The sequence below is a fragment of the Saccostrea echinata genome, unplaced genomic scaffold (genome assembly GCF_033153115.1).
Source record: "Saccostrea echinata isolate AGI-Se365-2 ecotype Australia unplaced genomic scaffold, CSIRO_AGI_Sech_v1 ptg000051l, whole genome shotgun sequence".
Taxonomy (NCBI): domain Eukaryota; kingdom Metazoa; phylum Mollusca; class Bivalvia; order Ostreida; family Ostreidae; genus Saccostrea; species Saccostrea echinata.
In genome coordinates, this window is record NW_026889800.1 from 6,782,370 (window position 1) to 6,926,548 (window position 144,179).

Here is a 144,179-nt window from a genome sequence, read left to right on the forward strand (position 1 = left end):
GCTCTACATAACTATGTACTAAGTTAGTTTATCTAATACCCAGGAGCAGAGAAGAAGATTTTCAAAGAAATAATGCACTTTCACTATATGATCTATATAGCCCCACCCTAGCACCAGAACCCCTGACCCTGGGGCCATGAATTTCACAATTTTGGTAGAGGGCTCAATGCTTATAACAATCATGCCAGCAGTTTGGCTGCTTGATGTCCAGGAATAAAGAAGAAGATTTTTAAAGATTGCATTAATTTTGGTGGTTTTAGCCCCACCCCTCAGGCCCCAAGGGGGCAAGGACCATGAAATTCACAATTTTTGTCCCCCTTCACCCATAGATGCTATATGCCAAAATTGGTTGAAATTAGTTGAGCGGTTTCAGAGAAGAAGCTGAAAATGTTTAAATGTTAACGCACGACGCACGTCGCACGACGGACGACGCACGACGACGGACAAAAACGGATAGCAATAGGTCACCTGAGTGACTCAGGTGACCTAAAAATATTATTAATATGATTTTTAAACCTAATTTTACATTTATATATTTTAATTCTCCAGACAACATGCAATATTTACACATCTATTTTCATTATTTTTTTTAATTATTTTTAAAATCTATTAATACATTATATATATTTATTATCCAGGTACATGTAGCATGTTACATGTATAGTTACATATTTATTTTCTTTATATTTTTAAAATCCATTAATATATAAATATACATTGCGTAAATTTATCAGACAATAAGTACTTTAATTCATAATAGAAAAAAAAGAAGATAATAATGGTTATAACAATTGTTTATAAAAAAAAAAAAAAAAAGAATAAAAAAAAAAAAACTAGTCTTCGATAAATTTTATCATCTCAAGATACAGTATAAGAAAACATGTACGTGCTTTGATTTAATTATTTTTATTTATTATTTCAGTTTACATGCACGTTTTAATTTATCCAGATCAACATCGAAATTATCGATCTTCATAATTGATCATGAAAAAAATTAATTATACATTGTGCAGTATAAATGTGCATTATGTCAATACGTAAATGGAGAAAAAAATCTCATTTTTTTAATGACTATGATAGTTTTTTAATTAATCTCTTACCAAAATTTAATAAATAGCTTGATTTAAATACATGCATACAGGGAAAGATTATTTTGTCAATTTTGATTATCCTACATGTAGACCTTACATTGTATGTTTTGAATTTTTTGTAACTACTTGCAAGTCAGTCCAAAAAAAAAAAAAAAATAAATGCTTATCACTTTCTTTCGCGTCGATATATATAATTATACAGGTTTACACGTTCACGAATCTCTTACATGTACTACATTTAATTTTCGAAATACTTCATATGGATATAAAAAAAATACTAGACGGGTACGTTTTGTACTTGTGCATGAAAAGCACACGTAATTCCAACATTAGTAAATTGAACTTGCAAAGATACCTTAATACGAAAACGTACATATATTTTTCCATTACATAGGTACCTGTATTTGAACTTTGTAATTGTCATGATTATTTAATTTTAACACTTTAATAATTATAGTTTCAAAGTGAAGCCAAGGTCATCGCGTGTCGGTAATCATCCACCTGTTTCGAAGATATTGTGGGTGCTAAGAGCAATTGCGGTGTTTTTTTTTAATTGACACTTGTTAGCTGGATGTATACTGTCTCCATGGTCACGGTATACCTGAGTATATACTCCCCCTACATTCGATGCCCCTTAAGTTACATGTACCTCGTCTGGGCACGTTATCAATGAGAAATTCAATTATTAAGGTCTTCCGACTTCAGCGGAAGACCTTACTGTTATTCTTAGGTTTCTTTTCCACTATTTTTATTATTGTTTTTTTTTCCTACCGATTTTGTACACGCGAGTTCTCGGAAACGGCTCGCCCGATTTTCATGAAACTTTGAGGTCTGATAGAGAAATAAAAAATCTAGATATATATTTTTTATTTTGATGACGTCACTTCCGGTCCGGAGATTTTCGAGATTTGGTGATTTTCGAGGGTTAGTTTGTCCGGGCATTTTCAAGAAAAACACTTAACACAGGAACGTGAGATTTTCAGTGATGATAGAGCAACATATATAGATTTGTACTTGGATGTTCATTTTTACCCAAAATACCAAACATCAACGTCCGCTACAGCCCAAATTTTTATCTTTTTTTCCTACTTGTTAACTTTGATGCCTCATATCTTGCTTATTTCTCAACGGATTTTGATCAAAATTTCAGAGTTTATAGACGTTACATAACTCTATCAGAATATTATAACATTTTTCCAAAATCCACTTCCGCTTTCGAGTTAATTACCTTTAAGTGAAAATTTAGGGTCTTTAATTTCCAGACAAATATTCCGAGACTACAAAAGTTGGAACATAAATACTACTGAATATAAGAAACAGAAGCAATGAAGTTGTGAACATTGGTTTTTGTTTTTTGATTTCTGCGTTCAAACTGCCGCTAGATAGGGGTCAAAAATTAGGACGCATGAAAGAGCAAAAAATGACACATGTTTTCCTTTGTATCTTTTAAATAAGAAATATTTTATTAAGACATGTAGAATAAAAGTTGTGTACAATTTAATTATCTTTTATTTTACACCACTTAAAAGGAGCTGGCCCCTTAAATTAGGGCTCTAAGGCCCTTGAAAGTTTTTGCTTTATAACTCAAAAACGAGAAAATATTTCGATATTGCTGTCGATAAAAAGTTGTTCCTTTATACCTTCTTTATCTCATGAAAATATTATTTTGTTCGAGTCTTGTATATGGTAGGGGAAAAAAGCTAGACCCGTAAACATGGACCGCTTTCATTTGGCTTGTGAAGAAGAACTCTTTATGCGTATAACTGAAATAAACTTGCCATAAATAATACATCTTTCAACGCTGTATCTTAATTTTTTTTTTAATTAGGTTTTGAACGTGCTCTTTGGTTCCTATTCAGATTATTCGGTGACAACTTTCTCTTTTTATTGTGTTTTAAAATAAAGAACCTTCCAAGAGAGAAAGAGAGAGGAACTGTACAAGAAAGAACAAGTATCTTTTCTTTGTTTAAATCTGAAAGCAAACAATGTAAACGCGAAAAAACTTCTAATAGTCAAATAATTCACAATCATTAACTGCGTGATTCTTACATTCACCTGAACCCCAGATTCTATTCTGTTTACCGTTATGTAACCCATCCCTCGATCACGCGCGGCCGAGAAGATCTAAAGCGATCCACCGCGTGTGAACCATTGACCTACAGTCGTAAACAAAATAAAAATCGGCGTATTAAGTCTATTTTGTAAACACGACAATTAATGGACAATATACACTTATTTCATGACTACGAGGGGAACAGTCAAACTGTTGTCCCGAGGTAATGGGGAAGACCTGGGAAACTGTTGCCCGAGGCTGAAGGCCGAGGGCAACAGTTTCCCAGGTCTTCCCCATTATCGAGGGACAACAGTTTGACTGTTTCCCGAGTTGTCATGAAATAAGTGTTTTATTACCTAACCTACTATATGATTTCTTAAAGTAATGATATCGACATAATAATCAATGGCTTTTAAAATACATTGACAAAAGTTTGTATTATTTTTCAAAACCAAACTAAACAAGATGAATAGTAATCAAATATTCACACCGATTGGTGTAAAATCAGAAAAATTAATGGGTGTGATATTATCATGCACTAATAAATTGAAAAAAAAATGTAGTAAACAACATAATGATGTCTTAAAGATTTGAATATTGCACGTTTATGGCAAAGATCTATACTGAATGAAAGGGGCCTACATTTTTCCCAAACTACCCTCAGAAAAGGTGTTCATGGCCTCTTCTTTGAAATGATATTAAATTGAATATATATTTAAATTGGTATCAGGTTTACTTTTCAGATGATAATTTCGAATTAAATAAAAATGCTTCAATTTATATATAATTCAATATTATAGCTGTAAAGTACGGGAAATTAACTATGACGTCATAATGGAACAGTTCAGCCATGCAACAGTTCATTCTGTGACCGGGTAAACAGTTTTGACTGTTTCATGATTTGCAAAAACATTAAAAAGAATCAGGAAACAGTTCAAAATGCCTAATTACAATTTATATAGTAGGTTAGGTAATAATTATTAATATTGAATATTTGAGATTATGTTGGTTTATCTTTGTTTTAAATTTGATCATGATACCTGTAGCCTTAATCCAAATCGTCTAGCCAGGTTTTGTGTTTGTTTTCAATTACGCAACCATTAACCATTCCTTCAATCGCTTGTGGTCAAAGCAGTCCATCGTGTGCATGTAAACCAGTGCACAGTGATCAAACATTGTTGTTCTAAATCTAATTTACAAACACAACGACTTATAGGTACAAAACGCTAAGCATTTAATCAGTCTTAAATTTTAAATGTTTGTTGTCTCCATATTTCAATTGTTTTAACGTTTCCAACAATTTATTTCCCAGCCGTGTGTAATTTTACTTTTAATTTGGTGATTCATTGCGTATGGACTAGCGATCTGCGGTTACTTTAATTTAACCATTAAACGCACAAGCTTTGCGCTTTCTCTACGTTTTGAAACAGTAAATTAATCCATTTCAACACTAGTATTTCCAGTCATATTTTTTTCATCACAGGTTTTTATCATGATTATACCAACTTACGAATCATAAGGGTGACCAGTCTTACTTCAAAAATGATTCGTTATTTTATTGAAAAGTAAACAAGGAAATGGATTAAACATTGTCTTTTGATAGGTAACTCCGTCACGTGGCCAAGGTCTGCACTTCATAAGCGACTTCTGTGTTGCACTATGCCTATTTATATTACAGGGTTGATAGTAAAGTTTTAATAAAATACCTCAGGATTTTAAAGCAATGAATTTTGTTTTTATAATTAATTCAAAACCCGTAAATGATATTTTTTTTAAGTATAGTATGCTAACATCATAATTTTGTTGTGGGATTAAATATCGGTAGCGGGTTATACATGTGGATAACAATAAACCTATATCGTACGTTCAGAACTGTAAATTTCAGAATGCATATAACATTTTTTTTTAAATATCAATTGGAACGGAAAAGGTACACACTGGGAAAATTTTAGAATCACTTGAATATCTAACTGCAGAACTGTACATGTAGCTTTCCGAGAAAAAAAAAAAAACAACAATTTATTGACGGACCGGCGTCTCTGGTCATCCATCCCATTTTTTTTTTCAGACCAGTGAACTTCAGTGCAGCTACTGAATATCACAAATTTATCATTCTTAATTAATACACTTTGACAACTTTATTAAAATCATAATCGGCAGCCTTTGTATCATAAACTATTAAACTATTTGTATCGTTTACCGTATAAAATTGAGTATTTTCTTTCAAATAATTGACTTGTAACTTACGTACATTACTTTTCTGGGTTAGTTTTAAAAAATACGATCCAGAGAGAGAGAGAGGGAGAGAGAGATTTGCTCATGTACATATATACCAGGTAATTCCTGTATCAAATATTGTTCAATTTTCTTAATTTTATTTACAATATCAATCAGAATCTCTCTATTCTGTAAATCTATTTGTTGATTATTTTCAACTTCAATCACAATATGTAGTACTAAAATGAAGTCCATGCACGGGTGCTTTTGTACACCTGGAAATATTTTTTTATTTTATTCTTCTTCCATGCTTTCCTCCTTCACGGAAAAAAGATTAATTAATAAATTAACCGAACGAGGTTGAAAAAATGTCAGACTATTTTTTTTCTCAAATTAACTGGATTGAATATACTTTTTTCATTTCACTGTACACGTGTCCTGAATAAAACTGCGTGGTTTGGGTTTGTCAAAGTGTTTCTAGACCAAGATAAGTCAGTCGCAACTTCTCGGGCCTTTCCAACTAACGGAAAAAAACTTCGAATGTATTACGTAGACCCCCCCCCCCCCCCTTTCCCAAACTTTGAAATAAATGACCATTGAGTTTAACTTTATTGAATGTAAAGATATTACCTAAAATATACTAATTAGCTAGAAGGGACTTTCAACTCCGTCTATCCTTTATAAATAGGAAGTGACTCCATCTTGTATAAAATTTCAACATCTGGTAATGTTAAAACATTCGGAGTTGTTTTTCCGACCTCTGACGGAAACCCCGAGATGATGCGATTGCGGAATCAGGATTTTTAAACATCATTGGCCAGTTTCGCTTATTTTGCACTCCGGGGTTTTTGAAAAAAATGTGTTGATCGACATCCGAATAAAATGGTAATTAAATAGAGTGTCAAATATATCATGAGCGAAAATTTGTGTTATAAAAAGTGGTTCTTACAAATAGATCTATACATGTATATAACCCTAAATAGCTAAAAATTTATTTGTTTTGTCTATAACAGATGTTAATTTAGTTCTTAGCTGACATTAGCTTACGTGTATAAATAAATATAAAAGCCATGTAATTGTAACCAAATGTTCCGAAGCAATCATTAATATTTATAGGACTGATAGTTGATTAAATTTCCTCTCATCAGTATACATGTACGTATCCAGCCCCCCCCCCCCCCCCCCAGGAATAGATAAAATGCTTCCCTTCAGAGGAAAAGTTTTCAGTTTTTTTTTTTTTTGGGGGGGGGGGGCGTCAAAACGTCGATCGAAAAAAAAATATTGAATATATAAAAATAATTTCAATTTTTAATCAGTACCCCATCTCCTATGCCAAAGGTTAAGCAAGATTTTCTGCTCATAATTTGTTTGTTCTCCGACTATGATGTTGGCTTTCTCGGTGTAAGCATAATCGACGTTGTGGCTGTAAAACTGGTACTTGTAATTTTTTTCTCATTCTTATCTTTTCAAGAATGACTGGGTCAATACCAACCAAACGTTGTTGATCAAATGAATGACCACATTCTCTTCCAACATAAGATAATTAAGAAATACAAGTAGTAAAAATTGGAAAGGGTCTTTTAAAAAAAATTATTCTCTAGAAACCTGTGGGCCGGAATGAGAAAACATACTTATAATATCTCCCTGAAATAGTCAATTTTTTTTTTTCAAATCAGAATGGGTGTTCAAAATTTAACATAGGAATTTATATCCCCCGCAAACGAAGTGTCCGGGATGGGGGGAGGGGGGATTAGGAATCATATTGTCCGTCTGTCTATCCGTTTGTCTAGGTGCCCTGTCCCTCCAAGTTTGCCCAGGCTATGACTTTTTGGATTAACTGGAAGCTCATACTTGGTACAAAGATTGCCAGTGATCCTAGGGTGTGTCGTGGTTTTGATCCAAGGTCATTCCGGCAAATTCAAAGTCACGGAGAAAGAATAAATGTTTTGTCCGAGCCATTTATTTGTAATTGAGAATCACTGGAAGCTCATTCTTGATACAGAGATTGCTTGTGACAAAAAGGTTTGCCTCGACTTTGACAAGGAAAATTGTATGATTACGATCTAGGCTGTATAATTTTTTAAGTTCGTACTTGGTACAAAGATTGCTTATGGTCCGCTGGCTTTAGATGACTTCAAATAAGGTTATTTCAGCAAATTCAGGGTCACTGGCAGAAAAAGTTGTAAAATGCCTGTCTGGGGTATGAATTTCTAAGGGGGAATCATTAGAACCTCTTTCTTAAAACAGAGGTTGTTTGAGATTGATTGTTTGTATTGACACCGATCCAAGGTTATTCCGTCAAGTTCAAAGATACTGACAGAAAAAAATTAATTTCTATTTCATGCTATGATTTAGTAATAGAAAATCACTGGAAGCTCTTACTTGAAACAGAGATTGCTTATGAACGGATGCTGTGTCATGACCTTGATCAAAGGTCTTTCTGGCAAGTTCAAGGTCACTTGCAGAGAAATAAAAAAAACATGTCCAGGCATAATTTTATTATTGTTTTTTTCCTACCGATTTTGTGCACGCGAGTTCTCGGAAACGGGTTGTTTGATTTCCAGGAAACTTTCAGGTCTGGTAGAAAATAAAAAAATCTTGATATAGATGTTTTTATTTTCATGACGTCACTTCCGGTCCGGAGATTTCTGCGATTAAGTGATTTTTAGAGAGTCACTTTGTCCGCTCTAAAAAAGCACTTAAAATAGGAACTTGAAATTTTCAGCAATGATAGAGCAATGTTCATAAATATGTAATAGGTAGTTCAATTTTTCCAGAAGTACCGCACTTTGACGCTCGGTATGCTCCAAAAATATTCTTAGCGAGAATATTAAAATTTTTAGCATGTTTTCAAGAATATCTCTTTACTTGTAAATATATTGTTAAAACATATAGAACAAAAGTTGTGCAGAATGGCAAGCTCTTTCATTTGACATCAACAATTAGGGGCTGACCCCTAAAATAGGGGATCTACAGGGGCTGAAAGTGTTTTCTCAAAATCTCAAAAACTATTGAGAATTTGTGATACATTAAAGAAGCAAATTTGTTCAAAATGACAAGTAGAAGTGAATAAGATTGCCGAAAGTCGTCAAATGATGTCACTTCCGGCCAAAACGGAAGTAGTCAGAAAATGCATATTTTTACCGTTTCGACATGTTATTGGTTAATTTATGTAACCAAAAGCGTCCAACTAAATTTATCTTCCCTCAACATCACTTCCGGTCAAACCGGAAGTAGCCAGAAATAGCTTATTTTGCAGGTTTTGATACAAAATTGTAATTTTAAAGTCTCTGGAGATGTCGAAACTCATTCCTTTCTCTTGTTGACGTCACTTCCGGTCAAAACAGGACGGAAGACCTACCCGTTGCTTTGCAACGAGCTTTGCTCTAGTTATTATTCTTTTTTTTTCTTTTTTTTCTTTTGATTTTTGAATTTGGAAACGTCATAGTTCTTTGGTACGTTGCATGAAGAGTACATGTTCATGTAATTTGCTGTCACCTGAATGCTGAAAATCAGTAAAATAGCTTTACGAGAGAGAGAGAGAGAGAGAGAGAGAGAGAGAACACTGTATATTATTTGAAATTAAAATCGCTACAACCGGCCCATAGAAAACAATTCGAGTACGGAGGGGGGGGGGGGGGGCTCATCGAAATAAAACAATAAAAAAAAAACAAATATCGGGCGTTATTATCTTAATTTCATCTACTTGATCATGCGAGTTTAGAGTTATTGAATTCTTGTTTTGTTTGTTTTCTATCTTGTTTTTATTTATTTTTAAACATATAGAATTTTGTTTGTTAACATGCCGCTCCAGTATGTACATGTATGTAGTGGGGCGGGGTGGGGTGGGGTGGATCATGAACCAGTAAGGAACACAAACTATTCAAATGATCATTTACATGTATTTGAAAACAATTAAAAAAAATTATATTCTTATCAGTGGTCCAGTTATTAGTTTTTGTTTGTTTGTTTTGGTTTTTTGATTGTTGTTGTTGTTGTTTTTTTTAATGAGTCTTCCGTTAAACTCGCCTTATAAAACAATGACTTATAGCATGGAAGTAAATTATAAATGATCTGTAAATAGAAAATCAAGTTACACTGTATGAGAATTTTTAGTGATTATCACGACCTAAATATACATGTAATGGACGACAACCTAGCTTAAATATAATTGCTAAATATGAAAACTTACGTATACAGTATGTCTCAGCTATTTCATATATAAGATCATAATTCGGTTGTTTGTCTTTCAAACATTTAAATTACGATTTAGCAATTGCAATTACAATTGAATAATGTAAACAAATGAATTTGAAAGTTATTTTTAAATTAAGATACTCTTATCAATTTCACTCCATACGATACATCGAAAGTAAATTTAACATCTTTTCTTCTTTTTCTTTCGAGATATACTTAGCTTGTAAGTTAAAAAAAAATAAAAGCGATAATTCTACGTCGAATGTACGGTGAAATTCTTGAAAATTTATTAACGTTCTCCATATTGTCACTTACATGTACATGTTTCGATCACCATAAAAACAGTAATGATCGATTTCACTTCTGTATTTGGAATATACAAGGGGCGGGGCTTACTGGCGGCAAGATTAAAGCGGGGTCCGCTTCACGCATGAGTGCGTAAAGCGAACCCGGAAAGCGAACGCCGGGTTCGCTCTAGCGGACCCAGAGCTGACCCCGAGCGAACGCAGAGCGAACCCGAAGCGCACCCAGAGCTGTCCCAAATTTTCTGACAGCGGACCCGCAGCGGACCCCGAGCGTACCCGGGGTGCGCTTTGGGTTCGCTCTGGTGTTAGGTTGTGTCCGGCCGGTACTGTACGTCGCGAAACTCGCTATTATTTCTCGCACGCGAAGTTGGTTTACAGTAATTGGTAGTATTCTCTCAACTGCAAAGTGTAGCAATTACGTTATCTTATCACGTAGGTTGTCTTACATGTTTATTCCTTAAAGATATACCATTTAGTGTGGACAGTCCAAAGTGCTTTGGGGTCATCTTCATTTCTGAAGGTCTAAGAAGAAGAGATAATACCGACATTGAGTGGTCTATATCTTTCAATGAGCAATTAACATCTTTCGCAATATACAGTTAGAACAATAAAAAAAAAATTATCAGTGTCATGTCAACAAACGTACGATGCATGTACTTTGATATAAATTTATTGTCATATTTTTCTTATCTTTAAATAATATGCTTATTTATATACTTTAATTATGCAAGATTGTAATCTTTACCTATATATCTTCATGTTTTTAGTTTTTTAACACACTTTTGATTTGTTTTGTTTTAATTATTATAATGACTAAAATATCTTTAAATAATGTCATTTAACATTAAGAAAAGCCTAGCAAAGTGATCTAATTTTAGGGTGTTCTTAGTAATACCAAACTGTTTTAACTATCTGGAGTTAGAAAACTGCAATAATTTCAACTTTATATGATTTAATATAACTAATATTGTCACATGTATAGTTCTCTGTACAGTGGTTATTGGTTGCCTGATATCAGTTTTGATGTCATATTGATTTTTGCATGAAGGTTAAGTCTAGTGGATTTATACACGAGTATAAAACATTGTAAAACATGTGTTAGCAATATGTTAGTCTTGTGTTCAATTAAGAAATAAACAACGATAAAAAGTTCTCTGGGAAATGAACTTGGTTGGTCACGTGATCAAATCCTGTGAAGCCAGAAGATTTGATCACGTACCAACCAAGTTCATTTCCCAGTGAACTTTTTAACATTGTTGTTTATTACTTTTATTTACATTTGAGACGAATATCCTGAATAGAACTGTATATATTACACGAACGGCCCGCCGTACTGCTATGTTGTGACACGCAATGACCTAGAGGCTGTTTGGTCTTGAGAGTTCGCCTCGCTCCAACATTTGAATATTTACATTGATGTTCAGCATTCCAGTTCAGGAAATATCCGTTCATAATGAAAAACAATGATCGCTACTGGGAATAATCTTACTATTATTGTATGAGTTCTTTTTATATGAAGTCAAAAGCGGTGCTATCGTCTTCAGTTTACACACCTTCAAAGGAATTTCGGGTTAAAAAGGTAAGCGTGATTTTAGGCTAATTAGAAACATTCTTCACACCGAAAAAAGATCTAATAATCATTTGTTGAACGAAAAAAAATATATATGTTTCAATAATTTTATCTTTTTTCATCGCTTTAACAGCTTCGAAATTCCGAAACCACTGTCACCGTGACAGAAATATGTAGACAAGATAACGTCTCGCTGTGTGATTCGGTCACGCCATGACCTCCTAACCCCCTAATAAGTTCATACAGAATTAAACATATTTTCTCTTTTCATATGACGTATTTTCTCTCCGAGTTATTTCCCTTGGCCGCCATTTTGGTGGTCAACCTGCTAATTTTTCCTCTTTGTCTTACCAAATCTAAGAGGGTGTAGCAGAAATATTTGGGGGAAAATCTTTATAGAATAAAAATTATGAAATAAAGGAGGCTTTAAAAATGTATATTTTTTCAGAAAAACAATGCTCCTTACCCCACAATGGCCAGTATAAAAAGTTAAAGTTGATTGAATAATGAAGGAATATGAGCATGTTGACCTCCAATATGGCGGCCAACGGGAAATAACTCTTGCTAATTTGGGCCTACTGAAAACTATCTATAGGTTCATCTAAGAAAAATATTTGCAAATGTAAATAAAAGAATCTCACGATGGTTTGTCATTAATTTACATTTAATTTACATCATTTTTAGAAACTTTAAAAATTGGTACAAACAATATTATTTAATTTCTAACAGTTTAAATAATGGATAGATAATAAAAGATAAAAATTATGGATATCAGACAACCATTATTTGAAAGAAATAATTTAGAGAAAATACACGGATGTAGAAAGATAAGCGAGACTCTTTTTTTTTTAATACAGTAAATGCATCTGAGTGATTAATTGTAAGAAATATGACATTTTTTAAAGAATTGTTTTCCCTTCTTTAAAAGTAACTACTAAGTAACTATTCTACCAATATGCATATCTAATTTTTTTTTTTTTTAAATAATGCCCAAATGACTGCATCTCACCTCCATTCTCAATGAACGTGTAGTTTAGGACAGCGCCGCGAGAATTCCATCGGCATTGAAAGCAATTTGTTTACTTGCCTAGATAGCCAAGCGGTCTAGCACGCTGTTTCTGTACTGCTAAGAGACGGATGCTGTAGGTCGAGAGTTCAACCCCGGGTTGGGGCAGAAGTGGGTATCCTTATAAAAGCGATTTTCATTGTGCTTTCTATATTACTATTCCTTCACTTAGGGCAGTTATATTAGTTAAGAAGTCGTTGTAAAATGGATATATATATATATATATATATATATATATATATATATATATATATATATATATATAGATATATATATATAAAATTTACTTAAACATATATTTTTAAGCTAGCGGAGTGTTTGTACGTTGGGGGAGAAAGGATTGTCCTTCAGATAATGAGACAGAACTTGTCTATTCGGGTACGTAAAAGATCAGTACAATTTTATTTTATTTAATATTTAAGAAATGTAGTATCATTTTCAATTTTTTAGATGTAAATACGGGTTGGTCATGTTATCGAATCCCAGATTTGATCACCTGCCAACCCGTATTTACATTACATGCCAACCCGTATTTACATTCCGATAAAAGTTTGAAAATGATAGTCTTATTACTTATATTTAATTTGAGACTGATTTACAACGTATACTTTGTACTAGAGTTTAAAATCCATAAAATGATTTAAATTTTTCAAATCTTGGCGATATAAATTGAATGTGTTGAACTCGTATACCACTTACATGTATGACGTCACTGTAAAATTACCTCAATAGTTTATAAATGAACAATGAATTTAAGGACACATGACCAACCTGTTTTTACATAGAATCTAATATGCCTTGCTTCGATAGTACTAAAAAAGAGAAAACACTTGAAAATGTATAGATCATATAATAAATTTAACAGTAGCCCTGAGAGTGTATTAGTGCATTTATGTTTTGGAACTGTTAAATATTTTAATCCTGAACGTTTATTCTTTCTTTATCATTGTACTAAATAATTCATGTTAGTGTATATACACTGTTCAGGATTTGGTGGTGGCTCTTGGCCTGATCATAGTGGTGCTGCAGCTGAGTTTGTGTGTTTACCACCTGATCCTAATCTGACCACAAAATTCACCTCCTCTAAAGCATTCATGTATGGAGCAGAATACGACGTCCCTGGTTTTGGCCATCATAATGGGGATGACCTCCCTTGTGTGGTTTGTAGAAGGACGACACAATCCAGCGTGTTGATGATTCCAGGAAAGAACAACTGTTACTCAGGATGGACAGAGCAATATCATGGATACCTCGCAGCGGGACTTTTCAATTCTCCAGCTGCTACGCAATACATCTGTCTAGACGAACACCCTGATGTTCTTACTGCAGGAGAACGGAATGACAATGGAAAATGGTTCTACCCTGTCAAAGCGGTGTGTGGAGCACTGGCATGTCCCCCATACCACAACAATATGTACCTAACATGTGTTGTGTGCACAAAATAAACACATGCAGCAGAACATGCATCTGTAAATTTTATTTTTAATGAAATACTTGTAAAATCTTGAAATTTGTCGCTTTTCTGATTACAATTTCCTTTTCAAACATCGCATGAACTAAGAATAACAGACGTTAGAAAGCAAAATTTATGTCAAGGACAAATAATAAATACTAGCAAAGTCATCTTTGAAATGGACAGATTTATTTCGAAGACATGTGTATCATAAGACGTAGAAATTTTGAACAACAAAGTTAATAAACTTTCCATTTTTAATCATAGTTGTTTGTCAAGAGAAATGATACAGATTTACCTTATTCAATTGCAAAATAAAAAAAAACTCACAGTAAACTAAACCATTTTTAAAATACAGAATATATATTATATCAAATAAAAAACTACATGTATCATGTTCAGATAAAAAAAAAACTAGTGGATGTAATCAGAATGTATTGTGATATTGTATGAAAAGGGCTATTCGACCTTGACGACCCTCTACATCTCATAAATTCACAGCTGAACAATTTCATGAGGTCCAGAGTGTTCATAATTCAAATTAATGTGTAAAAGGTGAAGATTACGAACAATCGTGTAAAGAATATAAGTTGTGAACAGAGCAAAAAACACTGAACCATGAAAACACTAGAGGTGGGATCAAGTGCTTAAAAGAAGTAAGCATTCATTGTCGACCGGTCACTGTGGCCGTTAGCAATACGTATTGATGAGGAAGAGGGAGCGATCCATGGCAAAATTTTGAATAAAAACCATTTCCTAACTATTGATATGGAACATTTCAGACCCAGCGATAGGTTGTATTAGTATTGTTAACAAATTACATGCATTTGTTGGTACTTTGCCTCGATCTAAAACTTTACTCAGAGTTTAGGCTAAGCACTACATAAACACCATATGCAGGTGGATTTTGATATAAGGGAAGTTGTCTATAAAAAACATTTGCTGATGTCATCCCGTTTGTCAAATGGTATAGCAGTTGCTTTATCAGGAAAACATCCACACATGAAACAGATGTGGCAGATTTGGTGGTATTTTTTATTTCCAATTAATTGGGAAGTATCGAGTCGACTTATGAATGAGGGCCAGTGTAAATTGATAAAATTCCTTTCCTTTAACTAAATGTTGAGCTGGAAGTTAAAGCAAGAGTTTTTTCTTCTCATACAGAAGTTTTTTAATAAATTCTGCTTTCATATTAGTGTATATACAATCGACATCAAATAGATTGTTGGAAGAACTGAACAGTTTTGCACTGAAATCCAAGCATACAACTGCAGCATATTATTGTTGGCACGATTGAGAACCTTTCTGATAGTTTAATCTCATATTTTACTCTAGAAATCCCAAGCTCAAACATTTTGGCGTTATATAGTACTCAAAAAAGAATCACTATTCGATAATTTTGTAAACGAATTGCAACTTACTGAATTATCGATATTATTGCGCTGCCCTAGTGAACAGGGCATAAAACATGGCCCCCGGAAATTCAAGAGGTCGGATCAGTCTCTAGGAGGAGTAAGCATCCGCGGTCACACCCGCCATGAGCCCTATGTAATGATCATGTAGACAAAATACCAGTGTTACTTTGTCAAATAAAATATGGAGATAACGAGCAGTACTGAAGCACAAAGTCCATTTAAACAATATATCGGGAGCAGAGCACTCACGGACCTCCAAAACAGCAAATGTTGGATCAGGTGCTATGGTGGAGTGTGTATCCCCTGCGGACAGCACAGGACGAAAGACCATCTTTAAGCAATCGCTTAATGGTGGCTTAATGGTAGCTTAATGGTGGCTTATAGAAGTTAATTCCTTTAAGCCACCATTAAGCTGCAGCTTCTAGGTGCTTAATGTCCAAACTTCAATAAGCTACCATTAAGCCACCTTTAAGCTGCAGCTTAATGGTGACTTAATGTCCAAACTTAATTAAACCACCTTAACGCATCCAGTATCAAGTCTTTAAACTAACTTGTTAAGTTTGAAGTTGTTTCAGTATCATTTCCGCAAATACTTATTCAATTCATAATTTTTTTCTCGCTATTTCTAACATCTTTGTCAATGCGGTTAAACTCGGGAACTGAGAACAGCTTCATCAGATGCCTTAAAATTTTCGCTCCCTAAAATCAGTTTGTTCGAATACTTGTTTTAAAATTATTTTTATCCATAAATAAAAAATATATATTAATTTTTATAAAAAAAATCACATATTTTTCTTTTGTGTTTGGAGAGCCACGTTCCACTGCCGAATTCATAGGAAATGTAATTAGAGTCATTTTCTTCTGGAATATCTCTGTCTCTTAATTTTTCTTTGGGTAGAGAAAAGTTTAAGATATAAAAAAAAATATAGGTATAGATTATATTGCCAATCTTTGAATTAATTCATGAATAATTTGAATTAATTCGTGGTTAAGTGCCATTATTTTTCCCTTTCTTTTAAAATACTGCAGAAGAATTTATTTAAAATAATGCAGAAGTAAGAATTTATTTAAAATAATGCAGAAGTAAGAATTTATTTAAAATAATGCAGAAGTAAGAATTGATCAAAATATAGTCGGTCTTCACTGATTGTTATTTCAAAATCAATTTTCAGAAGAACAGCCGATCAGATTAAACAGGGTATCCGACCAGATTTATACACATTGAGAAGCGGGGTAAAATAATCAGTGTACAGTATATCGACTAGTTAGACAATAGACCTTAATTAGGGGTCCCCACCAGTCCCCGGTCAATTAACAGGAAACTATACACGGGAACGTACAGTGATAGATTTTGATGATCTATTTTTTACAAAACTTAAAATTTACGCAAGCATATAACAAATTAGAAATTATGATTGTACACAAAAAGACAATTATTTTGATACCCATAATGATATAAAAAGAATTAAAACTGAAGATATGTAACAAAAATATTTTATAACTTAATTGTTACGCAAAGATTGTCAAAAATCGTAAATATCCGCAGCATATTAAAAGAACTATAATCTGGTTTTTTTTTTTCCCCAATCGTTCTCTTTCGATGATATATTCCTTTTTAATAACAAAATTTTGTTATATCTGTGGAATTTCAATCTTTTCATGCTTATAAATCGGCGAATAACAGAACGAGGAATTCAGTTACTTAAAATCAAAAAGTTGTTTCACACCATCACACCGAAATCCGGTCCAAGGTTAAGAAATATTAACGTAATATAAAACTTTATCAAAATTTCTTTTTTAAAATATATACATATATATAAATATAATTATTCGTATTATTGATTAATAAATATAAACATCAGAAAAAAAATACATGTACATTCCAAACAAGTTTTGTTAAAAATAAAGGTTTTATATTTCACTTCAATTTCAACAGCTTCGATAGCTCAGTAATTAAAGCGTTCGCCCTCCAATCTAAAGGTCGTACGATCGAATCCTGTTGGGAGTGCTTCTTTTTTTCATTTATTTTTTTTTTTAATTTTCTTTCTTTTACATTATTTTCGCTGAATTAACAAATGTATAAACTCGACATTTATAATTTTTGTGAAGAAATCATTATAAAAATAATATTTAACCCGTAAAAGCAGTTTTATCAACTGCGTAATGGTGACTTAATGGTGGCTTAAAGGTGGTTTAATGGTAGCTTAATGGAGTTTGGACATTAAGCACCTATAAGTCTGGCTTAATGGTGGCTTAATGGTGACTTAATGATTGTCTAGAAGCTACCATTAAGCACCTATAAGCCACCATTAAGCCACCATTAAGCTACCTTTAAGCATCCATTAAGGGCTTTGAGATGGCTTAATGGTTACTTAATGGTGGTGTATTTATTACTTAAATGTAGCTTAAAGGTGCTTAATGGTGACTTAAAGACAACCATTAAACCATCATTAAGGACCTATAAGCCACCATTAAGCCAAACTTAAAGGAAGTGTTTCATCTTGTGCAGGTCACACCCGCTGTGTGCTCCTTGTCATGGTCGGGAAAAAGGATAAATTCGTAGACAATTCAGTATGTAAATAATGGCCTAACAATTAGGATTTAAAACGTCAGTCAGTATTTGACTTAATAATAGATTGAATTTGCTGACAATGTCATTGTATCGACCAAAAACCTGCGAAGTGATGACTTCAAGCGAGGCTATTGATATCCTTGTTTCATGAACTTGTTTATCATTAGCTTGCCTCCTTCCAGATATTGTTCATACGTAGATCATGCTCTCGCGTATAGAATGAACTGGGAAACAAAAATCCCATATGCAGGTGATAAGGGTATATTGCTACATAAGTTAGGGAAGTTGACGATTAAAAAATTGCAGTCGTCACGTTTATCATAAAGCTTTGCTGTAATGTTACATGTACCATTAAAGTCTTCTTGTAAATGTAGTAAGATATTCAATATGCAACAGATGTGTCAGACACAGCAAACTAAGTGTTTTATTCTTTTCATGAAGAATGTTTTGAATAAATTCTGTTCCATATGAATACAAAAAGGTCTCGTTAATATAAGGGGGCGCAATGGGTACTCGTGGGAATTCTAACAGAATTCCATCAGATTGATGGAAGACCTCATCTCCAAAAACTTCATAGATATTGTTAATCAGAAACTCAAGCATCTTTTATCTATCAACTTCAGAGTACTTGTGTGTACAATCAGAATTTTTAACAAAATAATTTTGCAAATGACCTATGACAAGGTATGTATATTTATGAGTTCCATTTTTATTGAAAAAAAACAGCTGTTTATGATGTTTTGACTTAAATTTTTCGTGGGGAATGGTTGTATAAAGTAAGTATTTAGTATTTAAAATAACTAGTAATTTAAAGGGGGACTAACGATGGTATGGAAAACGTCAGCCAAAATATGACCCAGTAAGTGTAGATTTGCAAACAAAGTCATTATAAAGGCCAAAGAATTTACGAAATTCTGATTTTAAAAAAGGTTGTTGAAATCTCTGTAACACAATTTTTCTATCAGTAGCTTGTCCCGAAAATAAGCCGTAGTCGTCATTGCAATTCCATGTACAGTCAAACCGTATTATCTCGAACTCAAATGGACCAAGTAAAATTTTTGAGATATCCGAGGGTTCGAGATATCGAGGGTAATATAATTAAGAAATCTGTGCAATCTGTTGCTAGGACTTCTAAATCACTTCGACATAGGATATCTCCTTTATTCTGAGTAATTTATAAAACTTTTATAAAACACGTAGCGACTAATTGTTATTCATTTAAGAAAGTGAGATATCTAGCAACTAATGGCTACCTTAGTCGCAGTAATCTTACATGTAATACAGAGTTCTGAACATGTATTTAGAATTTGATTCTTTTTTACATGCATGATTTGACTGATTTTTTAAATGGCCGTAAATGTTATATTTTTTTTGCCTGGATACTTTAATTAAAATTAATTGTCCATGATCCTTTAACTCCCCCCCCCCCCCCCGATTATGCTAAGCAAGCACGATTTCAAAGAAGCTACATTTTTTTTTATATGGCATATATCAGAACGTGCATTATCTTTTAAGTTTTTCATAATGTTCATCGTATGACATAAGAGATCTAGATTTTAATGATTTCAACCTTAGCATTCTATGAGACCACTTACTATGTTACGTATAATACTTCATAATTGTCAATTCTCTCTTTTCACATTTATTTTAGAATGCTTTCTACTTCAGTAAGAAAACAAAGAGATTATCAACTAACATTACTACAGCCAAACTTTATTATCTTGAACTCGATGGGACCAAGGAAAAAAAACTTCGAGTTATCCGAGGATACGAGATATCGAGGGTAAATTACCTAAAGAAAAAGCGGTTGGGACTCCCAGATCACTTCGACATATCCATATGCATGGTATTAGAGATATCAGTGTTTGAGATATCGAAGTTGAACTGTATATGATTTATTGGCAATAATTAAATGGACCACTGAGTGTATCGTACAAACACATGTGTAATATATTTGAACATTTTAAGTAATCACATGGTTTATAGTTTTATACAAAAATTATCTGATACTTTAATTAAGTTCGTTCCACATCGTACCAGAAGGTGGAGTTTAGGAATATTGTAATATTGTATGATTCTCGCTTTGGATGAGAGAGAACCCAGGTTCAAATTCTGCATGGTCAATCCAGCATTTTTTTTAAATGTTTTTTTTTTTCGATTCATTAGATAGTGATAATATTCAACATATGAAATGAAGAAGTTATGACGTCTGGCGTGTACAAACCTTCCCATAAAATCATTATTAGAGTGTGATAAATATTTTATATAAAAAGAATCTTATGTTCACATTTTAAAGAATAAGCAATCAAATCTATATATACATATTTGCATTTTTTTTTTATTGTCTTCAGTATATACATTTAATAACTCTGCAAATACAGGGGGTCCGAATCAACCCATACCCCCCACCCCCCACCCCACCCCCACCCCCAGATTTGCACATGCTCTTCTTTTTTTCTTAAGCGAGGGAAACACATTCTCTGAATTAGCTTGTTCATATTTAAATGAAAATACAATTTGTATATATTTACATATGATTTTGAAATTTACCTCACTAGTGTATTAAATAATGTAGATATCGAGGCCATTTATCTCGGGAAAGTTTTAGCGTAATGTTTAAAAGTAAATTAAAGCGTCAGAATATTTACAAAATTTAACTATAGTAAACTACTAGTAATTAACTGTGGTTAACTATTGTGTATAGATTTGCTAGTGTAAACATCTCAACAGAACAGAAAATGTATACATTTTTTTAACTTTTAAGTAATTAATATCCTGTCGCCATGTAAAAATACACCCAAATTTTTATTTCTGGCGAATGTTTTCATACTGCTGGCCTAATATTCGTACCATAGACCTGAACGCAGTTTTTTTTTTATCAATCCCAATAAGATACAAAGTCGCACATAGCAAGAACTTTAGTCACGAATTCACAATATTTTCTTATCTATCATAAGTTCTTATTTAATTTTGACATGTTTGACAGATTTTGAGTTTGTCAAACTGAAAACAATGGGAGTGCTTTACTTTTCGATCATCTTTATACAAGTTCTAATTGGACATGCTGAGAAGAGAATTTTGCTGAATGATCCAGACGTGATCTTGTCTCAAATCCATGACCTGGAGAGAAAGTATCAGGACGTATTATCGAAATACTCTGATTTATCTGCAAAGTATTCTGACATATCGTCGAAATATTCAGATCTTGAAACTAAAACAGCTGATCTAGCAACAAAATACGATGCCGTACCTTTGAAACCTTCCGGTATTTATTTTTCTGAAACTTTTACTAAAGATTGTTGACTCATATTAAAAGACAGAAATCATTCTATAAAAAGTATTTCATTGGAAACATGAAAGTCCTTCCAAAAGGGATGAAAAGGTCAGTACAAGCAAAGGTATGATCATTTGATGCATATTGACGATTTGCAGTCATGATGTTTGGGATGGATTAACTCACTTTTAGATTGCAGACGACAAATAATGACGTAGTCAGTGTAAACAGGAAGCAGTCATCATTCTAAAAATACTCGAAGCGTAGCATCAAATCGTGTCTACATCAGCTATAACTAAAGCGACCATTTGCATTCATATATAACGTAACGTAAACCGTTCCAATACCTTTGTCCACAGTCTGTAGATGCAAAAAAGGAAAAGGCAAAGGATTCTCAACCTAGCAATGGAATACTGCAGGCTCCCATAGAGCTTTTCAAACCATCTTCATATGTTTTCAGCTTTTTTTTTTCTTTTGCTAGATGGCAAGTTCAGCAAGAAAACTCTTATGCAGGTATATTTCCTTCATTCGACTTCTTAACGAACTGAATGAGTGTATGCTGTATAAATTCTCATTCGAAAATTTTCACTCACACAGAGACGTCAGTAGAAACCCTACCAAAAGGCTACCGTAACATGGTAAATACCGAGTAACGAATCGAAATGTTATCAATCTCATATATTCAGCAGAGAATACGAATCGTGAACAGGGCAAAAACACGGACCTCTGGAAACACCAGAGGTGGAATCATGTATTCCTAGAAAGAGTACACATCCCCTGTTGACCGGTCACACCCGTTGTGAGCCCTTTGATCTGCACATGGAATTTGTCATACATGTACTCTTATCAGTCCCTTGCTTGGTGTCCATGTATTCTGTTCAGCTGGTAAGTGATGAGTATAGTCTTGTGGATGTACATCTTGACATCTTGATAAATTGGCTGGTGCTGTATTCTCCCTATTGTAGCATTGCAGAAAAAACGCATGCATTTCAAGACATATTTGTATTTTGTCACACTTCTTTGTTATATATTCCTTTCTTTTCTGATATGTCCCTGGCCTATTGAAAACAACAGGGGTAATTCTGGCCATACTACATTAATTGCCTCTTTCTTTTATAGTATTCATGTTCAGCAAGTAAATGATGACGATCGTCATGTAGACTTGTGCAGATCAAGGGTCATATCCTATCAAGGAATTGACGCTCTGAGCATTATCAAAACATCCTATGTTGTTATTCGAGTTGTGAAAGGGCACAATATGTAGTTGAACAAGGTTGGAACATTACTGCTATTTTTTTTAACTTTTTGATTTGTTGAGTATATTTGATAGGCTCAGTCAAGACTGCAAATTGCAATCATCTACAAATAGGTTCTTTTCTTTAGGGCAATCAAGTCCCATGCTCCCATAAGCCCTCCTCCCAGAATACGTTAAATGCTTTCATCAAGTTTACAAGGAAAATTCAGAGGTTCTTTTTGTGCAAACCTCATTTCTCATGAAGCTGTAGATTGCCGAGATCATGTTGACTATACCCCCAATTGCTTCTGAAACTCTACATGTTGGTATAGACCACATCAACAACCAAGAATTGGATATTGTGTTATTATGCTATGTGTCATATGGGCCAGGATATTCCTCGCAACACTCAAGAGTGCAATACGTCTCGGTTGTCGGATGATTCTCTGTCCAATTTAATTATATTCACATGTATCTGATTTTGGTCTCTGTGAAGGCTTGCAATTTTATAAGTTTCACCACCTATCAAATAATTTGCAAAGGGTCTAAGGATTTTTATAGACTACTAGTATGCAGTTCTTTTTGAAATCATATTTTGAAAAGGACATCTTAAAGATCAAATAAAGATTTGGTGTGGCATTTTCCGTAGACAGCTAAGATGTAGTGGAAACCTGTCAACAATATATCAATCCTACTATTACATTTCAAGATTAAGCAACAAAGGATAATTAAATTTAACCCAAATAAATAAATTGAAAAGGTCAGATGTTGAAAATGGAATTTGAAAACGATTAGAACATTGAAAAGTTGTTCGTAATTTCGTTACTTTCTTCAATGATTTTGTTCACTATCCCATTCTATATTCCGCATAATATGGTGTATACTTGTATATTACAGCCAGTGGAGTATTTGTACGTGGGGGCGAAAAGAATGTCCGTCTGACAACAACACAGAACTTGTTTACACATTTAAAGAAGAAACATTATGGTTGATTGAATGATTAAATGTATCTTCTTTTAGCTTTGATTCGAGAATTTTACACTCATATACAGTAAATATGGAGATAACGATCAGTATTCAAGCTCATTGGGATATATCACGAAATTAGTTTATTATACTTTTTTGTACAATACGGGTTAGTGTAGATATATTATTTTCTTATTGAAGCTCGTCTGCCATCTACCTGTCTATAGTCGGCTATTTTCTACTTCTCTTAAATTTTAATCAAATCTAGTACAAACATCATCATGCAAAAGAGAATATTTTTGAGTGTTGCATTCAATCTTGTAGAAAATTAAATAAAAAAAATAAGAAAGTTCATTTTAAACTCTCGAGAATTCTCATATGAAGCTTCTTAACTATAATTCGCTAGGCAATTTGAGGTAAAAGCTGCGGGTTTTTCGGATGAGACCTTAAAACCAAAGGCCCCGGGTCTTGACAGACATTATTTTGATAAAGATCCCTCACTGCTCAATGGTCCGGAGTGCAGAGTAAAGGTCTAAATTTGAAGCACTTCGCCGATATATGGTGATGTCTCTTTATGAGTGAAAAAATCTCGAACAGACGTAAAACAACATACAATCGATCTACTCAAAAGCTGAATGGCTATAATTAGTCACATTAATTTTTTACAATTCCCTGGTGTTGATCTTTTTTTTTTTATTCATTTCTTGGTCCGTCTATTGTAAGAGGCCTCAGGGTTCAAAGTTTCACAAACAATATATACATTTGTAAAGAACAACAAGACTACAATTTAATGTTCGACTTTAGACCTCGATATTTTCATTAATATTGCTGAAATCATGAAATTTGATATGGCTACTTCATGGAGATTCATTTACCTACATAATTATTTTTAGAAAGTTTGGTGTAGTGTTTTGACCTTTTGTAGGATTCGGTGGAGAATCTTGGCATGATCATACTGGTGCTGCAGCCGAGTTTGTTTGTTTACCACCCGATCCTAACCTGACCACCAATTTCACCTCCTCCTATGCTTTTATGTATGCGCAGAATACGATTCGACTGACTTTGGCCTGCATGATGGAGATGATTTGCCTTGTGTGGTTTGCAGAAGGAAAACACAATCCAGCGTGTTGATGATTCCGGGAAGGAACAGCTGCTACTCAGGATGGACTGAGCAATATCATGGATACTTGGCAGCAGGATACTATGCAAGTAAAGCAGCCTCACAGTATATTTGTCTGGATGAACATCCCGAAGCTCTTAGAGCAGGAGAACGGAACGACAATGGAAAATTTGTCCATTCTGTCAAAGCTGTGTGTGGCGCACTGGCATGTCCCCCATACCACAACAATATGTATCTAACATGTGTTGTGTGTACCAAATAAAAACAGGTCAATGACGTCTTTAACTTTCATCCAATGTAATATAAAATAAAATTATGACATATTTCTTATTATTTCTTTGTAGTACAGCATGCACTGTTAATATCAGAATAAAAGCAAAATATTACATTAAATATCGAAGACAGAAATAAATATTTTTTTCAAAATTTAATTTTTGAAATAAACTATTTATTTGGTAGCGTACTAGTATACGTTTAATAGTACAAGACTTCAAAACTCTAAACAATAATAGCTGTTTCAAGCAAACATCTTGTGTCAGCAAATATAAAAGGTTAGATAAAATCCCAGCTCAGAATACTAGTGATTGATAAAGTATGGAATCCGGAAAGGTTCATGTCGTTAACTTTGAGTCGATAGAGCGATGACGCGATAATGCGATGACGATGGAGCGATGACGATGAAGAGATGGTGCGATGACAATGATGCGATGGCACGATGAAGCGATGATACGATGGTGCGATGACGATGGCGTGATGGTACGTGACGATGGCGTGATGTTTAATATCGCTCCATCGTGCTATCGCACTACCGTCATCGCATTGTCGCGCCATCGCATCATCGTCATAGCAATATCGCACCATCGCTTCATCGTCATTGCGTCATCGCTTCATCGTCATCGCGCCATTACATTATCACGCAATCGACCCTTTCGTGGGTGCTAGATGGTGCGAAAGAGAACAAAGTTGCCCTTTCCAGATTCCATAATAAAGAGCCTTTTTACATATTTTCTATGAAATAATACAAGACCGGTGCAATTGACCCGGAAAAACAATATATCTACTGAAAAAGCCATCATTTCTACAACAATAAAGGTATTAAGGAGCATTCTATTGAATAAATTTATCAAAAATTCAATAATTTACTAGATACGGCAACATCATAAAAATTGAAGGTATGATGTCAGTTCTGTTTGTACGATGGTCTCGTTAAATCTGTCTCCGATGTTCTGACACGCGATGCAGCAAGGGGGAGGGGGTGGTGTTAACGTTTTATCCGACGTCAATTCGAACGTCGTTGTGCGGCTTTCAAATTCCAACAAATTAAAGGTTACATCTCGTACCGACCGTCGATACTAGGGTTAGTCCTTGCACATCACTCGACTGATTAAGGTTATTATTTGCACACTGGGTTTGTTTCCCACCCAATCGGAAAGAGATTAAGGTTGGTTGTTGCACATATTGAAATGATTAGGGTTAGTCTCTCACCTTCCTGAGAGATAATGTCGCCCGCGTGGCGCAGTGGTTGGAGCGTCTGCTCTAGAGTCGCGAAGTAAGGAGTTTATCCTTACGTCGCGGGTTCGAATCCCACTGTAGGACGTGGGGACCGGTCCTTCGGATGAGACCGTATAAACCGAGGTTCCGTGTCGCAGTAGGTGCTGGCACGAAAAAGATCCCTCACTGATCAATGGCCGTAAGTGCCGAGTATAGGACAAAATTTGCAGCTCTCCACCGGCAAGTGGTGGCGTCTCCATATGAGGAAAAATTCTCGAGAGGGACGTTAAACAACAAACAATCAATCAATCAATCCTCAGAGATAAGGGTTTGTATTTGTACAATATAAGGGCATTAGTATGGACCTTCGGATTTCCAAATGGCGTAAAACAACATCGGGCTTTGGCGACTGCACGTGAACTATCGGAATTTGGCTTGTCGAACTATCGCGTGGTCTGGTTCTGACCATGGGACGTTGTCGTAACCATCGGGCTTTGGAATCCTATTGAACTTTGAAGTGCTATATATATATATATACGTTACAGTAAATATGTGAAATCAGGAATTTCATGTATTTCCTAAACCATTCAGTAAATACATGTATTCACTAGCTGTTTTAGGAAATAAACGTATTCATTGAATAGAGTAGGAAATGCCTGTATACATGTACCCATACGAAAAAATACTGCAATGTATTAGAATTCAATCTGAGTATTCAGTTGACGTTCGTTGACGATCAGTTGACCGTCAATTGACCATAAGCTGAATTTTTGGTATGCAAATGAGGGAGAGTTCAACTCATTTGCATATAGTTGACCACAGTTGAATGCTCATATATATTCTTTGCAGTTGACCATAAGTTGAATACTCATGGACTCTATTTTCTTTGGAGTTGACCATTAGTTGAATACTCCTCTGTATTCTTTGCAGTTGACCATTAGTTGAATACTCCTCTATTTTCTTTGGAGTTGACCATTAGTTGAACACTCCTCTATTTTCTTTGCAGCTGACCACTGTTGAACACTCCCCAATTTTCTTCGCAGTTGACCACTGTTGAATACTCCATTAGACAGTGCATGTTGCATTTTTTAAAAATGGAGGGAGTTTTGAAAACCTGAGGCAAGCAGTATATACACGTGTGCTTGGAAAAGCTGCCATGTCTCTGAGTAGGAAAAGTCAAAATGATGGGACTACTAAAATGATATAACGTCTGTATACATGTATGTTTATAAATGCATAAAAATAAAATGAGCTGGCACACTCTCTCAAGTTGTTATGCCTCCTTTATTTTCTGTGCAGAAAAGATAGATTTAATCTAAAGCAATGGCATATATTTACCAACCACACAACAAGAAACACAACAAAACACTTTATGCAAGACAAGCTATCGGAATTCTTTTAATATTTTAACAAGTACACAATAGTAGGGACCTATACTGGGTACAGTATTATGTCTTTCGAATATCATGTAGAAAATATATGAAGAAAGAAATATCTTTAAATTTTATACCTTCATGGATTCCACAAGCTGAATCATTTATGAAAACACTTGTTTCAATTCAAAACTCTCCACTTTCTAACAAAACACACACTGACACGCGCAACTTGATTCAAATCTAGGTTGTTGTAATAATTAATGGAATTGCAAACCCAATCTTTAATAATGTCATTTCAAACCCAACATAAATAGAGTCAGCCAGATTTTTCTAACAGTGAGTGGTCAACTATAGTTAACTCTGCAAGATCTCACAAAGTCGGAGTGTTCAACAATGGTCAACTCTTTTCTAGCATGAAATTTTCAAAGTATTAGCATTCAACAAATGGTCAACTCGGTGAAAAGCGGTCAATTGACGGTGAATTGACGGTCAACTGACCATTTTATGCAAACCAGTTGACAGCTTTTCAGAAGAGCATTCAACTCCTAGTGGTCAATTGTTTTCGAGCATTCGGTTGACGACTAGTTGACGGTCAACTAAACATTTTCGTATGGGTATACTGAAAATTTTAGCCAAATGTACACGTTTTACTGAACTAAGCAGGGTGACTATACATGTGATTTAAATTATTCAATAAGTGTACAAATACTATTATGGATGGTTTTTAAAACAGCACTTTCTAAGCTTTTTTTTCCTACAAAACTGACATTTGTCATGGATTAATTTCTGATTCTGGATTATGGGCAAGACTCAGTGCACTGTCTTTCTAAAATTCCGTTTAAATAGGAATCATTTCAACTAAGGTTTCAACATTGACAAGATGTGTTTGTGAAACACTGATGCCCCCGTATGGCAACTCATAACAAAGGTTAAACTTTCTCAAATGCAAATCAAATATGTTGGTACCAAAAGTAAGGTCTTGTCTGGAGGAATATACCTGTGAAATATGAAAACCCTAGCAGCAACCATTGAATAGATATGGAAAAGGTTAGAGTTTTTCAAAAGTAAGTCAAATATCAAGGTCAAGTTCAAATGGTCAAAATTAATGGTGCACAAGGAAAGGCCTTCTCACAAGAAATACACATGTGAAATATGAAAGCCCTAGCACCAACCGTTCAAAAGTTATGGTCAAGGTTAAAATCCTTCAAAAGTAGGTCAAATTCCAAGGTCAAAGGGTCAAAGTTGGTATCCAAAGGATGGTCTTGTCACAAGGATACATATGTGAAGTATGAAAGCCCTTGCACGAATTATTCATAAGCAATGGCCAAGTTTAAAGTTTTTCAGAAGTAGGTCAAACTCCAAGGTCAAAGGGTCAAAGTTGTTGGTATCCAAAGTAAGGTCTTGTCACAAGGATTACACAAGTGAAGTAGCTCTAGCACTAACCGTTCACAAGTAATGGCCAAGTTAAAAGTTTTTCAAAAGTAGGTCAAACTCCAAGATCAAGGTCAACGGGTCAAAGTTGTTGGTATCCAAAGAAAGGTCTTGCTACAAGGTATACACATGTGAAGTTTGAAAGCCCTAGCACCAACTATTCAAAAGTCATGGACAAGGTTAAAGTCTGAAAAAATTTAGCAAAAGTGGGTCAAACTCCAAAGTCAAGGTCAAAAGGTCAAATTTTATGGTACCCAAAGAGAGGTCTTGTAACAAGGAATGCACACGTGAAATACGAAAGCCATAGCTTCAATCAATCAAAAGTTATGGGCAAGGTTAAAGTTTTTGTGGACAAACAGACAGACAGACAGATAGACAGACAGACATACGGACGGACAGGGCAAAAACTATATGCCCCCGAATCTTCGATTACGGGGGCATAAAAAACTAACATTACCCTCATTACAATACACTCGAACTCATTTACATTGAACTCTCTTTATTTGAAAAACCGGTTAGTTTGAAATGAATTTGGTTTCCGCTAAAAAAAACTGGTACAATATATATTTTATAACATTTTTTAGCATTTTCCAAGAGACAATATAAGAATTGCTCTATTTGCAAATAAGATGCTTCAGAGTTTTAAATTTGCTATTAATAAATGCATTTCATAATATAATTAATAAATGCAGTAGCATAGTATGAGTATCTTATAAAACATGTTAAGAAAAGTTAGTAAGCAATTTTGTTTTTGTTTTTTTCTTTTAATATAAATAAATAAAATTATAAAAAGAACTTAGCATTTATATGATGACCATTTCACACAGTTAAAGCGCGTTGTGGTATAGACAAATGATTCCAGAAAAAAAAAACACCATATAAGTATGTATTTTATTTTAATTTTGTGCCATTTTAAGTTATTATTTTAAAACTTTTATTGCTGATTTTATAGGTAGGTTTAAAAATATTCAAAAATAATGTATTTTATTTTTAAAAATAAATTTTAAAAAGATAAAAATGTTTTTCCGACTTCTCTTGAATTAGCAAATAAAACATTTTTTTTTTCTCTGAAAAAAATTAAAATAAAAAAATCATATTAAATAATTCAGAACTAATATCAATCGTTCAAAGCTTAAACCATATTTTAAATGGGATGTCTTGAACATTAATTAAATTAAAAAATGGTGTAGAATTCCGTCTTAATATTTCTTTTTGCAGTCAATGTTTGACAGAAATATCATTTTGATACCAAGTAAGAAGCTTCTCGGTAAAATGCCTCTTCTTATCATCAATCATTTTAAATGGAAAGTGAATCAATTAAAGACTTTTGTATGTTTTTGTATATTGTTTAACGCCCCTCTCGAGAATTTTTCACTCATATGGAGACTATTGTATGTAAAACAAGATAAATTGGTAAGGTATTTTGTATTTAAACATATTATTTTTTGAAACATAATCAATAGGATTGGACACAAGTTTTACCAACTTAGAATTGTCCTCTCCAACACAAACAAAATGACATATACATATACACGTGATGTACAACCAACAAATGTACAATACAAAAAAAAGTGCAGGGAAATAAGAAAAGAGTGGGGGGGGGGGTGCAAAGAAAGAAAGGAAAGGGGTTGTAATAGATACAGAATGGTTACGCTGGGTATTCATAAAAATCTTTTCGATTTTTTAATATATTTGTGTACGGCTTTAACTATGTTCATATTATTTTGTTGTCCCAAGTTTGAGTCCCCAAATAGAATTATGTCAAGGTCTATTGTTCCTTTGTTATTTCTTATAGTGTGAAATAATTCTAATCTTATTTCAGCATAATTCTTACAATACAAAAAAAAAGTGTTCAGTGTTTTCATTGGTATATCCACAAGAACAATGAGTGTTATCTGAAAGCCTGACTTTGAACAGGTCTGACTTAAGGAGACTCACATTGTGTCTCATTCTAGTTAAAATTGAGTTTATTTTCTTTTCACCAAAAGAAAAATATTTTGGAGGAGATTCACATTTAAGAAGTCTTTTTTTGAAAGCATTTACAGTTTCAAGGTTTCTGATTTCAGAGGGCAAGGCGTTCCATAATGATATTGTAGATGGAAAGAAGGAATTTTTTAATAAGTTCGTTCTACATTTGGGTATAACAATATTATTACAATTTCGTAAATCATACTGGGTTATTTCTGAGACTTCAGGAGGTAAGAGATTCGATAAAATAGTCTGGCGCGAGACCATGTTTTATTTTAAACATTAAACGTAACTTTCTCTTTTCTCGTCTATAAGCAAGTGTTTCCCATCCTGTTTCATAATATAAAGAGTTACGGGGGGAGTAAATAGGAAGTCCATTTACAATACGTGCAGCTTCTAATTGAAGTTTCTCTAGCCTCTCACAGTCAGCTGCAGAAATATTATCCCATACTTCTGATGCATATTCAAATAAGGGCCTAATAAATGTAGTATACATCTTTGTTAAGAAATCACGATTTAAAGATAATTTCAATTTTCTAAGAACTGCAATTTCTTTTGAAGCCTTTTTAATAATATTATCAATGTGGTTTGTCCATTTCCCAGAATTCGAAAACGTAAGTCCAAGATGACAGTGAGTAGAAGATGGAATGATTTCTTGACTGTTAAACTTAAAGCTTAGTTTGGATACTTCATCTTCACTACTGCCAAATATTAATATTTTGTTTTTTTCAGAATTAAATTTTACAAGCCAGTTTTTTGACCATTGGTTAATTTTTTCTAGATCAAGGTTAGTAAGTTTTTCTAAGTCCTTCAAGTTTTTAGATGTGTTTGACACAGATGTGTCATCTGCAAATAGTCTAGAGAGACCTGAAAGTCCACATGGTAGGTCATTTATATATACTAAAAAATGTAAAGGCCCAATTGGTAAGGTGAACATTAAATTTACTGCATTTGTTCATATTTTATGATTCATACTTAAAATTATCTCACCAAAAACATAGTCAGTAAATATGTGTAAAAAGTATTAAAAAATTCAGTAAATATATGGATTTCCTAACTGGAACAGTAAATACACTTATTTCCTAAGCAGAATAGGAATTCCATGTATTTCCTAAAATTTATGAAATACATGAAATTCCTGGTTACACATATTTACTGTAACATAATATATTCCGGAAAAAAATTCTATCAGAAAAAAAATTAAGTATACTGAAACGCAAAAGAAACGCAACAAGCAGTAATCTACAAATATTTGAATTCTTTATCTAATGATTTTCAAAAATTAATATAGTAAGGTAAAACTCGATTTAAAAACATCAGAGATTTGATAAAAATGTTTAAGAAACGATTATCTTTTAACTTGAGAAAGTAACACATGACGGTTAAAACACTCCCGGCCCGGCCATTCAATTACAGCGTGCAAGACTGCCATGCATGTGCAACAGTTGTAGCTTGATTTCTACGATGCAGTAGGTTATCAATCTCGAGATCTGAGCAAAAGAAAAATTCTTTGCAATTTTTAAATGTCCGTTTTTCAGATGATAAGGTCAAATTTTCTCTAGCCTAGCGCAGTGTAGTAACCCTTGGACTTCCGGTCAAAGGACTTCATTCATGCTAATGATACGTAAGTGCCTCTTGAGGCGTGATGTATTGCATATTTGCATCTGCAACTCTCCATCACTTTTATTTTGAGATTTTCCAGCTAGAGCAATGGAAATGCGTACTTAAGTCATTTTCAGGGAGCCTTGGCATCGCTTACGGAAAAGATAGGAGAATTAATATATTTATTTTTCGGAATATTTCTGCATTACTTATGATGAACAGATACAAACCCTTAAAACCCCATATTATTGCCAAATGTTTTGTTAAACATGCAATTTTTGATTTCTGTTAAGCGGACTCAAACTTAACTTCCGGTAATGGTATGAAAATCATTCAACCGTTAAATTACTGATATTTACAAAGTTGAAGATCGATGTCCTTAATTTTTTAATACATATTATATCCTATATAATATAGTATTTTCCCCTAAAATAGGATGTTGCATTTCTTTTGCGTTTCAGTATATATATCACATAAAATACAAAGGATGAAGTATGATCTGATTTTCATAAAACTGTCTAAAATGTTCCAGTAGGGATTTACCGGTATCACACACCAGCTTTTTAAAGGGTGTTGCTAAAACGCGGAACGTAAAACGGAACGGAAAGCGGAACGGAAAACGGAAAATTTGATGTCAAGTTTTTCAATTCAGACATAGGAAGCAATATTCTTTATCTAATACATGTAGTTCATATCTAATTAAAAGTTACCGTAACAATGTGATTTATTTATGATTTTTTTCCCTCAGAACATGTAGCATATACATGCAATTGTCAATAAAATACACACTAATTAGACTGTGACTCACATCCCAATTATCTATCAGAATGTCTCACTTTTGCGCGGATCTGGGGGAGGGGGGGTTCGGATCCCCCTCCCCTGGATTTTGCAGAGTTATAAAATGTATAAACCAAACCGATTAAAAGTGACCATGTAACCCCCCCCCCCCCCTAGAAAACGCCACCCCCCTCGAAAACGCGGATCTGGGTCTGAAAAGTCATAGGTATGAAGCTTTAGAAGTCAACGACTAACCCCCATCCCACCCCACGAAATAGTTTTTTCGCGTTTGGGAAAGGAGTTTACGTTTTTTTTACTTTTTTTTTTGGCCTGTCAAGAAATTTCTATTTTTATATTTGACTGAGGTGGAACCCCCCCCCCCCCCCGGAAAAAAATTCCTGCATCCGCGCCTGCTTATCACTCATCCAGATCTGGGTTGTAAAAAATGGCTTATTCGTCAAAGACAAAATTATCATTATTGATTATGAAAGACAAAGTATAAATGTACATGGATATACATTTGTGTTAGAGACAACGATCACTGGCATTAAGAAAACAATTAAAAGAAAAAAATTATTACAACTACAGGAGTGTTGATGCAATCCACAGGGACCTGAAACGGAGATTTAAGAAAGATAGCATATATGTATATGGCGAAATTGTACAAAACAGCTTAAACTGATTGCACGGAATAACGTCAAGATGAAATTGATGGGGAAATTACATATATTCGCAAAAAATATAGAGTTGTTATTTATATTTAAGTATTGGGGGGTGAGGGGTGGGGTATACGGAGATGTACGTTATCCACACTTAAGGTGCATGGGTACATATGCATTGAAAATTATGGAATTTTTTCGCTCATATGGCTCATAAGGATATCGAATACCTGCCGTTCATATTAATCAGAGCGATCTTCAATAAATTTCCCCAACTCATCCATATTTTACCACAACATGCTACATGTATACATGTATATGTACAACATTAGATATTTTCTGTTCCGTTTTCCGTACCCTGTGGTTTGTCTATGTTCAGACATCTTCATGAATAAGAGAATGAACATGACTAAATCAGTTCGTATTTTAATAACTAAGGATTAAATATGAAATTTTTTTATGATGTATACTGTTTCTAGTATGATTTTTATATCTTAAGTGATTTAACCTTGAATCATATTTTCCGTTTTCCGTTCCTTTCCGCTTTCCGTTCCGCGGTTTAGCAACACCCCTTTTTAAATGCATGTAAATGATGAGCATAGAAATGTATAAGCAGTCACAGTACATTGTAACAACTACTATAATTCCTAAAACAGTCTGTCACTTTGCTTGATCGAGCGTGCTAAACTTTCATTACGTTGATCACCGTACTACTAATCGATTGACTGTTTGAATTCAATGAATAGAATATTACTTTGCATATGAAACGGAGAACCAATCAATACCACTAACAGCAATGACCAATGGAATTGAATGTCTTTTAATGGTAATTATGTATAGTGAACAACAACACGGGGCCATGCATTCAAAGCCTTCCGAATACGTTTTCATATATTAAGGACCCTCTATAATTCTTTATTTAAATCAAATATCCGAATTCATACAGTAGTGCTAGAGTTTCTTGAACGAGAGAGGGGGAACATCATCTACAGTCATGTATAAAATAATAGAGTTTTAGCTTTCACTTGCATAATGCATCTATATACTAGTGGGAAGTGTTGCTTAACTAGTTTTCATGCATTCAACGTGTTCGATGCGATTGATCAATACTCTTGGTGGAATTTAGGGGTTCTGTGTTTTATATGCAAAGTAGTATGCAATTTTGATATCAGGCAGCCAATCAAAAAGTAATATGGTAATCAATGTGTGAAAGCTAAGCATGCTTATCAAGCGACACGTTTTTATTGGAACGATAGTAGATATCATTGAGATGATGACCATCTCAAGGAGCCTCACATTTAGCAAAGGATATTAAAATGAATGGGGACTTGTAAAGGACTGTATTTGGAGTTTGACCTTGAACTTTGACTTACATTTTACCAAGGGTACTCTTTGGGTAAGGATGAACAAGATAGGACTAAAGGGGGAGAAAATATGATTATGTATAGATCTGTTTTGACAACCTTTGACCTAGAAACTTGTTCAAGGCCACTGTTAACCCTAAACCTAGAGCATTCTATGGCTAAAGTAGGAGCAAAAAGGGGCCAAAAGGAGAGAGAATGCGGACAAGGATTTAAAACTGTTTTGATTACCTTGACCTTTGATCCAGATAAGTAGTTCGAGATCACTGCATATCTTCTACCAATAAGAAATCTGTGCTTGAGGTATGAACCATACTGTGTCATTGTGAGAGAAAATATGCTCTAGACAAGGATTTACAATCTAAAATATCATTTGTCCTCAATCTCCTATGCAGAAATGTGGCTCAAGGTCACTGCACATTATAACCTACAAGCTCTTGGTAAGGTAAGAGCCAGACTGGACCAAGGAGAGAGAAAATATTCTCTTCGGAAAGAGTTTAACAGAGATCTGCCGTGACCTTGACCTTTGGTCTAGAAAATTTGTTCAAGATCACTGCACACAATTACCATTGAGACGTTTGAGCAAATTTGGACCAAGGGAAAAAAATATGCTCCTGAAAAGTATTTTACACAAAATTATTTTTGACCTTGATCTTTAATCTAGAAAATTGATTCAAGGTCATCGCACATCCTCTACCCAATGGCTATCTGTGGGGGAAACATCAGCAAGATCGGGCTGAAGGGAGAGAATTGCTTAACCGTTCTTTAGACAAGGGGTATCAAACGGACGGATGGACATGAAGACATCACTAAAGGACACTCGCAGAGAGAGGCGCTATATTTATAAGTATTGAAAGAGGGTGTTGCAGTTCTTTTGTTATTTTCCCTAAAGCTGTAGCAGTTTAAAAGAAAAATTTTAATTAACAGAAAACGGTCTTAATTTTTTTTTCAGATACAACAGTATATACAGCACAATGTAGAACAATATTTGCAAAATGCATATCGACTACCAATTTACCATTAAAAGAAGTGTAAATTTGTTACATAGCAAAATAAGTCAAGTTTTCTGTTTTTCAAAGAGGGAATCCCCATTGTTCTGAAAAAACTGCCTCCTTGAAACAGAATGAATTTGATATACCCATAAAGAGACAGGAATTTTCTTCAAAACTGCCATTTCCGATTTTTTTTCAAAGAGGCATATTTTTTGAAAATCACAAAAATCGAAGAAAAATTATTATCCGCCCGAAATGAAAAGTGTGTACATAAAATAGCGCACTATACATCAGTGTTGGAGCTGGTCTTGTGGTAAAGTGTGTTCAATCTGTGCGAAGATTCTTTTTTACCTGAGAATGGGTTCGAATCCTGGAATGGCTGGTATACACAATTTTTCTTATACACTATAATGGAAGTACAATGTAACAACTCTCTTGAGAGAGAAAGAGAGAGGGAGAGAATGTCAGAAAGTTGATGGGTAATATTTTAAATAAATGCAGAATTAAAATGTTTTCTTTGATATTGTGTCTAAAACTAATAAGACATACATTTAATGTTATTATTTAGTGGCAATGTCTTAAAAAATAAAGTACTATCATTTAAAATAATTTAATTTATTCATATTCATTTCGTTTCATTATTGTTCTGTTAATTAGTGGCTCAGATTTGACTTGAAACAACTAAATTGAAATGACTCAATGGAATTTCTTGGATATTGCATCAATAGCGTAATTATTGGACACAATTTGTATATGTGGTGAAGGAGAAACTTCAAGAGTACTGTGCAACAATATATTCGAGAAGTGGTGTAAATCAGATGTGGATACTTAAAAATTCCAAGGAACTTTTGGAAAATTTGAAATCACAAGATTTTAGCAAAATCAACAGCTTAAAAACTTACGACTTTTCAACTTTATACACAACCATTCCCCACGATAAATTAAAGTCCAGGCTTTTTGATATCATTGACAGCTGCTTTTTCAATAAAAATGGAACTCGTAAATATACTTACCTTGTCATTGGTCATTTACAAAATTATTTTGTTAAAAAACATTCTGATTGTACACACAAGTACTCTGAAGTTGACATTAAAAAGATGCTTGAGTTTCTGATTGACAATATCTATGTGGTTTTTGGAGACCAGGTCTTCCAACAATCTATTGGAATTTCTATGGGTACCAATTGCGCCGCGTTATTAGCAGACCTTTTTTTGTATTCATATGAAGCAGAATTTGTCCAAAATATTGTACGTGAAAAGAAGAAAACATTTTGCTGTGGCGTTCAACTCGACATTTAGATATATCGACGACGTATTGTCAATTAACAATGGCTATTTTCATTCTTATGTCAATACGATATATCCTGGTGAACATGAGATTAAAGATACCACAGAGTCTGACACATCTGTTTCATATTTGGATATTTTACTTGAAAAAGACGTTAATGGTAATCTAACAACCAAGCTTTATGATAAACGTGATGACTTTAACTTTTCAATCGTCAACTTCCCTTACTTATGCAGCAATATACCTTCATCACCTGCATACGGGGTATATATCTCTCAGTTGATTCGATACGCAAGAGCATGCTCTACGTATGTACAATTTCTAAAACGAGGTAAATTATTGACAAATAAGTTGATGAAACAAGAATATCAGCTGTCTCGTTTAAAGTCATCATTTCGTAAGTTCTATGGTCGATACAATGACCTTGTCAGTAAATACAGTTTATCATTGAGTCAAATGCTGACTGACTTTTTTCATACTAATTGTTAGGCCATTATTTACACACTGAATTGTCAGCGGATTTTTTCCGTTATTTCCCGATCATGACAAGGAGCACACGGCGGGTGTGACCGGTCGGCAGAGGATGCTCACTCCTCCATGGCACCTGATCCCACCTCTGATGTTTGGAGGTCCGTGTTTGCTCTGCTCCTATTTTGTATTGTATAATGGACTTTTGAGCTTGAATACTGTTCGTTATCTCCATATATTTCATATATTGAAAAATATTAACGCACGCTTTTTACAGTACATCTTTCAAAATGATGTGCGAGTCTATTTAGGAAAAACTATGCATGATATTAATATAAAATGTGAAATGTATCGTTATTACAAGTAATAGCTTTTCAAAAAGCTTGCCTGACTAATCAATCAATATCTATGGAACGTGTATGCAGGAGAGGTGCTAAACGTTTCCGTTATCAAGGAGCGACATAGTTGCGATACTTCATACAAGATGTACAGTTGACTTTCTCAAATTTCATAACCAAATACTACAGATTAACAAATATCTAAGACATGCCACTATTTGGTCATTTATTAGTTAGCCCACGGGCTGACTAGTTACGTTGGGATGAAACTGCAAGTGCGTTAGCGTAGATTATAATCAAAGGCGGATCCATCACAGGCGCGCCGGGCGTGCCCCCCCCCACCCCCCCCCCCCCCGTTTGAATTTTTTGTATGTAGAACTTATATGTTCATTATCCTAAAATCAAGGAAAAAACACCTCTTATTTGTAAGAATTCGTCAGCTTCCGGGGGCTTCGCCCCCGAACCCCCATCAGAGCTTTGCTCTGGACCCTCTGGGGTTTCAATACAGCCCCTAGACCCCCTGCCTTCTACTGGGCCCTCTCGTTATGAAATTCCTGGATCCGCCACTGATAATTCTGGGAAAATAGATGATTCGTTTTAAAGAAATTCATATTACATGTACTCTCTTACTTGAGGGAGCACTTCTTCATGGTCAGTGATAGATTGATGAGACGGCCTCTATTTATAGACTGGTCTGTATTCCGTCGTTCTCGACGACGAAGTAAATTATGAACAGTTTTAACTGGGAAAGTTGTCTTGAAGTGTTTGAGACAAAAATGCTTCAATGCTACTCTAGAAATCAAAGTAAATAACCTGTACACTTTATAGCTAGCGCAAAACAAGATACTAATACCCCCCCCCCCCCGGACAAAACTCACGCGATGATGGTCTTACCATATACAAACAAGTATTATAAATGAGCTTAAAATACATCTTTATATACAGTTTTGAAATTGTTAATTTTTTCTTTTCAATCGATTTCAGGACCTTTCTCATAATTAAAATAACGTGCTTTTTTATGAAATGAAAACCAGTACAGATCATGATGTTTTCTTCATTTTGCCGATTCTTTACTTACGGGAGTGAAGCCCATTCCTCTACGGGTACTGACCTAGACTCTTGTCACTGTATTAAAAGGAAACCCTTGTTCATAACAAAGCATGAAATAATATGCTACTTGCTGACTTTCTAAGCTTTTTTAAAAAACCTTACCTTGTAACGAACATTATCAATAAATGTAATGTTGAAAGAAAGGCTAGGTGGAAAAAAGAAGGGATGTCCCATTTACTGGGTGGAGGGAGTTTGTTATGATTAGACTAGTCCACTTAAGGAATAAATAGTAAGAATAATCAGCAAATCCATTGCTTTAGTGTTGCCTGTCCATATACAATGTGTTCTCTTAAAAAATGAGATAAAATATACTGTGAATAAAAATCTGGAGCTTAAGAATCATGTTAAAAGTATAAACTTTATTTATTTCCATAGAAGTTATCACACCCATTCTATAGAACAACCCAAGAAAAAGGCGCGAAGATAATTTACATGTGACACTTGGCGCGAAATGATTGTGTCACCCCTTTCGTAGAAGGCAAATGGACTGATCCAGTAGTTTAGAAACGCAGAAAAAATGTTACACGGACATGTTCGTACAAAGAATCGCAAAGAATAAATATGTGCATGCAAAAAAATTGAAGGAATTAAACACATCATTATTTTGCATCAGTTATATGATTCTTTCTTCTGCAAACTGTATTTGTTTAAATGCAGGTAACAAATTCCGATGTAAATCAGCTTGCAGAAAATCTAGTTCATTAAGAATGATCGCTTAGTTTCGGATCCCTGAAATATTAATCCTTATACTGCCTGACGCACGTGGCGTCAGGCAATAAGCTGGACATACCCGCTGTATAAATAAAGCCATCTACGTAGCATTATCTATATTTAGAGATAACTCTTCATGCGTCGTGGGTATTTAAATGACCTTCTCGATAAAGGGAATAATCACGAGTTTCTGCAACACCCTCTTTGTATAAAGCTGAAAGCCAGGTCAAGTAATACCGAAGAGATAGAAAACTTCACAGTTGTATGTGTTCTACTACTCCAGATAATAATTCTTCATGAAGCAACATGCTTTGAATTGAAATAGGAATTCAGGGAAGAAACGTTAATGTTCAATTTGTCCTTCAACCCTTCATCCAAAAATCGTAGAAAACAAACCACACTGCCACAAGACAACGCAAGAACCCAGACATAATGATATTGACATCCACAGAAAGAGAACAGAACGTGAATGGAATGCTTTGGTCGAGTGTTTTCCAAATCTGTCGCCCATTCGACACGCCTGAGAAGAAATTCAACATGATAAGTCTTCGTAACCGATGAAATGGAAAGACAACAAACAGTAATCGAAGTCAAAAACCGATACATTACAAATAAAAGGAACAGACCAAACTTGGACAATTATAAGCACAAGACGTGAAATCAAGTGCCATCTCTGACGTTTTGTGAGTTCATTGGTTTAAAATCCTACCGTTTGTATAAATCTGCTTTTCACACCCTCCGTTTTATTTTGTTACTTTAAAACTAACGGTAAATGTTATATTAAGAAAAAGACCAAATTTTATTGAATAAAGTACAAATTTGTACTGCTTTAATAAAAATATGAAAACATGCATTTATGTGCATCGATTTTACAGTAGATATTCTTATTGTTTAGACATGTTTAGCAATGAATATGCACATTTTTACTATTAAAACAGTCGCCCGCGTGGCGCAGTGGTTAGAGCTTCTGCTCTAGATTCGCGGAGTAAGGAGTTGATCCTTACGTCGCGCGGGTTCGAATCCCACTGTGGGACGTGGAGACAGGTCCTTCGGATGAGACCGTATAAACCGAGGTCCCGTGTCGCAGTAGGTGTTGGCATCTAAAAGATCCCTCATTGCTCAATGGCCCTAAGTGCCGAGTATAGGTAAAAAAAAAACTCTCCACCAGCAAGTGGTGGCGTCTCCATATGAGTGCAAAATTCTCGAGAGGGACGTTAAACAGCAAACAAACAAACTATTAAAACAATTACCACAACAAACTCTATTTACATCTTGATAAATATATTATTTTCACCATTTGTGGATTTATCAAACATTATTTTCTTGTCCGTTAAAATATTTTTTTTAAATCTAATTTTTAAAATTTCGGATCGAAATTTGTCTTTTGCCGTTGTTGTCGTTGGCGTTGTCATAAACTTTTCACATTTTCGTCTTCTTTTCAAGAACAACTGGACCAATTTCAACCAAACTTGCCACAAAGTATCCTTGGGTAAAGGGGATTCAAGTTTGTTCAAATGAACGGCCACGCCTTCCTCCAAGAGGAGTAATCACGGATAGTGAAAAAAATGGCATCATTTAAAAATCTACAAATCTTCTTAAGAACAGCAGTTACTGTGCTTGGAAATATGAAACTTATGTGTGAGGTAGTGAAGATTCAAAATCTGTTCAAATCATGACCCCTTGGGTTAGGGTAGGGCCACAATGGGTGATCAAAGGTTCACACAGGAATACATCAGATAAATCTTTAAAAATCTTCTTCTCAAGAACAGCAAAGCCATGGTTTGTCATATTTATATGGAAGGATTCACAGATGGTGTAGATTCAAGTTTGTTCAAATCATGACCAACGGGGTTAGAGTGGGGCCATAATGGGAGATCGAAGTTTTACATTGGAATACATACGTACCGATATACATACGATGATTAGTCATATTTATACGCAAGCATCTTCGGGTAGCGAAGATTTATGTCTGTTCAAAGCATGACCCCGGCCCTGGGGGTAGGGTGGGACCACAATGAGCGATCAAAGTTTTACATACAGTAGGAATACATAGGAAAAAATCTTCTCAACAACAGCAAAGCCATGATTATTCATATTTAAATGGGAGCATCCTCAAGTAGTGTAGAATAATATCCTGAATTGATATTGTTTTGGAAGTTTTACTTAGATCTGCTGCCTCAAGAACAAGAATCTTCAGATCTGCTTGTTCTGCTCTAAGTGGGAATAAATATTATTATGAATATTTCAAGTTTGTTCAAATCATGGGGCCACAAAGGGGGGGGGGTACATAGGAACATATAGGAAAAATCTAGAACCACTTTTATATTTAAACTTTTCAAGACTGAACTGATTTCTGCTTTTTTCCTTGCCAAGTGCTCAGATAATAAGATATAGAATCTACCTACATTTGTACATAAGATTTCCGTCATCAGCCATGCAAATACATCTTTTGTGTTCCCTGTTTCTCAAAATATTCCATCATATACTGATTATGACCTGTTTTTACCACAGGCACTTGGGGTATGGACCCCCCCCCCTTTCCATTTTTTTCTTTTTAAATCGGAGGTAGAGTCACCTTTTTCCTATTTTTGTATTCTATAATATGCACTGCATGTTATCAATAATGTAACTCTTTTGCCTCTATAAGCTGTTTTTAAATATATCGTTTTCGACTGATACATCTATGTATCAGTCGAAAACGATATATTTAAAAACAGCTTATAGACACAGGCACTTGGGGTATGGACCCCCCCCCTTTCCATTTTTTTTTTCTTTTTAAATCTAGGGTCGGGTAACCTTTTTCCTATTTTTGTATTCTAATATGCACTGTATGTTATCAATAATCTAACTCTTTTGTCTCTATAAGCTGTTTTTAAATATATCGTTTTCGACTGATACATAAAAAAGAGAGGCACTTGGGGTATGGACCCCCCCCCCCTTTCCATTTTTTTTTTCTTTTTAAATCTAGGGTCGGGTAACCTTTTTCCTATTTTTGTATTCTAATATGCACTGTATGTTATCAATAATCTAACTCTTTTGTCTCTATAAGCTGTTTTTAAATATACCGTTTTCGACTGATACATATGGACCCCCCCCCCCTCTTTCCATTTTTTTTCTTTTTAAATCTAGGGTCGGGTAACCTTTTTCCTATTTTTTATTCTAATATGCACTGTATGTTATCAATAATCTAACTCTTTTGTCTCTATAAGCTGTTTTTAAATATATCGTTTTCGACTGATACATAAAAAGAGAGAAGGCTTGCAACTCTTTTCTCATCGTCTGCCTAACCTCGCTTAAACTTCGCCTGATTATTTATCGAAAGCATAAGAAAACATGGAATTTGCATACATCAATAAATTCGTTATACATTCTTCTTCCTTTTCATATTTCCATTTAATTTTTATGTGCCCCCGATTTGTAAATATTTCGATTAAATCACCCGCATCTAGGGTAAATTTTGTTGATGTGCACCAGCTGGGACGGAAGTGCAATAACGGTAACTCTAACTTTATAAATGTTCTGCATTTTAAAAAAAATTCCAAGCTTTACAATAACAATATTGTGAAATTTGGTTGTCTAGGTCGTCTGTTAAAAGTTTATCTTCATCCATTAGAATTTGCTAGTTACAGTTATCTTGTTATCACAGAACTTTCCGTTACATGTTATATGAAGAGAAAATTCGGGATTAATTCCTCCTCGCATTTAATGTTCCGAATGACATTACACGTAATGATGATACCCGAAAATACCGGACACTTCCGTCCCAGCTGGTGCACATCAACAAAATTTACCCTAGATGCGGGTGATTTAATCGAAATATTTACAAATCGGGGGCACATAAAAATTAAATGGAAATATGAAAAGGAAGAAGAATGTATAACGAATTTATTGATGTATGCAAATTCCATGTTTTCTTATGCTTTCGATAAATAATCAGGCGAAGTTTAAGCGAGGTGAGGCAGACGATGAGAAAAGAGTTGCAAGCCTTCTCTCTTTTTATGTATCAGTCGAAAACGATATATTTAAAAACAGCTTATAGAGACAAAAGAGTTAGATTATTGATAACATACAGTGCATATTAGAATACAAAAATAGGAAAAAGGTGACTCGACCCCAGATTTAAAAAGAAAAAAAAATGGAAGGGGGGGGGGGGGTCCATACCCCAAGTGCCTGTGGTTTTTACATAATAATACCGCCCTTGTATTCACCGAGTATGATCTTGCTGTACTGACAGATCGTGTATGACGTCACCGACGATTTGGAGACGCAGTTTAGGGAAACAGAGGAGTGGATCAATCTTTTTCATAATTTGTTAATGTTTAGAAGAATGTTAAACTTTTCATTTATTTTTAATATTAGATAGTAATTAAAGAAAAAAAATTGTCAAAAAACTGATGCTTTACACGTTATGCACTTATATAAACGGAGACTATGACGTAGTTAAACACAGTCATGTGACCATGTGTCCTTCATCCACTTAAGAATATTAGATTTCATATGACATGTGAGCTTATTACTATTAGTGGCGAATTGACAGACCTTAAGTTAGGGACACCTGTCCTCGCTGCCTCTCCTCCCCGTGGCTAAGCCTGCGCCTTAGTATATTTATGAGAAGATAATCGCTATAAGAGCTGATAACATTTTACATTTAGTGAGTCAACACGTATAGTAAAGGTATAACTTAATCAGTAGGTCTGTTAAGTATACCTGTGTACCCACGTCTTCGTATTCATTAAGGGGATGAAGGACACATGGTCACATGACTGTGTTTAACTACGTCATAGGCTTATTTAGCTTACGTGTGACGTCATAGATGTTTTTCCCGTACTCCAGAAATGTAAACATGACACGTTTTTTGTTCTCCTTAAGTCCTTTTTAACGATGCCCTGTGCAATATTGAGGTCAGCTTCACCATTCGAAATTTTTACAGTTAATCAATAATTAGAAGGACTTGCATTTCAACGTAAATTTAAAAATATTGAATGATAGATTTTTTTGTAAATTGCGTTTTTTGTTGTTTAAGTTGTCTTAAAAGGTTCGTAATTTTCCCTATCCAGATGCAGTGTGATAGAAGAAACTTGCTTTTTTCGAATTTTAAACCCTATTCATACTCTAAAATATTTTAAAAGATACATGTTCACTTACATATTTTTTATATATGCTTTAAAAATCCAATTATGGACAGAGTAATGAGCCCGGCAACATGGAGAATTAAAACTCCACTTAGATACTGTAGGGCATAGTATTTGTCAATCAATATCTCTAAAATAAGTTAAGAAACCTATTGATATAACTGATTTACGATATGTGGGACATACTTAATTAGAAATATACAAAATAAAAAAAAAATGAATGACAAGTATTTTTTCAGCTAAAGGTCCTTCTTCCCCTTAAATGGAGAGGGGGGGGGGGAGAGAAAGATTGGTTCTTAATAAGAAAATCTGAGAAAATGAAGGTGCAAATGTATTACTATTTTTATGTTCTCGTAGGACGAATCGTACATGATTAAGACAAAAATATTTTTAACTTTTAATCAGTAACAATCTAAGAATGATTTTAATTTTACATTTTGTAATTTCCAGCACTTGTTTAGCATGTTTAGAGATAATGCATGAATTAGGATGTATAGTAATCATCATTTTGATAATGCAAAAAGCGTCAAAGCAAGGATAGGGAAAAACAATTATACCAAAGCTGTGAGTTCAATGAGAAAATCCTAATTTAGATAGCTTCATGTTCAAGCCTTAGGATAGACAAAAGATTAAGTCTCTGCAATTGAAAAAGATGGGAAACAAACCAACTTGTTTTTCGGTTGTCGAAATTAGACCTGTTTTCGGCATGATTAGGGGATTGTCAATGAAGGGGAATCTATAAGCTGAGGGTTGATTAGGAGAAGTTGGGGATACATGGCGGTTCTTAAGATCACTCAGGATTCAATTAGCACTAGATTCTTGTTTATTTTTTCCTCGACAACATGTTAAGGGGGAGAAATCAATGATATCGTCTCTTCAATACACTTCAGAATCAAACTAATACCAGTCCCTGACTAATTACAAAAACAGCAACATCTCCTTAGATTGGTTCTGAAACAAAGACTGTTATTCCCGAACACAAAACCTAAAGTTTTGATATTGTCTTACTTTAAAAAATCTGGAACATAATCTAGTTTGCAATTGGTGTTGAATTCGGTTTACTTACCCAATTGTTTTCATTTTTTTTCTGGTCTCTTTTTTTTTTTGGGGGGGGGGGGGTGTTTCTTCAAATTTTGAGACTCGGCACACAAAATATTGTTGAATCGGGAACACTACGGTACATTATTTACTTCAATACACACCATAATCGGCTCCAAAAAATATTGTAAGTCAGGAGACACTTAGCATACTAAGTATTGTAAGTCAGGAGCCACTCAGATCACTTAATATTGTAAGTCAGGAGAAACTCAGTACATTAGATATTGTAAGTCAGGAGACACTCAGCACACTAAATACTGTAAGTCAAGAGAAACTCGGCACATTAAATATTGTAAGTCAGGAGACACTCAGCATACTAAATATTGTAAGTCAAGAGAAACTCAGGACATCAGATATTGTAAGTCAGGACACACTCAGCACACTAAATACTACAAGTCAAGAGAAACTCGGCACATTAATAGCGATTCTCTGTAACCACTTAAACTTCTTTGCCACGCATGGTCACCGATTTTGATGAAACTTTGCCCATTATTACAACTTGACACCAGAAACATATATCAAATAAAATTTCGTTGCTATGTGTCTTGGTTGCCATGGTAACAACCAGAAAAGTTGAAAAAATTGAGATTTTCAGCTACTTTAAATCTTTATTAAGCCTTAATAAAGACTAAGAAAAACAAACACACTATTCTCCCAAAAACATGACACCTTGTTGCCACTTATGCTAGATAAAGAAACTATTTAGAATTTATCTCTAAGTAAGTGGTAACCATGAGTACATTTGGAATACATTTTAGATGCTGAAAAATGCTGAAAAGCGCTCAATTTTCACAAATGATAGATGTTACATGATCAAACTCAATCAAAAACCTAAGAAAAGCAATGAAAAATATTTACCTTATGTAATTAGGTATTGCCAGTATTATTCTAAAAATAACTTTCATGGTTGCCATGGTAACACAGTGTCACCATGCAAAATCTGTTGCTATGATTGGATTAATGCTACTATCTTGAGGAAAAACAATAAAATTCATGACTGGCACATATACATCCTTAAGACCTTGCAACACCGACAACATAAGAAAAATTGAGATTAATTGTTACTTTGCAGTGTAACCATGGAAACAAAGTACTAGTTGTTTAAAGTGATATTTTTTTGCTGCCTTAGGAATTTACTAACCTTTTAATCAAGAAACATATTATTTGAATCACCTTGAATAGTACTTATCTCATAGAACTAAAGTTGAATATCATATATTGATAAAGGTTGTTGAAAAATACAATGCTGTTGCTATGGTTACCAAGAAGAGAAAATGTTCGATTATGTTAATTTTATGTCAATATTAGACCCTATGTGCCAGCTTTTTGCATCCAGTTAGAGATTGGGTGGTAGTCAAAATTGAAAGTCAGGTTAGTTGTTCACATATATCAATCATAAAAGTTTTGGGAATCTACATACAAGGGCACGTATCCAAGGAAACAGAGTATTTTTCAGATTTTTATGCATGTTTTTTCGCCTTATTTCCATAGCAACAGACTATTTAAAGAACTGAAATTGAATTTTTTGAAATGTGAAAATTAGGGTCACACCTAGGCCTTTAAAAATTGATCATCAGTTATATAGAAATATGCTTTTTAAAAAGATAGGATAAGATTAAAACACTAAGAGAGTAAATTTAAAATCCCTTCATGGTATTAAAACCATGACAACCATTGCCAACCTATAAGAAATATCATATTCTGTCCTTGGTATATGTTACAAGGATCTCTTGTCTATTATTTGCTTGCATTTCAACCTATAATTGTTTTTATTCTTAAGTGTATGACTTTATAAAATTAAATGAACAAAATTATTACTTTTGAATACTTTGTTTCCATAGTAATGTATGTTATAGTTGATTTACCAAACATGTTTATCATGCATTTAAGACATCAGACCTTCAACTTTCAGAAACAGTCATTGCCACTTGTTTGCTTTGCTGCAAACGTTAACTGTGGGACTCTGAACATGTTGAAAAATGCCATTTTTCAAACTTTACGACATGTTGCTATGGTAACCATGACACGTAGCAACCAGTTTTTGCCTGATTTGAATTTACGGTATCAAAGACTTTTATCATAGAGAGTTTGGAGAAATTCTGAGACTATGCGTGCCACAGCTCCTATATAAAAGTTCAAGTCATTACAGAGAATGGCTCTTAAATATTGTAAGTCAGGAGACACTCAGCATACTAAATATTGTAAGTCAGGAAACACTCAGCATAGTCTAAATATTGTACATGTAAGTCAGGAGACACTCACACTAAATATTGTAAGTCTGGAGAACCACAGCACACAGTGTGAGTGTCTCCTGACTAACAAATAAGTTGATAATCCAAGGATATCACCAGTCTCATTTAACGTCAACATTTGGCAAATTCTTTGGTAAACACAATGACCTTGTTAGCAAAATTAATCCAATCTATCTTTAAGTCAAATGTTGACAGATGCTTTTCATATAAGTTGTTAGGCCATTATTTTCACACTTCTGATTTTTCTCTTTGATCGATCATGTAAAGGAGCATACTGCGAATGTGGCCGGTCGACAGGGAGTGTTTACACCTCCATGGCACCTGATCCCACCTCCTATGTTTTAGAGGTCCATGTTTGCTCTGCTCCCATTTAACTTTTGAGCTTGATGACCGTTCATTATCTTCATATTCATATTTCACCTATTGTGTTTTCAGCACACAATAAAAATCGCACAATAGATACGTCACAGTGGCTTTTGGTTAAAACTGTTATCTTAATATTTCTTTATCCGTTTCATATTTGAGTATTTTACTGACTGTAGACACTTATGGCCAACTGACATCTAAACTATATGACAAACAAGAGGACTTCCGAATTTTTTTACCCATCGCCAATTAACTCTTGGATGCATTTATGAAGTAATGTTTCACTCTCGCCTGCTTGTGGTGTTTAAGTCTCCTGACTTATTTGGTACGCTAGAGCATGCTATGCGTACGATCATCTTTTAAACAGAGACAGGATACTGACAAATAAAATGATGTTACAGTGCTTTAAACAATCTCAATCAAAGTCAGCATTTCGAAAATTCTCATTATGATGACCTTGTTAGCAAATACGTTTATTTTTCCATACTTTTTTTCTACATTGTAAGGTTATACATTTTGTAATTTTTGAATCTTAATGACAAATTTACAAAAATCCATGAAGGTCACAACTTTTATAAATAAGGAATATAATACAATAGTATGGTGCCCTTGAAGCCCAGAAAAAAATGTATAATTGCTCTGACGAATTTGATACGTGAGCGAAAAAATGAGGTAATAGTTTGACAAGTTTGTTCTTCGTTCGGACAAACAAAATATTTGAATGAGTTGACAAATAAATTCTTCCTTCGAACAAATTAAATACACTTAAAAGAGAAAGTATATTAAATTTATTTTAATCAGATTTGTTCGGAACTGGACATTTGCTTGTACAACCTTTGCAAATCATATATTTGTAGGAACAGATTTGATGTTTCTTCTTTATTCAAGATTTATCATTCCTTTGATAAAGGGGAGCATTCAAAATATCAAAGATGATACATGCATAAAGCACATGGATTAATTTGCACTTTGGGGACGAGATATGGATATCTGCATGATTATTTTTTATCGACTCCATTCCTTTGTGGTTTCTAGGGTTTCATGGTTTCATGGAAGTTTTACTAGCAGTTTTTGTTAAAATTGTTTGCATTTCAAGTTTTTTTTCCCGTATACATTTACAACGGATAGTTAACTAACCCTTGTTTATTCGATTTTAATGAAAATGTACCAAAATTTTCTAAAACATCACACAAATTTTCTTTTTAGATTGTAAGATACTTTTGCTAGATGTCCGAAAATTACATTTATGTACACTGTTAAAATCATGGACTTGAAAATACATGCACTTAAACGCAACTTGATTAACCAGTAGATTAGACACTAAAACAACAATCTCACTTTCTCCTTTGAATATATGTGAATTTAAAAAAAAAAAATCTTCAAAAAATAAACATTTGTCAATTCAAGATGGAAGCATTTCCACATAGCGTAGATTGAAGTTGATTAATGTTGTCAATTTATCATATAAGACAGATGATTATTTTCGAAAGATTTCAGGAGACCAACATATATCATCCCTGTATCCTCATTTATACGATACCTCAGGTGAGCGTTTCGGTTCACAGGCCTTTTGAATTATAATTCTTAATCTTTATATTCAGAAAGAAAAGTACATTTACATAATGATATCTCAATCGAAATCTACAAGGGGTGATTATTCTACGGGGGTCATTTTTCTTCGCGTAGGGTATGCAGGATTTATGGGTGATGCCACATTTTCTCCAGGCAAAAGGTTCATTTTTCTAATTCGAATAATGACCGGAGGTCATTTTTCATTATTCTATGGGGGTCATTATTCGTCTTAACGCCCGTTCATCATAACATTTAAGGCACTTATATCCTCCCTCACTTCGTTCGTCCGAACAATAAATTAAAGTGCTGAATGAATAAATTACAACACATATCATATAGGAAAACTGCATAAATACATAATACAACTGTACAGCCCAAATTCATAAGACTCCATTGTATCACTATCAGTCATTATACTTAAAGCTGAACACGACTCGTAAATAGGCATACGTCATTTTCGATAGTACTATCTAAGATATCAGCACCAGGATATACTCTTCGCATTCGTTACACCTGACTGCTTTATTGTCACGGGGATCGGCGTGAAATGGCGACTCGTGTTCGTGCTGGTTATCTTACATTACTTTTGCTTACATTTTATTGCAGTTACGTATATTTGTGTTTGTTTGTTTGTATACTGCACTGACCTGTGCAACTGTTGTAAATCTCTTTGGTATCTTACTATCCTGCATTAGACAGTTATTTTTGTCGCTACCAAGTCCTGTATAGCATACGTCCGTCAACACCGGTGACAATTGATTACACTGAACAGTGATCAAGTGAGCGGCTCTATATATAGGGGCCCTCAGATATAGCGATAGTCCAATCGAAAATGGCGGACAGATTCCTTTTACGAGTCGTGTTCAGCTTTAAAGTGCCGTGCTACCACATGGGCTTACTATTTATTTATTTACTATAATCACGTGACTTTACAAAAGAACTTTCGAACACACTACATGTAACCATACCGCACATAATTGTAATCATCACAATTACATTCAATTTGTATATTGCAATGTATATTGCAATACTGGAGAACTCTGCACATTACATGTTTCATTACATGTTTTGATAAGGAGACTTAATATACTTTATAAGATTTCATAAAGGAGACATTCTGCACTGAATATAGTAAACTTGGCTATAATTACTTGAAACATTCTGCACGTTTTATCCATGTACAGGATCAAGAGCTATATACAATCTTATGAAGCTGACACTGGTCAGTTGTACACGTGTTAAATATGATGCACAGTATTTGGATATACAGTAATGATAAAATATTTATTAAATCAAAAAATATTCCAATTTATCGCGTCAATCCGGAAATATAGTAACGTTTCCTTTCGAAAGGTAGAGTCAATCAGGAACGATCACTCTATTGTTTACATTTGTCCTTGATTGGGACATGGGACATTTTGATTTTCATGTTCTGTGACCTCAGATTAACGATTAGAGATGAGAGAGACGTTTATCATTATTAAGCACGGTAGATTTTATTGCTGTAGTCATCGGGATTAGACTAAAAGTCTGAGTTGGGTAAGTTATTCTAAGGATTATTTTTAAATCATATTATTTGATTGGGTATATGAGAAAGTTATATCATGGTTAAAACGAATTTTATATAATCTTTTTTTCCCTTAGCAGTAAGACTACAGAGAAAGGAATTGCAATGCTTGGAAAAAATTCTAAAGAAACCTGCATTTGTGATGTCATCGTGTGTGCCTGTCTTTTGTAATGTTGATGAAACGAGGGTAACGATTAATTAATATGTTATGCAATATTTTTCAAAAGACGATTCTTTTGTGCAGTATCTTAAGGTCAGACGATACGTTCCTCAAATATCTGTTTTGTATATCTTGGTATTGTGTGAAAAATATTCAAAATTTTAATTACCTTCTGATTTCTAAACTGGTTTCTAATTGTCTTTATAAAATATGTTTATATATACATATGTTAAAATATGTGTTATTGGCTAATCAAGTTTTTTTCCAAAGGGATTTTATAGGGAAAACATCCTCTTGTATCTTGAACAAATGCCTGGTAAGGTACCTCAATTTTTTGCAAGTAAACATGTTAAAGTAGCAATACTTCAATGACAAAATCTTAGAAAAAATTATATATCATTGAGGAACATATCGTCTGTCCTTAAGCTGGAATGCTTCTTCCTGGTTCATATTCATAATTTGTTACTGTATCTCATTTGTAATTTTAAATTATTTTATGTGGTAATGAAACAGTGAATGTATATGCTTTAAATTTATTTTTTAACTTTGTTTTGCAGATTAAGGGTTTGTTTCCTTCGAGCAATATCATGGTCTAGACCATTAGTGAACACTACGCATCAGCACAATTTTCATTCTTCATTGACACAATTCTACACAACAGTAAATCCAGGGTCTGTATCATTGGACCTAACCATGCCATCAGAAAAACACAAGGAACTCAGAGACATACTGGATACAGCCATATCATCCGTCCTACCCTCTGAAATGATTGGAAGGTAATGCTTTGAAGGTATATCTAAATTGGTCATCCATGAAATGCTTACATTTATGCTGAATTACAGCCAATGAAAACAAAATTACAATTTGATTTGTTTGGTCTTTTTCAGAGCTCTAAAAGTGGACGGTAACTGTTTACAGGTGGGGGGTCAGGAGTATGCTTTAAATAACAATGTTTATGTGGTGGGGTTCGGTAAGGCAGTGGCGGGGATGGCTCGATCAGTTGAGGACCACCTACAGCACCACATCATTGGTGGCATCCTCAGTGTACCACACGGTCTAGGCCAGACTCTTAAAGAACTTGGTAAAATGTTAGTCCTAGTTTTTACTTTAAGCATGCCTTCTGTTGTTCATATTCTTGCTATAAAATGTAGCTTCATGTTCAACTCATGCAAGACTGTAAAATGTAGTTTCATGTTTGACTTATGCAAGACTATGATAGTAAATTAGTTAAGACAATAAGTATATCTATGAATATGCTTTTAAATTAGTCAACTTGATATTTTTTTATTACATTCCAACAAAACCATTTCTTATTCCTGTGGGTTTAAAAATACTCAGTGTACAGTAATTAAAAACTTGTTTTTAGCAAAGTTCTGGGGACCTGTGAATTTACTTCTCTATATTTGAAACTTGTTATTTCCGTATAATGAATTCGTTAAATTATGTAGTGAATTCACAATACCAAGTTAATGTTTTCCTTTAAGTATGACTGCCAAATATGTTCAGGGAAGTATTTAAATACAAAAAGATGTCTTCAAGAACTAAATATTTAGAGGAATTTAATTTCAGACATAAATACTTAAGAAAAATAATGTCAGTTCACTACTTGAAATTTTATGATCTTAAAGATTTGTTATAAAAGATGTACATTTCATTAGGGATGGGTATCGCCTTAAACTTCGTATTGTGATATATCACGATTTTTTTCCCCAGAATATCACGATAATATTGTGATATTTTTACACACAATTTTTACCACAAATTCCAATGAATTTCCATAATATTTCTTACAGAGATGCAATAAAAACATAGCTTCACTTTTTAAATTTTTATTTTTATAATGTAAAGTATGTTTGGATGCCATTGTTTAACTTTTTTAACATTCTTTACACTTCTTGTAATTGTTACTTAATAGTTTGAACAAATAAATGAATAATTTATGGAATTTATAATTATGTACCAAATACCGGTATTTTAGTCTCCGTGTCATGATACATAGCACGCAATAAAAAATCACAATATACCGGTATACCGATAAAATCGCGCATCCCTACATTTCATGATTTTTATTTTCTATGGGACACAAAATCAATATGCTATACCTGTAAATTTTTTATATCCTAGTTCATTACAACCATAAAATTTTACAAGAAATTGTTCAAAGTTTTGTTATGGTAAAAAAAAAACTTCTTTTATACATAAGTATGTTTAGTTTGTACTAAACAATATTTACTGTATTTGTACTATAGTAAATAGTAATTTTCCTTAGCACATTATTAAAACTTACCATTAATCATATATTTTCTCCATATTCAATAAAAAGCAGTACCTTTAATCTTTGTTTTTAATTTCAGGGATCTTTGGCCAAAGGAAGACACCAAGCTGAAGGTCATGGAAGGAGCTAAAAATAACCTGCCGGACGATGATGCTCAGGCTGCAGCTGTGGCCATTAAGAAATTAGTGACCACACTGACTGATCAACACATTCTTCTAGTACTTATATCAGGTACTTAGTCTCTCTAGTACTTATATCAGGTACTTAGTCGTACTTATATCAGGTACTTAGTCTCTCTAGTACTTATATCAGGTACTTAGTCTAGTACTTATATCAGGTACTTAGTCTAGTATTTATATCAGGTACTTAGTCTCTCTAGTACTTATATCAGGTACTTAGTCTCTCTAGTACTTATATCAGGTACTTAGTCTCTTTAGTACTTATATCAGGTACTTAGTCTCTCTAGTACTTATATCAGGTACTTAGTCTCTCTAGTACTTATATCAGGTACTTAGTCTAGTACTTATATCAGGTACTTAGTCTAGTACCTATATCAGGTACTTAGTCTCTCTAGTACTTATATCAGGTACTTAGTCTCTCTAGTACTTATATCAGGTACTTAGTCTCTCTAGTACTTATATCAGGTACTTAGTCTAGTACTTATATCAGGTACTTAGTCTCTCTAGTACTTAAATCAGGTACTTAGTCTCTCTAGATCAATTGTGTGGTGTGTGGTTTTAATATATGTACAACAGTACAATGTAATCTGTTTTTTTCACGAATTTGGTTTTGACACTTGTTTCTATGTATTTTAATATCATGTATGCATAGTTTTTTATAGCTTTTTTGCATGCAGCAATGAATGTTATTTGTTCCTCAATACACACCTAGTTCATCAGTTAAATAGTAGTCATTGATCATTCTGAGAAGGAGGTTTTTAGTTCCCACTGAAAGCAACACAAATCAAAAGTAAAATAATGATCCTTATTACATGTACAATTAATATGATCCTTATTACATGTACAATTAATATGATCCTTATTACATGTACAATTAATATGATCCTTATAACATGTACAATTAATATGATCCTTATTACATGTACAATTAATATGATCCTTATTACATGTACAATTAATATGATCCTTATTACATGTACAATTAATATGATCCTTATTACATGTACAATTAATATGATCCTTATTACATGTACAATTAATATGATCCTTATTACATGTACAATTAATATGATCCTTATTACATGTACAATTAATATGATCCTTATTACATGTACAATTAATATGATCCTTATTACATGTACAATTAAATTTACATCAGTATATAATTTCAAAGTAATTATTTGCAGCTTAAAGTTTATATTGTATAAATATGTTCTATGATACCTAAACATATTATCAAAATTTTATGCAATTTTTCATTTTTTTTCTTACATGTAAATAGTTTACATACAATTCACTGTAACTGAAATCAGTTTTAAGTCATGTAGCAATGCACATCTTATTTGTATGGGTTTTCCTATCTTGTATGTGGACACGTAGGCTACCAGTGTATTACAGCCATTCAATTCAGTCATGTACCATGGGTGTAGGAACAACTTTATGCTTGCTTCCTATGTGTGAAAACTTTTTTTTTTTTTTAGATTATTTTAGCTTCAATTGTATTGCATCATATTATATGCAGGTACACTAATTGTCTTTTGTTCTATAAAACATATGAAATATTACAGTTCAAATATAAATATTTTTTATAGATCTAATTTCATTTATAATTTACAATGAAGTTCATTTTACATGCATTTTGACAATATTTTGCCATTCAGATGATGTCTCAGGTAATATGGTCTATGTACAGCACAACTAATTATAGTATTGAGTTTTACCTACAAGTAATGTATTTATTTGTCACTAATATAATTTTTTTTGCTGGATCTTTCTGCTTTTATTTACTCAAATTAGAATTATTAATAAAATTATATTATCAATAAATATGCAGCTTTTCACTAATCCATGATTTTATGTAGTTGTTTAGTTTACCAGAGTTATACCCCTTCGAATGTAGTCATTGCGTTTTCATTCAGTGTTGACCGTTTCTTTATCATAATCGACATTTCAATCTGTTGGAGGTCATTTAGTGTTTGAAAAATTAAAAATTAATAACGTTTCAGAAAATATTGACATTTCATTTACAATATACTGCCGTTGTTTCTCTTGTTGAGGTGGCGGATCCTCGCTTTTACCACTGCCCTGCCCACCCATAACGCTGGAGGAAGAAGTATCCTTAACAAAGATGTTGTCCCAGAATGGTGCTACCATTAACGACCTGAATACCATTAGAAAACACATTGAGGAGTTAAAGGGCGGAGGCCTGGCTAAGGCAGCACTCCCAGCACAGGTGCGGTCATACAATTTTAAACATAAGCTCTGTAATTCTTTGGTACATTTTTAGATATATAGTGAAATATAGTGCGTAAAAAGGGGGAGGGTATGCAGTTTTCATAATGGAGTACACTTTTGTTACACAGGAAGTACCAAAAAATGACACAAAATATGACGAGTAGTATTACATTGTGTACACTCATGTGCGCATTACGATGACTTGGGCATATTTCCGGAATTCCCATGAGACTTTTCTTGTGTTTTAGGTGATTTCACTGATCTTGTCGGATGTCGTCGGAGACAGACTGGACATTATTGCCAGTGCTCCTACTGTATTTGACGTGTCGTCTCCTCAGATGTGCATGGATATCTTCAAAGAACTTAAAGTCAAACAGCTAGTACCAAAATCAGTCAAAGAATTCCTCTTCAAAAAGTCGGTAGAGTTTGCAAAGATGCCGTCTCTGAAGAAACCGGAAGTGGGATACACTACCCCATGGTCCGAATTCCGACATGTCAACAATGTCATTGTTGGAAACAACACCATGGCAACGCAAGCTGCAGAAAATAAGGCAAAAGAACTTGGACTCTTGCCGTTTGTTTTAAGCGTCTCTCTGGAGGGTGAAGCTCGCCATGTTGGAGAAATTTTTGTAGATATCGCTCAGTACATAGCACTGTTATATAATTACAAACCGTCACGTGACGGAGGGTCAATATCATTAGTCCAGTTAGAGTTAAAACTGACGCAATTTGGTTTCGAGAAGACTGTATTGAATGACCTGAACTCTATTGCCAGAAGAGCCTGTAATTGTCGTAAAGGGGTCTGTGTCATCAGTGGAGGTGAGACCGTTGTTAAGGTCAAAGGTCTGGGTAAGGGTGGGCGTAACCAAGAAATGGTGCTTGCTTTTGGAATAAGTTTAGAAAAAGCATGTGCAGAGGAAGAAAAGCTGAATAGATTTTCCATTGAATTCCTGAGTGGAGGGACGGACGGACAAGATGGACCCACGGACGCCACCGGGGCGATAGCAGATGACAAAATGATACAGAAGTGTGCACAGGAAGGTCTGGATATGGTTAATTTCCTGGAAAATAACGACAGTTACACCTTGTTTTCTCAGCTGGATGAGGGTTCATACATCATAAAGACTGGTCTTACTGGGACCAATGTAATGGATATACAGGCTCTCATTGTCACGCCGAAAGACTTTGACGATATTTAAAACGTTCTTCAGCAATCTCAACCTTGTTGTTAAAAGATGCTCATTGGTACAAAATGTCCATTGTAGTGACGAATTACGCACAGTATGTACTAGTCTAATAAAGGTTAGGTACCAACTTAAAGATTATTGGTGTGAGGGAGAAAGAGAGAGGGGGGGGGGGGTATAGGGTAAACGGGAAGGGTTAATATATTTTGTTTAAATGAGTATACAGAAAAGAGTTTTACAATGAATACATATTTCCAGGGTTCAGTACATGTTTAGTGAGAAAAGAAATGATTTTAAAAAAGATGGGTAAACAAGCCGAGAAAATTACCTTTGCTTTGACAAAAAGTGAAAAATTAATTATAACACTATTTTCTTGGGTATTTCAGTTAACATTAATGTATACTATTATGTAAAATTTCCAAAATTTGCGACAGTACCACAAGTGTATTTTTTTCTTTCTTCTATACAATAGCATGTACACACCAAAGATGGGGAAAATGATAATTTCTGAGAAGATAACACAATTTTTCCATATAATTATGTCATTGTTCCTTTTTTTTTTGAAAGTATATAACTTCAAAGTATGTTTAAAAATATGCATTTTTCGCTTAACACAAACATGGAGCAGGGACCCACTTTCTGTAATAATATACGTTTTTGACACAACAATTCGTATATTTCTGAGAGAAGCATTTGAAGTCCAATCATTCAAGGTCATAACACAAACAAGATTTAAATACCACTACCTGTTATGAGCCGTGTGGTGGTCAGTAGATTGTCATTAGAATTTTATTGAATAATTCTTGCCGAGAGAATTTTTCCGAAGAAAAAGTTTTGTCAGCAGATAGAACTGTGCTCTAAATACATGTACTTACTTCCCAAAATGAATTCGATTTATGCACATTATTTTGAAGTTTTAGGCATTTTGCACGCCTTGTTTGCTCATCTTCTTTTATTTCATATTTTATGTTTTATTTCCCCGTTCAGCTAATTAAAAATATTTAAATGATACATGTGCCGAATGCAATAAATTGAAGCGATTGTTAATGCATGTATTTTTTTTAATTCCACAACTCAGGTTTTAGGATGCTGCGTGGAATTTTCTTTCAGCATAGTACCTTTGTTTGAAATGTGCAGAATTGATGGTTTAACAGACTTTGTGGGCTAAAAACTTCTATAGCTTAGATTCCCGAAACATAATTCTACGTTATTAAATTAATGTATAGTAAAATAAAATGCTTCGAAATTAAACACATGGCTTTATTTCATTCAGAATTCAACATACACAGAAAATGCCATTTATCAACCGTTAATAGGATATTTATAAACCAGACTCCATTTGTTATTTATGACTTGTTTAACTTAACCTTCTCACAATTTTGTTTTAGGAAGTTTTCAAATCTGTCAACATTGAAAGACGATCGGACTTTATTCAGAATATTTTTAATTAATGTAATTGCTATTTATCTGTATGAATCAATGGTTGAGTTTTATTAGCTCACATGAGCCGAAGGTTCAAGTGAGCTTTTCTGATCACATTTTGTTTGTAGTCCGTCTGTCTGTCTAGCTGTCTGTCTGTCCGTCTATGTACTTTTCACATTTTCGACTTCTTCTCCAGAACCACTGGTCCAATTTCAACCAAACTTGCCACAAAGTATCCTTGGGTAAAGGGGATTCAAGTTTGTTCAAATGAATGGCCACGCCCTCTTCCAAGGGGAGATAATTATGAATTCGTGAAAAATTAATGTCATCATTAAAAAATCTTCTTCCCAAGAACCACTGTGCTTGAAAATATGAAACTTATGTGGAAGCATCCTCAGGTAGTGTAGATTCAAGTTTGTTCAAATCATGACCCCCGGGGGTCGGGTGGGGCCACAATGGGCTATCAAAGTTTTACATAGGAATATATAGGAAAAATCTTTAAATATCTTCTTCTCAAGAACAGCAAAGCCATGGTGGGTCATATTTATATGGAAACATCCTCAGATAGTGTACATTCAAGTTTGTTTAAATCATGACCCCCGGGGGTAGGGTGGGGCCACATGGGGCGATCAAAATTTTACTTAGGAATATATAGGAAAAAATCTTTAAAAATCTTCTTCTCAAGAACAGCAAAGCCATGATTAGTCATATTTATATGGAAGCATCCTCAGGTAGTGTAATTAAAGTTTGTTCAAATCTTGACCCCCGAGGGTCTGGTGGGGCCACAATGGGCGATCAAAGTTTTACTTAGGAATATATTGGAAAAATCTTTAAAAATCTATTTCTCAAGAACAGCAAAGCCATGATTGGTCATATTTATATGGAAGCATTCTTAGATAGTGTAGATTCACGTTTGTTCAAATCATGACCCCCGAGGGTAGGGTGGGACCACAATGTGTGATCAAAGTTTTACATAGGAATACATAGGAAAAATCTTTAAAAATCTTCTTCTCAAGAACAGCAAATCCATGATTGGTCATATTTAAATGGAAGCATCGTCAGGTAATGTAGATTCAAATTTATTCAATTCATGACCCTACAGGGGAATAGAGGGGCCATAAGAGGGGATAATAGTTATACAAAGGATATATCAATAATAAAAGTTTTTCATCTTAAGAACAACAAAGCTATTATTTGTCATACTAATTCAAAAGCATCCCTATGAAGTATAGATTCAAGTTAGTTCAAATCATCCCCCCTTCCCCCCCGTACCACTTTTATATTTAAACTTTTCAACCTTTCAAGACTGAACTGATTTCTGCTTTTTCTTAGCCATAGTGCTCAGGTGAGCGATGTGGCCCGTGGGCCTCTTGTCTTTCATTCTAAGCAGGACTGGTTTCAGTTATAAAAGATGTAGTCAACCGTATGTAAGATTCAGTCGTATTTGACATTTATTTATCTCGTCTGAATTACATAGTTTTCTTGTCTTTGGAATGATAATTGCTAGTAAGACAGGTCTCTCTTAAGACAACACCCTCTGATTATAATGCTCCCCGTTAGAACACATCCTCCGTTGGTGCAGGCCACTGGCAAATAAGTTGATTTTACAGAAATTTCAACAACCTCGTTTAAAATCAGTATTTCGTAAATGGTCGTAATAATCATCTTATTAGCCAAAACAACCTATAATTTGATTGTTTTTTGACTGACATATTTCATACCAATTGTTTGGCCTTTGTTTTTGTTTTTTAACTAATTTTACTGCGGATTATTCCGTCTACCTGATCGATGCATAAGGCTCAATGCGGGTTTGACTGCGGTCGACAGGGGATGCTTACTCCTTCTAGGTACCTGACCCCACCTCTGGAATTTCATTTTTTATTTGTCTCATGTATTTCTGTATCATCTGAGTATATTATATTCTGTGTATTTATGCATTCTTGTATATTCTTGGTGAAGTTATCAGGTATCTTTCTGGCTTCTTTTACTCTCGGGTAATATAGAATAAGACTCTTTAGCAGATTAAATGGATATTCCGAGTTAAAAAAGATAAAGGGAAGGGGCTGGGGGGGGGGGGGGGTTAACCGTAATTTCAAATACATGTACAAACGATTTTAAGTAAATTTTCCATATATCCTTCAAACGAAATCAGTTATTTTTATTATAATATTGTGCACTTTATCTACTTAATCCAAATTATAAGCTAATTCATTTACTCTCGTTAATGAAATCGAAGTCATATCTGCTGCGTACTTATAGTATTATATACATAAATTTGCTGACTTCATTATTATAAGTATATTTAAGAAGGATACGCATGTACTTGGTACTTTATGTATGTTTATGGTTCTACATGTATTTATAAATGTAACCATCGTTTATAGTGCAATGAATCAATATAATTATATTATGTAATGCAAAATAAAAGGTTATAACGAGTACCGTTCCTTTCTTATTATTCTTATACTTAGAATATAATTGTTTTATGTTCAAACGAACGTAGTTAGATATAAAATATGAGATAAAATACAATACGTGTATTTCTCGGTTACTTTTCTGATTCCAGCAGAAAAGTTCTGATTTAATGAATGTAAGCTACATTCATGTAAAAATAACAAGATATTTTTCACAGATTTTATTTAACAGTTTCAAACATCTCTTTATCAATGGTAACAAAGAAACAAAAAGAGCACTTTAAATGCATGGACTAGAGCAGAGAAACAGAAAAACTCGACTTTTACCAAACTAAGTGTTTATAAGCCTGACATTCAATGATCTAGGATGTTACTGTATGTTTTTATGTTGAATTTGCTTTGAGCTAAAACAAAAACTGCATCATGATTTTTTTTAAAATGATCTCTACATTAACTAATCGCAAAACCAACGCAGTGATAAGCATGTTGCACGAAAAATAAAGAAAAAAGTCAAATAGGCCAGAAACAAAACAAATACATTTACTGACAACTCCAACCACCGGGACACACCAAATGCACATGCGCACTCACATACAGAATGTTTTCCTGTACACATCCCTCAATATGAATCTTAATCCTGTTTTATTCAAACATCCCTTTCATTCTCTATGTATAACTACAGTTTCTCGCATTCCGCCATCACGTTTCATACTTTGTCACAAGCAAAGAATGCAGGGCATCTTCATCATGGGCTCCGATTCGGCAGTATGCATATTCTTCTATTCTAAAGTAAATTATCCCTCAGACACTGATGTTATATCATGAAAATCCTAGAACTAATGAAAATACCACCAGCAATGATAAAATTAATGTTCGGTTTGCTAAACAATAGTCTGCTGTGTTTGTCCCATCACTTCCTTTTGTGCCTGATTGGCGGCCATTTTGCAACTGTGAAGGCGTTGTTTTCTGACTAGAAACCTGAAAATAAAGACCAAGAAATTTCAGATTTTTTTGCCTTTACATACATTCATAATGTTATGACATATTTATGAATGAAGTTCAACGTCATTATTTAAAAACCAAAAACTATAAAATCTGTCGGCTGATAATTGTACTATGTTTTGAAGGATGCAATGACGTATATATACAGACACCAAAAGTACATTAACTCGGGGAACCTATCTAAAAAGCCTTTCTTTTAAAACTTTAACAACTGTGCAATTTATAAAATCAAGCAGTAAGTCTATTCTATGAATTCAGAATTTTTCCACTCGCTAAAAGACAAAGATTGATAAAAGTCCTAAGTTCTTTGACTGTGTAAATTGGACTTGACGGGCATAGCTCTGGTATATAAGACTAGCAAGTCTTTTATTTTTTAAATCACTGTTTATTAACTTTCAAAAACTTGTTAAGGAAATGTAAATGATTCATTTGAAGTCTGTTTTATTTCACCGATTTGAGTGATCTTGTTTGGACAATTTGCACAAGCTTCAAAAGATAAATAAACCGCGGAAACAAGCGTGGGGAATATTTTAATAGGCAATTGTGACATATCTTTCGGTCGATAATGGTATTCTTCAGGTGCAATAAATGTTGCTTGGTTCTATCTTTTTTATAGCTCGCCCGTAAATGGTAAAAGCTAATGGATATATGTTTTGATGCATGTCTTCTCTTTGTCCCCTTACCAAGGTTTGTCATAATAATCCAAATATCGAATCTGTTTAAATATCAAATTTAAAATGATAAACTTAAAAACTTAAAAAGAAATTCCGTGTAGGCAATAAATGTACTTTTCCCAACGTCTTACAAACAATTAAAATCAAGACTTTAACTCGACCAAGAACATGATTCTAAATCCTGTTACACTATTGTCTTCAGCAATGTCCTGACCAATTAATAATTAGGATAACAGTTGACCTTGTCAGTATTAGAAATGGTTATGTTATTTTGTAGGGGGAGGAATTCATGAACAACTCGTCATAGAGAAATGGATGTGATATTCATCTAAAATAAATGTCTTGTGTGAGTCCTGAGTCAATTCATTTAAAATAACACATCATAAATAAGCTTTAAATATGTAGTTGTGATAAATGTATTGTTGAACATTTATTCTCAAAACATCTGCCTTAAAAATCCCTTTAAAAAGGAAAATGATTAAAAAGGCCACTTAAAGGATTTAGTTTGTACAACACACTTTGCAAAATTAGTTTTGAAGCCACAAATCAAAGTTATCTATAGAAATAATCAGCCATTGGGAAATAGTTCTCTTTATAATGCCTTTACCTCCAGTCCGCGTTCAGTTGGAAGCCTCAATGCACATGAAAATATTTTTTTATGCTAACATGAAATGACTTAATCATGTCTATTACACATTTAGAGACAGTTGTTCAGGAATCAAAGCACAGTCAAATCCTCAGTTAAATCAGCCACCGTGGATCAAATTCAATTTAATGCATGCACGTAGTGAGTTTTCTGTAACTTCATTTCTTTTCCTAGGATATATTTTGCTTAGATAATGATTTAAAATAAGATATTTACATGTTGTCCAATAACTTAGTCTAGTGTTTTGTTAGACAACTGTTTGCATAGTTGACTTTGAGTGTAATCAGATTTATCACACCCTTGCTTATCCGGCATAAAAAAAACACAGACAGACTTACACTCCTGGCTACCCTGGGTAAGAGATACAGACTTACAGTGTAAGCAGATTTATCACACTCCTGGCTACCCTGGGTAAGAGATACAGACTTACAGTGTAAGCAGATTAATCACACTCCTGACTACCCCGGATAAGAGACACAGACTTACAGTGTAAGCAGATTTATCACACTCCTGGCTACCCCGGATAAGCGGCCGGACCAGTTTATCCTTCTGTGTTATAGATTCCTTACTGCACTGCTCGGCGTGCAAGGCGCCACCTATACAATTTAACAAGGAGTCCACGTCCCTGGAATAAATTCAAAGGAACATTATCTTCATTTATTTATACTCATAAAGCGTGTATCAGAACAATATCATAAAAACAGTGAGTCAAGCATATTACACTATATCCCACACAGGTAACACATTGTATATCATAAAAACAGTGAGTCAAGCATATTACACTATATCCCACACAGGTAACACATTGTATATCATAAAAACAGTGAGTCAAGCATATTACGCTATATCCCACACAGGTAACACATTGTATATTGTATGGGATCGATTAAAAGGAAGAACTAGATGTGTTTGTGAAACACTGATGCCCCCGTATGAGAGTTTATGGTGAGGGTTAAAGTTTCTCAAATGCAAGTCAAACTCCAAGGTCAAGGTCAAGAGATCAAAAATGTTTGTTACCCAAAGAAAAGACTTATGTCAATGGATATACCTGGTAAATATGAAAGCCCGAGCAGCAACCATTCTTATGTCGTGGTCAAAGATAATGTTTTCTAAAAGTGGGTCAAACTTCAAGGTCAAGGTCAAAGGATCAAAATTAATGGTACGCAGGGGAAGACCTTGTAATAAGAAATACACAAGCAAAATATGAAAGTTCTAGCACCAACTGTTAAAAAGTTATGGCGAAGGATAAAGTTTTTCAAAAGTAGGTCAGACTCCAAGGTCAAGGTCAAAAGGTCAAAATTGTTGGTATCCAAAGGAAGGTCTTGTCAAAAGGAATATACCTTGAAATTTGAAAGCCCTTGTACTGACTGTTCAAATGTTATGGCCAACATTAAATTTTTTTAAAAGACGGTCAAACTATAAGATCAAGGTCAAAAATATTTACACCCATGGAATGGTCATGTCACGAAGAATATATATGTGAGATATGAAAGCCCTAGCACCAACTGTTCAAAAGTTATGACCAAGGTTAAAGTTGGGTAAATTTTTGCAAAAGTGGGTCAAACTCCAAGGTCAAGAGATCAAATATGTTGGTACCTAAAGGAAGGTCTTTCACAAGGAATACATCTCTGAAATGAAATATGAAAGCCATAGCTCCAGCCAATCAAAAGTTATCGGCAATGTTAAAGTCTTTTGCGGACAAACAGACAAATAGAGACAGACGGACGGACAGGGCAAAAACTATATACCGCTGAATCTTCGATTACGGGGCATAGAAACAGTTCCTGTCTTTACAGTACTTTCACAGAGATATACTGTAATACATGTATATCTTTTGATTAAAATTGATATTTTCACAAGTGTTACTTTTAATGCTTTCTTCTATCATTTGTTAAATTTATTTTTTCATGTGTTAACGTTCGAATTACCATAATGAACTTAAATTAAAGTAAACAGTTGTCTAATTGTTCCAACTTTTTGAGTTCTTTATCTTTCGCGTCATTTTTACGGATCTCCTGACCCACTCTTTAAATAAACCCCATATCCAATAGTTACTTATTAAAAAAAAAAATCCTTGATTTTCCTCTTATCCTTGCACCATAAAGTAAGACGCTTTATTTTGTCTTTGTGGTCGTTTTTATAAACTCTTGTACTCTATCTACTACATTGTATAACACACCCATCTCTGATCAGTGTCGTTTATTAATTTTTCAATCTGAAGTTGAAAATGATTGCATAACAATTACTTGTCATGTAATCAATTTAAAGATTCAAACTGAAAGCTAAAATAAACTATTATACAAATTCAAGATCTTAGACTCCCAAATCTAAACATATTTATTTGGAAAAGTCAACATTTTAAGTTAATTCAACATTAAGAATATAGGAATTATTTTTGTCCTGAAGACTCATCTTCTTCACAAAAAGATTAAAAATGTTTGTTGAAGGTTGCTCTATTTTCCCATGACTCAGGGTGATGTAGTTTGTCCACATATATCACTTTATTTAACTGTTGAAAAATAGCTGCTGTTTTCCTTTATTAGGAAACACTGACTTTTATTCTTGTTGATTCATTTTATGGTTGTAATTTATTTGTACAAACACAAGGTCACATTATCCAAACATTATCATTTGCGTCATAAAGAAAGAATTTTCTTTTCAAAACTTCTATAATTAATCTAAACGTACATGTATATCATTTAATTTTTTTTCACTTTTGAATTTATTGCAATTTAGACATATAGTTTAAAAACACCAAGTGCAGAATATAACCCTTAACATCATTGACAGTAATTATGCTACAGAACTTAAAAATCTTCTACGCATAAAATTATTGACTTACTACCTGAATTACTTGTACATGTGTATTACTTGTCATGCTCGGATCTAGAGGGGGCGAAGAGGTCAGGACCTCCCCCCCCCCCCCCCCCCCGGAATCTGCAGAGTTAATGAAAGCATATACTGTACGAAAGTAAATAAAAAATGACTTTCTTGGTTGGATCCTTTTGGACTGGAACTTGGGTAAACCCCCATCACCCCCCCCCCCCTGGAAAAAATCCTGGATCCGTGCCTGCTTGTACATGTTCATATATATTGAGATTATCTTATTACTTACGAAGATACATGGTGTTAATTCAAAATTCAAATTTTAATTTGATTCATTTCAAATGATAACTGTCTCAAATGTTATATTAATGTGAAATTAAGATATAAAGTGTTAATGTAGAATATGAACATTATTTCTGGTTCATTTGATATACACTGTATATGATAATCTGTATTAATGTGCATAGCTTCTTTTCAATTACACGATATCCAATTTCAATAAACAGTTAATCGATGTTTAAATTTTTATACATATTTTTAAATGAAATACACTTTCCATCCCACGTACATTAATCGATTTTTAATTTTTTATTCATATTTTTAAATGAAATACACTTTTGCATCCCACTCCAACTTATAAAGTCTTGTGGGCTAAAACAACAAGGAAATATGACAAAAAAGAATCTATTCTACTGCCTCCCCCCCCCCCCCAAAAAAAAAGTCATTCCAAGGTGCGTGTAAAAAAATGCAGATCCACTATCATAGACGTGTTCGACTTACAACAGGATGTTTTTTAAACAATTCTCCACACTAAAGTACTCACCCGCAAAATCCTGTGACAGACCTTTGGTCCAAATCTGTTATAATCCGGACTGAAGAATTCATTACATCTCGGAAACATTTCTCATTTGCTATTCCCGATTTCTCATAGCAATATCTATTTCGTGCATAAACTAAAATGAAAAATATATATGCTTGAAATGAAAAGCTTTTAAGAGTTATATTGACAACATTATGTACATTGAGACCCGAACCTATCCCAACCCGATTAGCTTAAGATTAAAGAAACTAAAGAGGACGTCCATATAGGAAGTAGGTGAATACTGTTTATATGTCTATTGTGAACAATAAATTAATTAAATGATGAAAACCGTCAAATATTATCATGAAGGGCTAAATTTACAAGCATCTGTACATGTACTAATAGCTTAAGGGAGACACTTTAAATGAAAATGATTTAAATATAATGTAGAAGAAAGCACCGGTTGTTCATGAACATTTGTCAATGATACTCTTATTACTAACTAAACACCGAATCTATATTTCTGTCGGCAAATGATACATAATGACAAATACTACAAATCAACCTAAAACACATTCTTTGAGCATACTTTGTTTGAAAGAGGTTTGACCCCGTACACAGTTCAGTGTTTTGGATAAACATGCAGTGCAAGACATTCCAGAATTCGCCGTCTTAACCAAATCTTCAAGCACACTGTCTTTCATAATATAGATACATTTTTCTCTTTATGAAGATGGCGCCGCAATTCATGTCTACCTAATGACTTCTATTCCATAGGAGAGTTTGTATTAAATTCAGATATTAGACTGGACCAGTATGTTCGCTTCGTTCCAGCAATGCAAGTTTTTTTTTTTTTTTTTTTTTTTTTTTTTTTTTTTTTTTTCCCGGAGAAGGTTGTTAACTTTCGGATCTGCTCATGCTTATTACATTAAATGCAAAGCTTGGCATTTGAAGGGTGATCTCTGATTGAGAAATATCAACGTTAAGTAGTCATACGCGCGATATTATCTCGATAATTACACGAGAATTACACGAGAATTGCATAACGTATTGAATTTTTGAACAACAGCTCTTTTAAGGAGAATGTTATGCTTTGATTCAGAAAAGTTCTGAAACATCATACGTTTCTTTGACACATATCTTTGTAAAGTAAAACAAAAGATGTTTTTAATAATCAAAGCACAAGGAGGAGATGGTTCATCTTTTTTTTAAAGTGTATCTTTCAGATTTATCTAGTAAGCTTATTCTGCATGAAGAACTAAGTGCGTTTCTTCTTAACTGTATCCTTTAATGAAGAATTAATCTGTTATGAATTTAGCTTTTATTTAATTATAGGCGGAGATCCCGGCAGAAAATACATTAATTATATTGGAAGATAAAAAAAAATAGAACGCCTCCAAATGTTTGACTTCAAAGTTGAAGCGTTTGTAATCATTTAAATTACATGCTTTGAGGTTACAACAGGCAAAGCGCACAGACAAACATGACTGTCAAACTATAATATGTCACGGCATATGCATTTCAAATGAAAAAAAAAAATTCTTAAAACATAGCATAGTTGAATTGTACAGAAGAAAGCAATTACCTGCCAATCAAATTGCCGACAGATAATCGGTATATAAAACTTTTATTTTTATCGGTTTTTGAAATTTGATTTGATTTTTTGAAAGTTTTCTTTTAATTGTTTGATATAGCTCCAACACTATTCCATTGGAAAAAGGGATGCCTTTTAAGAATTTTAGGAAGCTGTAATATTTAGTTTCCCAGGCTAAATTTCTCTATCAATTGTAATCTTTAATGAGTGTTCCAAAAATGCATTTTGTATAGTGAGATTATTGAACTTGTACTCCAGACTAGCTCGGTATAGACTGATCTGACAAACATGATATGACAGAAGGAATTCCGTCTAACATTGATATTATCGTCAAACTTTACTACATCGCTTTAAATTATAAAATAGAGTGAATGTTTTCATACCATCATATAACGAATCGTCCCGACACAACAGTTTTAGCTCCTCTTCTGCTAAGGTCAATTTAAGTAGCTCCGCCTCTATGATAGCCGTATCCTGTAGACATTTTGATTTCAGGCTAGCAACACAGGCCTCTCCATATTTAAACCCACTGAAAATAGACGCATTCAACAGGTTTAATATTAATTCAGTTTTTGAAATATATGCATAAGGACTAGAGAAATTAATGGCAATGAGGTGTTAAGTGGGTACTGGCGCTTACAAGGGTGCAGTGTGTGTAAGAATGGTCGTGTAATCGAATTTTCGAGAATATTGGTGGTGGTGTACACCTGTGTGATTGCGATGAATGTATACATTGTATACTGGTGGTGGTGCATGGTGCACATCTGTGTGATTGTGATGAGTGTATACATTGTATATTGGTGGTGGTGGTGGTGTACACCTGTGTGATTGCAATGAATGTATACATTGTATATTGATGGTGGTGGTGTACACCTGTGTGATTGTGACGAGTGTATACATTGTATATTGATGGTGGTGGTGTACACCTGTGTGATTGCGATGAGTGTATAAATTGTATATTGCATGGTGGTGGTGGTGTTCACCTGTGTGATTGCGATGAGTGTATACATTGTATATTGGTGGTGGTGGCTTACATCTGTGTGATTGCGATGAGTGTATACATTGTATATTGGTGGTGGTGGTGTACATCTGTGTGATTGTGATGAGTTGTATACATTGTATATTGGTGGAGGTGGTGTACATCTGTGTGATTGTGATGAGTGTATACATTGTATATTGGTGGTGGTGTACATCTGTGTGATTGTGTTGAGTGTATACATTGTATATTGGTGGTGGTGGTGTACACCTGTGTGATTGTGATGAGTGTATACATTGTATATTGGTGGTGGTGGTGTACACCTGTGTGATTGTGATGAGTGTATACATTGTATATTGGTGGAGGTGGTGTACACCTGTGTGATTATGATGATGATTTGTATGGATTGTAGAGTATATTGGTGGTGGTGGTGATTGTGTGTAATGATGGTTGGTAGGTGATACATTGTACTGTACATTAATTGTGGCGGTGTGAAATGATGTACGTTTTCGTGGATGGTGGTGGTGTACAACAATATGACTTTGGTGATGTTTTACATCTGGACAGTGGTGTCCGATTGGTTGTGGTAGGTCGTGGCGATGATAGTGTGTACAGATCGATCGTACAGTTGTACATGGGCTGTTGTACATCTGTGTGATTGTGGTAATGGTGTAGATCTGGGGACTGTTTTACAAAAGAACTTACGACTAAGACCAAAATTTAATTCTCCTAATAACTTTCTAATTTATGTTACATAGAAAATGGTTTTATTCTTTTCTAAAAGGTATCTAGAGAGATACTTTTATGCTAGCAGTTTTAAACAGAATCATTAAGTTTGCAAATTTTACAATCAACTGAAGTTTTTGGCCTTAGTCGTAAGTTCTTTTGTAAAACGGGCCCCTGGACGATGGTGTACATTGAAGATTGTGGTAGGAATTGGTACACATGTTGGTAGGATGATGATTGTGTACACATATGTGTTGGTAGAGATGTACTAGTGTTAAATCTAAAGCAAACTAGCATGGCGCGGCGCCATGCCCTTTTCTCTCGGTGCCATGCCCTTTTTTCCAGCGCCATGCCCTTTTTTCCTTGCAAAAATAAATAAATATGCCTAGCAGAGGCAAGACGGACTAGCGGCTTTGTTTATTCAGTGCATGCTGATTAGCCCCTTTGTTTATTTAATACACGCAAAGGTGTGAATTCAGGACAGGAAATCACTTCTCGCTTGAACGCACACAGCCACCTGGCCCAGTAACATGCCTCAGGCTGTCAGGGTATAAGAGATAACACGAGAAAACATCATTTGATTGCATTGATTATGCAAGAATTAGCCCATTGTCAGAGATGGATTAATTTGTAAATTAAAATGTTACACATTTTAAATCTGGATCGTTTTTTTTTTTAAATTGAAAGTAGAAAAAACAGAGTTGAGGCCAAAATTAAAAATATGTTTGTTTCCCCTAACGCGACCGACCCGATTAAATTGCGTCGACTGAAAAGTTTTTTTAAATAAGTTTATTCAAATATTTTTTTTATTGTTCATCAACTTTCCTCAAATACAATTTCACCAAAATCCGGTTTTTATGAGAATGACCAATTTTGATCTACTGTGATTTTCAAGCCTTTGTTGGAAACAAAATGGTGCCCATAACATTGTGGTCTCAGAGGGTTCTTGTTATGAAACAATGGCGACGTATTCACAATTTTGCCTTTAGCTTATTAGAATCCTACTCACTTGTAATATTTTGTTAATAAAATTCACTACGTAGAGTAGTCGCCTTATAAGCTGACGAGGGGCCAACCTTGTGAACACATCAATCAATTTTAAATTTTATTTAATCTGAGACAGTTCATTTATGTTCTTATGTTTACTATATGTGACTACAGGAGTTGTAAATATGTGTGCATATGATATTTCATTCCGATGAATAAAATTCAAACGTTCTTTATTCGTGCCTTTTATTCATGGGTTAAGCTTCATGACTATGACATTGTGTATGACATTTTATCATTTTAGATCATGAATTGGTTCAATTGAATATTGTTTACAAACTCTTTCCAAATATAGTTTTGAAATCGTGATACAGCTTCCTGAGACGTCCAGTGTATTTTTCTTTGGAGATAGGTTGATTCTTTACTTTAAATTCCTTTGAGAACTGTATGAACGTTTGCCCTGTGAAGGGCTCCAAATTTAGACCTGAACCCGGCACTTTTTACCATTGAGCAGTGATGGATCTTTTTTGTACCAACATCTACTGCGACACTGGACCTAAATTTTACAGTCTGACCAGTCTCAACGTCTCACAATGTGATTTGAACCTGCAACTTAGAATCACATTGTAGCTCCTTACTTCGGGACCCCATATTGAAATTCACAATTCGAGGCCCTTGAAAAAGTACTCTGCATATGTAAGCATTTCAAGCTGATAGTAGGTTGAAAAATATACTCGGATGTCCAGTCTTTATGTATCTAAGTATTTTTAAAGTCTTTTTTTAACATTTGATTTCAAATAAATTTACACTTGCTTGAGATATTTTACAAAGGAATAATTGTTGTGAATTGTAAATTTACCTTAAATTTTGCTTTTAAACGACAATTGCAATTGTTTGATATTCTGTTTACAAATTACTTTCTTTAAAAATCTGTACTTTCTTTCATTTATAAAGGTATTATTCCATTAAATTGAAGAATGTATTTTCAAAGCTGCTGTCAGGAAAAAAAAATATTTGCCTACCTACCTATCCAACTTGAGATTTTAGGGTCGGGTTAGGGGAAACAAAGATATTTTTAATGAGAGCCTGATGAAGAAATGTGAAAAATAAAACTGCTGATGAATTAAGTCATCTTACAATGTACCCAAAAAAAAAAAAATGAATATTGTGTGTGAAATGGGCTAGGAAACAACAAAGTATGAAGTTAGTTTCTTTCAACATGTTCAATGATTCTGTGTTCTAACTTTTTCAGTTGACACCCTGAGGTTCAATGTTTCTGAGCCAGAAAAAAAGTTTTATCCAATTTATATATTATTTCAAGTTTAATTTTTTGGTATGATCAGTTTTCACTTGATTTTGTTGGTAGATTACTTTCAAAATAAAGAGAATGCCCTCTACATTTATTATCCAAGTAACCCCCCCCTTTGCAAATTTGTGCTGTTATTTACCTCATATTAAAGCAAGGGAAAAAATTCATACCTAAAATTAAAATAATTCTTGAGCAAGTGACAAAAAGATTCACACATATTACTTTTTAAGCATAACCTTGATAACCATACTACTTTCTTGATTAAAAAAATTGAATTTAAATTTTGACAATAATTGCCCTTTCAGTGTGTATTAAATGAATTAAGCTGACAGATTTATAAACTTTTCTTTTAGATAATTGTATAACTACAGATTTCAGTATTAAATAATAATTTAAGTACATAAACATGATAAAGAAAATATTTATAATTTCAAAGACGTTAAAAAAGTGCCCTCATGAAAACTTGTCGTGACGTAAAGTGCCCTTTTGATTATTGGATTACCATGCCCTTTTTAGGGTCTAGATTTAACACTAGATGTACACATATATTATATTTGTATAGTAGTGTTAACATTCTTCGATTATATTGAAGTTTTTGTCAATTTAAGTATCAATGAGGTTGTATATGTAGCGTATCACAAATTCATTACGCATTGGAAAGCATCGTGTAAAAAAATATTGTCATCATGATAAACAATGAACTGGGTTTTGAAATAAACTTATTATATGTAAAAACTGAAACAATTTTGTTTGAAAAATACAGCTCTTTCCTCTGATGTTACTGATTAAATATGTTAAATGGATTTGAAACTTAAGTATTATATAAAGGTGAGAAGTAATGTGACTTGGCATTTGGTTTTTAAAACATAAAAAATAAGAATCTTTCCCAACAGGACAAATATTCATGACTATATATCATTGAAAGATCTGAATTATAAAGTATGGAATGTTTTGATGAATTAAATGAAAATGAAACTGTATAATGATCAATTGGGAAGCACATATTAAAACAAGAGGCCCATGGGCCACATCGCTCACCTGAGCACATTGGCTAGGAAAAAAAGCAAAAATCAGTACAGTATTGAAAAGTTGACAGGGAGGGGGGTGTTGAATTTTAAACTACCTGATGATGCTTTCATATCAATATAACAAATGGCTTTGTTGTTCTTGAGCAGCAGATTTTTTCCCCATATATTCATTTGTAAAAATTTGATCCCCCATTGTGGCCCCACCCTACCCCCGGGGGCCCTCATTTGAACAAATTTCATTCTACACTACCCATAGATGCCTCCATATCAATTTGACTAATCATGGCTTCTCTGTTCTTGAGAAAAAGACTTTTTCCTATATATTCCTCTGTAAACTTTGATCACCCATTGTGGTCCCAACCTATCCCCAGGGTAATGATTTGAACAAACTTGAATCTTCACTATCTGAGGATGCTTCCATATAAATATGACCAATCATGGCTTTACTGTTCTTAAGAAGAAGATTTTTAAAGATATTTTCCTATATATTTCTATGTAAAACTTTGATCCCCAATTGTGGCCCCACCCTACCCCCGGGGGTTATTATTTGAACAATTTGAATCTTCACTACCTGAGGATGCTTCCATATAAATATGACCAATCATGGCTTTACTGCTTTTAAGAAGAAGATTTTAGAGATATTTTCCTATATATTTCTATGTAAAACTTGGATCCTTCATTGTGGCCCCACCCTACCCCCGGGGGTTATGATTTGAGCAAATTTGAATCTTCACTACCTGAGGATGCTTCCATATAAATATGACCAATCATGGCTTTACTGCTTTTAAGAAGAAGATTTTAGAGATATTTTCCTATATATTTCTATGTAAAACTTGGATCCCCAATTGTGACCCCACCCTACCCCCGGGGGGTATTATTTGAACAATTTGAATCTTCACTACCTGAGGATGCTTCCATATAAATATGACCAATCATGGCTTTACTGCTTTTAAGAAGAAGATTTTAGAGATATTTTCCTATATATTTCTATGTAAAACTTGGATCCCCCATTGTGGCCCCACCCTACCCCCGGGGGTCATGATTTGAACAAACTTGAATCTACACTACCTGAGGATGCTTCCATATAAATATGACCAATCATGGCTTTGCTGTTCTTAAGAAGAAGATTTTTAAAGATATTTTCCTATATATATCTATGTAAAACTTGGATCCCCCATTGTGGCCCCACCCTACCCCTGGGGGTCATGATTTGAACAAACTTGAATCTACACTACCTGAGGATCCTTCAATAAAAATATGACCAATCATGGCTTTGCTGTTCTTAAGAAGAAGATTTTTAAAGATATTTTCCTATATATTTCTATGTAAAACTTGGATCCCCCATTGTGGCCCCACCCTACCCCTGGGGGTCATGATTTGAACAAACTTGAATCTACACTACCTGAGGATGCTTCCATATAAATATGACCAATCATGGCTTTACTGCTTTTAAGAAGAAGATTTTAGAGATATTTTCCTATATATTTCTATGTAAAACTTGGATCCCCCATTGTGGCCCCACCCTACCCCCGGGGGTCATGATTTGAACAAACTTGAATCTACACTACCTGAGGATGCTTCCATATAAATATGACCAATCATGGCTTTGCTGTTCTTAAGAAGAAGATTTTTAAAGATATTTTCCTATATATATCTATGTAAAACTTGGATCCCCCATTGTGGCCCCACCCTACCCCTGGGGGTCATGATTTGAACAAACTTGAATCTACACTACCTGAGGATCCTTCAATAAAAATATGACCAATCATGGCTTTGCTGTTCTTAAGAAGAAGATTTTTAAAGATATTTTCCTATATATTTCTATGTAAAACTTGGATCCCCCATTGTGGCCCCACCCTACCCCTGGGGGTCATGATTTGAACAAACTTGAATCTACACTACCTGAGGATACTTCCATATAAATATGACCAATCATGGCTTTGCTGTTCTTAAGAAGAAGATTTTTAAAGATATTTTCCTATATATTTCTATGTAAAACTTGGATCCCCCATTGTGGCCCCACCCTACCCCTGGGGGTCATGATTTGAACAAACTTGAATCTACACTACCTGAGGATGCTTCCATATAAATATGACCAATCATGGCTTTGCTGTTCTTAAGAAGAAGATTTTTAAAGATATTTTCCTATATATTTCTATGTAAAACTTGGATCCCCCATTTTGGCCCCACCCTACCCCTGGGGATCATGATTTGAACAAACTTGAATCTACACTACCTGAGGATGCTTCCATATAAATATGACCAATCATGGCTTTGCTGTTCTTAAGAAGAAGATTTTTAAAGATATTTTCCTATATATTTCTATGTAAAACTTGGATCCCCCATTGTGGCCCCACCCTACCCCCGGGGGTCATGATTTGAACAAACTTGAATCTACACTACCTGAGGATGCTTCCACATAAGTTTCATCTTTCCTGGCCCAGTGGTTCTTGAGAAGAAGATTTTTAAATGATGCCATTATTTTTTCACTAATTCCTAATTATCTCCCCTTGAAAGAGGGCGTGGCCCTTCATTTGAACAAACTTGAATCCCCTTTTCCCAAGGATGCTTTGTGGCAAGTTTGGTTGAATTTGGCCCAGTGGTTCTTCAGAAGAAGTTGAAAATGTGAAAAGTTTACAGACAGACAGACGGACAGACAGACGGACAGACGGACGCCGGACAAAATGTGATCAGAAAAGCTCACTTGAGCTTTCAGCTCAGGTGAGCTAAAAATAATGCGTTTAACATTTAAAATATATTTCATATCGAAATGCATGGTAAAATCGGAGTATACATTATTAATTCTGCAACTTTGTCAAACGAAGAATGCATGTTGGACAGATATATCAATTTGATGGATTGAATTAACATTAAGGAAGAACATTCCTTCAATCTTGGTAATTTTTTTAATATGTCTTCCTATAACATTTCTTGAAGATATTTTGTTAATTTAGGCTGCAAGATTTCGGCGTGTACTTGAGAATGGAGATGGGCCGTAATACTGAGTAGTTTTTTTGTAAATATTTTGGTAGTGCCTAATGTTTTGTAAGTTTCATTTAAAATAAAAACACATTATAAACGATCCCTTCCTTTCAATATGCACCACAACCAAGTCATCTAAATTAAACACCTTTTATCTCTGTTTACACGAATCACTTTCGTTTTCTTTTCTGAAATAGTTTTGTTAACGTTTTCGTGTTTAAAAAGGACTCCGTCAGCGATGGGTTGGAGGGAAAAACGGTGACAAACTTGTATCTTAGTGTTGAATTATTTGGTTCTGATCTTGAGTTCAAGAGCACCCGGTGTTGACCAAAGAGCTCTTGTAATAATGCGACCGAAATATGCCAGTAAAACGCACGTTTTCGATGTCTGACAGCCCTAATGGTAAAGATCAATTTGCCCGTCGTTAGAACGTGCACGAACTCTCAAGAATTTGTCAATCGCTTTTCAAGATGGTGAATATCTTTAAAGTTTTTTTTTTGGTTTAATTTTACCATTATGATAAATTTTCCGGTATAACATTCCTGCATTAAACTCTTGATTTTGTGGACGTAAAAGTATACAAAGAATCGACAGCGAAAGTATTAAATAATTAGCCTAGGGCATCTTAATTAAGTGACTAGTCACCCTCCACCCACAAACTCAACACTGGTTAGGAATTATATCATAGTTAAACCAGTTCGCTAGATAGACTTTCATGCTCAACCCTCGCCGTTAAGTTAGTGAATGAGCTTATGTCCCCCTTAGACATTTGTCTGCGGAGACATCAAAGTACATTAATAAGGCATAAATCAGGGGAAAAAATATATTTTTATAACTCAGCTGAATTATGATATCGATCATCTATAAACTTAATGTCTGATGAAATATTAAGGTCTCAACATGATTTGCTGATGGGAAAAATTAAGTAATGCACTTAGTGAATTATCTCTTTCTCATGGACGAACTCCTTCCAAATTTCATATACTGAGTATATTGAAAACAAATCTGTTGTTTACATATACAGGTGTTATTTGTCATTAAGTCAGGTTACATTGAGATAGAATATTTCTTTGGCATATTTGAATAGTTGTACTACAATAATATAGTAAGTTTTGATCCCAAAGATGATCCTAAGAATGCAACACGTGTACTTTTTTTTATTTGAAGTCCGTTAAATGAAATTTTTGTGCCATGTCAAGGATTAACAACCCCCTTCCCAAGGGCCAAATAAAATATGTAGTGTTAGAGTAAAAGAGAAATGTGACAGTACATAACTGTCGCTTTGCACATATTGTTGTTAGCGACAACATGCACCAATCCTCACTGCACATATTGTCCCCCATCGACATATATTGTCGATCGCCAGCTGAAAAATCATATATGTTCATTTTGTCGCTGGCGACATTATGTGCCTACTGCCTACCCTCAATGCCCATATTGTTGCCCAATAGTTCGGGTTGTTCAAGGTCAGACGACACGTTCTTCAAAAATATTTTTTTCCTAAGCATTTATGATTGAAATATTGTTACAGAAAGAATTTTCCTCACAAAATATTCAAGTACATTACCAGGCATTTGTGTGAGATTTCGGAGGATGATAGATTCTATATAATCCTATACTGGAAATCACTTGAACTGCTGATATCACGATTTTTTGTTTTACTTTATATGTTTTCTTTTTAGACAAGTTGAAAATCGTTAAGAAGTTAGAAAAAATAGTAATTGTTAATACTTTTGGTATATTACAAAGAGATGCAAAAACATATATATTCAAGAAACGTGTCGTCAAACCTTTATGTCTATTTGATGCAGCTCGATAGTAAAGGTACATATTGTCGTCTTGTACATGTTGTAGCCGACAACAACGTGTACCTTCCTTCACTACACATATTAGAGTTAACGTAATGATGATGATGATAATGATGATGATTGATGATATCGAAAAATTTCATTTCCAATTTTCATAAGATCACTTGTCATTTTTTCCAACTCTAGTAAAGCAGCTGTATAATGAACGTTATATTTAATGTACATGTGTTCAAGTAATTCTGTGAGGAGGGTAATACTGCAAATAAATTATTGAATCAGATATAAATTCATAAAAAAGACAAGAAATCTCTCTCTCTCTCTCTCTCTCTCTCTCTCTCTCTGAAACAACAATCAGGCACCCTCTTTCTGTTAAGAAAAAAAAAAATCATCAGATTCGGCTCACCGATATCCAATGCACTATACATGTACGTTTTAGAACCAATTTCAAAATATAACTGAAGAAACACTTGGAAAATATATAACTTCTATAGAAGTCGATTTTATGAGAAGACCTTCGGCATATATTGTCACTGAAGACAATATGTGCTGATATGCAACTGCACTTTGTCGTCCATTCTGCAGATGGAATAAAAGGTTCGTCTTTACACATATTGTCGCAGGTGAACAATATGTACGGATGAATGACAATATATGTAGTGAGGGTAGTATATATATTCTCGCCAGCGACAATGTGTACAGAGGACAATATGTACAGAAGTCAATATGTACAGTAGACAATATGTACAGAAGTCAATATGTACAGTAGACAATATGTACAGTAGACAATATGTACAGAAGTCAATATGTACAGAAGTCAATATGTACAGTAGACAATATGTACAGAAGTCAATATGTGCAGAAGTCAATATGTACAGAAGTCAATATGTACAGAAGACAATATGTACAGTAGACAATATGTACAGAAGACAATACAGTCAAACCTAGTTATCTCAAACTCAATGGGACCGAGAAAAAACTTCGAGATATCCGAGGATTCGAGATATCCAGGGTAAAATACTTAAAGAATAGGGATGGGGACTTCCAAATCACTTCGACATATCCATGGTATTCGAGATATCAGTGTTCGAGATGCCGAATTTCAACTGTATGTACAGAATGTACAGAAGGACATGTAGCGTTACAGAGACGACCATAGGAGACACCGCACAGACTGGAGAGGGAGGAGAGTTGCTTCTTTTAAATACATATCTATGCCATAATTTTATTTTATTTATCTTGTGTATCTTAACATTGATTTCATACAAAGTTATGAAAAATATAATAATGTTTTAGAACATAGATATTTGGTATAGGTTTTGTATTGTTTTGTATCGATCCCTGTTCGTTATCTTCAGCTTTTTCCTTTTTAAAGATTACATTCATTACATACTTTTGGTCTCTTACATTAAATTCATGCAAAGCTGTGTAAATTATAAACAAGGTTATTGGAACATTAATATTAGATATAGGTTTTTAAAGACTATTCTATTTACATACGTGCAGAGAAGCCGGATATTCTCGGCATCCACCCCTGATATGATGGAATTCCCCGGGGTTAGGATTCCCTCTATCTTCATCTCATAATCCCGGAAGCAGTTTTTTATTTGACCTTTGACGTCACCGGGACAGGTGCCAGACGCAAAATATGGCAGGCCTGAAAATAAAGAAAATTTTCACCCATTGTCAATACTTGTAAATTAGTAAGGATTGTGAGATGGTATTTTGGTTTATTATATACTTAACAATAAATACAGTATTTTTTTGTATATGCGGTACATGTATGCCTGACGTCACAATAGTCATATCAGCTTCCAGGGCTGATACGGATCCTGCAGGAATGATATGGATCTGCGGGTCTGATACGGATTTTTATTATATATTTGTTATATAATACAGGATTTTTGCATCCCTGATATGAACACAGGCACGCGCCCTGTATTACACACCCTGTATCAGCACCCTTTATTTCACCCTTTATCACACCCTTTATTACACCTTTCTGGAACATCTCTGTATTTCTCATTCGGAGTACCTCGGATCTTTTTCTACTAATTCTTTATAAAGTTTATTTAAATTGTAACTTTTCATCAGATATTTTATGCTATTCAAAATAATTAAGAGTAAGTTTATAATTTTTATTATATATTTGTTCAATAATACAGGATTTTTGCATCCCTGATATGAACACAGGCACGCGCCCTGTATTACACACCCTGTATCAGCACCCTTTATTTCACCCTTTATCACACCCTTTATTACACCTTTCCGGAATATCTCCGTATTTTTCATTCTGAGTACCTCGGATCTTTTCCTATTTCTTTCCAAAGTTAATTCAAATTGTAATTTTATTTCATCAGACATTTTATGTTATTCAAAATAATTATTTTTTTAATTTATAATTATTTCATTTCTTATCGCTGAATGCATTGCCTTTGGGGAAAAATGAGAAACGGAAATTCAAACAAAAACAGAACACATTCAATTATTAAAAATTCAGTAATTAATTTACAAGTTTATATATAATTTTTAGACACTAAAAACCCAAATATATAATAAAAACAACAATACAAGACAAAATCTGTATCACACCCCATATCAACACTCGACCAATATCAGCCCTCTTGCCTTCGGCCCTGGGGCTGATATTGCAGTCTCGGGTTGATATGGGGTGTGATACAAATTTTGTCATGTATTATTCTCTCTATATATCACACCCTCATGCATATGGAGAATACTGAGTATTTTTTTTAAAAACAGTACTTAGGATAATACACCTTGTTTTGGTTCACATTCTCATGATTTTAAATTACTGATTTTTTATGTGTGTTTGCTCAAGTAGAGCTGCACTGTATTTATTACTAAGTACGTAATAAATACAATAAAACATACCTTTTTCCATATCACATCCTGTATCAGCCCTCTATCAATATCAGCCCTCGGGCCTTCTGCCCTCTGGCTGATATTGGTGTCTCGGGCTGATACAGGATGTGATATGGAAAGGGGTAGGTATTATTCTCTATATCATTACATCCATATTTACGATATCTTTCAGTTTTACTTTGATCAGGAAAATGTTTGGTTGGAAAAAGTAGACCCTTAAAATTTCTAATAGTAACCTACATTTTTGAAAATGAAGAAATGAAACATCATTAAAATTAACAAGTTTAGCTATGACTGTTTTATAAATAAAGTTTGTATTTTTGAGAGGTCTGTGATTTAGAAGCGAGAGGTGTAATTATAATACACCTGTGTATGTATTATTAATTTAATTAAAAAAAAACAAAAAAAAACAAAACAAAAAAAAAACAAAATGATCTTCCAATCGCGAGTTGTCGCGCAGTTTAGGTCGGCAATATGTGTGTGCACTTCATGAATATACATCTGCCGTCAGTAATGCCATATTTCTGTCTTGATCATTGTCAACAATGTAATGCATGCATCATAATAGGTGTCATCCTAAATAAAACCATCTAAGTCAGAAACAGCATGATTTATAGTATCATCAAATATTTATTCACTGTCCTACTATCTCAAATGATTATTTACTTTGTAAACATTAAAACTTGTACATATAATTACTGATTCGTAATTACATAAAGTAAATTGTGTATGGTTTTTGATTAAGTTTCATTGTCATGTGTGGTGTCTAGTTCTAATTCAGAGTACGTTTGATTTATTCAATACCTTTGTTCATATTTTTCACATCAAAAGATCAGCGAAGCTTATATAGAAATTCATTAAAAAGAAGTCAGGAGTTCTTTTCTATATCTTGTTGTTTTGTCTGTCTACCTGTCTGTCGGCATGTCTGTTTGCATGTTTTTCTAACGAGATCAAAATGTTTTAGTTTAGTTTCCTATTTAGTATGATGCAGTGTAAGTGGCACCGTATATATCTACATCTACAGTGTAAATAGGTGTTTTTACATCAATCATTTTTAATTTTAATATTTATTGCCTGTCCGAGTTTACAGGTCCGTAGGAACCTGAGTCACCCCCCCCCCCTCCCCCGTTTTTTAGTACATACAATAGAAAACAGCTTATTTACGGTTGTGTCCTTCAATGCTAAATTCTGATGATCCCTTTTTTTGGCTTGTCAAGAAATCCCCCCCCCCCCCAGCAAGGTGTGCCCTCCAAAACTGAAATAGCTTACGGGCCCTGCTTTTGATAAATAATTGATGATTCGCTTGATAATTATATTCAATAATGCGTATCTTAGTATATCGCCACTTAGTCTAGTCCTAACATACCGGAGTCCGGTACGTTACACAGTTGTGTGATTTTGTTTTTCTGTGGTTGATCTGCAGACGAAGTGTCTTGTGACCCCTTTTGACCTGTCATGGTCTTACAAACAATGCAATGAATTGAGTGGAAGAGTTTTCCCGACATTAATGTACAGCGACTGTCACCACCATGTCAACTGAACAAATCTGACGCCCATATTTCAGATCAAAATCGACCACGGGGTCCGTGTTATCAGTACGGGGTAATCAAAATTCATATTCTATTTTAAAACACGAATAATGATTTATACATTTATCCTTAATTTATAGATCTCGAAGATATTTTCAATTGTTCTAGTAATATTTTTTCATAGACGATTTGTTTTTAATATTGAAATTCCGAAGAAAAAGGAAGAGGCATATGATTGTCCCAATGAAATTTTTGTGGAATCCTTTAGTTCGTTTTTATTCATTTATTTACTTTTTGTACTTTCTTCAGTATCAGGTCTAACGTGAAAAAAAGTTTGTGTCTACAGCTACATCGGAAGGTTACCCCCAAAATAAATCGTTAGTATTCCCGTGGGCTACTGGAAACGAAACAGACGATCTTAATCCACTCCGTGCAGTAGAAACACGAGGTTTTCTTTTTTGGCAATACACTTTAAGTGCGCAAAAGAAAAGACTTAATTCTCATCTTTGAAATTAAACAAGGCGTAAGGAATGGGCTCATTTTGATAAATATGACTGGGGGGGTGGTAGAAATTGTATGAACGATAAGAACGTTGTCAGCTGATTCCGTAAATACTCGCCTAATTCCTGCTATCAGACGAACCAGGGATTAATACTGGACGACGTCCCCCTCTAGTGGGGATTAGCAGGGTCAAATGATTAGTGAAGTAGAATAGTCACCGCTCCGTCAAGGCGCCGGTATTATTAGTGAATAGTAAATACTAGTCGGGGAATTAATGGGCATTGACAATATTTAGACAATTGAAAGATTTTTAATACGGATGCCATTGCATGATTATTTTTGGTTTTGAAAAGAACAAAGATTGGAGAAGGTTAATTGCGATGATTACAAACGTCTAAGATAATCAAACTTTAAGATGGTCAATAAAATATCACAGGAATCGACTAAATAACTCATGAATGGAACCGATGTGAATACATGTAAGGCGGGGGGGGGGGGTAGCGGAAATGCAGGAAGAAAATAGTAAGAAGAGCTGGGTAAGAGTAAGGGAAATTGATTGATGGGTAGTAAGGTTTGTTTGTTTGTTTAAAATCCCTATACTCAGCACTTAGGGCCATTGAGCAGTGAGGGATCTTTCTCGTGCCAGCACCTACTGCGACACGGGACCTCACTTTATACGGATCGCAGTGGGATTCGAACCAGCGATGTAAGGATCAACTCCTTACTCCGCGACTTTAGAGCAAATGCTCTAACCACTGCACCACAGGGCAACGGGTGGGAAGGTCAAAGTATGCATGTTTGGCCTAAGTGAAGGGTAGGGGTATCTGTGCATTGAGGGGAAAGCAGACACGTTATATCAGGGGAATAGGCAGAGTAGACTACCCCCCCCCCCCAACTTTTAATAATCTTTTGTCCTTAATTTAGTATGGAATCTGTCATTGAAACCCCCACCCCACACTTCTTGTTGCAATATTGTCAAACTCTCCCAATTAATGTATCCTTTTTTTGACGAGAATAAAAAATTAGATGTTATGAAATGTTTTTGACTTTGGACTCCCTTCCTCTCTCTCTCTGTTTTCTTTTTTTCTCTCTCTCTGCTAAAAGCTACCATTGACTTTTATTCAGCTATTAATATGCGTACGTATAGAGGTAGAAGGAAATACATTTGCAATCTGCAAAGCTTTTGATTGATTATTTTGAACTGAAAGATCGATTTATGTACAATAAAGAGGTTATGTTTAATGCATTACAGGAAATATCAGTGAATAATCTTCCATGAATTCTTACACAAATTCCAGTGCTTATTGTTTTGTAGGCGTTCAGAAAGACAAAAAACGATAAATTATCGTGTTGATAGAATTTTGGAACAGAAATACGTGAATCGCATTGAAAAGTTTTGCTACATTCGTGTTAAAAAACGATAGTTTGGTTATATCTAAATAGAATTATCATATTTACAAAAAAAAAAAATTGTAGCAATGCATGCATTAAGATTCTTTAAGATTATAAAGCTGATAAAAGAGTGCGGATGGATCAATTTGTAATTTATTTCCAGGTGTGTTTTTGAATACAAAATTGATGGAGTACAAACTTTAAAATTCTTGACTACATATCATCAGAAAATATTTCCTATTTTTATAATTACCTGCGCTTGTACGGAAAATAGTAAAACTTCCATAGGATAGGTTCTCTCTCTCCCTCTCATTCATTCATATATGGAGAGAGAGAGAGAGAGAGAGAGAGAGAGAGAGAGAGAGACGTACATTTTAATGAAGACGGACACATACAGAAATGAAATAGACAACAAAGAGTACTTGACGGACCCCTCTACCTAGCCTGTCTGTCTACTTGAAAGCTTATAAACAGACGAAGCCAACAGTCAATTCGTTTGATGAAATCCAGGACTCTGGAAGCCAGAGCTTTGTCGTGATAAACATCGATCCGCCTGGATAGTAAAAATTTTATATAAACTAAATTAAAGTAATCACAATCGAGTATAAAACGGGCATCTGTGCTGCGTGCTTTTAACGCAGTCTTCCAATATACAACAAATATTTTTCTTTGCATTTGAATGTGGAGAAGTATGGATAATGTCCTTGTAAGATTAGTTTTATACAAAAAAAAAAAAAAAAAAAAAAAAAAAAAAAAAAAAAAAAAAAAAAAAAAACCACAAGTTATTTTATATTTACTTTTTTTTCTTTGGCAAATATGAAGGGAGATTAATACACTTATTGTTACTTTAATGTTGTTGGATATTTACAGCATTAAATATGCAGCTATTCTTGGTATAGAGATGGAAGAGAGAGATAATACAATTGGAAATGATTGCAAACATTCCAAAACTTCAATTATTTTATTAAATACAGACAGAATGACGTTTACGTATAAGGGACACTTGCCCCAAGACAGGCTAAAAATTAACAATTGTAAATACTTAAAGATTGGGACCAGAAGAAAATTGACTTTAAGACATAATTTGCTAATTGGGTGTTCGGCATAAATCGATAACTCGGTACATTATATAGGCACAGAAAATGATGGAACTATTCATTTATTGGCGGGGAAACATTGATATTAGGAGGGCATGTATATACCCCGAGGGACACGATAATTGAAATTTGGACCCAGAGGTATGGGCAGAGTGTTCAAACAGATATGTATCAATTTGGAAATGAAATCGTTGGTAGGAATTCGGTATAGAGAACTAAATGGTAAACCACTTCTATAGATACGTACGGGACTCGGTGCCTGGGATATTTAAACAAGGATTCAAAGTTCTATTAGAATTCATTAAACTAATTCAAATAGCAATTTATAAGTTAATGAAATTCATAAATGGCAAACTGATTGACGACACGGAAGAATTCCATTATGTTTAAAAACGTATGAACCCCTAAGTTTACATAATTATCATGTCTCTATCCAGGTACACAAGGCCGTCCTCTGTCACAAAATGACTCTTGTGATTTGTGAATTAAACAAAATGGAAAAATATTTTCCTCGTCAAAGTAAATCATACAATTTACAACAATTTGCCCTGAAAGATTTAAATGGCAACTAGATTTTTTGGTGTAATTTGAAAAACCACTTATTGGAAATGATGTGTTAAAGATGACAGGTCCATTCTGTGTAATTTCTGACTGATCAATTATTGGGGTAAAATTGCAGAAAAGACATTTCGTGTTAAAGTCATTTTTGCAAACAAACTTAATAACATCAAAAATTTTAATAGAAATACTTGGCAATTTCGAAGGGAATATAAAATTTTCCACAGTAAACGGGCGAAATGACTTTCTTAATGAAGTATGATAAAGTTTCAACATATTCTATTCGCTGGTAAAGAAAATTAAGATCGTGAGGTAGAAAAAAAAAAATTAAGCACAACTAGAGCTTATTTTGCTTGAATTTGAAGGCGAAACAAAATTACAAAGCACCAGAGAACATTCTTAGATTTATATCAAAAATTGTTCTATTTTGAAAAAAAAAATCGTTTAGCGCGTTTCATGAGCTTAAGTGCCTAGATTGACTAGTACTGAATAAACAGAAAAACAGAGATAAGAAAGAGATTATTTGTGGAATTTACATAAACACATGAATTTGCCAGATGAATTTCTCAGGTACAATAAATACTTACATATGCATAAAAGAAGGAGCTTCAGTTTATCCCAGACAAAATATAAATCCAGCAATGGTGTCATCCTTTTAAAAATAGATATCACCGTAATTTCTAATTTTCAGATGAATTAAATTTAGGTCTCATCTCTCATTTCGCAGCGATGGACCGACATGGTATTTTGGTCGTCTGTTAATGTTAAAGTCCCAGGTAAAAACGGCGACGATACGATTCGACAACGTGTTCCGTGAACCGTGAAGAAGGCTCGTGAACCGCCGGTGCTGACTGCTCTGTTGACGAGTATATAAACACCAGTGGCGCGTGGCGTTTGTTCATGCTAAGTTATTTCAATTTTGAATTGCCCCGGCGCGTGGCGTTTATAAAAGCCACAGTGGGCTGATATCGTAGAGTAATTCTTGTAGTGCGATTCAAAAAAGATGTAAACCACCATAAATTTAGGTTAATTAACAGACAGACAGATTGGCAAGGCGGTTCGACTGGACTAATAGAATATAGATGGTTTTAATTATGGGTTTTGCATTTGATTTAATCTAATTTTCAAACATACGAGTATATATATATAAAATGTGATATCCGGTGGGAAATTTCAGACCTCACTTGATTAAGGGAGGAGAACTGCTGAATTTGATGGGATGAGAGTTCGTAGACATAAGTATGTGGATAAAAAGAGTAATAGATATAAAAAAAAAGAAAAGAAATTAATGACTGCCTTCATATTTCTCTATAAAAGAAATAATGAACAATAAGATATATATTTATGCAAACATCCGATATGACTGGACAAACGACCAGAAAAAGCCCCTAGTTTTTGTTGGAGTGGCGCATTCCTTCGGTCTCCCAGAGATTACGGAACCAGAGAGAGGTGACTCGGGAGCAAAGTTTTCTTTCCCCGGAGATAAAATTAATTCTCTTGGCGAACAATCGCTAGACAAAGATTCGTTGTATGGAAATGTACATCCCAGTAAAACTTTACTCAAATTTATAATGAGTATGAGTGGAGAAAGTATAATTATTGTGGATGTAAAATTAGTAATATTCATCTAGTTCATGATTGGAGATTTTAAAATATGAATAAATGAATGCATATAATTATGTTCCAATAATGTAAATTTTTCCAGATTTAAGGTAGTAAAGACTACTAGGTAATAAAATATAAACTGGATCAGAAAACTATGAAAGTAAACAATGATAAAATATTTATTAACTAAATATGATAAAATATTTTATACAAGTAAATTAGAATATTTTATGGTTTATCACATGTAAGAAGAATTAATTTTCATTCTTTCATCCATCTTTCATTCATCTATATTTATTTATTCATTCCTGCACCCCTTCTACACTATACAATAAATCAGATGAATTTAACGGTTTTTTTTTTGTAAATCTCAGGTTCTTCATGCATTATTATGTCCGGATTCTGGTACACAGAATATATTCGATAATAATATTGTTGAAAAGCAGATTCCGAGGCTTGTTAAAATATGATGTTCAAAGATTGTAGAAGACGATAGCTGGCGACAAACGGGGGAGCAGTTAGCTTGTACTGATAAGAGGGGAAGTCTGTCGGATAAGAGGGGGACTCTTTAAAGTGTCTATAGCGCGTATACTCAGCATCACTCAAAAACGTCATATTCAGCTAGCCTTAGAAACGAATTAGACAAGTGATTTATGGCGGAGAGGAATATGTAAACGAATCAAGGCAAATTATGAAGTTCTTATAGATTCGTGGCTTCATACGGTGTCTGATAATTGAAAAGGATGGGGAGTTTTAATCAGTAGGATGAGAGGAGCAATACTGCCTCTCCCACAGTCTGTTTATCTCCCACGTTTGTAGTCAGAAAGGCTACTCGAAAATCCCTTACAATGCGTGGGTGGTGATTGGAATAAGAAAATGAAATAGTATTATTTTAAAGAATAATGGACAATTTAGCATAACAATGTTCTTAGAATAAATCAGAAGATTCAAACAGTTGCATTTGTTTCAAACATGTATGTGGATAGGATATCGATGAAAATTGCATACATGCAGAGACAATATGTTTATGTGTGTGTGTATTAAAGAGAGAGAGAGAGAGAGAGAGAGAGATTAGAGATAAAAAATGTTCCATATCAACAAACAAGTTTTCATAGCAGGACGGAATACAAAGGGAAAACAGAGTCCAGTTTTTGATTTAAGGGGATGAAGGACACATGGTCACATGACTGTTTAACTACGTCATAGCCTCTGTTTATATAAGTGCAAAACGTGTAAACCATAAGTTCTTGTATAAATTTTTGACAATTTGTATTTACTTTAATTACCAACCTATATAGAAAAATAAAAAAAAAATAACATTCTTGTAATCATAAACAAATTATGAAATAGTTTGATCCACTCCTCTGTTTCTCTAAACTGCCCGTCCAACACGTCGGTGACGTCATACACGATCTGTTAGTCAGCAAGATATACTCGGTGAATACACTTGCACTATTATTATGTAAAAAATAATCATAATCAGTACATGATGAAATATTTTGAGAAACGGGGAACACAAAAATTATTTTTGCATGGCTAATGACGGAAATCTTATGTAGGTATATCTAATTTTGCTTATTCAGCTTACGTGTGACGTCATAGTTGGTTTTTCCCGTACTCGAGAAATGTGAACATGACACGTTTTTGTCATGCTTATGTCTTCTTTAACGATGTCCTGTGCAATATTGAGGTCAGCTTCACCATTTGAAATTTTTACAGTTAATCAATAATGTGAAGGACTTACATTTCAACGTAAATTTAAAAATATTCATATTTGAATGATAGAATTTTTTGCAAATTTAGTTTTTTGTTGTTTAAGTTGTCTTAAAAAGTACGTAATTTTCCCTATCCAGATGCAGTGTGACAGAAGAAATTTGCTTTTTCGAATTTTAAACCCTATCCATACTCTGAAATATTTTAAAAGATATATGTCCCCTTAAATATTTTTTATCTATGCTTAAAAAATCCAATTATGGACAGAGTAATGGACCTGAAAATATGGAGAATTAAAACTCCACTTAGATACTCTAAGGCATAGTATTTGTCAATCAATATCTCTAATGATTTAACTGCTTTAAGATATGTGGGACATACTTAATTAGAAATATACAAAATATGAAAAAAATTGAATGACGGGATTTTTTTTAGCCGAAGGTCCTTCTCCTCCTTAATTACATATCAAAATTATATCGCAACCTGACTACAGAAGTGCAAAGAAAAGAAGACTTCACCATCGGATGTATTAGAAGAATGAAATAAGAAGATAACGAACAGTATTCAATCTCAAAAGTCCAATAAAACGATACAACTTTAGAGCAGAGCAAACACGGACCTCAAAAATTAGAGGTGGGATCAGGTGCCATGGAGGAGTAAGCATCCCCTGCCGACCGGTCACACCCGCCGTGTGCTCCTTATCATGATCGGGGAAAAAAAAGCGGAAAAATCCGTAGACAGTTCAGTGTATAAATAATGGCCTAACAATTAGTATGTAAAACGTCAGTCAGCATTTGACTCAATGATAGTTTGTAAGTGCTGACAAGGTCATTGTATCGACCGAAAAACTTGCGAAAAGATGAGTTCAAAGGAGACTGTTGATATCCTTGTATCGTCAACTTGTTTGTCAATAGCTTGCCTCGTTTTAGAAAATGTTCATACGTAGAGCATGCTCTTACGCATCGAATCAAATGAGAGACATAAATCCCATATGCAGGTGATAAGGGTATATTGCTACATAAGTAAAGGAAGTTGCCGATTAAAAAGTTGAAGTCATCACGTTTATTATAAAGCTTTGTTGTTAGGTTAACATTAACGTCTTTTTCTAGTAAAAAAAAAACCTAAATTTGAAACAGATGTGTCAGAATCTGTTGTATCTTTTATTTCAAGCTCACTGGGATATATCGAGTCGACATATGAATGAAAGTAACTTGTTAATTGATAATACGTCGTCGATATAACGAAATGTCGAGTTGAAGGCCACAGCAAGTGTTGTCTTCTTCTCATGCAGAAGTTTCTGAATAAATTCTTCTGCTTCATATGAATACAAAAATACATCTGCTAATAAGGGGGCGCAATTGGTTCCCATGGGAATTCCAACAGATTGTTGGAAGACCTGATCTCCAAAAACTAGATAGATATTGTCAATCAGAAACTCAAGCATCTTTTTAATATCAACTTCAAAGTACTTGTGTGTACAATTAGAGTGCTTTTTAACAAAATAATTTTGTAAATGACCAATGACAAGGTAAGTATATTTACGAGTTCCATTTTTATTGAAAAAGTAGCTGTCTATGATTTAAAAAAGCCTGGACTTCAATTTATCGTGGGGGATGGTTGTATAAAGTGTTGAAAAATCGTACGCTTCGATGCTATTGATTTTAGTAAAATTTTGTGATTCCAATTTTTTTCCAAAAGTTCTTTGGAATTTTTAAGTATCCACATCTGATCTACACCACTTCTCGAATATACTGTTGAACAGTACTCCTGAAGTTTCTCCTTCATTACAGTAAATATTTTAGTGAGGAGTAAAGAAAGAGGCTTGGTAGAACATTTTCTGGAACCCGCTATGTATCTTTGTTTGTAAGGATTTTTATGAAGTTTAGGAATCCAGTAAAGGTATGGTAATTCAAATGCATTTTGATTATAGGGAATATTAAAATTATCTAAAACGGACATATGATTTTGAAGAATTTCCTCCTTAGAAAGGGAGGTATAGATGTAAGTTGGGTTTCCACCCGTAGAATTAAATCCTAGTTCCTCTTAGATACAATTATATACTTATATCATTCACCCTTTATACCAGTACTAATCTCTTTTTCTGTGTCCCAAATTGACTTCTTTTACATATAAACTGGTTTCTGCAAGCATTCAACATAGATTAATAACAACGTGTGCCACTTTCCTTCATACCGCATGTAAGTTATAACTTTCATACCCCCTACCCAGGCCTATCCCCAGCTGCGGTGACTGGACACCAAACACTCTGTGGATGTGACATTTTGAACCACCGTCACTAGAAATCCTCCTGCACTTAACAAGCCCGTAGGTAGCAACTTCCCTAAATAATCTCACAAGCAAAAAAGAAACCTACTAAACTGTTCAAGTCCTGGAATTTGCCAGTGCTCGACCTTACCGCAACAAAAAATGGGGGGGGGGGGCAACCAGTATCCATAAGAAAATTAACTGAAGCAAAATAAAATACTCAGAAAAAGAGGGGGCTGCCCCCTCCCCGCGTTCTACTGGCCTGCATAATGCGTTAAAATGCAATCAATCGATAAAGACCGATCATTTTTTTGCATGATAAACTGGGAATCAATTAAGATAATTATAAATGATGTTCCCTCCTGAAATAAATTACATGTATATATTTCTAACAGATAAGAAATAAATTATATATATCTCTAACAAACAAGAATTATTAGGAAAAAAACACAAGTCCAAACTTATGACGTAACCTTTGACTGATGACGGCCATTTCAGGAGAAGTAAATTCAAATCACTTATCTATAAACACCGGGACCCTGATTAATTTTAAAATCGACAGGGGAAGAAAGTATTTTGCTAAAACGAAATATTTCAAGAACATACAATCAGTTTATAAAGTATGAAAGCCCATTAAGTTAATTTTGGTAGGTAAAAAAAAACTTTCGCGAAAGTTTCGCGTTTATTCGCGAAAGTTACGCGTTAATTCGCGAAATTTCGCGTTATAACGCGAAAAAAATATTTTTTTACCTTCGAAAATGAGCTCAATGTGTTTTCGTAATTATCTCATAATGTTATGTCAAAATACATGTAACGAAAATAATACTTTGTGATAATGTGCCAAAAAATTAATAAATAAAAATTAAAGTGAAAAATAAATAATTTTTGTTTAATAGTTTATGAAATATATAAAAATTTTGCATTCCTCTGGATAACTGTATGCACCAGTGTTACAACGTGAAATGCAATAACAACGCAAACTGTAATAAACATGGATTATTACATTTTGTGTTAAATTACATTTTGCGTCGAGATTAAGGTATTGTAATAACGCACTTTTTGATTGTTACATTTTGGGTTATTTTAGTTTTACGTTGAGTGCAACGCAAAACGTAATAAACATAATGTAATAATACAAAATATGATTATTTTTTGTATTGTGTTCAACACAAAACATAAAGAATTGATTTATACATTTATTTAAATATAATCATAAAATATGAACAGGGGATGGATCAGTTAGAGGTATGAAAAGCATTTAAGGTCCTTCGTATGATTTTCCATAATATTCTCTCTCCTCACTTTTTTTTGTTTTTGTTTTGTTTTTTGTTTGTATTTTGTTTGTATTTTGTTTTTTTTGCTCGTCAAGGAATTTTCGAATTAAGGAAGTGCCCTCCTCCAAAATTGAAAATGTTAGGTCCCCCCTCCCCCCATTTCCTACGGGCCTGAGAGAAAAGATACATTTAGATTTTTTAAAAAGTTCACGATTCGACATACGTCTATCATATTCATGAGTTTGGTATTGGACATGAATATGAATAGATGTATGTCGAATCGTGAACTTTTTAACTTGCATAATTCAGTATAAAAAAAGTTTTCAAGGCCTGAGAGCGCAAACAAACAATGGCTGCGGACATTAAAAAATCTAAATGTATCTTTTCTCTCAGGCCCGTAGGAAGTGGGGGAGGGGGGCAACAATTTTCAATTTTGGGGGAAGGTACTACCTAAATTCGAAAATTCCTTGACGAGCAAAAAAAAAAAAAAAACAAAAAACAAAAAAACAAAAAAACAAAAAAACAAAAACAAAAACAAACAAACAAACAAATAAAAAACAAACAAAACAAAAATAAAATGAGTAGAGAGAATATTCTTTTTCTGGTCTGCAATGAACATGTAAAACAGTATGAAGAATGGACATAGATAAAATTACAATGCTTATAACTCGAGTTCAGAAAAAAGGCTTTGTATATATTTCTTTAATTTTGTGATTTTTTTAAATGTTCAATATTTGGGTTTTTGTCCTTCTCTCACTTTTTCCACAAAATTTAAGGTACTGTAACAATAATTTAAAGAAGATAACACCTTCTTCCTTCTTTTAAGATAAGATTACATTACATCTGCCAGTGCAAATCTATTTCTCTAAATACTATGATTAAAAAAAAATAATCCCCAAAACAAACACACACACACATGCGCGCGCATTTCTAATTTTAAACAGAAATGATATGGATATCAACTGCTTTGAAATGACTTATGAATTATCAATATATGATAAAATCAGTTCTAATGTAAGAATTGGTATATATTTATTTTCTCCTTTTGTATTTTTCTTTTCCGATTCTTTTCTTCATCCACTACTAAATTAAAAATCATTCTCAACCTAACAGAACAAAACCTGTGTTATTACACTGTGCACTGTTGCATTTTGCTTAATCTCGACGCAAAATGTAACACAAAATGCTATAATCCCAAAAGTGTGTTACTACATTTTTGTAAAATTTTAAAAACGCAAAATGTACTAATTAAGGAAGCTCTAAACACTGCACATTAAAGAGTTCTATTTGTAGGGTAGTTTTCTTAAGTTAGAGTGATCTGCCCTTAGAAAAAAAATGCAATAAATGGGAATCTACAGTTAATGACACAATTTCTTATGAATTAAAGTATTCTTAATGTTATGTTAGACCAAGATTAAGTAATTGAATACATTATTTCCATTCATTTTCCCGATGCAAGTAAACAGCAGTGATTTCTGTTCACAAATAGTTCATTGTCTTTAAACATTTTTTCTGCAGAAATAAGGCAGGTACCCTACATTGAAAATGAACTAGATACACTGAATATGTGCACATTTTTATGATATATTTTTCTCAAAGTCCAAAAAGCAATTTTCGTTAGTGTTTAGAGCTTCCTTAACTATCCAGAGTTGTCTTTCCCGATACGCTCCCACATACACTCTATCCAGAGTTGTCGTTCCCGCTACGCTCCCACATACACCTCTGTCAACGCTTGTTATACAAGAATCTTGGAAAAATTGTACACGGAAAATTATATTAAAAATTGTTTTTGATCTTTTTATTTTTAGTGAAAAGGACTTATTTTTAATCTACCATCCCTTTAAAGATTTTTTATCCAAGTTTTTAAGTTTTACTCCGCTATTTAAATTATAGTTCCTTAAAAATAGAGAAAGTAAATCCTTTTAAAGGAATGGTAGTTTTAAAATAAGGGATAAATTATCATCTTTATTGATAATTACATTAATTCATTACGATTTTAACTGTAAATTTTCACTTTTTTAAAAAATTTGTACAAGAATCTTGTACAACGAGAGTTGACATGTTGGGAGCGCAGCGGAAGACAACTCTGGATAGAGAATGACACAAATCGTGTTATAAATTTACATTTTGAGTTGATCTCGAGGGAAAATGTATAAAAAACCAAAGAAGGTAATGATTATAACATTTTGCGTTGTTATTACATTTTGTGCCAGTCTGTTTGAATAGTTTTATTGTGGTAATGGTCAGGTTTTCAAAATGTATATAAAATAAAATGTATAAAATAAATTATATAAAATGTATAAAAAACGTTTATTGTCATCAATATATGGAATATCCAAAAATTAACCCCATACCAAAATACACCTTCACGTACGAATTTAAATAAAAGAAATCTAGTATGTGTTTACATTATTCTTTGTATTTCAATGCAAGTGTATAATAACAAGTTTCAAAAATACCAAATTCACAGCGTAGATCTATATCATTAAAAAAATGTATACAAGTCATATAAACTTAGCATAAGGAAGAAATCACCGTCTTTAAATATATGGATATCACAAAGCCTGGACGATTTTTTTTAAGAACACAATATTTGTACATAAGAATGCATTTGCAAAATTCAATTTATAGCAACATGTCAAGTATTTGATAAATTTCTGTACATAATGATAAAGTTAGTTTCAAAACGCTTTCATAAATATAAGACATTATTATACCTCTGTGAATTTTTTCTATATAAAAATAATACGAATAAACATGCTATTTTTTCCAACCAGCACCTACCGTGGAATAGTTTTCGTGCTATTTGCCCATGGTGAAATAGTCATTAAACTATTCACCGGGAGCATTCTGTTTCCCTCGCTTTTCATATGGGAACTCTTCTGGTTTTATACAGATTGTGACGTAACACAAGTAAAGACTGCTTCGGTATAATAAAACACTTATTTACTGACTATTCGGACAATAGCAAGTTTATCGTTCCCCTCGACAGCAACTATTTCCCTCGGCTGCGCCTCGGGAAATAGTTGCTGTCTTGGGGAACGATAAACTTGCTATTGTCCTCATAGCCAGTAAATAGGTGTATACTATATGTCATCGCTGTTATGTAAGAAGAAAGATGAATATGTTTTCATTCACACAGATTATCTTCCTGTTTTTCTCGACAATGGAATCTTAAGATAGAGGGAATATCAGAAGCATTGATGAAGATATTAGAAATATAAGAAACCTTTCAAACATGCAACCCATACTGAAGATGATATTTTTGATTAGTTGTCTTGACAGCATTGCCCCTGTAAATAGGTAAGATGAGAACAATATCCAGTGAATTTCTGTGATACTGGTCCTTCATTAGAATGTAGAGAGAAAAAAAAATAATGAGTTTCCTTTACTGATTCTCTAAAATAAAATCAAATGGAAATATGTTTTATTAATTCTGTGAATATTAAACCAAGAGATATTCTACAATGCTGTATGATAATTAATTCAGGTATATCAAGTATATCAAACTTTCTATAAAGGAGGGCTTGTCAAAGAAAATTTATACCATACATTATATAATTTTCCATGGTAATTAAAAAGCGAATAGTTGCTTTTTGTCATGCTTAAAAAGTAAGAAATTAAACTTAAAGAAATCTTCAATTCTATCTATTTTTTTCTAAGATATCTGTATTCACTAAAAATACTAGTATTACTTTCAAACACAAATGGCAATATGTTCAGATTCTCTAATGACACACTCAAACGTCTTTTGGTGAAAGTATTGATAATAATGCATGGATATGATTGATTGGATATTCCACTGCAACTTAAGCATTGTGTAAAACAAAACATACTGGCTTGGGTATGATGGAGAAACATTTAAAACATACTGCGTCATCGAATCGAAGGTAAGCAAAATAACATGTAAGAAAAATCATCAACGTAATCATGTAACAAACAGACTGCTTGAAGTTCACGAGTAAATTAAACGGTTTCAAAAAGAAGCACTTTGTAAAACCTCGTCAAGGTATAAGCTTAGGGGCCATTAGGTAAACAAATATGAATCTACACTACACTGGGATGCTAACACATTGATACATGTAAGACTGAAGGTGCCATTGCTGATTTAAAGAATTTTTTTTTTGTGTTATGAATAAAATTTCCAATTATTTTTTCATCTTTTTATGTTGAAATGGACCGGTTTTATGGCAATTTCCTAGTTCTGGAGACTATAATTTGAAAGAACTTCAATATTTACACTGATTAAGTAAAATTTTTATACTTTTATCTTATCTGACCAAGCAATTCTTCCCAAGGAGTGTTTATATAGACCAGCTATATTTTCCATACTTCGTAATTTTTAATCCCCGAAAGAGCGCCTTTTTTAATTGAAGAAAATGAATGTCTCCACTCATTGAAGCCTCGTGTTGAAATTATGGAAAGTGTACGTATGACAAACTTTACACAGTGGATGACAGCCAGATACTTTTCCACCAGAAAAGCTCAGTTGGGTACTAGTATTTTGCTCAAATGAGTTAAAACGTTTCATAGCTTGACGTCAGGGAGAAAAATAGAAAAAACAATATTCAAACTTAGCTCATCCGTTTGTTTGAAATCTGAATCCAGGTGAGGATATGGATTTTACAATTGTAGAAGATATAGTGTAGAGTTAAGTATGACAAATACAGAATCTCTGAGAGATCAAACAATAGTATAGAAGACTTTAAGATTATTTGTTTTCAATGTATAACTTCATCAGAATATTTCATTCATTGAGCGCTATGGTAAGCCTTATTTTCAAATTCCATGTGAATACCAGATGCACTTTGAGGTCGGAACTCAGACGATCCAAGGATAGTTTTGCTGCTTTCTGGAATGGGACTTATTGTCTCGTACCTAGGCGGAGGGGATTGAGGACGATTCTGTGATATGGTTTTGTAATGCTGACGTGGTGGTTGACTGCATTCAACAGGGCTCGTGACATCTGGCATTGGACTTGTAAAAGAAAATAATTTATTCATAAAAACTGATTTTTAAGGAAAAAAGTGAGGACAACAAACGGTGATCGATCTAAAAGATTAGACAAGAAGACACAAATTTGAATTATTCTGATATTTAACACTTGTTGCCTTTATTTGATGCAAGCGAAGTTTCAAATAAAAAAAAATTAATACCTTGGTTTTCTTGAGGGTCGCAACTTCATGTACAGAAGAGCGATGGTAACGGACAGGATGAGGACGGAGAGTACAATCAAAGTGATTATCAAACCAAAATGGACATCTACAATGTACACACATTTAAATACTCATCTAATACATGCTTTTTATATTCCAAAAATTCAAACATTGTGCAAAAATACTGTATAGTTTTATGCTGTTTAATAAAATTTCAAATTAAAAAATGAACAAGAAGTCTAGGTCTGTGAGCGAATGCTCACTAGTAATACCCCCGCTCTGATGTGAATATACACTCTCCTGTTGACATCGAATTTATACAAAAACGAATCCCACCATATGGCATGCCTAAACAAAGAGTGTGCTAAAATTTCGATCATCTGTAGTAAGTAGTTGTTGAAAAAACTGCTACGAAAATATGTTACGGACAGACGCACGGATAAACAGGAAGTTGATATTGGATCCGAACAAAAATAAATCCCACCATATGGCATGCCTAAACAAAAATTGTGCTAAAATTTCAAGCATCTGTGCTGAGTAGTTGCTGAGAAAACTGTGAAAAAATTTTGTGCGAACAGACGCACGGATAAACAGGAAGTTGAAATTGGATTTAAACAAAAATGAATCCCACCATGTGGCTTGCCTACACAAAGAGTGTGCTAAAAAGCATCTGTGCTGAGTAGTTGCTGAGAAAACTGTTACGAAAATTTGGTACGAACAAATACACGGACACACAGACAGACAGAGAGACAGCTAGACAGACACACAAGGGTAAAACAGTTTAACCCCTACCCTTCTCCTTCGGAGCGGGCGTATAAATATGATCGGGAAAATGAAACTGTTTTATAAAACAACAGAAGGCGTATAGAACAATATGATATTGTAATACAAATTTCCAAAATGTCATATTATTTAGCATTCTATTTTCGGTGCATATTACAAGTTTATGGCTTAAAAACAATTTTAATAAGCTTTTTCAATTTATTTTCTTGGGAAAAAATAAGAAAATGTTAAAAATTTCCAAACCGACTTTCAGATTTTTTTTTCAATCTCAAGTTGGGTTACCCTAAGGTAATCATAAGGTTCAATAACCATAGGAAAAATGTATAGATTGGATTCAAACGAAACAATTCTTCGAAAAATGATAAATGTTATCAAAAATAATTTTAAATCAAAACTAACTTTCATCTTCATCAGGATCTGGCGTTTTTGGTGGCTGCTTCCGTCCTTTTCCTGGTTGCTGAGTTGTGGGTGGATTCTGAATACTTGATGATCTTGCGGTACTCATCTCCGTTGTTGACTGCTCTGTTGTGGTTGTTGTTGGACAAGACATCTAGAGTGGCATATAGCACGTTTCATTTATAAAGGTTTTGACTATTTTGATTAGGGAACTGGTATCATATTTCAAACGAGAAAGAAAGTCACAATGGGAATTAACCTAGGGGACCGCATTATACAACTTTACTTTATTCAAAAAATTATGGTAAATATTCTAAAATGCTGAACAACAAGTGCATTTTGTAACAAACGAATTGAATATAGACTTTTATCTTATTGTCTTTCAAATGATTTACCTTCATACTACATTCATACGTTGATGCACTGCAGTTATAGCACTCATCATTATATATGACAAGTGTCATGGGATCACCATAATTGACGCCATCATACGATAGAGTGATATCAAAGCCGCTGCCGTAAACATTTGCCAGTGAGGATCTTTTCCTACGTGAATTGGTTGGAAAGACAGCTTTAATAATAGTTGGGCCAATATATGTGGCAGTTGTGATGTGTGTAGACAATACGGCTGATTTTCCGGAATCTGTTATCTGAATTTTACATATAAAAGGTTAAGAAAAAAAGTTAGATAACGAAAATTCCAAATCTTTACTATAAACTTAGATTTTAAGATAAAAGGTATCGATTAGATGCTTTACAATTATACTCGTATTATTTATAAAAACATAGATTAATATCAGATAATGCTCTTGGAGCTTAAAATAATGCCATTTATATCTTATTAATTACAATTAGGTAAAAAAAAAACCATACCTCAAAAAAATAAAATTTCACATGGACAGTTTTTGCTAAAAAGTAACCGTAAATGTTTGTATTTGCGCATGATCTTTTACTGGTTGTGCACAAGCCATTTTCCGGTAATGAAGTATTTGTAGGAGGAGTTGTTTTGGCATGGGAACAATCGAAACCAACAAATGAAGCACTGCATGAACAGACACCTGTGAAAAACAGAGAATCATTCCTATTTAAAGCAATTTTGTCTAAAGAGAATTAAAGGGGCATTTGTGTCACGGTAAACCCATGCATTACATTATTAAACACTCTAAATAAGACACAATAGAGTCTGAAACATCTGTTTCATATTTGGATGTATTACTAGAAAAAGACATACATTGCAAACTAAAAACAAACTTTATGATAAACGTGATGACTGTCTTCACCTTTTCTACCCTCCTTTTTTCTTGTTTATGCTGCAATATACCTATTCACCTGCATATGGAGTTTATGCCTCCTAGTTGAATCGACATGCTAGATAGAGCATGTTCTGCGTACAAAAAAGAAGTCTAAAATGAGGCAAGCTATATACAATTGAGAAGATGAAAAAAATATCAAAAATCTTGTTAAAAGTCAACATTTTGCAAATTCTAAGGTCGATAATATTATCTTGTCTGCAAAAACAATTTATCATTAATAAGTTGAATGTTGACTGATTTTTTCATACAGAATGAAAGCCATAATTTTCACACTGAATTGTCTACGGGTTTTCCCGCTTGCTTGATCAAGACAAAGAGTACACGGCGGGCGTGACCGGTCGGAAAGGGATGCTTACGTCGTCATGGCACCTGATCCAACCTCTGATGTTTTTAGAGGTTGAAGCATGTCACGTGACCGCCTGGATCACGTGATTCGCGCATGGGCAGAACAATGTCACATGTGCATTATAATCGGAGAGGACTACTTTAAAAAATAATGAACACTGAACCTCATTTTATTTCTTTTAAGGAAGTTATTCATTTAGTTCGCGAACTTTTTAATCACCCCTCGTATAAACCCCATATGCAGGTGATAAAGGTATTTTGCTACAAAAGCAAGGGAAGATGACCCTTTTCATAAAGTTTGTTGTTAATTTACCATTAACGTTTTGAGACATTTTTAATCTAAACACTCGATTAATTATACATTATTAAAACCCATACCTGCAGTACAGACGCCATTTCCTGAGCAATTACTGGGACATACGAATTTTCCAATCCTGTCAACCACAGATTCTCCTTGGGTGCCATTTGCTTCGTAGAATATTTCGTATTTTTTGATTTGGGTAAAACAGAATTGTTTTAGCGATTCGATTGTGTAGCTTGTAAATTCTGTAGTCCCAGCATCCTGTTGGTAATTGATATTTTCCTTATTAAGGTTTCCTAGTAAAATCTTTATCGTGAAGTTAAAAAGTGTGATATTACTTGCATTTATCAGTGGTCAGATTCATTTTTATTAATAGTTTTAGATTTGTTGAGCTATTAATAGCAGTGTGGTGTAGAATTGACCTCATTGCAATATTAGGATACATTTTGTAATAGTAGAACAGTAGAAGTTTATTATTATTTTTTTATTATTATTATTTTTAATTTTTTATTTTTTTAGTTTTTGCTGACAATCTGTGATCATAATAAACAATTATCAGGAAGAAATATTGCTTAATTAAGAACATAAATTTTTGATCGAATACTCCGTTCCTTAAATTTCCGCTCATATTGTTTCTCTGCACACCTCCCTTTGAGTATCATCCAGTGAGAGATTTATAATTATACGTTTATCAATATTACCCGTATATCTAGGACACATTCTTCTATGGCAGTGTTGGTTTTGTTCTCCATTTGGATATATTTCTGACATTCTGTTCTAGCTGGGTCACTAAGTACAACATTCTCACAGTGTGAACGAGCGGACGTCTCTGTCCAACCATTCTTCCAAGTAGGTGTCTAAAATATTCTATCGATTAGTTATATGTACATAAAAACAGAGAATAATATATTACAATACTGACAACTAAATTACGCGTTTTAAAATTCTCTTCGTTGAAATAATTTGTAAACATTGCCAGAAAAAAAGCCAGTCGGTACAAAATTGAATGAACCTTTAAGCTTTAGAATATTAGCATTGTAATTGATTGTGTTTGCTTGTTTGTTTGTTTTTTTTTTATTTTATAAAAATAATTATAAAAAAAATATTTTTTGTTATTTTATCAATTTGATTCATGATTTACTGCAAGAATAAAAATTATCGCTAAAAATTCAAATTTATGTTTAATCATGTACTCTCGAAAATTGTTAAACTGACGATGACTGAATATGATAGAAGTATGACAAAAATCACCGGTGGGTTAAAGTTTGGATCAAACTGTGGATCCAATGCAAGGGGTGGAGTTTCTATGATATCATCAGTGTCAACACTCTTTCTGAATCTCTGATGAGAGAAATCCATATCACCCGCCTCTCGCTTGTGTCGGTTTTGGTAGCTCTCGCATGTGGATGTAAAACTTCCTGATGTTGTTTTTTGAGAGCATATGAGAGCCGGAGTTGCTATGGAACAATTTGCAGTGTAGTGATTAGATAGCGGGTCAGTGTAATTTGATATATTTGTGGCACAGTCACAGTATTTTTGTAGCTCAAAGTCATTGCTATCCAATATGGGGTTAGGTCCAAAAAGGCTCCTTGTTGAATTAATCTCAACTCTATGATGAAAAGGCATGGAAAATCATAGTATACATATACATAAACAAGTAACAATTACTCACGCAAAAATTTACAAGCAATGGCAAAAAAATATTTAGACTTCATATTTGATAGAAATCCCCGTTGTGCTTTTTTAGTCCTTAATTTAATTTGAATGGAATTTGTTTCTACGTTTAATGATATTGTGGCCATGATTTTTACCTCCAACTCAGCTGGAAGGCAGTCTTGTTGGTGGTAGCAGACAATGACCCCTGAAGGGTGAAGTCGTCAGTGTCATCATTGTTAGGATTACCACATAACCCATCTACATTGTCCTCATCGAATATGGAGGGCGTAATGTGAATATTATACAACCATTTGTGTCCCACGCTGTATTCTACTATTGCTCCAGTAGGTAGAGTAATCTGAGAATTCAAACGTAACATCTCATAGTCAGTAAATAAAAGGAAAAGGCCAAGTGCCTGCTTTACATCGTGTTAATTTGGATATAAACTCAAAGTATTTACTGCATTCATTTCCAAAACTTTAAGGATATTTATATCAAATAATTTTTTCCATTTTTTCTAACGCTGTTGGTTCCTCTTTTAAAATGTCTTTCAATATTGGATTGAAAACGTCAATCAGCATTTAGGTTTGAGTAACTTAAATGGCATTTAACATTTAATAACTTTTAAAAGAAAAAAATGATTTACCTTTGTCCAGGGATTTCCTATCTCCACTACCATGTGTCTATTGTCACACACGTGGTGCACAGTGTCATGATGAATGAGAGGCTTGGAATACCGGTATGAAATCTCTTCACAAGTACGATGTACAAATAGAGAGTTCTCCACCCTCACGGCAATACCACATCCACAGGGACCCTGTCCCCTCCATCCGTTCCAGGTACATGAGGAAAATAATGCGTGGACCTTAGATCAAGATTTATTAATCAGAAATTGATACAAATAAAGGAACAATGAGTAACTAATTATTTATCTTAGCAGCCTCAATTTACTTTTTTTTTTCATTGATCAAATATATGGAGATAACGAGCAGTATTCAAGCTCAAAAGTTCATTAAACAATACAAAATAGGAGCAGAGCAAACACTGTCCTCCAACACATCAGAAGAGGGTCAGGTGCCATGGAGTAGTAAGCATCCCCTGCCGACCGGTCGCACCCGCCGTGTGCTCCTTGTCATGATCGGAAATAACGGAAAAATCCGTCGACAATTCAGTGTGTAAATAATGGCCTCACAATTAGTATGAAAACGTCAGTCAGCATTTGACTCAATGATTTAATAATAAATAAAAATTATTTCTTACACTTATTTTTCTTCGTGTATGTCTGTACATTATAAATTCCCCTGCTAGCTGAGCTGTCCAGTATTTTTCATCGAATGTTTCCATTCTAGGGTCGGTTCTAGCATAGCACAGTTTGTTAGCAATGCCGCTATCCACATCATAAAGGAATATCTAGATGAATGCAATGAAATGTTTTAATGTTAAGCTGATATATATGTCCCATATGTTTCAGTGAAAAACCTGTCACCCTACCTTTATATCTGGCATTGTAAAATTGTCCCACACGCCTGATGGATCCATCCCATTAGTCTTAGCACCTAGTCTGATATTCACGTCTCTATCTCTATTGTTTATCAATCCGTCTGTCTTTCCCGTAACATTCAATATTTTTTTAAGCCACCAGGTAGAGGTCCTGATTTCAATCCCACAGGCATTATCCTCAAATGATACGGCTCCTTGCTCGGTGTAATTTCCACATGCTCCGACGTGTAATTGGTATTCCGGGGTAAGTAGGTAAATAGAGGCAAGGCAGCCTGCCTTAAACTCAACGTTAAAACAACCAACTGGTACGGTGACTGTTAACTCGATGGATATTTTCTCTCCTTCTTTAACAGAATATCTAGATGATGAAGGCTGTATAAAATATACATAACGTAAAAGCAAACAAGCCTTGCCATATTTCCTTAAATTTCCTTAGAGTTTTTTTTTTCAGGATTCCTTTCAAAATCCTCCTAGAAGGAACCAACATTTTGATAACGGTCGCATTTGTATCTTCATTTTCCAAATTAATATAATAGCAACATTTGCTCGATATTTTTTTTTATCTTCACATTAACTTTTTACTGCTCATTTTAAGAGACAATACTAGTTCCACAACGTATTGTTGTAGATTTCTACGAAATTATATTTAAACTTTTCCTTCCGATATGCGACTTTCCTAACAACGACTTACATCTTAAAAATACCTATATATTCTTGTCACCAACATATCACTCAAACATTAATGTTTTCTCCCTTTTTCATATTTTACAAATATGAAAACTGTATAAGCAGTGTACAAATTCATAGTTAGAAAAACTTCAGGAACAGAAATATTTTTTTTGTATAGATTTTACAATAAAATATTTAAATCATTGCAAATAAATCTCTTTTTTTAAAATTTTGATACAAAGTACTCACAAACATTCCAGCTTGAAATTCCTTGCTATAGTTGTGATGACCCGGCGTTCCACCATCTGAAAATCGCACTCGCACTGAACACTTTACATTTAATAGTAGAAAACATTGTTCTTTAATATTCATTTTTTTTTTATTGTTAACTAATCACCATCTAATCAATAAGGCTATAATTTTGCTGATATTTGTACTCGCATGACGCGTCAAACTTACAATTATAGGAAACATTAACTGTCTTCTTCATTAATGTTTCCTATAATTGTAAGTTTGACACGTCATGCGAGTACAAATACCAGCAAAATTATAGCCTAATTGATTAGATAGTGATTAGTTAACCTGCATATTTAATTTAAATCTTAAAGTTGATTCAATACGCAAAAGCATGTTCTAGGTACGATCAATTTCTTAAAAGAGACAGGCTATTGACAAATAAGTTGATGATACAAGGATATTAAGAATAGAATCTCGTTTAAAGTCTACAATACGCAAATTCTATAGTCGATACTATTACCTTGTTGCTACTACAATCTATCGGGAATTCGAAGTCGAATGTTGACTAATGTTGTTTACATGAATTGTCTACTGATATTTGCCTTTGACCGATCATGACAAAGAGCACGAGGCTGGTGCGACCGGTCGACAGGAGATGCTCTATTCTCCACGGCACCTGATCCCACCTCTGTTTTCAGAGTTCCTTATTTGCTCTGCTCAGAATTTGTATTGTTCGATTAAACTTTGAGCATGATGACTGTTCATCATCCTCACATTTCATTTCTATGGTTAACATGTTTAAAAAGAATATCACATCTATGTTCATCTGGGTACAAGTATCATTACCTCTCATTACCCAGACTATGGTTACTAAATGTGCAGTTTTACATTTAATTTTACTTTCATACTTACTAAGTCTACAATTATGGAAATCCCGCGTTTGGAGGTATACAAAATTCATTTCAATTAGCTTATATTAATAAGATGAACGAACTCTGTCCTGTTATTTGCAGCTACCACACAATACTTGTATTGCTGTAGATTTGGACTCACCACCATGTTCAAGTTGTAACTGTTGACCCAATCTCTGGGGTACAGCCAGCTCTGGTTGTCCTGATAGGGCTTTGATTCTATCACCTTTACTTCGTCTGTGTTGATGTACCAGTAGGTGTCGTACCAGTAGGGCCCCCCGGAGGGTTCTGAGTGCAGACACTTGAAAACCGCCTCTAAGGGTTGGAAGTTAGCCAGCCGTTCGCCATATTCTAATGATACATTCACTGTTGGTGCTGTGTTTACAGGAGCACGTGCTAAAAAATGAGCTGTTCTATTTGAAGGATATGTTTTTTTCTCTTTCATATATATAAAGTATTTCTAATCATTTTCATAGAGAGGCCTATTTGTACTAAAGTGTGTAACAGCTTTAGATTTTAAATCATGATTACAATATTAATCATGTTGCATAATCAAGATTACATTGAAGATATTTCAGTCAATCTAAAAATACTACAAAAAGATTAAAACCTTTAATATTAAAGTTATTTATATAACTAATCAGTGGTAACTTCACTACCGTCGCTAGTTGTTTTTGGTATTATAACAGAAAAAGAAATATCTTCTTTTATTAAGTCTAATTTATTCCAAAGTTTTTAGGAATTATTTTTCAATGTATGAGAAATCATTACTAGATTTGACAGTGTTGAAAAAATGATATGCCATCCAAAACGATGATTACCTTGACAAGGTGTGAATCCAGTCGTCGATGTTTGTCCGTCTGGACACGGCGATTCCTCTCCTGATAGAAAATGTAATTTTTAAAGTCTATCTTTTTGATTAGCTATGATGCTTAAAATTTATATAATTCAGACCAACAACTAATATGGAAGAAAATATTGCTTTAAAGCACGCATGGTTTCAGTGCGATATATTTTAAAACAAACAATTTGAAATGTAAATAATTATTCAAACCTTACTTACAGAAATAGTCACCTTTGTTTCGAAATAAGGAGAATAAATAAGAGCACGGGAAATTTGCATAATTTGCATTTTTCCTATTTCCATACCACTTGATTTTTTCTTACCTATGCAGTATCCAGTAGCTGTTTGAGGAGCTGGTACCAGGTAGTACACTCTGAACACGCCACAACTCTTTACTTTGATCGTCAATGTCTTGTCACATGAACTAATGAATCCAACAATACAGACAGTTCTGTTCACCTCCCCATCAGCATCTGAGGGAAGAGTGCCTTAAGGAGAAGAAAATATAAATTTATATAATAAAGATAGCTTCAGTCACATTAGAATAAATCCAATGGTCCATAATGTTTTTACTAGTCATAAAATTTCCCAGGATACTGGATTTTAAGCGGGTCAGTATATACATAGAGATCCATTCCTTAAACGTAATGGGCTTAGGCCACTTCAGTGCCTAGGCTCCATTACTTTTGAAATATGTTCAGTAGGTTCTCCAGACATGGACAAAGAGATATACCTTCTAATTGATTAGTCAAAATAAGATAAACAAGAATTTTATGGAATTAAATTAATCAAGATGTACAAAGCAATAATTCTTAAAGCAATATTCCTAAGCTATTTCCGTGCTTTAGCTATTCAAACCAGTTGTATGAGCTTCCAAAAGCTCCCAGACCTTATGTCTCAGAGCAGTGTATTCAAACACTCCATACGAGGGTTGTTCGAAAAGTTCGTGGACTGATGCGATAAAATAAATATTATGTAGTCTATACTTACAAAATTTTTAATGAACATAAAACAACAAAAGTTAAAGAAATGTTGAAAATTTTAGCTTGATACTTTGAATATTTACCAAATTATCATAAAATAAAAGAGACATTATATGATCACCCGGCCTGTCGCCGTATAGTTTCATGACGTCATTGTTTTTCAATGTCCGCATTCTCTACCTCATACACTTATCTTGATGAGTTTTCGTGGAGTTAAGTAAAGATTTAAACCCGTCTTGTTTATATGATTTTACAATGTCATAAACAGCTGGTTTCAATGCATATATACCGTTCACGGTAGCTCAGTCGGTAGAGCGCTCGGGAGGTCGTGAGTTCGAATCTCGGCCGCGACAGACCTAAGTCGATAAAAAAATAGGTAGCAACTGTTCCTTCGTCATGCGCTCGGCACTTTGAAGTGAAAGTTGCGGGTCCTTGGGATGAGACCTTAAAAACCGAGGCCCCGTGTCACGGCAGGCGTTGGCACGATAAAGATCCCTCACTGCTCAATGGCCCTGAGTGCCGAGTAAAGGTCAAAATTTGAAGCCCTTCACCGGTATATGGTGACGTCTCTATATGAGTGAAAAAATCTCGAATGGGACGTAAAACAATATACAATCAATCAATCAATGCATATAGTATTGTAAATAGATCTTAAAGATCCTCACTTTATTATAACAGCATATTTGCTTGTCGGAGTTCAACATCTATCACACATGATCAACGTCACTTTTCGACGTGACAAACTTTGAACACCCTTACTATAAATCGACATTAACTTTTACATCTGTTGTCTCTCTAATCTTTTTCGGCGTTTAAAAACAAGTATTCTGAATGCATTTTATTTTTCAGCAGCCCATTTAAATACAGGGTGTTTCATAATATATGTTACATTTTGAAGCTTCAATTTCACAAACACAAGAAAAAGATATAGACAAGTGTTTTTATCAACTTGATGCATGTATCTATAAGATTCATTATATACCATTAACAACTAAAATATTACACACTGGACAAAATCTCAAACATTAATGAAAATTAGTGAAAGTTCTTAATTACGTCATTTTTGTTACGTTGAATTTCACAACGTCAAAAGCCCGCACTACATGTTTTAATGATCTCCACTATATCATCTACAATTGAAAGTTGCTTTTCCTAGGTCTATGCCAGTTTTTCCTGAGGGCGAAACTTCATAGAATGTTGGAAAAAGAAACCCACCCCCTCTCTGACGTCATTACAACCCCATAATTGTTTGGACATTTCATATAAATTTTACGATAAAATTTCATAGAATTTACAGAATGGGGTAAAAATTGCACATTTTACGGTACAGTTGTGTCATACCACATGGGTGAATTAACGGGGTTTTTGAATGACAAATACTCATATCAAAAAATGAGATTTTTTCTCAGTTACTCTTTGGTAGAAAAAACGTTATCTTCGAGGTTGCGCCGCTTGGACATACCATTGCTTTAAAAAACATCAACAATTTATTAAAAAATAAAACTAACGATGTATAGTTTATTATATAAACAAGTAAGATGATGATAATTAAACATTAAAGAATTCACTGATGTATCTCAAGCGGTTTTAATTTTATGGCGCTAGTCCACGAACTTTTACCTTTATTTCAAGTAGCGGTAGGAACATAATGCACACCAACTGGTTTGTCTGCAGTACATTGAGACACGTAAATGAGGCTCAATAAATTCCTTACCTCTGCTCTCTTCAAAGGCTGTCACGTTAAATGACTCGAGCATTAGTGCTCATTTGTATTTATAGTCAAAACCAAAGTGCTTGTGACCCCCCCCCCCCCCCCAATAAAATCTGACATTAGGATAGTTACTACTTCTTAATCACATTTTCTGGTCATGATTTTTAGCACTGACTTGCAAATTTAATTATCGTTAAAATCGTAATGTAACGGAAATTACGGAAGCCTTTTTAGGACCTATCATTTTTTTTAATACGATATAGCGAATTGTCGAATTTGTTAAAACGAATTTTATCCGTTAAAGCATTTTTTGCAGCCCGGAGGACCGGGCTCCTCTATACATATAAGTTTAAGTGGTATATGGGGATTGAGGTGGGAGAAGTTATTCAGAATTAAAGGTTTTCTAAACAATAAAAAGATTGTTAAGCAGAATGTTCTTTCCCTTTATAAATTACGAGATACACAATATATTTACTTCCATAAAGTGAATCTGTAAAAATAAATATGTTTTTCATATTTAATATATAAAGTTGCTTATCATTTACTATCGAAAAAAACGACAGGTCCCTTTTTTTTTAGAACATCGAATTTTACTTTTCGCATAAAAACGTAAAAAAGTACTTTACACAGTTCGTGTTTTATATTCTTTAAGTGAAAGACATTTTTGAAAATAGCTGATGCATGTATCTGGTTTCAAATTATATTTTATGCAGCCAACATTTACTTGAGGAATTGATAAAGTTTAAAAGGGTATCGTTTTTGTTCGATTTTCATCCGACTATAAGTTTTCAAAATATTCTCGACTATCGTCTCCATCATTTAGACGCATGCCTTTTTCACACATATCGAAGCGATTTGATGATCAAGACTCATTTCCATTGTTTACTTTATTTATTTCCCGGGCGACAATTGATGGTTACATCAATGTTTTCTGGTTTTGTATTGTTATAACGAATTAAATCTGTAATAACAGATTTCTTGAATTCGTTATAACGATTACAAAAAATTTGTTATAACGAATTTAATTTAAAGGGATTCTAAAATTTGTTCTAACAAATTCGAATTAAATTCGTTTTAACAAATATATTGAATTCGTTAAAACGCCTCAAAACTAGTTAAAACTAGTCCAAAAAGTGTGTGTGTGTGTGTGTGTGTGTGTGTGTGTGTGTGTGTGTGTGGTCAATCTCTCTCTCTTCACCACACTAGAAAATATTCGTCAAAACAATATATCGAAAAATGTGCAATCGTTTACAGTCCATATTGTCGCCGACAATATATGCAGATGCTTGACTCTATATTTTGTCGTTTATTATTCAGGAGGTAAATAAGGCTGTTCTCGGTATATATTGTCGCTGGCTACGATATATACCGATGGACAATACCTGCAATGAGGGTAGGTACATATTGTCGCCGACGACAATATGTGCAGAACGGTAATATGAACGGACACAGGTTACTTAATCAAAGTTTCAAAGTTTTCACTATAGAAAAAAAAAATCAAAGTTTCAAAGTTTTGCTTTTGCTACATCTAACCATAGTAAATTATACTAAAGTAAAGTAAACTATAGTATTTTTGTGATGCATTTTCTTCTGACAACTTCTCTGCTGAATGTAGACAAAAGGCAACCTACAAATTCGATATTCACAAGCTATTGGGCTTTTTTGTCACTCAGAGACTTTTTCACACATATGTGAACAAAGCAGTTCCAGTGACTACAGAGACTGCAAGGTTTGCTTTCTGCAGTCTCACAGCAGTCTCAGAGCGGTTCAACAGCAGTTCCAGATTTTGGAAAGCTATCCCTGAACTGCTCCCTGAGGCTGCGTACGTATCAGTTTATGGTTTTCTGTTGGTATTTAAATGTAGGCATGTCAGCGGATAATTGATTGATTGATTGTATGTTGTTTTACGCCCCATTCGAAAATTTTTTACTCATATAGAGACGTCACCATATACCGGTGAAGGGCTTCAATTTTGACCTTTACTCGGCACTCAGGGCCATTGAGCAGTGAGGGATCTTTATCGTGCCAATGCCTGCCGTGACACGGGGCCTCGGTTTTTAAGGTCTCATCCCAAGGACCCGCAACTTTCACTTCAAAGTGCCGAGCGCATGACGAAGGAACAGTTGCTACCCATTTTTTATCGACTTAAGTCAGTAGCGGCTGAGATTCGAACTCACGACCTCCCGATCACGAGGCGAGCGCTCTACCGTCTGAGCTACCGTGAACGGTACCAGCGGATGAAAACAATGAGTTAATTAACTACATGTAAATACATCAGGTAACCTTAAAATGTCTGTAAAGATATTTCGCATTCTTTAGTACACGAGATACATCACAATAGTGATATACAATTAAAAAAAAATACCTTGCATCCAGATCGGAAATACTGTTCCACACTGGCTCATGGCAGGTGCTGACGTCACCATGTCATTTCCCGCTCCACTGTCAAATCGGTACCATTTGGAAGACAGGAAGTTGTCGCTGACAGCGACATCTGTAGATAGTAGTGTATAGCCGCTTGAGCGTTTGAATTGTCCGCTCAGCAGTGTATACGATGTACAAGGGTCTGCAAAAACAAATGAAGATGAAAAGTGGGAAAAATGTAATCGTTTATTGCTTTTTGTAATTTTCTTGTACATTGTTTCATACTAAATATTAGATTTCCTTAATATTTTGAATATTAAATATTGAAAAAAGTATTCAGGCGAATAACGTTAACTGTAAGTATAATCATACAGTGTCAATCATTGTCAAGTTGAAAAAGATAGCTTGTGATCACACACTGATAACACATCACACCATGGTCCATTTTGCCCAAAATGAATTAGGAGACTTATAAAAAGGACATCAAATCAAAATAAAAAGACCTCATAACCTTCCTTTTATTAAACTGGCGACTGAATATAAATATTATTTTCTTCTAAACAAATTGGTTTTAAGCAGAACATTTGAAACATCGGGGAATGTTCAAAGCTTAAGTAAGCGCTTGTAAAAGGTAATTGTAACATACCTGCCAGCGTGGATTGAAGCAGACAGAGAAACGATAGGAAACAGAGCTGACAAAACATTGTCTGAAATAAAAGTAAATTGTCTCAGATTTGGAAATAGCATGAGGGTATGAAATGAAACATTTCATCAAAGAACCTATACGAAAAGAGTATTCGTTTGCTTGTATGAAAATTAAAGAAATTGTTATGTTTTAAAAACTGGAATATATAACTAATTTCTATGGTTTAAATTATAGTTAAAACATTTTCTTCAGATTAGCTGGATAAGTCTGAAGTCTCAATAAAATACTGATGATTATATAGTTATTTGAAAGAAAATATAAAACATTTGAAACTCAGTCATTAGTAATGCAATTTTGGATAAAATTTATGGTACATATTTGTATTGTTTATAGAATTTTTGAGATTGATCATATTCGTTATCTTCGCCTTTTTCATTTAAAGTGCCATCAGCACGCTTCATAATGATACAAGTACATGACTATGACTAGGGAGAACTCTCAATTAAAATTGAATATACATTTTACAACTTAAACGGGGCTGAAATGAAAATAAATTCTTCTTTGGGAATTAAAATTCTTATTATGAAATCTGAAAATAACGAACAGTTTTCAAGATCGAAGTTCATTTAGACAATACAAATCTGGAGCAGAACTAAAAACGGAAATTTGAATCAATTTATATATTGAGCATTGTCATTTTCATTAAATTTCAAATTAAAAAAAAAAAACTATAAAAATGTAAAAAGATATGATTACAAAACACAACCATTCTAAATGCTTTGCTTTTGCTTAAAAAACAGAATGAAGTTTTTCAGATCATTTTGCAATAAAATGCTGAGAAATAGCAAACAGTCATTAAAATGTAAATTATCATTTGTCAACTTAGAGAGAGAGAGAGAGAGAGAGAGAGAGAGAGAGAGAGAGAGAGAGAAGTCAGTATGTACATGTATTAACGAAAAAGACCTGTAAAGATCTTTAAATTTCTAAATAAAAAGCTCACGTATGACGACAAGTGTTTACGGTAAACACATGACTACCTCAATCAGTCAATCACCATCTTCCTTCCTTATTAATGTTTTGTAATCATATCTTTTTACATTTTTATAGTTTTTTTTAATTTGAAATTTAATGAAAATAACAATGCTCAATATATAAATTGATTCAATTTTCCGTTTTTAGTTCTGCATCTTTAAGGTCGTTTTTTTTTCTTTTTTTTTCCATCAATGGTGAATAAAGTGCAAATCAAAATATGAATATATGTATGACAGTTATAAAGTATGAAAACATCCTTATATAAAATGGATATTTATCTAATTAAAATCCATTAAATGATTCTCTTTATCTATTAATTAGACTCTGTAACTGATGTATACTTACACTTTAATTTTTTCCTGTGGTTTGTATGAACAACTTGGATACAATTTACCGATACGTGGTTGATTGAATTAACATCAAATATATATATGTTATGTTATCATTTTGACTAGCAGTTTCATATTTGCCTATTTAAAGGTAACAGTCAGGGGAATTTGCTTTCAATTTAACCAGGAAGTTCAATGATTAATTATTTGAAGACAATTAATGCCAATATTTAAAGATCCTCCGTGACTGCAAAAATGTTGTTCTATTGATAGTTGTTTTAGATCCAAATCATTGGATTGTCGAAAGGAATTTATATTTGCTGTTTCTATATTAAGAATATAGTTGTGAATTCCAAAGACTGCATTATTGACATAATTGATATAGATATTGAAAACATTTGAACAGTGTTAACTATATAAATTTTATTAGTCCGCTTTTTCTGAAAACAGTAGCTAAAATTAATTTTCCTCAACAGATACCTTCATTTTATGTCTGTCATGCAAAAATTCCATTGGTAAAGCATGATTTTGAATTACATCATGTATGAGAGCAATGAGACAAAAAGATAAACAATTTTCTAAATTTGATGATTTATAATGTATACAGGGTTATGTCTGCTCCTTGGTATTTTCGCCCTTTCTCAATTGCAAACAATTTCCCTAGTGGTAAATTCTCCAAAACACAATTGTGTTTAAGAAATAATGAAGTTATTGCCCCGTTTTGAATTTGGCCCGTTTTAAATTTACGTACTTATGACGAGGACGAAAATGAAACAGGGGACAAAATTTCCCTTTATACAGTTTGTTTGTTTGTTTGTTTGTTAAAGGTTCCTTCGAGAATTTTCACTCAAATTGAGACGCCACTACTTGCCGATGGGGGGCTTGAAATTAAGACCTGTACTCGGCACTTTGAGCAAAGGGGAATCTTTTTCGTGCCAGCACCTACGGTGAGAGAGGACCTCAGTCTCCACGTCCCGTAGCGGGATTCGAATCTGCGATGTAAGGATCCACTCCTTACTCTCTGATTCTAGAGCAAACGCCCTTACCACTGCGCCACGCGGTGTACTCCCTGTAGACCATTTGTCACTTCGTGAAACATGGAGCTGGAACCTTTAACGTAGAAAACAAAATATTAAAGTTGATTCGTGATGAAATAATGAACTTAATTATGATCTCTAAGTCATTATTTTTGCAATTACCTAGATCTGAAAGAAAAACAAGAAAAATATCCAAAGAAGAAATAGGGATTTATTACTATTTTTTTTAATTAAGCAATCGGAAAATGTACACAATTATAAACTTATGAAGAAAACGCATAGGTTTGTCATTAACCAGGATTAGAATTTATTCTGTATTTTTAGAATGTATTTATAGAATATGCATATATTTGTAAGTACATGTTTCTCAATAATTGCATTACCAAAGTGATATATAATCTGCTGTATAATAGTTGTAAAGTGCACAGTCATATAAATTCCACTTAATAGAAATAATCCCCATATGTTTAGAAATATGTTTAGAAATCTTATTCGTGCATATAACTTACAATGTCTCACTTTTGATTTTCAGGAATCTAATTTTGACTTTGTTTAAATAATATACTTAATGATATCAGTACTCTGACAAACAATATTAATGTCCCCCTGAGTTCTGGATACAAGCCTGTGGGAGTGTATCAGACATGTATTTATTGGCCTTGGATCGTTTAGAAAGCAACATTTACATGTAGTAATTTAGGCACAATTCTTTGAGTAATCATGACTTTGCCGTTTTTCAGAAATTTTTTTTTCTTATGAATTCCAATATAAAAATTTGGTACCTTTTTAAGCCCATCACTAACCATGGGTTAGTGAGAAGACCGATTTTGAATCGGAACCATGTGACGGTGGTAGCATGATAATAAGAATATTTATAGACCAGCTTGGTCTGTATAGTGCAGATAAATACATTAAACCCCTATTCATATGCAATCCTACTCTCGTGTCCATGATCTAAAAATAAATTGGTTTTTACACTATCTGACATATTTATATCAGATATTATAGCCTAGTTGCTCTTAAGAAAAAAAAAGATATTCCCTCATTTATTCTTTAGTAAAACGTTTAGCTGGCTCTTAATGTGACACCTCAATGAGTAATGTGCAAACATCAATTTTATATTTTGAATTGACTCATCATGGCACTGTAGTGAGAAATAAAACAGGCCTATGTATGCCCGTGTCAAAGTTAAATTCCTTACTGTGATAAAATCTTACACAAGGCCTTAATTTGAACAAACATGAACTTACAATATATAAAATGAAAAAAAAGTGAAGAGAACGAACAGTGACTGATCTAAAAAAAAAAAATCTGCACACTACACAAATCCGTGAAAAGGGCTTAAAACGACCCCCGGAAATTTTAAAGGTAAGATCAAGTGCCCAGAACAAAAAAAAATCCCCTGTCGACCTGTCACACACCCGTCATGATCCCTGTGTATTGACCATGTTAACTTACTGTATGTGTACGTAAAATAGCAGGCTTCATGTTTTAGCGGCTTTGGTGCGGACAACGATGCGCTTATTCATGATAACCGCTAATTAAATATTCAAAAGTTGCTGTCCTTTAAAAAAAGGACTGCAATACGTGGACCATATGTATGTGTTTCTAAACGAAATTCAAAGAAAATTTCTAGATTTAATGACTTTACAAAGGTGTAATTAAATTCAATTTTTTTTTTACATGTATCTTATTATTTTCATCGTTATTTAAGTCTGCTTAATTAGGCTGTAATGATAAAAAAAATCATGACCTTGAAATGATATAAATATGAAATATTGATCTAGGTATCTATCATAATTGTAATGTAGCCTTTAAAATTAACAACAGAATTAAAAGAGGCTTAAGCGTGCAGGTATCGTAATGGTTGAATCTTAACTCCATTGGTGGATCCAGGGAGGGGGGTTCGGGTGTTGGAACCCCCTTTATTTTTGCAGAAAGAGGAAAAGAGAGAGAATTTTTTTTTCTGAAATATATATAGATATTTTTACGTTTAGTATTTTCAATAAAATAAGTACTTCAATCCCGGGCCCCGGGCCTCGACCACCCACACGTAACATAAAAGATTTCACTTTGATATCAATGGAAGATTCCGGCGAACGTACGGCTATGCCATTTTTGGACCATCTTCTAAAATAATTAATTTAGATAAGTATGCATAAAAAGTCATGAAAGGGAGTTTCCACAAGAGAATATTTATCTCCATATATTATGGGGATATTTTAATTAATGAAGAGAAAGGTTCAAAATGTCCCCGTAGTTTGTAGGGGAAGGGGGCTCACTTTTTCCTAAAAAATAATTTTTTGTTATAATTTGAATATATGTTTTGACTTGCATTGGAAGCTCCCCGCACTTTTTGTTGCGGGAAGGTTCAAAATACGAAAAATCAAACATTTAAAAAAATCAAAATATACCGAAAGTTAGACGAAGCCCCCCCCCCCCCCCCCCCCGAAATAGGATTTTTCAGTGTTGTGCACAGGTTGTTATTTCAATTTATTTATTTATTTTTGCTTGTCAACTCTTTTTGGAGGTTGCCCCTTTGAAAACCGTTGCTACGGGCTTGAATGAAAGTGCCTGCGGTGTGACCTAGACCCCCCCCCCCCCCTTTCAGAAACTGCTGGATCCAACCCTGTACTGGAGCACTAGAGGGTCTCGGCACTAGAGGGTTTCGAGTTATCTAAAACGATGCTAGGTTATCGATCAACTCGATCAATTTGAAAACAAAAAAAGATTAATTTGTGTGTGTGTGTTTTCTCTGTCTCTTTTTAAATAACGGAATGGTTAATATACAACACATGCAATCGTAATTTCTCGGCAAAACAACGTGTTTTTCCGAGCTCGCCACTGATCATGAGAAGATGCGATTGACAAACTCATCGCACGTGTGTAGACCTAGGCTATTTGGTCTTGCAAGCACAGGTGTATGCACTGTTTGCTAGTGACGCTTAGACTGGTGATGGTATTTGCTACGGACATGAAGAACTCTACACCAGTTTCATAACAAGTGCATTTTATTTGGTGAAAATTTGAGTAAATTAAAAGTCGATTATCTTGGACATGGGGTAACCCATCTCTATTCTTGTTACAACGACCCTCAATGCATCCATGGACGAGTTCATTGGTTACTATGAAAGGTGGCACAGGTTAACCTTTCGTTAACATTTTCTGCAATGATCTGCCTACTTTGATTGATTGTACTTTCATAGCAACATTGTTAAATTTTATTCCCGATTGGCCTATATGTTGTCATTTAAAAAAATCGGGCTATTTCGATACATGAAATCCATAATGGCTAGGACTTAGACATCTGTACTAGATTTATACGGAAGATATCCTATCATTGGAAAGATAGATGGTACACGTGTAGCACAGATCTGTAGTACGCAGATTTTTTTTTGATGTTTCTCCCTCTCCCCCTCATGGAAAAACGTTGCTACAGGCCTTTATCCAGCTATATTTAGATTGCTGTCCATCAAATTATTTTTGCTAACCTTGATGCACAAAGCTAATGCCGGTAAACATGGTAAAGACTATCTTTTAAAATCAAATAGTTGAATTAAGTTTTTAATTCAACATGTTCTTGAAAGCTGTTAAGCTATCCTTATAAGTTCTTCCTACTTATTTAAAATGCTTGTTCCATAGAATTTAGTTTGTATATAAGGATATATGTATTAAAGAGAAATTCAGATCTTGATTACGCCAAAGAATACATAGATACGATGTGCAGATTTTAGAGCGAGGTTTGCTAATGATTGGCATATTCTAATTCGAAAAGGGCTTATTGTTCAAAGAGCAACTTGTCTTGGAGGCGAACTCTCTAGCATTCTTGCGCATGCGTGGCCTGACGTAAGCCCATGGCATCCGGTTTAACTCCGCTAATATATTTTCTGCGCGGATCTCAGGGTCCACGCAATAAATACAATACATGGCGCTTTTGAGTGTAGCACTAATTCATGAATACGCCAATTCAATACCAAATGATTGCGCTAAATTTGAATACGCAAATTTATGTACAGTACAGTTATATATACGAAGTCAAATTTAGTACAAAAAACAAAGGCCTAACAATTAGTATGAATCATGTCCGTAAAAAAACAACCCAATGATAGGTTATATTTGTTAACAAGGGCATTATAACTACCAAAGAATTTACGTAATGCTGGCTTTAAACGAGGTTGTTGAATTCCTAGTCACATCATTTTATCTGTCAGCAACCTGCCTCTGTTAAAAAAAAATATCGTTCTCAGACCACGCTCTTGAGTATCGAATACTTTGGGAGATGACACCATATTCTCATGAGTACCAATTGCGCCCCATTATTAGCAGACCTATTTTTGTATTCATATGAAGCAGAATTTGTTCAAAATCTTATACGCAAAAAGAAGAAAACACTTGCTGTGGCCTTCAACTCGATATTTAGATATACCGTATTGTCAATTAACAATGGTTATTTACATTCTTATGTCGACACGATACATCACAGTGAGCTTGAAACAAAAGATACCAAGATACACAGAGTCTTACACATCTGTTACATATTTGGACATTTTATTAGAAAAAGACGTTAATGGTAATCTAACAACCAAGCTTTATGATAAACGTGATGACTTTAAATTTCAATGGTCAACTTCCCTTACGTATGCAGCAATACATACCTTCATCACCTGCATACGGAGGTTATATCTATCAGTTGATTCGATACGAAAGAGCATGCTCTACGTATGAACAATTTCTGAAACGAGGTAGGTTATTGACAAACAAGTTGATGAAACAAGAATATCACCAGTCTCATTTGAAGTCGTCGTTTCCTAAGTTCTATGGTCGATGAACTTGTCAGCAAATACAATTTATCATTGAGTCAAATGCTTACTGACGTTTTTCCCGCTTAAATTGTTAGGCCATTATTTACAAACTGAATTATCGACGGATTTTTCCGTTATTTCCCGATCATGACAAGGAGCACACGGCGGGTATGACCGGTCGGCGGGTGATGCTCACTCCTCCATGGCACCTGATCCCACCTCTGATGATTTGGAGGTCCGTGTTTGCTCTGCTCCATAATTTGTCTTGTTCAATGGAATTTTGATCTTGCTTACTGTTTGTTATCTCCATACTTTACATGCAGGCGGTAGTGGGATATTACTATACAAATGAGGGTAGTTGACAATAGAACAGTTGAAGTCATCTCGTTTGTCATACAATTTAGTTGTTATTTGGCCATTATCGCCTATAATCAGTATATTATTTAAATATGAAACTTGGAATCTAATATTTCATGTTTATTAGGATATATCGAGTCGATATATGAACGGAAGTAACTATTTTTAGTTGATTAAACGTATATTTGTATGTCGACTTGAAGGCCACATCAAGTAAGTTCTTCTTCACATGTGGAAGTTTCTGAATAAATTCTGCTTCAAAGAAATATAAAAACAGGTCGGCTAATAAATGAGCACAATTATTGCCAATTAGAATTCCGATTATTTGTTCGAAGACCTTGTCTCCGTAGACTAAATAGATGTCTTTCAATAAGGAACTCCAGCAACCTTTTAATATCAACTTCAGAGTACTTGAGTGTAACATCAGAATGATTTTAACAAGTATTTTGTTGGTGACCAATTAAAAGATATGAAATTTTCCTAGTTCCGTTTTAGTTAAAGGAGCAGTTGTGTATGATAATTTTCTGGACTTTCACAATATATTTTTTTTGTCACAATATGATAATAGATTTTATGACAGTTAATTTAGTGAATAATTTGGGTCCAGCATAAATCATTTTACTGCACAAAATAACTGTGTGCAGCCTGAATAGAAAATACGAATCAAACTTAACAGTACTATAAATACTTCGAAAGAGAAAAATAAATATTTTTTTTCCTAAAAGACCTTTGGCCACAAAATATAGTTCCTCACTTCATGCTTTTGGTTTGAAATTTTAAGTGAACATAGTTTAATTGGCACTGTAGAGTCCAAATTTATTGTTAAAGCTAATATATAAAATGAGGCCCAGACAAAAAGCTGCTCAAAAGCAGATGATCGATCCTTTTTAATATTGTTTTTTACATAACAACATACTCAATTATTTTTAGAAATGACAAGTTAATTTTTTTTTATTTTGGATGAGATGATTATACACAAATTCAGTTATTGGAATTTTTATTTTATTCTTCCCTATGAACCTGTGTTTTTATTGCGACAACCAATCTGAAATGTGATCTGCATTGATAATAAAGCAGTATTTTATGCTCGGAATGGATTTTAACTCTTTAAAAAGACGACGTCATATATAAATATAAAAAAATCTATTGCCCTATTACCTTTCTTTATATTATATTGGCAACAGATAATAAATATCACCCTTACATTCAGTTCTCCCCTTTTATCGTGTTCGTCACTTACTTTCAAGTGAGACTTGGAATAGTCAATAAATTGATAGGAGAAAGAGCTGATAAAATATTTTCTGTAATATGAAACTCAATATTACTAATATTTTCTCAAAAGTCAAATTCCTCACTGCAATATAAAATTCATGTAAAGAAATTAAGGAAATAGCAGCTTAAAATTAAATAATTTCTTGTTTGATAACTTGATTTCGATAAAACTTCAATTAAATCAATTCTGATAAAATTTCAAAATAATTTTTTTATAGATACAATCAATCTAATTATCATTTAAGAAACATACCTTTATCTTTCTTATAACATTTTTACGTTCAATGATTAAAATAGTGTAGACAATCTAAATATAAAATGCATTTCAAATAAAATACTAAGAGTAACCAATATTATTTAACTTTAATTCAAATGTGAAAATAGAGAAAACAACAAAAGAGAGGATTTCCAGTACTTGTAGTTGGATTTAAGTTCTATTCTCCAATAATAACTACGGTTAAAAGTTATCAAAACATTAAAGATTTAGCCTTAGTGAATGAATCACTTTTTTTACAATTAAATTCATTTTTTTGTATTTATTCCTCAAATGTAATTTTTATTATGAAAAGGAAACATTAATTGTATATAAGGATTTATTATACACTTAGTAATAAATACAGGATTTTTGCATATATGATATGCCTGACGTCACAATAGCCATATTAGCCCTGATATGGATCTGCTGGGCTGATATGGATCAATATCACACCCCAGTAAATTAAACCTTAAAAAACAGCCTTAACTCACATGCGTAAGGATGACCACAATCAGTCTACATCAAGTTACGTCATACACTTTATTGTACATATGAATGCTTCCATAAGTTTTCGTTCATTTTCAACATTAGTAGGAGTGCTTAACAATGCATGGATATTAATTTTGCATAATACATAAATTATTAAAGATTTTTCATTACCAAATTATGATTATGACATATTTTTTCTTTCCTTTTTTTATTTGAAGCCAGTCATTAAACCGTCACTGTTTTATTCTTACTTTTTGACTTTCCTTATGGGATGAAAAAAAAAACATTACACAATTTTTCGATACATTGATGTTTTAGTTGTTATTAAATATAAAATATTATGATCCTTTTTACGGTTATGACAGGTTTAATGTGCTGCTATTTAAAGTATTAGTCAGAGGAATATGCTTCAAACAAAAAGTACACACATCAGTTTAAGACAATCGATATTAATGATTAAAATCTATGTTATGTCAATGTTCTCGTTCTTTGTTTTGTTTGGTATTTTTGAATCCAATACATCGGGTTTTTGTTTAAAATTTAAGAAATTGCAAAAATATATTCAGCTTTATTTGCTGTTTCTATATTAAGAATGTGGTCGGAAATTATAAAAGCTGTATCGTTGGTACATTTTATATAATATTTTAAATATATTAATTAAAAAAATTGAAGACTCTTCAACAGCTTGTAACAGCATAGTATTACATTCAGACAGAAAAAAATCATATATATTGTACATCTTCGATAATTTCCTTTTTTTAAATCCTGGGACTAAACTTCTCTTTGCAGATAATATAAAATGATTAATTGATTGTATGTTCTTTGTCCCATTTGAGAAATTTTCATTCATATAGAGACGTCACCATATACGGGTGAAGGGCTTCAAATTTAGACCTTTACTTAGCATTCAGCGTCATTGAGCAGTGAAGGTTCTTTATCGTGCCAACGTCTACCGTGACTAGGGCCTCGGTTTTTAAGGTCTCATTCGAAGGACCCGCAACTTTCACAAAGTGCAGAGCCCTTGGCGAAGGAACTGCTGGTACCTATTTTTATGGTCAATCGCAGCTGTGATTCGAACACACGACCTTCCGATCACAGAGCCCATAAAATGAACTCTGTCAGGAGATCGTGTATACGTAAATTACATACAAATAAATAGCTCAAATAAAGAAAACATAACAATCAAGCAATTTCAAACTGCTTAGGAAAATTGTAGAATCTAGAGGCAGTAAAGAAAAAGTGCAGTGCTATTTTCTGAATTTATTATTTCAAATTAAAATCTATTAAAGTATCAAAACTAAAAAAAAAAGAAGCTAAAACTGAAGTTTATATTTCATTGTCCAGAGGTATTTCTCAATTCAATAGATTGAATGAAATTATCTATATCGTAAAACAAAAAAAAGTTCTCATAAAAAATTGGTTAACTTAAACCTTAGAATCAAATATAAACCCGACCTTTAATCGACTATTTGAAAAAAAAATCGTATATATAGAGACCTTAGTTTTATTTAAAAATTCAAATATATTTTAAAATTATTTTATAAACTATTCTCCCTCTCTCTCTCGTAACTAGTGAGTTTGATTTTGAGGGATTAATGAAGTTAATTAATGTCAGTTTCTTCAATACCTAAGTAAGGAAAATGATTACCCCTGTTTTTTTTTTTTTTTTTTTTTTTGCTTCAAACTTGAAATTTTGTTCTTAATGCATTTTATTTTTGTCTTCTTTGTGAATATAAGTTCGACCAATATATTGGCTATGGATGTCTCGTTCTGCACACTTTCTCCTTTTTTGTTGTCGAGAATTTTCAGAAGAAAGACAACTTTAGAACTCTCTACCTTTGATTACTTTCCTGACTTACAAACCTCATAATAGTTCATTAATCCAACAAAAAAAGCATGTTCAGTCTTATTCACTACGTAATTAGGAATAGAAATCAAAGGTTAATAGTAAGAAAAATAAATTATTCAAATTAATACGATCTGTGGTATGAAGTGTGAAAATAATCAACAGCAAAGAGTCTTATCACCATAGTTTAAAAGGAATAAAGAAATTCAGTCAAATCTATCTAAGCGGCTACCCGAAATCAACCGCCACTTAATTGCAAATAGCGGCCATTTTTTATACCCCCGACAATTTTTCCTACATATTTTAACTAGAATGAACTGCCACCTGTGTAACGCAGCCAGCGGCAACTCAAAATCTCACCAACAACGCTATTTTAACTGTAATTGGCGACCATTTCCTCCATTGCGATTCTATCTCATTTGCTTGGATAATTACATACATGCACCCGTTGGTCTACCTAATCTATTAAACAGCAATTAAATAACTTATTCAATGTTGGTTGTGTGAATGAAGAAGTAAATTGTTCGGTTAGATCATTTGGTCGCTTTTTGAAATTACGTATGGGCTTAATTCTTTTTCAAGACTGCTATTCAAAATTTGAAAAAAAAAAAAACGAAGAAAAAAGAGAATTTAATCACGATAAATATGTTTTCTCATTGCTAACGAAATTAATTTTTAAAGCTAGATTTTTTATCCTAAGGATGTTCTTTCATCATTTTTTAGAATGTTCACAGTGTGGCATATTTAACCCCCAGACTACTATATAAAGTTAATATCTTTTCATGTTATTATGATGTATATAGATGCAATCTTTTCATAGATATCCCTGCAAATGTTAATAATTGTCTGGTTGAAGGCACAAAACTAAACATTGATGTCACATGTGTGCATCATAAATTCATATTCTAGCAATTTATGTAAAAAAAAAGTTTTTTATTATTAGACATCTCAGTCATATACTAGGCCACGTTGTAAATATAGGAGAAGAATGTCAATGGAAATGTATTTTACCTTGAATTCTATACATGACAGTACATGTACACTAGTAACCCAAATATATAAAATTCTGTTCCAAGACATTGATCCTCAGTATGCATTTATTTGTGATAGCTTTTTTTCTTTGTGTACCAATTTTAATTTTTTTTTAGATTAGATATAGCCAGTGATCACAGTCAACATTCCTTCAGGTATTTTTTCTCTCTAGTTTTGTACGCAACATTTATTGAACGACATTTAGTAAGATTTAGTAAGATGCGCTATCAGTAATACTATAATTTAATTACCATTCTTACACTCATGAAAATGATTTTAAGATATCGAGAAAATTATTTTGTATAGATTTGTAAATATTGAGTTTATCTATTTCATTTTTAAAACGTTTAACCCAAGGAAAAAAAATGTTCAAAGGCAATAAAATATTGATGTGCAAAAATAGTTATTGCTTTCTTAAATTGGGGAAAGTTATTTAAATCTAGTCTAGTAAAATATGGAGATAACGAACAGTATTCAAGCTCAAAGTCCTTTCAAACAATTCTAATCTGGAGCAGAGCAAACACGGACCTCCAAAAACATCGAAGGTGGGATTAAATGCCATGGAGGAGTGGGTATCCCCTGCCGACCGGTCACAGTCACACCCACCGTTTGGTTTTTGTCGTGATCGGGAAAAAACGGAAAAAATCCGTAGGCAATTATTATGAAAAACGTTAGTCAACACTTGGCCTGATGATAGGTTGTATTTGTTGACAATTGAAGATCATTGCATCGACCATTAACTTTGGTAAATGCTGACTTCGAACGAGACTGTAGATATCTTTCTTTCATCAATTTGTTTGTCAATAGTTTGCCTCGTTTTAGAAATTATTCATATGCAGAGCATGCTATTGCGTGTCGAATCAACTGGGAGACATAAACGCCATATGCATGTGATAAGGGTATATTGCTATATAAGTAAGGGATGTTGACGACGGAAAAGTTGAAGTCAACATGTTTATCATAAAGCTTTGTTGTTTTATCATTAAAGTCTTTTTCTACTAAAATATCTAAGTATGAAGGAGATGTGTCAGACTGTCATATCTTTTATTTAAAACTCAGTGGGATATTTCGAGTCGACATAAGAATGGAAGTAACTATTTTTAATTGATAATACGTCGTCGATATATCGAACTGCCGAGTTGAAAGTCACAGCAAGTGTTTTGTTTTCTTCTCATGTAGAAGTTTTTGAATTAATTCTGCTTCATATGAATAGACAAATAGGTCTGTTTATAACCCAAATGGTACCCATGGAAATTCCAACAGATTGCTGGAAAACCTGATCCCCAAAAACTACACAGATATTGTCAATCAGAAACTCAAGCATCTTTTTAATATCAACCTCAGAGTACTTGTGTGTTCTATCAGATTTTTTTAACAAAATAATTATGCAAATGACCAGAGACAAGGTAAGTATATTAACGAGTTCCAATTTTTATCGAAAAAGCAGCTGTCTATTATGTCAAAAAGCCTGTACTTCAATTATCATGGGGAATGGTAATATGAAGTGTTAAAAAGTCGCATGTTTTGGTGTAATTGATTTGATAAATTTTTGTAATTCAAATTTTCTAAAAATTCCTTGGAGTTTTTAAGTATCCACATCTGATTTACACCACTTCTCGTATATACTGTTGTACAGTACTTCGAAGTTTCTCCTTCACTGCTGTAAATATTTTAGTGAGGAGTAAAGAAAGTAAGTAATGCTAGAAATGCCTAAATGTCACATTTGTGAATTAATTGTAGATTTTAATTCATTTGATTTTAGATTTAAGGGCTGATCACTCTTACTTAATACAAATACCACATGATTTTGACTCTTTACTGATTAGATACTAATTGTGCTTTTTTGACATGAAAAGGGGAAGGCAGATATTGAACCAAATATTGTCAAGATAAATCAGAAATGCAGTTTATCTTGTGAAATATCGTAAAACAACCCTTTAAAATGCAGACTTTAACAAATCAATATAGTAATTTGATTCTACTAACAAATGTAATTGTTGAAAATGTATATGACAAATATAAGATCACAAATATAAGAGTTGTTTTACCATTTTGATACGCAATAAATTTATGTCAGGTAATTCACATCAGAAGATCCTGACATTACAAGATAAGACAATTGAGTTTATCTGAACTGTGGTGTTAATCTTGAACCCTGCACATTGACCAGTGATATGGATATATATGTATACATATTTGTGTCACATCTGTGTTTGGTTTTCTTCACCCCATTTGATGTCTACGGGCTTCTTTTAGAACCAGTCACAACACGTCAGACTGTTGCTCCAGGTAAAAACAAATATACGCTTTATATATGAACTACCTTATCACTAGACTTACAAATCTTATTTCCGTGAGAACCACAAGATATTTTGATTCGACCTGCAAATAAAAAAAAAAACTTCTATAAGATAGATTATTAGTAGTTAACGAATTTGTTAAAACAAACTGCTATGTAACCAGTGCATATATGTCTACCGAAGACCATTTTAATTCGTGGAGGCCAATGTTCGTGAGCAAGCAAAGTTGTCTTGGTTCGTGGGGACGTAATTTCCTGAGTAGCATTTATATAGAAAAGATTCAGTTAATAAAAGGCATAATAATAATAATAATAATAATAATAATAATAATAATAATAATAATTGTGACAAAATAATTGTTTGTGGAGATGTAAATTCACACACACGAATGGAGATGATTCCACAATAATTGCAACCTCTAGAATTTTTTTTTTTTAAAGATATATATTGTGGACACAGTAGAGAATAAAAATATACCTGTAAAAAAGATTTATCTAATTATAAGTTAATTCCCTCTACAGATTTTGACTTTGTATAATTGTAAATTTTCCTAAAGTATTTCAGATACCACGAGACTGCCAGGACTATCTATGGGAGGGATACCGAGAGAACAGGCTCTACACGATTTATCCTCAGAAGAGCGGACGACTGGACGTTTTCTGTGACCAGCTGACGGACGGCGGAGGATGGACTGTGAGATATTTATTTTTGTAGATGATTTTGTAGATTATATCTTTGATATATGAAATATTGCAAAATCACTTATTTTTGCGCTTTGAATAAAAATTCAGTCCATGGGGATTTGATTTTAGTGTTAGAGATGTGTTGAATTGCTATATATTTGAAATTCGATATTACATTTAGAACAAGAAGTCTCTTTATACCATGAAAACAACGAAAATTAACAGCTACAAAAATAAGTAATTTAACAGTGATGATGAAGAACTTTTAATAACTTCTGGGCTAATTTAACAAAAATAGGTATTTTAAAGGCCATTATGATCTACGACATTTTCAATTTATAATATGTCACATAGCATAAAATCTTAAGTATATTTTGCAAGACCACTGAAATACATTTGCAAACAATTCACCACCCCCCCCCCCCCCCCCCGCCAAAAAAAAAGAAAACAAACAATAACAGGTAATATCTATACATAATTTACACTTATTTTCCATCGATTCCTTAAACTCTGGACGTTTACAGTGTTTGACATCAATAATGATTTTCTGAATCTGTCATCATTTATTTAAGGTTATCCAAAGAAGAACTGACGGATCGGAAGATTTCTTTAGAAATTGGACGGACTATAAATACGGATTCGGAAACAAGTCTAATGAGTTCTGGCTCGGTACGTTTGCAAGTGTTTAAGTTTATGTGTATCAATATATAAAATAAGGAAGCAACTTTTTTTTCTCTCAAAATTTTCGTCTTAAAAGAGACTTGTCTTGATGATATAGAACCAAGACGTTCAAAAGTCAATTGTTTGGGAAAAACTTGTGAATAGCTGACTGGAAGACTGTAATTTTACGACTTTTCATACGTAACATAAATTATATCTTGATTTGTTGTGCATATAAGTATAAATGTAATATATTATCTGTATTTCAGTTGGTAACAATAAATTTTCTAGACACTTAAAAGAATTTAAGGTAGACCTGCGTCAACCTTTATCTTCCATTAACGAAGTCAAGATGAATAGAAGGTATAATAGTGTGAAGCTGATTAATTTGAGATTCAGATGAAGAATGACACGACCTTTTTATACTTTTTTTTTTATTGTGATCACCATTTCCTGGCTCATCATAGAACTTCAATTACTGTGTCATTATTCTTTGATCCTTATTTTTTCTTTATTGTTAATAAACAAGCTATATAATTTATTGAGCATAAAGGAAATTCTTGTTTTGTACATAGTTTCAAGCACACATGTAGTTGGTAATGCTTCCTAAAATTTAAAATTTTCCGTTTCTCTAATGGTTTTATTGTTCTTTATCATTATGCAATTTTTTTTATATAATTTTGAATTTAAAAGACTTTTTAAAAAATGATTTCAGGCAATCACAGGATTTATGAAATTGTCAGTCAAGGTTATTATGAGCTACGCATAGACATGGGTGACTTTGCAGGAGAGACTCGGTACGCCATTTATAGGCGTTTTTCTGTTGGTGATGAAAGTCAAGGCTATAAACTGACTATAGAAGATTACACTGGAACGGCAGGTTTGTTTTAAATGTCTCAGGAAACAATTTAATTACAATGTAATTAAAATAATTCTAATATTTGCTGTTTGTGTTCTATGAAAATACGAAAAAATATATGTGGATGACTTAACTTTAACAGGTGACTCTATGGCACGTCAAAATGGTGCTCAGTTCTACACTAAAGACCATGATTCAAACAACTGTGCTGCTATGTATAAAGGCGGTTGGTGGTATGAGAACTGTCATGACTCCAACTTAAACGGAATTTACCTCCGCGGGACGCACTCTTCTTTTGCTGATGGGATTGAGTGGAGAACCTGGCATGGTTACAAGTACTCACTTAAATTTACTGAAATGAAGATCAGAAGACTGTAATCCACATATTTATTAAGCAAGTAAAGAATTTGGAATAAACCTTACATTGTTGAGCTCATAATTTCTCTATTCCGGGAATTTTGAAACAACAGAAACACTATTGTCACTATGATTATATTTATACAACATTTAAATTATTCTATCAACCTGTCAAAGTTATGATTTGAAGCCCTTCACCGGTATATGGTGACTCCTCTATATGAGAGAAAACGGGACATAAAACAACATACACCCAATCAATCAAAGTTATGATTTACAGACACGAGATGAAATGTGTTTCAATATCAATTTTTCGGGATTAGGTCTTTCAACAAAATGTTGGAATTCCCATGGGTACCAAATGCGTCCCCGTAATAACAGACCTATTTTTGAAGTCATCTGAAGCAGTATTTATTCAACTTCTATTTGAAAAGGAAAAAAGAAAATCACTTGTTGTGGTCTCAAACTCGACATTTAGATACACCTATGACGTATTATCAATTAACAAGAGTTATTTCCATTCATTTGTCGACTCGATATATCCCAGTGAGAAAATAGTCTACTACTCTTTGAAAGTGAAAAATTAACAGGCAAACAGATTGGTGACGAACAAACTTCATCATAAAAGCTCCCATTAGCCTTTGGCTTAGATGACTTTAAAAATTACGTACATATTCTCTTTGAAAGCGTAAGACTAAAATGTTTATATATTCTTCCTTCTCAACTTTTTATTTAGGAAAGATCAAAGAAAATTACTCTATAGTCTGTGGCTTAAGGAACGAATTAAGTTCAATTAACATATAGTCTTTACTAATAATGTTTCTAAAAAAAATCAATCTCGAATAATTATCTTCTAAATATCAGAAATTACAGATATACCGTAAATCTGGAAATTTTTAAGTCGTTTTATATTTGCGAATCTGGATCAAAAGTCTGTTGATTAATGTTTACGTTTAAAATTTTTGCGAATCGTCATTTGAATTAAAATTTATTTTAAAGCTCTTAAATTTTTCTTAAACATTTGTAAGTTACGCATGTACATACAATAAATTACGAATAATCATACAATATTAAACTACGCCAACGTTCAATAATCAGAAAAAAATAATAGAAAAGATAAATCTTTCAAAGTGTTGAAAGTTTTCATAACATTTTCATAAATCACTCATGTACATAAAATATATATAACGACGTAATCTTTAAGTTATCTTTAGATAAAAACATTTTTTGTTGTTGATTTATTTTTAAGACAAATATTTTTGCGAATGCAATGCATGCGCGAATTTGCTAAAAAATTATCTACAGCGAAAATTTCCAGATTTACGGTACCAAAAAAAATTCTTTGGTCAGCATGGATAATGTATCATAAAATGTATGTCGAAATTGAAAGCAAGATACATGTAATGTTTCAGTGACAATACAGTGTTTATGAAAACTAAATGCAATAGAATATCTTGACCCTGATTAAAATAACATTAATCATTTCATATAAAACACTCTTTCTAAATACATTTTGATACACGTATGCATGGCTATATAAGTTGTAAGAACTCGTGTCCAATCCATCGGAATATTGTCAACAAAATATGTTTAAAAAAAAATGAAAAAAAAATTGAAAAAAATTAAAATTGAAAAAAAAAAAATAAAAACTTTAAAACAATTTTCAAAAATTAACAAATTTACAACGAAGAAAAATGTTCTACAATTAAGTTCAGAGTGTTTAGTTATGCATACATCAATGTATCAATGACGTGTCTTTAACTTCCTTTATATTTTGTTAACAGCTTTTGTGGCGATTGCCCTACAAATATAATGTTCAGATAATTCGGGAAAGCAGTTTTATTATTTGCCTGTCTCAATTTGTACTTATATTCGAAAAAAAAATAATAAAAGCGAAATGTATATTGTGTCTCATGTATATTGTTCAGCCGAACCATGATAAGGAGTTAATGGCTTTTTCTTATTACATGTAAATATGAAGAAAAAGAACTATGATCAAGATTAAAATCCGATTAAACAATACAATTTGGGACCAGAGAAAACACAAACACCTACAAATAAAAGAGTCGATCAGATGTATTTATTAATTTCAGTAAACTGTATGCCCCTACAACATCTAACATTTAGATGTATTTAATATTTTAAAAGGAAAAAAAAACACATTCCTCTGGTATTTTGAAAATAAAATACAACAGTACTCAGCTGATCGATGCTCTCATTTGTGCTCTTAGATCGGAGTCTCTTTTTAATACAGTTAAAATAGGATGCAAACTTGCTTTTGTCAATATCTCTCACTAATTTCTTTTTAAGCCAACAACGATCATACTAAAAAGTTCATACTAGCTTAATTGTGAGCAGAGCCAACACGGACCACTTAAAGAGAGGTGAGATCAGGTGCCATGGAGAATCGAGCATCCCCTGTCGACTGGTAACACTTGTCCTTCTCATGATCGAGAAAACGAAAAAAAAGTCGTTGAACAATTCACATTGAAAATAATGTCCTAAAATGTATGAAAGATGTCAGTGCACATACGACATTATGATACATTGTATTTGCAAACAAAGTCCTTGCATCGACCATAGATTCTACCAGATGTTGCGAGATTGCTGATATCGTTGTTAGTCATTAGTTTACCATTAATGTCTTTCTGCGTTAGTAAAATTTCCAAAAAAGGAAACATATATATCAGGCTCTGCAATATTTTTTTTAATTTCTATTTCAATCAGTGACAAGGTGAAGATAACGAATAGTGATCGATCAAAGACAATCTTCAAAAAATACAAATTTGCAAGCAGGGAATAAACACGGAATGATAGAAATTCCAGAGGTGGGATCAGGAGCCTAGAGGGAGTAAGCATCCTTTGTTGATTGGTCACACCCGCCGCAAATCCTTTGTAATGGTCAGAAAGACGGGACATTCCGAAGTCAAATATGACATCAACAAATATATATAATCTAACAATTATCTAACAATTAGGATGTAACAAAACTAGTCTGCCAAAATACATGAAAGAATCAAAATGGTATTAACTGACAAAATATATCGATATATCTCTGCATGTATGACAGTGGTTATATAAAATATAAAGCAATATTTAAGAATAAATACATTACATGGAGGACATGAAACAGGACTCTCTTAATGAAATATGTGGAGATAACGAACAGTATGCGAGCTCAAAAGTCCATTAATACCACTTATTACCACTTAAACAACCTAAATTACCCTCAAATGAAAATTAATGATTTCAATGTAATCATAATCATGCCACTATTTCTTGAAATTTCATTTCTATGAAAACTTTTTTTCCTTGAGAAACCATATTCATAATGAGTAAAAATGTTCATAAACTACATTGTCAAAAGTGTCTTATGATGCATTCCTCAACGAAGCTTAAGTAATATTTTTTTTTAATATGCCAAAAAAAAAAAAAAAAAAAGAGCAGTCTGTCACCGATTGCTGTGAGAAGCATAATAAAATGATTTAGCATTTAATAGCAATTTGAAGTCACTAGAGCATGTCACAAATACATATATATTATAGAGGCAAATATATTCATTCTAATGATATAAAGTATGGCTTAATATAAATTATACATTAAAAACATGAAAATCATACATTGGTATATGTTTGAAATTATTATTTACACGACTTTAAGATGTCATCCCTATCTTTAGTATTTTTATACAATAACAGATTATCTAAATTAATTTATTCAAATCCAAAATAAATAAATAAATATATATATATATATATATATATATATATATATATATATATATATATATATATATATATATATATATATATATATATATATATATATATATATATATATATATATATATATATATATATATATATATATATATATATAACGTATTATATATGTTGCGTCAATTATTTCCCACATACATACACCCTGGTTAATATAAAATTCACGCATCTACAATTTATAAAACATTGAATCCAAGTATTTGTAGAACTTGTTTCGATTTCAAATTACCAGATTTTATCCTATGAAAGATTAAAATGCTTTCATTAATTGCTCAAATTGATATCATTCAAGGGAGGTGCAGGAGCAGCATCTCTTACGTCATATAGATTATCGGTCATGTCACGTATACTTTCTTTTTCGTGGAGTCGGTTGTATGAGTAGACATCGACAAATACATCCTGTTCAAAAGATGCTGGATGTTTACTGTTTTTGTTCTCTTTCGTATTGTCTTCAAAGTCATAAGCGGAACTGTAATCAGGATGTTTACTATTTTTATTCTCCTTGGTATTTTCTTCAATGTCATAAGCGGAACTGTATTCAACATGTTTACTATTTTTATTCTCCTTGGTATTTTCTTCAATGTCATAAGCGGAACTGTATTCAACATGTTTACTATTTTTATTCCACTTGGTATTGTCTTCAATGTCATAAGCAGAACTGTAGACATCATTCTTTTCTATGCACCTTGTTTCCTGAAAGTTTATGATAAATTGTTGTTTTTTTTCTTATAAAATACACAGCAAAAACACATTTTCGCACTGATATTGGGTTTCATGACAGTACTGAATTTTAAATCGAAATTAAATAGAATTATTTCTTCTTTTTTTTTAATTTGACAATGCTACCTATAAAGCGGTAAGCAGATACCGTCTAAATATGGTTTTACATTGACAAGTCTTCCGAATTTCTAGCTAAATATTTTATTTAATTTTAAACCCATGTAAGATGTTATGTTTCAATTTCAAATGTGTGTGTGTGTGTGTGTGTGTGTGTGTGTGTGTGTGTGTGTGTGAGAGAGAGAGAGTTAAGTACCATTTCATTTTCTATGAAGTCGTCGTGTTCAAAATATATATGATCTTGTGAGACTTTGAATTCCTTGTTTAAAGACTGTTTCATAAATCTGTAGATATAAGTAAAATATCAAAAGTTAGAATTTCAGTAACAGTTTCAATTGAATCAGATAATGAAACTAAAGAAAGTCAACAGAACTGAATGATCAATCAATGAAATACTTCCCTTTCTTGTTTTTCTTTTTTATATAACTTAGACGTCACAAAATACGTAAGAACCGCGCAAAGTACTCCAAAAAGTATTCCAGAACATCCAACAAAGATCAAAGCTGAATCTATTGTGGCTCAATGTAAAAAAAAATATATGGAATCAAGAGGACTAGAAGGATCATAAAAAGGAAAATTTGACACGCCAAATTTAAGATTATATACGAAAAAAAAAACATAGAAATTTTCTCCAGATAAAAGATAACTTTGCATTTATCCAAAAAATTGTGTACATACGTTGTTTATCGGCGATTCATGAAAACCGTAACTATATGTATCGAAAAAACAATAATTCTAGAAAGGCAATCATTATTCAAATCATAAGAGCACTCTCTCTCTCTCTCTCTCTGTGTGTGTGTGTGTGTGTGTGTGTGTATGTGTGTAGATCGATCAATCGATCAATGAAACAAAATATAACAACCACCTCGAATGCAATTTGTTCTGTGAAACAAGAAGTTCTCCTCACAGAAGCACATCCCGTCCAGACACCTTTTACTGTTCTCTGTGCCGGTACACTGTGATGATAATTCACAAGGTTGTCCTAATTTCAACTGTCCTAAATTGAAAGCAGGTATAAGTTACAAAAAATGAAAACATTATATTTTCAAATAAATTTTATTCTTTTCTTAAATAATGATACTTACAGAGTAAGGTTTTTTGTCTCAAAATAAAAGCAATATTTGGTAAGAAAACGTGACAGTGGGCGAAGCTTTACAAGCCTTCCTCGCGTTTTCTACTCAAGCCCAAATACTGCATATATTTAAAGACAATTATCATATGCTTCATTTATTATGCACAGTAGTTTTAGATAGAAGTGAAACGGTTAACCATGGTATCAATACATGGCAGTTTTTTTTTGTTGGATTGATAAAGGTACAAAAACTCTATTTCGGTTGATCGGGATCTTTATTTAATCAGGTTTGGCAATCATAAAACATGCTAAACATTTAGGTGATTGAATTTTACAAACTTGAATTTTGAAGATTTATAGAGTAGTCATTAGCAATAACTAATTCTTTCTAGTCAATTTTTTCCAGATCTAGTTAACATGCACGTAAATTGCTCAAGTTCAGTATCTTTGTTATGAAATAAATGTATGAAGAATAATTTAATACGTTGACAGGTAAATTGATTGGAATCTGACCTTTTAAACATGAGTCATTCAATCTGATATAGCTCTCTTCACAAGAACAAGTCAAGTTTATGCTACATATTCCAGCATGCTCTGTACCTGAACACTGAACATTACTTTCGCAGGTGTCATCGAGTTTTTTGCCAACTGAAAAAAAAGAATTAATCTCTGGAAATCAGGAGAAATGATTTCAATTTTTTGTAAAAGATATACTGTTTTTTTTTTCTTAATCTCACATTACTTTAAAAGTGAAGAAAAAAAAAGCTGGGAAATTTTGATGTCAAAAATTAATGGCATTTTAATGTAAGGTTTGTCTTTAAATGTATGCTTTAGTCTTAGATATAACAAACTTTACATTTTTGCAGCTATAATAAGTTAAAGATCAAATATGAAGATAAAACAGTATTGAATCTCGAAAGTTCAATGAAACTATACAAATTTGGAGCAGAGCAAACAGGGACATCAAAATTTAGAGATGGGATCAGGTGCGATGGTGGAGTGAGCATCCCCTGGGTTAACGCTAGATGGTACAATGTGTATGAAAGATAACTCCTGTTCGCCTACCTGTACATTGTACCATCTAGCGTTAACCCATCCCCTGCAGACCGGTCAGACCCACCGTATGCTCCCTGTCATGATCGGGAGACAAAAAACCGGAAAAATCCATAGACAGTTCAGTGTATAGATAATGGCCTAACAATTAGACTCAAAAATAGGTTATATGTGCTGACAAGGTCATTGTATCGACCGTAAATCTTGCAAATAGATGACTTCAAACGAGACCGTTGATATCCTTGTTTCGTCAACTTGTTTGTCAACAGCTTGCCTCGTTTTAGAAATTGTTCATACGTAGAGCATACTCTTGCGTATCGAATCAACTGAGAGATATAAACCCCATATGCACGTGATAAGGGTATATTGTTACATAAGTAAGGGAAGTTGACGATGGAAAACTTGAAGTCATCACGTTTATCATAAAGCTTTGTTGTTGTTACCATTAATTTCTTTTTCTAGTAAGATATCTAAATATGAAACAGATGTGTCAGAATCCGTGGTATCTTTTAGCTCTTTCAGCTCACTGGGATATATCGAGTCGACATATGAATGACAGTAACTATTGTTAATTGATAATACGTCGTTGATATATCGAAATGTCGAGTTGAAGGCCACACCAAGTGTTTTCTTCTTCTCATGTAGACGTTTTTGAATAAATTCTACTTCATATGAATACAAAAAAGTCTGCTAATAACGGGGCGCAATTGGAACCCATGGGAATTCCAAGAGATTGTTGGAAGACCTAATCTCCAAAAACTACATAGATATTGTCAATCAGAAACTCAAGCATCTTTTTAACAAAATGATTTTGTAAATGACCAATGACAAGGTACATATATTTACGAGTTCCATTTTTATTGAAAAAGCATCTGTAAATCATACCTTTCAAACAGGAGTTGTTGACTATGGCATAACCAATATCACACATACATGTTTTGAATCCTTTTACTTCGTCGTATAAACATCTGTTTGCATTTTCTGTCCCATTGCATTGTTGCGAAAAAGAGCAAATGCCATCAACTTTCAAAGAACCTAGAAATTATTTTGATGTGGATGTAGATAAAAATGTATTCTAGTTAATTGTGTTTCAAATTAAAGCAAGTTTTTGTGTGACTCAAATTTTTTTCTTAAGCGTATGACAAATATTGCTCCAGCCAAGTAAAATTTGGCAACTTAATTTCTACAATGTTTGAAAATTAAATTTGAATGGTTTGAGAGACAATCTCCGAACAAAAATGTTAAGATCGACACCGTAATTCAAGAAAATCCCCAATTCTTTGTTGGTAAACTCATTTGCAGGTACATCAGTTTTTTTCTGTTCTGATCAATAACATTGAACTAGTTAAATTAGCAAATTATATATAAAATGGATCAATACAATTAGTATTTCTGTCACTGGTATAACAAAAACAAATACAAAAATTTTCAGCACAATCAATTTCAGCACAATGAAAGAAGTAAAAATCAGCGATTGTGATGTAGGATGAAATATGTTCTTTGCATGACCTCTTGTATAATCATTGTAACTCATGAAACAGACAAATTTAGCCTAATTTATTTTTTTATATGGCATCAAGGACTTACTAGGCAAACAAAGCTGACCATTTCGAATGACACCATTTGGACATAGGCAAACGAAGGGTTGCAGCTGGCGTTGTTTATCTATGATACAGGTTACAGACGTAGAATTTTCCTCTTTGATAATAAATGGTGCGTTTTCTAGAAACAGAGGATTGGAATTATAATTTATTTCACATCAACATCGTACAGACAACATTGTTCAGATATTGTGACATTGAATTAACATGGCGGGTGTGACGGGTCGGCAGGGGATGCTCACTCCTCCATGGCACCTGATCCCACCTCTGATGTTTTAGAGGTCCGTGTTTGCTCCTTCAAAACTTTGTATTGTTTAATGGATTGAACTTGATTACTGTTCGTTATCTCCATATATTTCATTGAAGTAGTAAACTTTGATACCCATGTATAGGATAACATGCTTACCCAAAATATTAACAAGTTACGTGCAGTCTTATGTTTTAATATCATTGAATCCTATATTCTCTGGTGCTAATTTCGTGAATGATAAAGACTCTCACGATTATTTGATGCTTCAAAAAATTTCAAAGTGAAATTTATCCAATTTAGAGGGATGAACGAATGAAAAAGTTCAAAATAAAAAGCAATGTTAATTCAGTATAAAATGTGTTGTTTATATTATTCAATGATCAAGGTCGAACAGGGTTTATACTGTATTTCACATGAAAGAGCGCATAATAAAAATTAAATTGAAGCTCCAAATATTCTAAATATCATTTTATAGTTAGGCTAAGCATTAAAAGCATTGTTCGTTGATCAAGGGTATGTGAGAAGTATGAGAGTACGACTTATAAGAAGAATTGCAATTTCAGATAATGAAATATGCAGATAACAAATGAAATCAAACTCAAACGTCCATTGAAGCAATACAATTTTGGAGCAGAGCAAACACAGACCTCTAAAAAACATTAGGTGTGGGATCAGCTGCCATGCAGGAGCAAGCATCCCTTGTCGACCGGTCACAACTGCCGGTGCTCATTGACATGATCGGGTAAACAGAAAAATTCCGTACACAATTCATTGTTAATTAATAGCCTAACAATTGGTATGAAGAACGTCAGTCAGCATTTGACCCAATGATAGATTTTTTTTTTTGCTAACAATGTCATTGTATCGATTAATTACATTATCAATCAATTTTATTCTGTATTTATTTTAGTAGAATCAAATATAATATGTGAGAAAATACGTTAATTCCTTCTATGATCAATTGCAATCACTTAACGTGGTATTATATATATATAAAAAAAAAACAACAACAACAGCAAAGGCTTCAAATATTAAAATCAAGCTAAACTATAAACTACTATAAATAATACGCAAGCAGGGATGTTATATTTGACAAGTGATTGAATATATGGAAAGAAGTTAAATTATAATATTTTACAGACAATAAGTCCAACGTGTACCTTTCAACAACTTTTATTTATGTTATCCTTCATGAGGTGTTGTAACTTGTTTGTGTTAAGCACATAGGCGCTAAAAAGGACAATATATGAACCTGGTAAACAAACGTTGTTGATGATTATATTTCCCTCTGGACAGTAGCACACTTTTCTTTCACCAATTTGCTTGCAAATGTAAAGTCCCGTACAATCTTTGTCTTCTTCGCATTGTTCAAATATGAGATTTTTATCTAAAAAGTAGGAATTTAAATCTTACAAAATAAGATTTCTAGTTTTATTTATTCTAATGCGTGAACAGTGTCTTAATCTATGGTTGATTAGAAATTATTTTTATTAGAGAAATTCAAGTTTTACTTACAGACACAAAGTCCTTTTTCATTTTCAAAAAATGATCGAAACTTTTCTTGCCCATTCTCACAACCTTTGCTTTCAGTGATGATGTCTAAGCTTGTGACTAAAGAAATTAGATCAAACTTCAACTCATTGACATATGAATGCTATCTTTTTGTTTATAAACAGAATTGAATACGAAACATTTACCTGTTGTCCATCCACATATTATGTTAATTGTTGCATCATATAAATTATAGGAACGCTGTTCATTGCAAGCGTTAGGATCTATTTCAAGAGTATATTTTACACCATTTACATTCAGTGATGCCATAGCACGTGTTAACCTGAATGAAATGTTTTTTGCTTTGCCATCAAATGTTATATATGACAGGCATCTTTCTCTGCAAATCAGCGAAGAATTAGCTAAAAATGAAAGTATTCAATTATATATTGTCATCATATTAATAATATTCACAATCTGTCTTCATACAGGCATGCACAAATGTTTAATCTTTATATATTTTTAAGCTTTATCTAATTGATTGAATTATTATGAAGATTTTCGTCAAAAGACACCCTTTCAAAATTTTATAATTATTTAACCTGATACAAATTTGCTAAATTAAACAAGTTTTTTTTAATTTCTCAACCCTATGAATAAAATCTGATTTGGCAACATGCGTGTGCATATCAAGCAAGAATAAGAACGTATTTCATTTCTGTTAACATTTTTGGTTTCAATGCTCCATTATCAGAAAAAAGTTTCTGTAAAAATAAATAAATAAATAAATAAATAAATAAATAAATAAATAAATAAATAAATAAATAATGATGAAAATAAAATTGAATAAAAATGAATAAAAGTAAAAAAAAAAATAAATTACAAGCTTTATTACATTTTCAACTGTGAAATTTATTATTGAAAAAAGTGACATTTTGTCGCAGTGTGAAAAAAAAAAAAATCAAAGTGATATTCTCTCACAGTATGACAGAATATTAGAAACTGGAAAGTTTCCTTCCCATCATGAAAATTGTTGTAAAAAGTACTCCCTGACCTGTTATAAGATAGAGAGAGTGAATAAACCTTCCTGACAGAGAATGAAAATGAAAGATTCTCCAAAAAATGTTGTTGAAATCCATGTATATAACATTGCAATCGCTTAGGTATGAAGTCTCAACAGTTCAAATATGACGTCATAGGCTATAAAACTGTTTGAGAAAAATATCTTTAGGCAAAGGGAAAATCAAAGAAAATGAAATGAACAGAAGATTCAATATTTATAGTTGTAGAATTTATTTCACTCCTGAGACAGGATTTTTCATTTTACATTTTTAGTTGTGCTTCGAACTCGTGAAAATATGAAAAAGTCCTATCCCACACGTAAAATAAATTGCATATCCAGCTTGAAAACATTGCAATCCTCTATGTATTTCAATCTATCTAAAGAAAAAAAAATCTTCTGATATAAACTGTACAAGAACACAATAAGAAAATTGTTACTCATTTATTACTGACTAATTTTCTTTAGTTTGATGGAAGATGGGACCTTTTTAAGTTCTTATTTGAGTGTTTTAGAATACATCTGTTTCCTCTGATTTGTTGATTTTTGTTCAACGTCCCTCTCGAGAATTTTTCACTCAAATAGAGACGCCACCACTTGCCGGTGGAGGGCTGCAAATTTATTCCTATACTCAGCACTCAGGACCATTGAGCAGTGAGGGATCTTTTTGTGCCAACGCCTACTGCATCACGGGACCTCGTTTTATACAGTCTCACCCGAAGGGCCGATTTCCACGTCCCGCAGTGGATTCGAACCCGCGACGTAAGGATCAATTCCTTACTCCGCGACTCTAGAGCAGACGATCTAACCACTGCGCCACGCGGGCGACTTTCTGATTTACTTTTAACAAAAACAATATTTCACTAGTTCTGTTATCTCCCAGTATTGGAGTCCCAAAAAGATTTTATATAATTATGTTGTAGAAAGCAAAATGTCTATTTCATTTCATAAATGAAATAAATGGAAAACAATACAAATTTGGAGCAGAGCAAACATGGGCCTCTGAAAAACATCAGAGGTGGGATCAGGTACCACGGAGGACTAAGCATCCCCTGTCGATCGGTCACAACTGCTATGTACTAATTGTCATGATCGTGCTAACGGAAAAAAAATCCATAAACAATTCATGTAAAAATAATTGCATAACAATATATATAAAAATCGTCAGCCAACATTCGACTTAATGATAGATTGCATTTGATGACAAGGTCATTGTATCCACAATAAAACTTGCGAAATGATGATTTCAAACGAGATCTTGATCTTTTTATTTCATCAACTTATTGTCAATAGCTTGTCCCTTTTTAAGAAATTGTTCGTACGTGGAGAATGTTCTTGCGTATCAAATCAATTCAATTGGAAGTATAAACCCCATATGCAGGTTATATATATATATATATATATATATATATATATATATATAGAGAGAGAGAGAGAGAGAGAGAGAGAGTAACGAATTGTAATAACACGTATGGTATAAAGTTTATGATATTTATTGAGACGATCAAATGGTCCAGTTATAAACACAATGATAAACTTTGTTGGTACAACGTTATTTGATAAAGAGTGACGAACTAATCCAGGACGTTACCATTAATTTGGTAATAATTACTATAATAAGAATAACGAATATATGGTTAAACGTAATTAGATTCGGTATTGTTTGTACATACCACTGTCTTGTACTCGCGATATGATGAGTCGCTCTCCACAGCCGACTGCAGCTGACTTTTACACACAGAACAGCTGGCTTTTATTTACAAAGGTTGTAATGAT

General features: G+C 33.5%; 5 protein-coding genes, 1 long non-coding RNA gene and 1 pseudogene across 7 annotated transcripts; 4 read left to right on the forward strand and 3 right to left on the reverse strand.

The window, feature by feature from the left end:
- The first annotated feature begins 13,461 nt into the window (after positions 1–13,461).
- Positions 13,462–13,954, forward strand: LOC133203513 (uncharacterized). The gene has a single exon (XM_061339288.1). The coding sequence runs from the start codon at positions 13,462–13,464 to the stop codon at positions 13,942–13,944; it is 483 nt and encodes a 160-aa protein (XP_061195272.1). The 3' UTR covers positions 13,945–13,954.
- A 7,338-nt stretch (positions 13,955–21,292) lies between these two features.
- LOC133203514 (short-chain collagen C4-like) lies at positions 21,293–24,795 on the forward strand (annotated as a pseudogene).
- A 27,149-nt stretch (positions 24,796–51,944) lies between these two features.
- LOC133203716 (glycerate kinase-like) lies at positions 51,945–58,254 on the forward strand. Of its 2 annotated transcripts, none has more exons than XM_061339485.1 (7): positions 51,945–52,063; positions 52,169–52,278; positions 52,809–53,027; positions 53,139–53,339; positions 54,606–54,757; positions 56,763–56,938; positions 57,189–58,254. In XM_061339485.1, exons 2-7 carry the CDS (start codon positions 52,262–52,264, stop codon positions 58,137–58,139), a joined length of 1,716 nt encoding a protein of 571 aa, XP_061195469.1. In that variant the 5' UTR covers positions 51,945–52,063; positions 52,169–52,261; the 3' UTR covers positions 58,140–58,254. The 2 variants fall into 2 exon arrangements, with proteins under 2 accessions (XP_061195469.1, XP_061195468.1); XM_061339484.1 differs by having other exon boundaries at positions 52,172–52,278.
- Positions 58,255–62,166: 3,912 nt separating this feature from the next.
- LOC133203437 (uncharacterized) lies at positions 62,167–88,206 on the reverse strand. The gene is made up of 6 exons (XM_061339216.1): positions 87,865–88,206; positions 80,818–80,974; positions 69,888–70,033; positions 67,932–68,061; positions 64,769–64,907; positions 62,167–62,938 (listed from the first exon to the last, which is right to left on the reverse strand). The coding sequence occupies exons 1-6, from the start codon at positions 87,926–87,928 to the stop codon at positions 62,780–62,782; spliced, it is 795 nt and encodes a 264-aa protein (XP_061195200.1). The 5' UTR covers positions 87,929–88,206; the 3' UTR covers positions 62,167–62,779.
- A 10,731-nt stretch (positions 88,207–98,937) lies between these two features.
- Positions 98,938–100,575, reverse strand: LOC133203640 (uncharacterized). Its single transcript, XR_009723428.1, has 3 exons — positions 100,473–100,575; positions 99,291–99,396; positions 98,938–99,111 (listed from the first exon to the last, which is right to left on the reverse strand). It is a non-coding gene; the product is annotated as an uncharacterized LOC133203640 (long non-coding RNA).
- A 3,038-nt stretch (positions 100,576–103,613) lies between these two features.
- On the reverse strand, positions 103,614–117,835 carry LOC133203516 (von Willebrand factor D and EGF domain-containing protein-like). Its single transcript, XM_061339289.1, has 11 exons — positions 117,806–117,835; positions 113,950–114,010; positions 113,305–113,505; positions 108,569–108,733; positions 108,223–108,282; positions 107,508–107,797; positions 105,576–105,956; positions 105,345–105,494; positions 104,731–104,949; positions 104,240–104,442; positions 103,614–104,037 (listed from the first exon to the last, which is right to left on the reverse strand). The coding sequence occupies exons 1-11, from the start codon at positions 117,833–117,835 to the stop codon at positions 103,614–103,616; spliced, it is 2,184 nt and encodes a 727-aa protein (XP_061195273.1).
- A 10,740-nt stretch (positions 117,836–128,575) lies between these two features.
- Positions 128,576–131,286, forward strand: LOC133203678 (fibrinogen C domain-containing protein 1-like). Its single transcript, XM_061339447.1, has 5 exons — positions 128,576–128,690; positions 129,258–129,394; positions 129,957–130,053; positions 130,760–130,924; positions 131,046–131,286. Exons 1-5 carry the CDS (start codon positions 128,576–128,578, stop codon positions 131,279–131,281), a joined length of 750 nt encoding a protein of 249 aa, XP_061195431.1. The 3' UTR covers positions 131,282–131,286.
- The last annotated feature ends 12,893 nt before the right edge of the window (positions 131,287–144,179 follow it).

Coding starts and splice junctions, on each gene's coding strand:
- LOC133203437 (XM_061339216.1), bottom strand. CDS start 87,928: ATGACACCATTGCTGGATTTATATTTTGTCTGGGATAAACTGAAGCTC. Junction 70,034..80,817: donor AATATCCGGCTTCTCTGCAC/GTATGTAAATAG, acceptor GTCTATTTTCAG/TGGGTTTAAATATGGAGAGG. Junction 62,939..64,768: donor GTGATAAATCTGCTTACACT/GTAAGTCTGTGT, acceptor CTTTATTTTCAG/GTTTCTAGTCAGAAAACAAC.
- LOC133203513 (XM_061339288.1), top strand. CDS start 13,462: ATGTTAGTGTATATACACTGTTCAGGATTTGGTGGTGGCTCTTGGCCT.
- LOC133203516 (XM_061339289.1), bottom strand. CDS start 117,835: ATGAAGCCTGCTATTTTACGTACACATACA. Junction 113,506..113,949: donor GCTTCAATCCACGCTGGCAG/GTATGTTACAAT, acceptor TTGTTTTTGCAG/ACCCTTGTACATCGTATACA. Junction 104,950..105,344: donor ATACACGAAGAAAAATAAGT/GTAAGAAATAAT, acceptor TCTTGATCTAAG/GTCCACGCATTATTTTCCTC.
- LOC133203716 (XM_061339485.1), top strand. Junction 53,028..53,138: donor CCCTCTGAAATGATTGGAAG/GTAATGCTTTGA, acceptor GGTCTTTTTCAG/AGCTCTAAAAGTGGACGGTA. Junction 53,340..54,605: donor CTTAAAGAACTTGGTAAAAT/GTTAGTCCTAGT, acceptor TTTTAATTTCAG/GGATCTTTGGCCAAAGGAAG.
- LOC133203678 (XM_061339447.1), top strand. CDS start 128,576: ATGGATATATATGTATACATATTTGTGTCACATCTGTGTTTGGTTTTC. Junction 130,054..130,759: donor GTCTAATGAGTTCTGGCTCG/GTACGTTTGCAA, acceptor AAATGATTTCAG/GCAATCACAGGATTTATGAA. Junction 130,925..131,045: donor AGATTACACTGGAACGGCAG/GTTTGTTTTAAA, acceptor TAACTTTAACAG/GTGACTCTATGGCACGTCAA.